Source organism: Zingiber officinale, chromosome 3A, assembly GCF_018446385.1.
Source record: "Zingiber officinale cultivar Zhangliang chromosome 3A, Zo_v1.1, whole genome shotgun sequence".
Classification (NCBI taxonomy): Eukaryota; Viridiplantae; Streptophyta; class Magnoliopsida; order Zingiberales; family Zingiberaceae; genus Zingiber; species Zingiber officinale.
Window position 1 is genome coordinate 26,662 of NC_055990.1, and position 142,606 is coordinate 169,267.

General features: G+C 38.8%; 11 protein-coding genes and 1 long non-coding RNA gene across 17 annotated transcripts; 7 read left to right on the forward strand and 5 right to left on the reverse strand.

Moving 5' to 3' along the window:
- Window positions 1–29,127: 29,127 nt before the first annotated feature.
- LOC122050910 (exonuclease 1-like) lies at window positions 29,128–34,479 on the forward strand. Of its 2 annotated transcripts, none has more exons than XM_042611781.1 (13): window positions 29,128–29,460; window positions 30,518–30,637; window positions 30,901–31,024; window positions 31,205–31,342; window positions 31,461–31,670; window positions 31,970–32,145; window positions 32,246–32,318; window positions 32,714–32,837; window positions 32,990–33,222; window positions 33,290–33,350; window positions 33,413–33,769; window positions 33,926–34,148; window positions 34,238–34,479. In XM_042611781.1, exons 1-13 carry the CDS (start codon window positions 29,300–29,302, stop codon window positions 34,290–34,292), a joined length of 2,055 nt encoding a protein of 684 aa, XP_042467715.1. In that variant the 5' UTR covers window positions 29,128–29,299; the 3' UTR covers window positions 34,293–34,479. The 2 variants fall into 2 exon arrangements, with proteins under 2 accessions (XP_042467715.1, XP_042467716.1); XM_042611782.1 differs by having other exon boundaries at window positions 33,425–33,769.
- Window positions 34,458–35,341, reverse strand: LOC122050912 (small heat shock protein, chloroplastic-like). The gene has a single exon (XM_042611783.1). The coding sequence runs from the start codon at window positions 35,261–35,263 to the stop codon at window positions 34,577–34,579; it is 687 nt and encodes a 228-aa protein (XP_042467717.1). The 5' UTR covers window positions 35,264–35,341; the 3' UTR covers window positions 34,458–34,576.
- Window positions 35,342–42,632: 7,291 nt separating this feature from the next.
- Window positions 42,633–43,857, forward strand: LOC122053488 (auxin-induced protein 22D-like). The gene is made up of 4 exons (XM_042615542.1): window positions 42,633–42,905; window positions 43,006–43,214; window positions 43,385–43,484; window positions 43,618–43,857. The coding sequence occupies exons 1-4, from the start codon at window positions 42,697–42,699 to the stop codon at window positions 43,691–43,693; spliced, it is 594 nt and encodes a 197-aa protein (XP_042471476.1). The 5' UTR covers window positions 42,633–42,696; the 3' UTR covers window positions 43,694–43,857.
- Window positions 43,858–44,053: 196 nt separating this feature from the next.
- LOC122050914 (probable ubiquitin-conjugating enzyme E2 16) lies at window positions 44,054–47,715 on the reverse strand. The gene is made up of 6 exons (XM_042611785.1): window positions 47,582–47,715; window positions 47,343–47,446; window positions 47,115–47,217; window positions 46,958–47,021; window positions 44,452–44,540; window positions 44,054–44,371 (listed from the first exon to the last, which is right to left on the reverse strand). Exons 1-6 carry the CDS (start codon window positions 47,603–47,605, stop codon window positions 44,276–44,278), a joined length of 480 nt encoding a protein of 159 aa, XP_042467719.1. The 5' UTR covers window positions 47,606–47,715; the 3' UTR covers window positions 44,054–44,275.
- A 478-nt stretch (window positions 47,716–48,193) lies between these two features.
- Window positions 48,194–48,906, forward strand: LOC122050915. Its single transcript, XR_006131272.1, has 2 exons — window positions 48,194–48,756; window positions 48,845–48,906. It is a non-coding gene; the product is annotated as an uncharacterized LOC122050915 (long non-coding RNA).
- Window positions 48,907–51,524: 2,618 nt separating this feature from the next.
- On the forward strand, window positions 51,525–57,507 carry LOC122050913 (homeobox-leucine zipper protein HOX32-like). Its single transcript, XM_042611784.1, has 18 exons — window positions 51,525–52,504; window positions 53,380–53,539; window positions 53,782–53,897; window positions 53,994–54,084; window positions 54,165–54,260; window positions 54,350–54,463; window positions 54,549–54,632; window positions 54,729–54,884; window positions 54,959–55,033; window positions 55,103–55,209; window positions 55,280–55,472; window positions 55,560–55,751; window positions 55,834–55,914; window positions 56,008–56,142; window positions 56,273–56,601; window positions 56,726–56,831; window positions 56,942–57,091; window positions 57,173–57,507. The coding sequence occupies exons 1-18, from the start codon at window positions 52,275–52,277 to the stop codon at window positions 57,317–57,319; spliced, it is 2,562 nt and encodes an 853-aa protein (XP_042467718.1). The 5' UTR covers window positions 51,525–52,274; the 3' UTR covers window positions 57,320–57,507.
- Window positions 57,508–63,190: 5,683 nt separating this feature from the next.
- On the reverse strand, window positions 63,191–71,506 carry LOC122050916 (endoplasmic reticulum-Golgi intermediate compartment protein 3-like). The gene is made up of 12 exons (XM_042611786.1): window positions 71,393–71,506; window positions 70,898–70,992; window positions 70,619–70,701; window positions 69,116–69,191; window positions 68,915–68,982; window positions 68,403–68,487; window positions 66,442–66,560; window positions 66,267–66,350; window positions 64,929–65,075; window positions 64,343–64,451; window positions 64,123–64,242; window positions 63,191–63,459 (listed from the first exon to the last, which is right to left on the reverse strand). The coding sequence occupies exons 2-12, from the start codon at window positions 70,983–70,985 to the stop codon at window positions 63,383–63,385; spliced, it is 1,056 nt and encodes a 351-aa protein (XP_042467720.1). The 5' UTR covers window positions 70,986–70,992; window positions 71,393–71,506; the 3' UTR covers window positions 63,191–63,382.
- A 19,967-nt stretch (window positions 71,507–91,473) lies between these two features.
- LOC122050917 (methyltransferase-like protein 25) lies at window positions 91,474–98,429 on the reverse strand. 3 transcript variants are annotated; one of them, XM_042611788.1, is made up of 14 exons: window positions 98,112–98,429; window positions 97,143–97,300; window positions 96,946–97,041; window positions 96,261–96,344; window positions 95,996–96,070; window positions 95,683–95,763; window positions 95,349–95,476; window positions 94,999–95,265; window positions 94,703–94,877; window positions 93,557–93,640; window positions 92,849–92,966; window positions 92,454–92,647; window positions 92,064–92,272; window positions 91,474–91,916 (listed from the first exon to the last, which is right to left on the reverse strand). In XM_042611788.1, exons 2-13 carry the CDS (start codon window positions 97,269–97,271, stop codon window positions 92,090–92,092), a joined length of 1,614 nt encoding a protein of 537 aa, XP_042467722.1. In that variant the 5' UTR covers window positions 97,272–97,300; window positions 98,112–98,429; the 3' UTR covers window positions 91,474–91,916; window positions 92,064–92,089. The 3 variants fall into 3 exon arrangements, with proteins under 3 accessions (XP_042467722.1, XP_042467721.1, XP_042467723.1); XM_042611787.1 differs by having other exon boundaries at window positions 98,090–98,429; XM_042611789.1 differs by lacking the exon at window positions 93,557–93,640 and having other exon boundaries at window positions 98,090–98,429.
- Window positions 98,430–102,114: 3,685 nt separating this feature from the next.
- Window positions 102,115–102,875, forward strand: LOC122053489. 2 transcript variants are annotated; one of them, XM_042615543.1, is made up of 2 exons: window positions 102,115–102,272; window positions 102,349–102,875. In XM_042615543.1, exons 1-2 carry the CDS (start codon window positions 102,117–102,119, stop codon window positions 102,796–102,798), a joined length of 606 nt encoding a protein of 201 aa, XP_042471477.1. In that variant the 5' UTR covers window positions 102,115–102,116; the 3' UTR covers window positions 102,799–102,875. The 2 variants fall into 2 exon arrangements, with proteins under 2 accessions (XP_042471477.1, XP_042471478.1); XM_042615544.1 differs by having other exon boundaries at window positions 102,352–102,875.
- Window positions 102,876–119,838: 16,963 nt separating this feature from the next.
- LOC122050918 (protein ESSENTIAL FOR POTEXVIRUS ACCUMULATION 1-like) lies at window positions 119,839–128,701 on the forward strand. 2 transcript variants are annotated; one of them, XM_042611790.1, is made up of 10 exons: window positions 119,839–120,047; window positions 121,541–121,611; window positions 121,797–122,678; window positions 122,753–122,873; window positions 122,980–123,153; window positions 123,336–124,088; window positions 124,213–126,844; window positions 127,717–127,880; window positions 127,967–128,026; window positions 128,109–128,701. In XM_042611790.1, exons 1-10 carry the CDS (start codon window positions 119,933–119,935, stop codon window positions 128,504–128,506), a joined length of 5,370 nt encoding a protein of 1,789 aa, XP_042467724.1. In that variant the 5' UTR covers window positions 119,839–119,932; the 3' UTR covers window positions 128,507–128,701. The 2 variants fall into 2 exon arrangements, with proteins under 2 accessions (XP_042467724.1, XP_042467725.1); XM_042611791.1 differs by having other exon boundaries at window positions 119,839–120,005.
- Window positions 128,702–129,186: 485 nt separating this feature from the next.
- On the forward strand, window positions 129,187–129,937 carry LOC122050921 (LOB domain-containing protein 4-like). The gene has a single exon (XM_042611793.1). The coding sequence runs from the start codon at window positions 129,372–129,374 to the stop codon at window positions 129,834–129,836; it is 465 nt and encodes a 154-aa protein (XP_042467727.1). The 5' UTR covers window positions 129,187–129,371; the 3' UTR covers window positions 129,837–129,937.
- An 86-nt stretch (window positions 129,938–130,023) lies between these two features.
- On the reverse strand, window positions 130,024–131,411 carry LOC122050920 (dof zinc finger protein DOF1.6-like). The gene has a single exon (XM_042611792.1). The coding sequence runs from the start codon at window positions 130,800–130,802 to the stop codon at window positions 130,152–130,154; it is 651 nt and encodes a 216-aa protein (XP_042467726.1). The 5' UTR covers window positions 130,803–131,411; the 3' UTR covers window positions 130,024–130,151.
- Between the last annotated feature and the right edge of the window lie 11,195 nt (window positions 131,412–142,606).

The following is a 142,606-nucleotide window of genomic DNA, read 5'->3' on the forward strand; positions in this document are numbered from 1 at the left end:
ACATAACTTACATCGAGTAGGCAAGATAGTTGAGGGCGCAGTTTTTGTTGGTACAGTAACCACTAATGATCGAACTTATGTTTTGATGAATGATAAATGGTTAAAGTTAGGTTCTGTGTGATCTAATATTCTTACCGAGTGTATATGACTTGATGGGTTTGGAGGACCTAACACCAGGCTAAAATACAACTAGGTCTGTTGAACCTGATAACCGGTGGGAAGTTCAGATAGGTCTGAAGGATCTGATATCTGGCAGGAAGTCTAGCTAAGCCTGCGGGACCTGACAATTAGTCGAAGTCCAATTGAATCTGTGGACCTAACAACTGGTAAGAAAATCTGGTGGGTCATAGGAGAGTCAAGAGATTCTGCATGGTAAATGACGTAAGTCACTGGAACAGAGTGATCTAGTGAAGATGAGTCCTAATTAGGGATTTTAGGTGCTGGTCTAACTCAGATCTATTTTAGAAGTTTAAGCTGAGACTATAACTAGATCATAGTTTTGGGAAGACAAAATCTAATTATTAATCTTATTAAATTGTGCTAACTGCATTTTGCAGGTTAAATATTTTTTTGTTAGACTAATGGATTTTTACAGGAGCAAAAACAAAGTGAAGCCTTGGATAAACAGTGTTCGAGGCGTCTCGGAGAGTTGAGGAGGCACCTCCTCGAAGCTGCGCGGAGGCGTCCTAGATCCAGAGGAGGCACCATCACGCAGATGAACTTTGAGGATAAAGTTCTCGCGGCGGGTGGGTACCCAAAAGTGCGTTAGAGATGCCTCGAAGCTACGCGGAGGCACTTCGGAGTTGCGCGAAGGCGCCTGGAAAGTGCCCTTGAGTGGATAGAAATCGCAATCCTCTCTACTTATCGTGACCAAAACTTAAGGGGTCATATTTGAGGTTGGAGGCGCCCTCAACGCTCCTTAAAAGCACTTTTCAGCTAGAATTCAAGAATCAACTTCCATACAAGCTATTACGATCTTTCGGTTGCTACGTCTTCGCACTGCTACTGTGCTACTTCATGCTACTACTACATCTGACCGTTGTCGGTAGACCGACACCAACACACGGTCTCTTAACTTTGATAATCACATGTTGGTAACTTTACATTATTGTTACTTACTTTATTGCTAAGGTGGTATAGTATGTTATATTGCTCTTCATTCTTGTACTCGATTTAATCTTCCAGTAGTTTCGGAAGAGGTTTTTAGTGGATTAACCATCGATATGATCTGGGGATCATGGGTCCTTGAGTAGGAGTTGACGAATGCTCCGAACCAAATAAAAAATACTTGTATTTAACTTTTCTTTTGTCTGGAACTATGAATCCTGTTGTTCCATATAACTTTCTTCTTCGAATTTTTCATGAAGAAAGGCAGTTTTTTACATCAAGTTGCTCTACTTCTAAATCTAAGCAAGAAGCAAGCCCAAGCATAACTCAGATCGAAGAAAACTTTACAACAGGACAAAACATCTCTTCAAAATTAACTCCTTTCTTCTGACCAAATCCTTTCCTAAGTTTGAGTTCTATTTTCTTTAGCTTTCAACTTATACATCCACTTGTTTTTCAAGACTTTCCTACCCTTAGGAAGTTTTATCAGCTCGTACATGTGATTATCAGTATCTCCTCCTTTACTTTGTTCGATTCTTCTTTCTGTTCATCAACTGTGGCTTCCTCATAACTTTCAGACTCTCCTTCTTCTGCCAAAATTACATATTCATTAAGGTTGTACCTTACTGAGGGTCGACTTTCCCTAGATGATCGTCGTAACTGAGACTCGACGACATCTTCTTGAGTGTTGATCGACTCTGTCGACTCATCTCCTTCACTATGTTCAATTTCCCCTTGTTGGACAATCTCTTATGTATTGTCATCTTCAACGTCTCAATTTTCTTTGTGTCTTTATTGTCTAATCTTTGAAGAACACCACATCTTGACTTCTGACAATCTTCTTACTGATAGAGTCATATAGTCTATAGCCAAACTCTTCTCTTGGAGATCAAGATAGACGATGCACTGCTTTATTATAGAATCAAGCTTGACTCTTATCTTTCGGAATGTGGGCAAATGCTCTACAACCAAATACTTTCAAATGATTGTAGGATATCTTATCGTTAGACCAAATTTTCTCTAGGATAGCTCCATTCAAAGGAACAGATGGTGACAAATTAATTATTTCGACAACTACTTCTCTCCATAATGACTTTGACAACTTTGCATGTGATCGCATACAATGAATCCTTTCATTATATCGGCTACTCCATTTGATTGGGGTGTCTTTGGTGGGGCCTTCTCATGCCTGATACCATGAGTCTTACCGCCCGAACACACTTCAGTCGATAGCCAATTTCTCTTTCTATAAAATATGACATTCAAATAATGATTAAATAATAATATTATTTGACAAATAATTTTATTAGATTTTTTCAAGAAATTTTGAAAATTTTCTGAAAATTTTTTGGAACCCGTTTAGCGAATTTTAAGGGGATCAATTATGCGAGGTAAGAAAGTCTGTTTGGAATACCTATTTTAGTTAGGAGTTGGTTGAAGAAGTAACCTAGGTTTTAATTGAAAAGACCTAAGTTTATAACTTTATTATTTGTGCCCTAGTCTTCATCCACCTGAGCCTCTCCCCTTTCCTTCTCTCTCGCTCAATCCGTCGTACACCTCCACCTGTCTCTCTCGTGCAGCCGTGTTGTCGTCAATCACTCTCCTTCCCACCTGATCATCATCGATACGGTCCTCAGCCGGTGATACCCTCGCGGCCTCAAGGTCGCAACGACATGGAGTTACCTGTTTCCCTGTCGCTCTCCTCTCGCGTCACGCTGTGATCCCGGCTAGTTGTCACTACCGCCTTGGCCTAGCCGTCGCGAGCTCATCGTCGACCACCGCCCGAAAGTCGACCACCTCTCCCTGATGCTGATTATTGAGAGCTTTTGAATGCCACACGAGTGTCGTTTCTTGGAGCAACGTCGTCATCTCCCTCTTGGGGGTGTTTTTCCTCTCCGAGCTGAGCCCTAGTTGTTGCTCGTGGAGGTCGATCGCCCCTCCTCATCACTGGATTTGGATCAAGGAGGTCCAGCGACGCCTTCTCACCGGATCTTGGACTACTCAAGATCATCCTTCGACCATCTATCTGGTTCCAGAACCAGTACTAGATCCTACTTTTGATCAAATGTGAAGTTTCCAGCAAGATTCGTCAGATTTGATGATCAAAGCAAGTGTAGCTCCGACCATCATTTTCCAACAGCGAGTTTCTTCGATTGTGAGTCTATAGCAGAGTGTTCAATTTTGGTGAGTTTTGGAAGTTGATTTCCATTTCTATGTTGGTTTGGGATTAGGAATGATGGATTGTAGAAATTGATTATATTATATAGTGGATTGGTAATTAAGAGATGAATTTATATTGGATTAAATGATGTGTTGATTTGGGGAGCTATAGAGATGATTCATGGTAAGCCTAATCTAATTAGGTTGTAGTATGGTTAAGGTTAATTGGGAATTAATCTATAACCATGTGTGATTAGAATTACTCTAATTAAGTGGGGGAGTTGTTAGTTAATTACTTTCTATGTAATTAGCTAAATATACTATGTGAACGCAGGACTTGGATTTGGAACGAGCGTCTTGATGTGGGATTGTTTGACATGATCTACATATAAAGGCAGGTGTTGGTGCGGTTAGCACTAACGGTCTAACTCAGGTTTTGATGAATGACAAATCAGGTTAAGTTAGGTTTGTTGTTGTCTGACACTTTTATCAAGTGTGCAGGAGAAGTCCAGCTAGGTCGACGGGCTGACCGGATAGCTGGCGAGAAGTCCAAGCGGGTCGACGGGCTGACCGGACGCTTGGCGAGAAGTCCAGCTAGGTCGACGGGCTGACCGGATAGCTGGCGAGAAGTCCAAGCGGGTCGACGGGCTGACCGGACGCTTGGCGAGAAGTCCAGAAGGGTCGACGGGCTGACCGGACGTCTGGCAGGTAAGTGAGGTAAGTCACTGGAAGGGAGTGACTGTGAGGACGCGTTCCCGGGAAGGGGACATTAGGCGTCGATCCGGCTTAGATCCATTTCGGATGTCTAAGTCGAGATCGTGACTAGATTCCGGTCTCGGAAAGACGGAATCTAAGTCATACTCTTTCTTATCCATCTATTGAACTTTAACTGTGCTAACAATCTATTTTACAGGATACATATTTGCCTCGGAGTAACCCTGTTTTGCAGGAAAAAGGAGTTCAAACAAGGTGGTCCGGCAAGGCAAATTTCATCCAGCCGAGTCGCCACGTGGAGCATCATGGTTCGTGCAGCTACGTCATGTTCCAGCGCCCGGAACATATAAAAGAAGCCCGGTGGAGCTTAAAATCAAAACTCAGAAATCTTAACTGCTTGCTCTGCTGCTCTACGCTCCTGCGACGCCACGAGGCTATTCCGACAAAGCGCTTTCTTAAAGTCTAACTCTTCTTCTCTTGTCGGTATTTTATTTCTGTCAATTCTTGTACTTATTTGTAATCTTCATTCGAATTGATAGTGATTGCCCAACGAAAGTACTCACGGAGTACGGGCCTTCGAGTAGGAGTCGTCACAGGCTCCGAACGAAGTAAAAAACACCTGTGTCTATTTTAGTTTTCCGCTGCGTTTATACTCATCTTTATCGAATCGATATTCACCCCCCCCTCTATCGAATCCAACGGTCTTACAAGTGGTATCAGAGCGGGTACCGCTCTGATTTGGTGCAACCACCAATCAGACAGGGGATGGAAAATTTTTTTTAATTCCAAACTAATATTATTATCTTTTTTTGGAAGATTTTTGTTGGAGGATCGGTGGCCGGCTTGAAGGGGGGTTGGATAGTTAGGCCACCCCCAAATCGATTTCTTCTCTACAATACGTTAGTTTGCGCAAGCGGAAATATAGAAACTAAAAACAAAGAAACACAAACGAGAATACAAACGCTAACACGCTCGATGTAACGTGGTTCGGAGATTGCTTGCTCCTACTCCACGACGTGTCCTTGAGGTGGACGAGCCCTTGATCCTTTGGTGGATCAGTCCCTGGCAATCTCCGGCTAAAGCTTCTCCTTCTCGGTGGAGCAAACCTCTCACAAGAGCACTCTTCCTCTTTACAAGATGGAGTTAGAATTAGGAGGAAGAGAATTGTCTTGGGAGCTTTGGGCACAGAATCAGAAGGTTTACAATGAGTATCAGTAACCCCTTCAATGCCCCAAAGCTCCCCTTAAATAAGAGGAAAGAGTTGATCATCAATCAACTCAAACCCTGACACCAGTCGACTGGTCCATGCACCAGTCGACTGGTGCTAGCCGTTAGGCAACACCAACGGCTCTCTTTAGAGCCCGTTTTCTGCCAACGGTCATGTACCAGTCAACTGGTCTTAGGACCAGTCGACTGGTCCCCTTAGTCGAAAAGCACAGAATGTTTCTGTGCATTCCGTGAAGTTGGATCGGTCGACTGATCCCAGTACATTCACTCCTCTCATCCTTTCCGGAGTCGCCTTTGAAGTCCTCTTCCTCGGCCTTCGTCCCTCAGATGCACCCGAGCCCGCGGCTCCTCTCCGTGCCATCCTTCACGCTGCCTTGAAGTCCACTTCCTTCGGCTCCACTCCATTGCTCCTCGTCCGCGCGGTCCCTCGGATTTCTTCCACACCATCCTTCACCGACTCAACGATCCGAGCCCTTGGATGAGCTTCCCACACTTGGCCGCACCAAGTTCACATGTGTTCCACAAAGTCCTGCAAGACTCAAACACATATCAAATACATATGAAAGCCTAACTTAAACTCTTTGACACACACATCAAAACCTAGGTCGATTGCACCAACAATCTCCCCATTTTTGATGTGTGGCAATATGTTTAAGTTAGGCATAAATAACAACTTTGAAAATTTTGAAGCAATATGTAAACATGAAGCATAAAACCCAAGCTCCCCCTTAACACATGCTCTCAACCTTAATTTTCAAAGATTTTTACACAAGTAGATTTCTAACTTAAACCTACCCAATTCTCCCCCTTTGACACCATCAAAAATGTTGTACCAGACACGTACACATACTATGGTATCAGTTCCAACCAAATTTGAACCAAAAATTTGATTTTAAAAACCAACAGAATGCTGAAAGGCTGGTACCAGTCGACTGGTAGCTGCACCAGTCGACTGGCACAAACTGAACATCAATTTCAGCCTACGGCAGCCAACTTCAGAAATCCATAAAAAATTCCAGAAAATTCAAAAAATCATGAAATTTTGAACACATATTTCTTATAATGTTCTTTAACAAGGAAAAATATATTTTCATGAAAATTCATCATATTTTTGAAGTTTTGATAAAAAACTCAAACACAAAAAAAAAATCAATCAAGTTTGTATCAATTTGAAACCTTGTTTTGCAATCATATGTTTCAAAATAGCTAAACCACAGTAAATAAATCATAGAATTGTTTTCAAAACATTTGAAATGTCCAACTATGATCTATGGGCAAGATGTCCATTAATTAAACATTTGCTTTCCCCATAGTTGGCCTATGATCACTAAACATTGATACACTTCATAACTCATCAAAATGCTATAAGCATAAGTGAATTACTTGTATCATCCTAATATCTCACATTCATGGTTAGAAAATAATACAAATCATTGTGAGATAAAGGTAACCTCTACTTAGCCCTCTTGATCATAAATCTCTATCAAGGCTAAGTCCTCCCCCTTAAGGTCTCAAGTCAACCATATAGGAAAAATTTGAATTATTGACTTCTATGGTTGACTTGCCATAAAATCCTCTAACCCTTGAGGATTGATTTTGGCACCCAATAGAAATTCTTTCTAATTGGGTTGACCAAGTACTCTTTGGGGATCCATTTCCTATCTATGGTCTTTGTCTTGGATTGCCCCCTAGCAAGTAGATAATGATAGGTCTTTTCATTATTTTGTTCATTGTATCCTATCCCATTTTTCTTAAAACTTGCCCTTTGGCTCCCAATGATCATATTTAGGGTTTTTGAGCCAATTTCAAATTTCCTAAGGGCGTTGGTAAGGTATTCTACCTTTTCCCTTAATTCCCTATTTTCTTCTTCTAAACATGATACATTTGAACTTGAGGAAGAAGGAACATGCTTATTGTAGTCCTTAGAGCACATGGATTCTAATTTCTCTTCAAGCATGCTAATATCATGTTTCAAAGACTTGTTTTTCCTTTTTACCTTGAACAAGTCATCATTTGTGCTTGAAATAATTTTAATTAAAATATGAGGAGGAAGATTATGTACCTCACTTACCGAGAAGTCCGAATCCGATGATTGACCTCCCCCTTCACTTGAGCTCCCCTCTTCATCTTCACTTGAGCTCCTTCCTTCTTCTTGTTCGGATGAGGTGGAGGCTACATCATCAATCCCCATGAGAGCAAAATTGACTATGTGATGCTCTTCTTCCTCCGATGATGATGAAGGATCATCCCATGTTGCTTTTAGGTTTTGAGCCTTCTTCCCCTTTTCTTTTGTCTTCTCCTTCTTCTTCTTTCCTTCCTTCTTTTTCAAGAGAGGACAATCATCTCTTATGTGTCCTTCTCCTTGGCAATTGTAACAAATTATCTTCCTTGTCCTACTTTTGCTTCTTGAGCTTTTCCTATCATGAGATTTGTTAGATGAAAATTTTCTAAAAGCTCTTCTCATTTTCCTTACCATATACACCTCTTGATCACTATCCATTGAGGCGCTTGATTCTTCGGAGTCGGAGGATGGTGGAGATAGAGCTTTCTTCTTCCCCTTTCCCTTGTTTGCCACAAGGGCTACTCCTCTTGATCTATGAGCTTCTCCATCCAATCCCTCAACTCTTGTTTCATGAAGCTCCATTGTTGAGAAGAGTTCATCTAGAGAGGATTTCTCTAGGTCCTTTGATATGTAATATGTATCTACAATGGAACTCCAAGTTGTGGATCTTGGAAAAGCATTTAGGGCTTTCGTAATCACGTCTCGATTTGAAAGTGTCTCACCTACACTTGTTAGTCCATTAATAATCTCCTTAATTCTACAATGTAAAATTGATACCTTTTCTCCTTTCTCAAGCTTGATATTGTTGAGTTGAGTTCGAAGGAGATCTCTTCTTGCCAATTTCGCTTCCGATGTCCCTTCATGAAGCTCCACTAGCTTTTCCCATAACTCCTTAGCGCTTGAGTAGGTTCCAACCCTTGTTAGTTCTTGTTGGGGAAGGACATTTTGTAGATGATGTATGGCTTTAGAATTCGCTACATGTTCTTCTCTTTGCTTCTTGGTCCATCTTGTTATGTCGATTGTCTCATTGCGTTCATCCTTTGGCTCTTCAAAACCATTTCTCATGATTAGCAATATGTCAAAATCGGTATTGAAAAATACCTCCATTCTCTTCTTCCACCAAGAGAAGTCTCCTTCGAATTTGGGTGGATGAATGTTTGAGCCGGCCATTTGATGATGTTGTTCTTCTTGGCGATTAGTCCGTTGAAGAGCTTCCTTGCTCTGATACCACTTGTTGGAGGATCGGTGGCCGGCTTGAAGGGGGGTTGGATAGTTAGGCCACCCCCAAATCGATTTCTTCTCTACAATACGTTAGTTTGCGCAAGCGGAAATATAGAAACTAAAAACAAAGAAACACAAACGAGAATACAAACGCTAACACGCTCGATGTAACGTGGTTCGGAGATTGCTTGCTCCTACTCCACGACGTGTCCTTGAGGTGGACGAGCCCTTGATCCTTTGGTGGATCAGTCCCTGGCAATCTCCGGCTAAAGCTTCTCCTTCTCGGTGGAGCAAACCTCTCACAAGAGCACTCTTCCTCTTTACAAGATGGAGTTAGAATTAGGAGGAAGAGAATTGTCTTGGGAGCTTTGGGCACAGAATCAGAAGGTTTACAATGAGTATCAGTAACCCCTTCAATGCCCCAAAGCTCCCCTTAAATAAGAGGAAAGAGTTGATCATCAATCAACTCAAACCCTGACACCAGTCGACTGGTCCATGCACCAGTCGACTGGTGCTAGCCGTTAGGCAACACCAACGGCTCTCTTTAGAGCCCGTTTTCTGCCAACGGTCATGTACCAGTCGACTGGTCTTAGGACCAGTCGACATTCTGTGAATTGGGATCAGTCGACTGATCCCAGTACATTCACTCCTCTCATCCTTTCCGGAGTCGCCTTTGAAGTCCTCTTCCTCGGCCTTCGTCCCTCAGATGCACCCGAGCCCGCGGCTCCTCTCCGTGCCATCCTTCACGCTGCCTTGAAGTCCACTTCCTTCGGCTCCACTCCATTGCTCCTCGTCCGCGCGGTCCCTCGGATTTCTTCCACACCATCCTTCACCGACTCAACGATCCGAGCCCTTGGATGAGCTTCCCACACTTGGCCGCACCAAGTTCACATGTGTTCCACAAAGTCCTGCAAGACTCAAACACATATCAAATACATATGAAAGCCTAACTTAAACTCTTTGACACACACATCAAAACCTAGGTCGATTGCACCAACAATTTTTTCCCGTTGCACTTAAAATCTAAATTGGTACAACACCAACTTAGAGTTTCTATTTTTCCCCGCACTGCTAATCCAAGACGAAGTCTTGGGATTTTCTTTTTCCAGTTAATTTAGTGTGTGCAGGATAAGATGTCTCAACAAGAAGGCTTCAGCACAGTACGTCCTCCCCTATTCAACGGGGATGATATTTCGTACTGGAAGAGGAGAATGGAGGTCTACATGAAGACAGACTACGACCAATGGATGAGCGTTACAAAGGCTTACAAAATTCCAGTAGACAACTCCGGGAAAATAGTAGACCCTGAAGAATGGACAAATGATTTAAAGAAAAAGGCATCAATTGAAAACAAAGCCATCAATACTCTACACTGCGGACTAACACGAGAAGAACTGAACCGGGTCGGACCGCATGAAAACGCTAAGGAGCTTTGGGATAAACTGATTGAGCTGCACGAAGGAACAAGCGACGCGAAGGTAACAAAAAGAGATTTGCTGTTAAACAAAATTTTTAATATAAAAATGCAGGAAGGAGAAACGGCAAGTCAGCTCCACGCGAGGATCAAAGATATCCTCAACGGTCTCCACGCGATAGGCCACCAAATGAAGAACCGAGACTTAATAAGGTACGCGTTAAATGCTTTTCCGCGAAATAATTTGTGGGCATCAATTGTAGATGCCTACAAAATTTCAAAAACTTTATCTAAATTAAAATTGGATGAACTCTTACGTGAATTAGAACTTCATGAGCAAACTAACACCGGGGTCGAGAAAGGTGTAGCTTTATTTGCAGGTTCCTCTAAAGAAAAGAAGAACAAGCCCGAATCCGAAGAAGATTCCGATCAAGACTCTGAAGACGAAGAACACCTGGTGAACCTGGTAAGGAAAATGTTCACCAGGAAAAAGAGAAGCTTCAGCAAACAGGATCTTCAGAAGATCAGTTCGCCAGCCGACTCAAGAAATGTCACATGTTTCGGATGTAACAAAAAGGGGCACTACAAGAATGAATGCCCAAGATTGAAACTTGACAAACCAAAGTCAACAAAGAAGAAAGCCCTCAAAGCAACATGGGACGATTCCTCCTCAGACGAATCGGAAGGAGAAAGGCAAAAGCACCAAAGTCACCTCGCGCTGATGGCTCGCGAAGCTGAAACGGAAGACGAATCAGAGGAATCGGAAGACAGGTCCGAACCCGAATCAAGCCACGAGTCCGCACTCGTTTCCGAAGGTTCCGAAGAGGTATACCTAAACTTAAATCGTAAATTCTTTAGAATTATCTCGTGTTTAAATAAAAAAGTAGTTAAGTTGGAAAATGAAAATAAATCGCTTCTTGAGGAAAATCAAAACCTCAAGGAACAATTAAAAAATTCGAATCCAACTCAAGATCGAACACTTGAGGAGGAGAATTTATCATTAAAAACTAAAATTAATAAGTTAAAAGAATTGTTGGAAAAATTCACAACAAGATCTAAAAATTTAGATTTAATTCTAAATAACCAAAAGGCATGCTATAATAAAACCGGACTTGGATATAAGTCAAACTCAAACAAAACCTTTAAATCATTATTAACCCATCACAAAGCAACTAAACAAGCTTGGGTCCCGAAAGCGTGCTTAACCACGCAAGTAGGACTTAATCAATTCTATATACCTAAAGATAAAATACATTATATAAACTTGAATAAATCAGATCAAAAACTAAAATATAAATTTAACTTAAAATCAAAATTCAAAACTCAACAAAATTTAGATTATCACCAAGTTGATTATAACTATAAAAAGAATCGACACAAATCCAAAATCTAAATTAAGGGCCAATAATTCAGGGGGAGGCTCCAGAATAGCTGGCACCTCCAAAACTAACATACCCGACAGGGTAACCCAAAACAAACTAACCCGACAGGGTAATTAGGATTAGTAAAAAGAGACCAAGTTTAACTTGACTCATGGTACTGGTAAAGTTTTTGGATGATAGTACGTTAGGGAAGCTTGGGCATCGCATGTCTAGAAAGATATGACTTCGATCTAGTGCATTTGGCCAAGTGGAACTGACCGAAGCTACCCTTAAACGAATCCTAACCAGTTAGACCAAGATTTAGTACTAAGTTCCGTGGATAGGACTATTCGAAAAACTTCGAAAGGTTGGTTACTTCTAATGATGTCCATGAGACTCACCAAGCTTAGAAGTTTATCCGAAGAATGCCTATTTGTGGAAACCAAAGCTAAGTCTGAATCTAACACTAGTTAAACCAAAACTCTATAATCAAACCAATTTCATCTCACAAAACCATAGGTTTCCCTGATTGATAATATAGTTCGGGTGAGATGAATAAGGCTTTAAAAATTAGTTTCAAAAATTTTAAACTTAAAAATTATTTTCAAAATTTTAAACTTAAAAATCATTTTCAAAATTTTAACTTAAAAATTTCAATTTTTAACTTAAAAATTTCAATTTTAAACTCAAAAATTAATTTCAAAACTTTAATTTTAAAACTTAAAAATTAATTTCAAAACTTTAATTTTAAACTTAAAAATTAATTTCAAAATTTCAATTTTAAACTTAAAAATTAATTTCAAAACTTTAATTTTAAAACTTAAAAATTAATTTCAAAATTTCAATTTTAAACTTAAAAATTAATTTCAAAATTTTAATTTTAAACTTAAAAATTAATTTCAAAACTTTAATTTTAAACTTAAAAATTATTTTCAAAATTTTAAACTTAAAAACTAATTTCAAAAAATTTAATTTTAAACTTTTCAAAATTTAATTTTAAACTTAAAAAATTAATTTCAAAACTTTAATTTTAAACTTAAAAATTATTTTCAAAATTTTAAACTTAAAAATTAATTTCAAAATTTTAAACTTAAAAATTAATTTCAAAATTTTAAACTTAAAAATTAATTTCAAAACTTTAATTTTAAACTTAAAAAATTAATTTCAAAACTTTAAGTTTAAACTTAAAAAATTAATTTCAAAACTTTAATTTTAAACTTAAAAATTATTTTCAAAATTTTAAACTTAAAAATTAATTTCAAAATCTTAATTTTAAACTTAAAAATTAATTTCAAAATTTTAATTTTAAAACTTAAAAAATTTTTTCAAAATTTTAATTGTAAAACTTAAAAACTATTTTCAAAACTTTAATCTCAATTAAAAAAAAAAAAAAAAGGGAGGTCAAAAACCAGGGGCGCAACCCCGGGCGCCCGGAAAGGGTCCGGGCGCCCGGAGTGCCCTATAAATAAGGGGCAGCAGGCGCCCCCAACCTCTGCCCCACTCATTCTCACTTTTGCCAAGGTTCACTTTGAACCTCAGTGCGAAAGTACTCTAAATTAAAATTTTCGTGTGGTGAAGACGCTATTGCGATCCAACCGAGGTCGTCAAATCTATATTTTTTCGATGGCTCCTCGGTAAAATATTCTTCCCCTCTCTAAAATAATTTTTTTTGTTGTTGTCTTCTAAATTTTTTTTTATTTATATACAGTAAGAAACGAACAAATACTGGTGCTGGACCCTCCAATGCTAGTACAGACCCTAGGTTTCCCACAGACGAACTTAGGATTAAATTTGAGTCCACCATCTATAAGGCCATTAGGACTACCTGCATAGACAGAGCGTTCTTCCTAAGGTCATGTCCCTCTGCCTTAGAGGTTATAGGCCACTACAATTTAAGGAACCTTGTAGAATGTACCAGTCCAATAAACATAAGTCTATGCGTCGAATTTTGCAATAACTTAGTAAAAGTAGATGACTTCACCTATACCACTAGGGCAGCAGGCACTGATATCGTATTTTCCCCTACGACTATCCGAGAGTTTTTAGAGTTGCGTCCTTCTACTTGCCCCTTTTTGTGCTATCCTCCGAGGGATCTACCATTCGACGATCCCTACTCACATATTACTCTCGATACGATGTATTCGTATTTTTTTGGGGGAGAGAGAGATCCCATTGTGACACAGTTCAGGTCAATAGAACTTAGAGTCCAGGACTACGCTCTTTATAGGGTTGTAGTTCTTTGCATTTTACCACTGACCACTCGGGACATCGCTGTGATGCGCCCATTCCATTCATTCCTACTTTATGCCCTGATTCATAGGTTGGAGATTGACATTAGCCTACATATCTTCTCCACCATCATTTACGCAGCCGGATACGTGACTGACAGTCGAGTCCATATGCCATTTGGTCACATTCTGACAGCCTATATGTCCTCACTGCACATTGATGTCACTAGAGGAGACGTTGCCCATATGACCGAGTTCGATGTTATATCCTCTCGGAACTTTTCCCTAGCCGGCATCCAGGTAGATAGAGATGACGGGACTATGACTTGGCGGAGGGGGGCACAGCACCAGCCCGATCCAGACGCACAGATGGACGAGTTCATGCTCGCACTATTTCCGGAGGAAGCCGCACCGGCTCCACCACCACCCCCAGCTCGAGCACCACGACACGCTCCCCGCACTCTAGCCGACCGTATGACCGGACTAGAGAGAGCCATGGCGAGTCTCCAGCAGGAGAACTCCGATTTTCATCGGGACATACGGCGAGAGGTTACCGAGTTACGAGCTGCCGGGGACACCCGCCACACTGAGCTGATGGCACTTCTTCGATCCTTGGGATCTGGACCACCCCCTTCATCATCTCAGTAGCTTTAGTGATGACCTACTTCTGTAGCTACACTATTTGTAAAATATTTTGGATTTATCTAGTGACATTTCAAACTTACATTGAATATGTTCTATCTCAATAGCCTAGGAAATTTCAAAAATCCTTTCAAAAATGATTTTATCAACTTATAGGCTAAACTTTTTTGTTTTCAAAATTTCCATTCTTAGACTTTCAAAAACAGTTTTTGCCTTAGACTAAGTTTACCTCCTTAGAAAGCATGTACCCATAGGACTAGTTTTTGAGCATCTCACCAACACCCTAGGGTTACCTTGCTTGTGTTTGACAAACATAGAAAGGGGTGAGATGCATAGGCCAACTGTCTAGACCTAAGATGCTTATTTCAGTGCATCAGCATAAGTCTGGACGTTAAATACAAATCAGATATTAATCAGATTAAAGTTCATCAGTCAAGTCAAACACTGACTGATTATAATTAACTTAATCTGACTAACCTAGTGAACGCTACTATCTTCTGATAGTTAGTTAGTACCTAATTGGTTAGACAGCTGGTTAGAGATAGGTATCAAATTCAGGGGGAGAAATATAACTATTTAGTTTGCCAAATTGAATTTTAAACTTAATTTTGAAAATCGAAGTTTAAAAACAACTTGTTTAAAAACTGACTTTTTCAAGTATGTTAAACCGCTTTTGAATCTAATACCTTTCTGAAAATTTGATTTTGGAGAACAAATTTTATAAACACATTCTAAAAATATGGTCTTACTTTTACCAAACTCCTTTGAAAACTAAAAGTAAAGATTTAAACTTAATTTCACTTTGAAAATTGTCCTGAGTCTAGTTCTTAAAAATTTGATTTTACTCAATTTTGACAATTTGATTTGAAAGATAAATCTTACAAAATTTAGTTTACAAACTAAGCTTCTCAAAATTATTTTTCTTGATTTTGAAAAAAAAAAAATAGATTTTTTTCAAACCTAGTTTTGGAATTTTGGTGTTGAAAACTTATGTTTATATAGCATTTCAAACTTATGTTGAAACTTGTTTTGAAATTTTTTTTTGAAATTTAATCCTTATACACTTATGTTTGAAAATTAACCTATCTACACTTAGCATTTTTTCTAAAAATTAAAAGCTAATGCTTTAAACAAGTTTTCAAACTTTAGACTCCCCCAAGTCAATTTGATCTTTTCTTGGATTTAAAAACTCAGTTATTTTTCAAAGTCTTATTGTTTTTAGTAATTCTCACTATGTTTGTTTACCCTCGTTTTTTGATGTATGCCAAAGGGGGAGGGTTAGGTTGGTTAAGTTAGAGCAACTTAATGCAAACTTGAAAAACTAACTTAAACCTTAAAAACCTCAATAATCATGCTTGATTCTTGCATATTTTTTTCACTAACTTAACCAGGTTGTCATTCCATCAAAAAGGGGGAGATTGTTGGTGCGGTTAGCACTAACGGTCTAACTCAGGTTTTGATGAATGACAAATCAGGTTAAGTTAGGTTTGTCGTGAGACAGATCGACGGGCTGACCGGATGTCTGGCGAGAAGTCCAAGCGGGTCGACGGGCTGACCGGACGCTTGGCGAGAAGTCCAGCTAGGTCGACGGGCTGACCGGATAGCTGGCGAGAAGTCCAAGCGGGTCGACGGGCTGACCGGACGCTTGGCGAGAAGTCCAGACGGGTCGACGGGCTGACCGGACGTCTGGCAGGTAAGTGAGGTAAGTCACTGGAAGGGAGTGACTGTGAGGACGCGTTCCCGGGAAGGGGACATTAGGCGTCGATCCGGCTTAGATCCATTTCGGATGTCTAAGTCGAGATCGTGACTAGATTCCGGTCTCGGAAAGACGGAATCTAAGTCATACTCTTTCTTATCCATCTATTGAACTTTAACTGTGCTAACAATCTGTTTTACAGGATACATATTTGCCTCGGACTAACCCTGTTTTGCAGGAAAAAGGAGCTTTCTGAAACAAGGTGGTCCGGGCGCCCGGAGGGGATCCGGGCGCCCGGAGGTCCGGGCGCCCGGAAGGGATCCGGGCGCCCGGAAGGCAAATTTCATCCAGCCGAGTCGTCGCCACGTGGAGCATCATGGTTCGTGCAGCTACGTCACGTTCCAGGCGCCCGGAAGGGATCCAGGCGCCCGGGACAGCATATAAAAGAAGCCCCAGGTAGGAGCTTCAAAAAAATCAAGTCTGCACTGAAAACTTACTGCTTGCTCTGCTGCTCTACGCTCCTGCGACGCCACGAGGCTATTCCGACAAAGCGCTTTCTTAAAGTCTAACTCTTCTTCTCTTGTCGGTATTTTATTTCTGTCAATTCTTGTACTTATTTGTAATCTTCATTCGAATTGATAGTGATTGCCCAACGAAAGTACTCACGGAGTACGGGCCTTCGAGTAGGAGTCGTCACAGGCTCCGAACGAAGTAAAAAACACCTGTGTCTATTTTAGTTTTCCGCTGCGTTTATACTCATCTTTATCGAATCGATATTCACCCCTCTCTCTATCGAATCCAACGGTCTTACAGCAGGTACTTTTTGCTTTATCCCTTTAGTATATATCGATCTTAGTGCATGAGCTATCTTTGGATAGAAACCGTATTTACTTTGACTCCACTCTTATTTTTCCTGCGCTTGATATTTCCACTCGATCTTTGAGATATTCGTTTCTATATCTATTCAGTCTCACGTTGCTGTCTATATGATATTTAGCAGATATCAGTTACCAGATACTAGATATTAGATATTGGATACCATGTTTACTTGTTTTGAATGTTGTATGTTTACATACCTTATTGAGCATGCTGGCTTCATGTATCAGACATGTTTTCTGTTTATATATATGATGGTTGTTGTATTTTACGCATCATGTCATTGCATGCATGCCGGCAACCATGTCTCCCTTGTGGTTGAGAGGGTCATTGGCCAGGGCCGCACACTCAGCCACTCATGGGTAATGGTAGCTAGAGCGTGCCGCTTGTCATGTTGTGCTCCCACTCGATCACTTATGGGTAGTGGCAGCTGGAGTTGTGAGTAACAGGGACCCTATTACTACGTAGCTAGATAGCTACTATGCAAACTGTCCACTCGGTCACTCGAGAGTAGTGGCGACTGGAGTGTCATACAGTTGTCATTGATCGAGCCTCTCGACCATACAGAGGTCGTGGTGCAGAGAGGTGGGCGGGGTGACCATCCGTGCATACACTATTGTTATTATACTTATGTTGTTGTTGTTAGTTTATGTTGTTATTGCTTTTGCTGTTATGCTTACATATGTTGAGATATACATCTGTTGTATGTGTTTAAATACTGGCTTACTTATTGTTAACATGTATATACCTTACGCGATACTCATGTAGTTATGAGCAGTACTGTAGCAGGTCTTTACTACTCCTGACCTTCTATTACTAGCCTAGGATATGGTTTCAGGTATGGACACTTATTATGATATCACTGTTGTATCTGTTATTTTCCCTTCGAGACTGTATACCTTTGTATCTCTAGTATTTTATTATGTTCATGCACTATCTGTCTATTACCCGCTGAGTCTTTATACTAACCACTCCGTAAATTGGTTATTTCGCCATGTAGCAGGTAAAAGATTTATGGAGACGCCTAGAGATCATGTCCGCCAGTCCCATATCACACCGAGTTTCCCGTACCGTTAGTGCTTCTATACGCTTTATTTTGATTTTGTACTTATTCGTATATTTGTATCTTTTATATAGAGTTTGGCTTTGTAGTATCTTGTATTTGATTTGATGTGGTGGTTGTCGTGTCAAGCCGAGCCGACTCACAGTTAGTTGTATTGTGATTTTGTGATCGTTATTTGTGATTTTCGCTGTGTTGGTTTTTAGTACAGCTGTGTGGGCTGATTAATATATATATAACTGCGTAGTTGTGTTTATTTCTGTTTCAACCGAGTGAGCTGATTATATAACTGCGTGGTTGTATATATATTCCAGCCATATATGGCTGATGTATTTTGTATGTATGTATGACTCAGATTGTCACTAGTACAGAGGAGATGCTGCTGAAATTTTTCGATAGGGACTCCTCTGGAGGCATGATACTGCCAACTCGAGCGTGAAATTCCTTGAAAGCCTCCAAAACCTGGTCTTTAATCTTCAACAAATACACCCAAACTTTTCTTGAATGGTCATCAATAAAATTGACAAAGTGCACCTTCAAGGGACTTCTCAATCATAGAAGGAACATTTATATACACTAGATCCAACACATGCTTCCTTCTCTGTGAATGACCCGATCTAGAGAATGCAACTTTGTGTTGCTTTCCTGTAAGACAATGAATACATGACTCAAGATTCTTACCAATGACATTTGCTTTGTTTATGCAACTCTGTTTATGCCACAACTCCAGATTTTCTTTGTCAGCAATGACATTTGCTTCTTCCTTGGTCAATTTTCCTTGCATAGTATACAAGGTCTCTTCTTTCTTTCCTCGAGCCATTATTAAGCTTCCATGGTCCAACTTCCAATTTCCACTATCAAATTGGCTTATCATTCCTACGTCGTCCAGTTTCTCGATAGTTATGAGACTCACTCAATATAATGTCTGGAACATGCCGAACATCCTTCAAGCTAAGGATGCATCCTGTTTTAGTCATCATGTCGATAGTGCCCACACCGATAATACTGCTAACTCCTTGGTTGCTCATTTGGACTTTACCGAAATCACCCCTTTGATAGAATGAGAACATTTCTTTATGTGGCATGATATGGAATGAGGCTCCAGAATCTCCAATTCATGAACGTTCATTCTGTACAATGTTCAAGTATAGTTCACCACCTATCAAGAATACTTCTTCAATCGTGGTGATCATAGCAGTAGTCTCCTTGACCTCTTCTCTCTTCAACACATTTAGGTCAGGTTTGACCTTTCCAGACTACTGGTCTCTTATGAAGCTTTTGCACTCCATTTTCTTCCTTGTCAGTAAAAATGTGAAACTGACACCACGGTGGCCTCTCAAGGGTGACTCTCCACTGTTTGAAAGGGAGGTAAATTACGGGAGACTTCGTCCATCAACAACGGGCCGTGTAAGCAGGGGTGAAGATAACCAATAGAGTATTCCACACTTGTTACAAATATTCCTAGGCCTATTACCAGCAACACCTTTGTATGAATCAACTACACTAACTCACGGGGGCAAGAATCATTTATTAAGATTACTTTATATTAATAAGTTTTGGATCATCCTCTTGATTTATCAACAAATCTATTTGTGTTTTTTTGTCGTTTTCATTTCTCCCTCGACCGTCTGCAACGTTAGCGTTGGATTTCCATTTCTTCATTTCTAACACAGCGAAAACTATTGATTTCGTTAATTCAAATATGAATGTCAGAAATAGTCTTCTAAACACTTGTTAATTGAATAGAATACAAGGAAATAGGTATCCAAATCTTTGTAATTTTGGAGAAAAAAATGAAAAAAAAATATTCATAGTGGTTAAGCAAAGAGTATATTTTATTAAAATGAAATGGATTAGTAATTCTTTAGTAAATTCATCCCTATTTATATAATTTTTAAATTTTTTTCCAAAATATTAATTAAGTATGGCTAAATTTAACTTTAATTAGTCAGTAAATCAAACTTTGACTAACAAAATGTTAAAAATTATCGATTAAATCTAACATTGGTCGGTATTATGTAGGAACAATTTGATAACTGTTTTTAGAAGTTCAAGCAATAGCAATGATTAATAGTAGTAGTAGTAGTGCTTAACACAAAACTACTGCTAAAAGTACCAAATATCAACAATTTCAAAATTGCTTTTAATAATTATCTTCTTTAGAACAGTAATGTGAACGTGAATAAGTTCCACTAATCGATTGGTAACAATAACTCGACCATCCAATCGATTCAGAATGATTCTGTGATTGTGAATAAGTTCCACCAATCGATTATTGATACACTCATGATATGTCTATGGGTAATTAGTCGGTTTCGTCGGAAGTAGCTGATGAACCTAGAAAAATCTGGATAACTCCAAATCAAGACATTTGTACACGTTTAAGTCTCCTTAATACATTTATGCCTTTAAACATTAATGTGATACACTATATTAAGAACAATTATTTTTTCAACTCATTCTCCGACATGAAAAATTATGTCAAATACTCTTTATAAGTGTTACGACAATGATACTTATTAATCGACACCACAAAGGAGTTCTTAGAACTTTCTTATATTGGACAATTTCAAAATTTTGATTTTCTGAATGGCATAGGTCCATCAATCGATTTCGTTTAAAAGTGGATGATGAACCTAGAAAATTCCAAATCACTCCAAATCAAAACATTTATACTCATCTAAGTCTCTTTAATAAATTCATGCCCTCAAACATCAATGTAATATACTATATTGATCATAGTGATTTTTTAAAACTCATTTCTTATATAAACATTATATCAAATGCTCATTACAAGTATTACGACGATCATGCTCACTAACTAACATTATGAATGAGTTTATAGGATTTCTATCCATCGGAGAATATTAATTTTTTGATTTTCTGAATGATGTAGATTCATCAGTCGGTTTCGTCCAAAAGTGACTGATAGATCTAGAGAACTCTGAATCATTCCAAATCAAGATTTTGACAGTTGTCTAAGTCTCCTTAATATATACACACTTTCAAACATCAATGCGATTCAGTATATTGAGAACAATAATTTTTTTAAACTCGTTTCTGACATAAAAAATTATGTCAAATGCTCATTACAAATAATATGATGATAATACTCACTAACCGACACCACAAAGGAACAAATTTGGCAAAAAAAAATCGTCACCTAATTCATCTCGAAATTCGTTGCTAAATTAATTTGGGGACGAAAATATTATTCGTCGCCAATTTCGCCCCCAAATTCGTTGCCAACTTTGGAACGAAAAATTTTTCGTTCCAAAAGTTGGCAACAAGATTTTTGGGACGAAAATATTTTCGTCCCAAAATATTTTGCAACGAAATTTTTTTATAAATTCGTCCCATAATGTACTATTTTTTGTAGTGCTTGGACTCCCCTTTGTCGAACAATATAAAAAATTTGATTTTCTGAATAGCGTAGGTCCATTAGTCGGTTTCATCAAAAAGTGACAGATGGAACTAGAGAACTCTGAATCACCCCAAACCAAGACCTTTTTACTCTAAGACTTCTAAATATATTCACGCCCTCAAACATCATGATCACATACTATATTTCGAGTGATGATTTTTTCAACTCATTATCAACATGAAAAATTCTATCAAATGCTTATTATACATATGCTACAACAATGATACTCCCCTCTGTTGAATAATATCAAAAATTTGATTTTAATGAAGTATGACCATCAATCGATTTCGTCCAAAAGTGATCAAATGGTTGATCGAGATTTTGTTGCCAATTGATTACTCAACAATACTAACTCGATCGGGCAATCAATTCAGAACAGTAATGCGGAAAGATAAGGGATGAAATGAGATTTGATTACGTGTTTTGATAATTTTAAAACTAACTTTATTGGTTCAGTAAATTATCGATTTATCCATGACTTCTTCGTTCGATCTTGTGAGTTATTTTATCTTCGTCGTCTTCGCTCATAGGGCTTGCAATAGCGCCCTCATTTGTCACTGAGGCAACAAGTTAGATTTTTGCATAGTAGAGATGTTGGTGCAATTAATATCAATGATCAAACTCAAATTTTAATGAATGACAAATGAATTAAATTTAGACGTTACATTTGTCTAACCTCTTTATCGAGTGTGCAGGAATTGACGAGTCTAGAAGACCAGACACTTGGTTTAAGTCTATATGTGCAATTTTGGTAAGAAGTCAAACTAAGTCAATAAGGACCAAATAGTTGGCTGATATCCAGTTGGGATGTTCGATTCTAGATGATTAGCTGAAGTCTGAATGTGCAATTTTGGCAGAAAGACCTGGTAGGTCAAGAGACAAGTCAAGTGATTGCAACTAGTAAGTGAGGTAAGTCATTGGAGGAGAGTGATCAGTGAGGACGAGTCCTAGTGGGACTGTAGGTGTTGGTCGAGCTTAAATCCATTTTGGAAGTCTAAGCTAAGAACATAACTAGATCCTAGTCTTGGGAAGACAAGATCGAATTCATAAATCTTATGTTTATTGTGCTAACTCTATTTTGTAGGACATTTTTTGTTATTTTGGACTAACATGTACTGCAATAGTTAATGAGCAAAGTTAAATCTTAGATGAACAGTATCCAATGTACCTCAGAGGTGCCTCGGAGCAGCACATTGCGACACCCCATACCTAGTGGAGGTGCCCGTGTGTAGATAAACTTTGAGGATGAAGTTTGTTGCGCGAAGGCGCCCTGGAGTACGTTGGAGGTTCCTCAAATGTGAGCTTGGAGGGGCCTCGGAGTGCTTGGAGACGCTTTCGCGCAGATAAAGACTGAGAGCTTTGGAGATGATATATAAAGGTTGGAGTTTTGAGTGAATTTTGAGGTTGGAAGCACCTCGGATGAAATTAGAAACACCCTCAACACTCAATATAAGCTCTGTTCGACCAACACTTGTACATCATACCTGACACAAGCTCCTACGACCATTTTGCTGTCATCGTACTACTACTCGATGACTTCTAAACTATTACTGGTAGACTGACACTAACACACGAGCTCAATCAAGTTCATGTCTTTTAAGTGTTGGTAATGAGTTGTGTTATTGTGCTTTTAATTATATTTACAAAAGAAAAAAAATGTAGAGTTGTTACATTTTTCTTTGTTCTTTTGTATTCGATTACTTTACCAGAAGTTTACCGATAGAGGAGTTAGTGAATTACTCATCGATAGGTCATAGGTCCTCGATCATGAAGTAGGAGTCCTTGAAGACTCCAAACCAAGTAATCGATCATGTCTTGATCTTTTTCTCGCGTTCTTTCATTATTTTTGTCGTGCACTTGCTTTATAAAATTGAATAAGATAGTTTTTTAAAATCACGTGATTCACTCCCCCCCTCCCCCCCCCACACACACACACTGGGCAAAAAGGATAAAAAAGGCGATAACGCTCGCCCCCAGCGCCCCCGTGGATCTTGCCCAAGGCTATCACGAGGGGGGTTATTCACGGTAGCCGAAGGGGTTAAGGGCATAGTGGGCTGAGGGACACGGGGATAAGGGATTTACGCCCTTGCTGCCGCCGCGATTTGAACCCACGTTCTCATTGGGCAAACTTCTACGCCCCAACCACTTCGGATAACCCCGTGGGGCAATAAGAAGAAAATAGGTTGCACCCCCCCCCCCCCCCCCCCACACACACACACACACACACACACAAACACATGAGAGAGAGAGAGAGATGGAATGGGGTGTTTCGCTTTGGCAAGCGATAACCCTAATCTCGATAATGAGTTGGGTGGCAACATCCTCTATTGGTGCAATTGACCTTCAGAATATTAATGTTTATTTGACAATATATTTAATGAATCTTGGTCAAGGTTGACCTAGTCAAGTGAGAAGTTTAGCCAGATGAAAGTTAACAAGATGACTAGCAAGTAGTGAGTAGTCTACCGAGTGACTGCAAGTGGTAAATAGTCTAGCGAGTGACTAGTAAGCCCAAGCAAGTTAAGGTGACTTGATGCTTGGCAAGAGGAAAACTCTAGGGGGAGGTAACCCTAGGTAATAAGAAATCTTGGAGGAGTGAACTCTAAGCAAAGTGAAAGTCCTAGTTAGTGAAACTATGCCCTAGTGGTGAAAGTCCTAGTGAGTGAAATTAGACAATGAAACTCTAAGGGGAGATAAATCTAGGTAGTGAGAAGTCATGTGTGATGCGGTCGACTAGACCAGCGAATTTTGGTAAACCTAAGTATAGTTTTACCAACACTATTTTCAAGTACTATTATTTGGTGTTGTGCTAATTTAGTATTGCGGGAAAATTCTTAGTGGATCAAGCAATCAAGCACGGAGCAAAAAAAGTCCAAACATGTATGGAAGACTAGATGTTTGACAGGTAAGTTGATGTAAGCTACTAGATGTAGTGCAGTGAGCTCATGTCCTATTAGGGATAAACCTTAGGTACTGATTCAACTGGAGAAATCAATGAAGGTTTCTAAGTTAAGATCAAGATAGTTCTTACTATATTCATCATACATATTATATTTATATTAATCCTATTTTGCAGGTTTATGCTCTAACTCTATTTTACAAGATAAACTTTATAATCTATTTTTGTTGGATTGTTCCGTCAATAGAAAAAGGTGTTTAGTCGATGGAATTTTGAAAAACCAGAGCAGTGAGATTCGATCTAGACCAAAAAGGAAATTTTGATTTTGTCGACAGATCAAGGTGATTAGTCAATAGAACAATATATTTCCAAAATTAATCAAGATTCGAATAAGAACACAAAAGGTAAAAAATGGTTCAGTTGACGGAAAGACTGTGTTCCATCAACAGAACAACCAGATTTTCACAATCGAACGAAACATATGACAACAAACAAGGAAGGATCAGAGGACCCGTCGACAAATAGAGTAATCAATCGACAAATCAATTTAGTTGATGGAACCTCTTATCAGTTGACGGAACGAGCCCTATAAAAGAAGCTCTCGAGCTCCGAGCCAAATACAACTCTTGCTTTTCAATTTTCTACTGCGCTCATTTTGCTTGTGCAAATTGCAACTACTACGACACCGAGAGGCTTCCAACAACCTACACTTCATCTTCTATACGTTGTTGTCGGTTGATGTGACGATAAGGAGGGGCCCACCCTGCAGGGTATAGTTGCCACGATGGAGGTTAAAATCAAGGTGATCAACGTTCGAGTGTCATATAGTCGAACGAATGATAAGTGTATCGGCTGGTCGGGTGATCAGGTCCCTGACCGGGAGGAGAAGGTGTCCGATCATACCCTACCATTGACTCTAGGAAATGCACCGAATAATCGACGCTTAAGGAGGTGTTGGACGCCAGGACAATATGGTATCCTGGCGGAGCAGCTACCCCGCTCGACTCGACAACAGGATTCAGCAGCCACAGCGGAGTTACGACCGAGCAGACGTAGTACGGACGTAGCGAAACTTTGGCCGAGCGGCTATTCCGCTCGGCCTAGCAGCAGCTCCCCTATGTTATCCATCGACATCCTTTTGGGAGTTAGTGCCGTTGACGACAGACATGGTCAACTAGAAGATCATACGACAGAAGCTTCCACTATCACATTAGAGATATGCTCGGTTTGTTAAGGTATTATGTCAGGTACATTTTACTGGTAAATCTTTTCATCGCTCGTGACTGACTTGAGCGTTGGAGGGCCAACGTCAGGGACCCCTTCCCTGGCTTGGCACTGACGTCATCTGTCTTGCAGGGCGTAGCGGAGTCCATAGGCAGTCAGCGGGAGCGCCACATCCCTAGCTTTCTAACTCATCGACTTTTGGACAGGATCATCAATATATTATTTTACTTGCATATTGTATTCATACTTATACTATTTCATTATTTAGTAGATTGTCTAACGAAAGTGATCAAAGATCACTAGCCTTGGAGTAGGAGTCGACTGGGCTCCGAACTAAATAAAAAAGAGATGTGTCATTTATTTTTCTATTTACTTCATTCCTCACTCGAGTTTTAACAAAAGAAAATAAAATTTTTTAAGGTGCCAAGATTCACCCTCCTTTCTTGCTCTCTTATGATCCAACATCCTCAAGGTAGGATCTCACTAGAAGGGTAAGAACCCTAATGTAGCCTTGGGTCACCTGCCACATGGTAGCCAAGATTTTGGCGAATGGATTAAGATCTTTGTTCCACCTTTTTTTTAAAAAAAAAAAACTTTTATTGAAAAAAAAATAAGATCTGTACTGTAATTTAGGTTTTTTTCCCTCTCTCCCAATTCCGCTGGTATATATTTTTTTTCAAGTTATTCTCTGGTAGAGTTTGTAATATTAGTTCTTGGATCATTTGTCCTGGGTGTTGTCATGTGTTGTGTCAATTCCCTTCTACACAGGGGTTCCCTAATCTTTTAGCAGAGAAACAGATAAAAAATCTTTCTTGCTTATAATTTTCAAGAGTGGGCATACAGTGGACCTTATTGTTGTCTTTCTTATGTGATTACAGTGGAAATCGCATGAAGGTATGTTGATGTTTCTCATTATGTCAAATTGTCACTCACATGGTTTAATCCTCCGTTATGAATTTTTCCTCTGAATGAAGTGCAAGATCATGGGATGCTAAGCTTCTAAGTCGTTTATCGCAAGCACTTTCCGATTCAATTGGTGAAAAATTTCTATAGAACCAGACTGGTCGCCCTAGGTTCATGCTACCTGGTTCAACCTTTTTTTTTTTCATTTTTTACTTAAGGCCTAGTTGCCTTCGGGGTTGTGGTGTAGTAGAAGGCTACCAAGTGATTAAGTAGACATCCACAGTTCAATCTTTCAATTTCTAGCTAATCTCTAGTTACTGTGCATTTGTAGAGATTTTTCCTTTGAATGGAGTGTGCAATCACGAGATGCTAAGTTCTCGACTGCACACCGCGAGTACTTCCTATGACTTGTGAAATTTTTCATAGGACTGAATGAGCATCTCACATTTAATGTTATTTGGTTTAACTTACTTGAGGCTCAGTTAAATGGCTTGTTGTTTTTTTTATGTAATGGGTATTCAAAAATTATATGTTGCGTGTGTAAATTGACATTGTCTGAGAGAAATGTCAAGTTAGGTTTGTGGTGGGGAGTGTAAAATTTGAGTTTATATATTCCCTTGAAATTGGGGGAAAATTATCTTTTTTTTTTTAAAAAAAAATATTCTCGTTTTTATATATGGAAATTAGAAGTTAAACACTTATCAGTATCTCTTAACTTATCATATATGACATTTTATCACAATTATTATGACATTTTATCATATTAATTGTGACTATTTGTTTGAATATCAAGTCGTATAATTTTGTATTTTATAAAAATAAAATGCCTATATATACACTTTTATCGGAACGACAAATATATTGTTTTAATTTTATAATGAAAATCTTCTTCTAGATTTTTATTTTAATTTTAAGGCTCAGTGTATCGTTTTGATAGATATTTCAACTTTAAAACTATATCTTGGAATATATACTCATTTACCCTAAGTCTACCAATCCTTTCCCTAAATATAAGGTCCTTGGTCTTCCTCCTTCTCGCATCTCTCACCGAGTGCATAGTCAAGGGCAAATATATTTTGGTTAGTTTCGATCTCTATGGCCATGTATAGGTAAATTCCAATTTCTTCTCGTGTCGTGTCATATCGTGTCGTGCTGTGCCGTTGGCTCAAGAGCAAAGAGATCATGTTACACACTTATTTGTTGTTTCTATTCTAATTCTACATTGTCGCTTACACATTGACTCTTTTTGTTGCCAATGGCAACGCGTGATGTTCATCCAACTATCACAGAGGTAACGGGTTGTTCACCATCAACGTACCTCAAAATTGTCGCATCCGATGGACCGATGAACTACACGACATCTTTGTACGGGCCGTTGAAGAGCTCGGTGGTGCAATCGGTTGGACCTCTTTTCATCTTCGTTTTTCTTATTTTCTTACCCTCATTCCTCGAGAAAAAACATATTTTTTAAGGGAATTTCCAATATAATCATATCTAACACATAGAAACCCTTTAAATTAATGAATCATCAATTAATGTACAGCAGCAAAGCCCACAGCGATCATGCAGGCCATGGAGAGGAGGGGAGTCACAGGCATAACTCTCCACCAAATCAAAAGTCACCTGCAGGTTTTATTATTTTATCAACAAATAAGAACTTTTTTTTAATAAATAAATAAATTATTTGCGTTAATTATTATTATTATTTTTACCTTGCAGAAGCACAGAAAAGACATAAGTAGAGAATCAAATAATGGTAATAATTAAATCCAGTTTAACTAACTTTTTATTTATTTAATTTGATTTATTTATTTTATTTTTTGGAGCAGGGAGGGAGAAAAGGGCTGGGGAAGCCCAGGGAAGGCGTTGGATCGGACAACGCTCGTGAAATTGACGGACTCGGGTTCAGGCTCGAGCTGAACTCATTGGCGAACTGTATTGTGGGTGAAAATTATCAAAGTGTGTTCTGTTTTATATAAACATTAAATGCTTCGCAAATAAAGTAGTTTTTTTTTTCCAATTTGATATATTTGTTTTTACAATACATTTTATTGGTCAGACATACATATAATTAATATATAAATATAATATTACTAAAATATTTTTAATAATAACTTATAAAATATATTCTGACGAATCAAATTTTGACCTATTACATTTATTTTTATAGGTATTCAAGAGGTCTCATGTTTTTAAAAAATATTAAAAGGATATTTTACTTTAAAAATTATTTAGAAAAAAATTAGAATGAGAATTTTTTAAATAGTTTTTTAATATAAAATCTTTCACCCTGACGTGTCCAAAAGGAGTTGAGATCCTCTATCCTATGATTGGATAAGTTAAATTATATCTCAAAAATATAATACATATCATATAAATATTATAATCGTCCGATCAACTAAGAGACATAAAGATACATTATAACATTAGTTTTGGGATAAAGTATCCCAACTACTTCCCCTGAAATAAATCAGAAAATCGAACGGTAATAATAATAATAAAAAAAAATTGGAACCGTCACATCAGCGGCCCCCCTAGAGCCGGTCCCACGGATATGGAGGGAGGTAAATACAGGTACACAGATGGAAAGTGCATAGCGGAGACGTTAACCCGAGACAGTGACACCCCAGGGATCAACCCCTGGACCTTTCAGCCACAGAACCATGTACTCCCCATCTGTGCTACGCCCTGGGACAAATCGAACGGTAATAAAGATAGCATTCATCGGGGCTTTCATTGTAAATCATATTCTATAAAATATGATAAGCATTAGTGAATTTTGAACCATTTTTTTTAAAAGAAAAATATCATAAGGCAAAATGTTTAATTTAAACCATACGCACGTGAGTGTCACGTGATATTTCGCGAAATCTTTTCGTTTCCCGCTTCGTCCTCTTCGCATTGCAGCGTCGGCCTTTTTTTTTGCCCTATTATATCTGTTTGCCGGGGGAATGAATCGGGCGGCATTTGGTTTCGCGCCGAGGAAGAGGGCAGAAGCATACGCCGAAGGACAAAGGGTAGAGGCGTGGCTGTGAGGGTGCAAGCTGAGGCGGCGAGGGACGAGGTCGAGCGGCGCCTGCGATGGGGATCCAAGGGCTACTCCCCTTGCTCAAGTCTATTATGGCGCCGATCCATGTGGAGGAGCTTCGAGGACAGGCAGTGGCGGTGGACGCTTATTCCTGGCTCCACAAAGGCGCCTTCTGCTGCGCCACGCAGCTCTGCAAAGGCCTTCCCACCTCCAAGTACCTATGCGTCTCTTTGACTTCTGCGCTTGTTGATGTTCTAGGTTTACATTGCCAGTAGATACTTATGGGAGGACAAAGTTTTGTCTCGGTCTAAAGATTGCTCTTTTCTCATTTACCGCTTCTCCTCTTTTGCTTTTCATTTTCCACGAGTTGGATTTCTTGAATTTCTTTTTCTTTACAAAGAAGGGTTATTGCGTTCCTGCCTCTCCACATTCGACAGGCCTTGTTTTATTCTTCAATAGGTTTTTATGGCTAGAAAAGATGGATAAATACATGAATTTAGTTGCTAGTTGATGATTCGTGGGGCATAGTCCATGATTCGTGGGGCATAGTCCACTTGTATCTCCCTCATACTGGATCTTTTGAGGAGAACACTTGTCCATAAAACACACTGCACCTTTAATCATTATTACAATGCAGCACTTTGTCTCCTACTTTCTTTATTTCCAAAAGAAAGAAAAAGAAAGTTTTTTTTCCTTTGATGTCTTCGCATCCTGAATGCATGATACCTTTTCTTTGATTAAGAATGTCAAAAATTCATTTGTTCACAATGGTGTAGCGATGATTTCATGTAAATTAACATGTACAAACAACCTGAACACATGGGTTTTGCTTTTTAATTGATAAGGTTGAAATGTTCTCATTGTCATCAAGTTATGGATTTTGTTTAGCTTCCCAATGCCATGCAATTAGATTCTGCTACTCATGCAATATTGTGTTCATTTTTAACGTTCTCTTCATGTTCCTTAGAGAACTAACTGTGCAGTGCAATGGTATCCAGAAAATCTAGAAAGCATTCACGTTTATGGTTTTTGTTAGGACCTCACCAAAATTGTTCGCTGTGTATATTTTTGTTATCTTCCTTTTCAAATTCCTTCCTTCTCTTCATTCAACAGCATTATTTATGTGAAGATGTCATCTCTTCATTATCAATAATGTTGCATTATGTTTCTGTAGTTAATAGTACCGCAGGAACATTTCATGAATTTGACAATGTATGCTTTTCAATTTCAATTTTTTACCTATGCAACTTACTGATATGGGCAATGTATAGGCACATTGAGTATTGCATGCATAGAGTAAATCTGTTGCGGCATCATGGAGTCAAACCTATTCTTGTATTTGATGGTGGGAATCTACCAATGAAGATTGTACAAGAAACCAAGAGGTCAAGGTATACAAAGATGATTGGTAGTTTACTAGACTCTGTAGCATGAAAACCAATATTTGAAAGTAGGATGAAATTTAGTGTGCTACTTAATTAAGGAATATAAATTGTTAAAACAGTCTTGTAAAAGATGCTGTCTGTTTCTGCATCTAATACACGTGGTTCATATGCTTTTCAATATGATCGATGCTGATCTCACTTTCTGATTATTAACTTGAGGATATATTTAAAATGTCTTTCCTCCTAGCTAACTGCAATAATTGATGTAGGGCTAGGAAAGAAAATCTTGCACGAGCAATGGAACATGAAGCAATGGGTAATTCTTCTGCTGCTTTTGACTGCTACCAAAAGGCTGTTGATATTTCACCTGCAATTGCACTTGAACTAATTCAGGTAGCTGATTATGTTATTGTCAGGTTATCCTTTACCCCATGGCTTGGTTATGCGGGAAAAAGATGATTACATTCTATTTTTGATACATAGTTTTGTTCTAGTGAATGTAGATGATTGTGACTAAAATCATTCATCAAGCCATATTTATATCTTGTTTTAATTTAGGGTGCATAAGTGCAGGTTTTGAAGCTGGAAAAGGTTGACTATATTGTAGCCCCTTATGAAGCTGATGCGCAGATGACCTTCTTGTCCATCAACAAACTTGTTGATGCTGTCATTACAGAAGACTCAGATTTAATACCTTTTGGCTGTTCTAGAGTAAGTATTTTTCAAAGATTTGTCTATTTGCCAAAATTTTAGTCATTCATTCATTTAAAATATTGTTCAAATGTATATTGTCATTTTAAGGTATTAATTACTGAAGTGTCTTACTCAGATAATCTTCAAAATGGACAAGTTTGGTCATGGAGTTGAGTTCCAGGATTCAAAGTTGAGAAAAAATAAGGATCTTGATTTAACTGGATTTACCAAACAGATGATGCTCGAGATGTGCATTTTAAGTGGTTGTGACTATTTGCCATCACTGCCAGGTATGGGTTTGAAAAGGGCCCATGCACTTGTCAAGAGGCTTAAAAGCTATGAGAATGTAAGTCGCTATTAGTAAAACTTGGACTAATGGTGCAATAATTGAAGGAGTAATATTTCTCAACCACGCCTAGATATGTTGCTTTTCCCTTGTGCTAATGTTAGTTAGATTTATGCTACTGTATGCTGCTACAATGTCAGATGTTCTATCCATTCTATCTTAGCTTATTTTTTTTTTGTTTTTATTATGATTTTTAATTTAATAAGTCTACACACACAGACAGCTGCTAGTAATATCATATGTTAGGGTAAAAACCAGAATATTGAATTAAACAAGTGAAGTTTTCTTGTTACTTTCAGGTTATTAAGCACTTGAAGTATAGTGCTGTATCCATCCCATCTTCTTTTGAGGAAATGTTTAAAAAAGCAATTTGGGCGTTCCAACATCAGAGAGTTTATGATCCTGCAAAAGAGGATCTTGTCCATTTGTTGGAGCCACCTCAATGTCCTTTTGAAGACCTTGATTTTCTAGGCCCATATCCTACATCTGTCATATATTCTCTTGCATATATCTTATCTAATATAGGTAATACTCAATTGATTCAGATGATTGTAGCTTTTCTTGACTGTTCCTACATGGCTATCCCAAGACTTAGCAAAAGGAATAGCAAAAGGCGATATTGATCCAATGACAAAGATGCCATTCCAGGTGCGTGCTTTTAAATCTTATCTGTTGATATTGGTGCAATGTTTATGTCTTTGGCATTTAAATTCTCAATTCTGCAAACTTGGATATTTATCACCACATGAACTGTGAAATATATAACAATTCCAAATAGTCGAGATAAATATGGTCACATGATGACTTCCTTAGAATATGCTCTTTTTCTTAGTTTGATGCATATTTCTTGTTTCTGGCACCTATATCGTTACAAACTGAAGCCTATTTGATTCGTGGCTCCAGGTTGTGTTTTTGTGAAAGTAAATGTCATTTATTGAGTTCCCTTTATCTATTGTTTATTATAGTGATGAATGATTTGCTTTGAGCTTTTGTGAATTTTTTTTAGCTAACATGTTTGTTAACTTTATCTACTCTGATTGTAGGTAAAAAGTGTAGAGAATACATCGATGCTTAATGGAAGTTACCCTGTACAACAATCTGTATCATCAAGCGAGAAGAGAAGGCTTGAGTTGCCCGTCCAAAAGAATTTGCTAACCAACTACTTTTGTATCCAATGTTTTCCATCAGCTTTAACTTTTTCATCACAAAATCTAGAATGCCGACTCCAATTCATTAGCGAGTTGAGTTCAGTTTATGATTAATTGTCATAATTGATTTCTTTCTTCATTACACATCTGAGTTCTTTAACAGTGAGAAAGGTCTAGCATCAGTTGAAGCAAGACGGAAATTTAGGGCCCCGAAAGTCATGCAGAAAGATCTGGTAACACCAGATTCATCTTCTCCAAGCTCTGGAACCTGTAGCTCTGGACCACTTGCTTCAGCAAAAGATGCTACTTGTTATACGAGCAGTACTCAAAGCACTCCAGTTGATCAAGATGACAAGGATGGCTCTGGTCCTGAAGGTCATGTTACAGATACAGCAATGGAAACGGTATAATTTTTGAGCTCCTTTAGTACTCTCTCAACAAAAAAACAGGTATAACTTTGTTTTTTACCAGATGGAAGATAAGTTCCTCAATCCAATCCAGAAACAGGACGTAAATAGGCTAACTGTACATGGTAAGTTAGTTTTGATTTCAGCTGTAAGTATAATTAAACTTGCCTGAGATCATGGCTTTCAGGTGGCTTTACAGGTCCGCAAATTTCCTCCTCCAGATGTAAACCATTTTTAACATCACACAAGGAAAAGACGTCCCACCAGGCAACGTCTGTGGTCGACGAGACAAGAGTGTCTACAAACAGAAAAGTCATTGTGAGAAGCTCATACTTCAAGCATAAGCCATCAGATGTCAATAGTCTCCATCGACCCAATGATGGTGCCACAGATGGTAATGAAAATAACGATTGTATTCCTGGTGGCTACCCTGTCAAGAAAAGAAAACTATCCGAGGACAACGAAAATCAGCCACCCATCTTAGTAATGAATCAGGAAAATCTGCCATCAAAGAATGCAAGGACTTCAGTTCATCATGGAGAAGGTTCGAGCTACTTCTTTCATAACCAAGTTTATGTTCTTCACATTAGTTGATGATAAAGTTGTTATGCTTGCAAATACTCTATAACTAGCGAAGGAGACAGTAATCACAGTCAAAAGGTTTATGCTAAGTAAAACTAATGATACCGGTACCCTGCAGATAATCAAGTGTCTCGTTTGAACAACAATGGCGCCATGGTAAGGGAAGGAGGAAAATTCGGTTGTGACATTTCACATGTGAACAACTACACAACTGTAGCGGAGAGATCAATGGACAGGTTTGCAGCGCTCATGTCATCTTTCAGATACACTCGATCGAGTGCCCGTGCAAGCGGCCTCCGTGCACCTCTAAAAGACGTTCATAATTCTTCTTCCTCTGCAAGGTATTTTTATCATCTCAGTCTTTACTCGACCAATGATCTATAGTGTTTCTCGATACTATCCAAGTTTCTGTTTTATCATTTCCGAACAGGAGGAAAGCCGTGCCCATTGCCATCGAAGAATTCACATATACATCCCAAAAATAAGGTTGACTTGGGGAGTTTCTACTTTCTAGTCAGCCAAATTTCCACAATTTTGTAATGTATGCTCAGTGGCCTTTGCCATTTATACATTTTGGTAGGCCTCTAATGTTACAATTGTTTAACTGTAGCTTTAAGCAAGAAGTTTAAGTGGAAATATAGAAGCATGGATTTATGCACACATTTTTATTCACATGGTAATATCAGTAAACCACACTGATTTCCCCTGTTTCGAGAACAGAGACTTCATTTATGACTTACATACACACTCCTACTTCATATCACCATCTTTATTGGATTTCGACGTCTATCACCTTGCGATCCGTCGCCGTCTTCGGGATCGCCACCAGCAGCACGCCGTTCTTGAGCTCCGCCCTCACCTTCTCCTTGTCGCAGTTATCCGGCAGCACGAATCTGGAATCATACGAGCTCGCGCTCCAACCCTTCCACTTGGACTCTTCCCCTTCTTCCTCCTTGCGCTCGCCCCTGATCACCAGCACGTCGTTCTCCACGGCCACCTTCACGTCCTCCTTCGACAGCCCCGGGACGTCGAACCGCATCCGGATCTCCTTCTCGTCCTCCATGACCTCCCACGGCGGCCGCATCTCCCCCGTGCTGCTCCCCGGGAACGACACGGCGTCCTCGAACAGCCGGTCCATCGTGTCCAGCATCATCTTCATCGTCCTCATAGGCGACATCGCGTCGACGAGCCCGAACGGCGCCGCGTCGAACGCCGACCGGCGAGGACGCTGCCTCACCATCGCGGCGCCGTTCTTGTCGACGCGGACGTCGATGGACGAGGTAGCACCGGCATCGTTTTTCTCCTTGCTCTGCGGCACCGCCGCAGTGGCAGACACGTGGAGTCTCCGGAGTCGCGCGGGCGGTGGAAGCGACACCGCCGTCAGAGGCCGGCGCTGCGGTTGGCCGGAGAAGAAGACGGAAGGACGTAGAGCGGATGCTGCTACAACGGTCGCCATCGGTGTAATGGTAGAACTCGATCACGAGCGCTGATCGGTGGCGATGATCGAGAGCGGTGGGAGATTTATACGGACGACAGGATGGATCGGGAAGGGTCTCGTTGGATTGCGAGGAGAACGATCGAGAAACGAGCAGAACTGTCATGAAACAACTCGTTACGTGTACACGTGGACAGGATTACGTGTACTCAGGTGGATCGGCCCAATAGATCATGGGCCGGGCAAATTCATGGCGTAAGGCCTTCAGATAGGTTAATTAGTTTCTGTTTTAAAAATTGCATTTCGATTTTGAAGGGAACTTTAAAATAAATAAAAAAAATTAATCTACGGAAAATTAATTTATACCAGGGATGTAACGCAAGCTGGCGACAACCAAATACAGGGTGTGACATTCGATATGAAATGGGCTTTATTATAGATTAATATAATCTACTCTATTATATACTTCCAGCTGCATGGTCAGTATATATGTATATTATATGTGTATAATACATTGTTACGTTGAATCTGCATGTATCTGTATGCATGGAAGTGATAAAAAGGCACAGGACCACAAGGAATATATATATGTTTTAATCAGGATTAATCACTTCTAGGCTTTAATTTATCAGGATCGAGCTTGAAACACAAATGTATCTCTAATTCCACAAGTAATATAATCCCGAACAAAATTATGCTGCTCAGGGTATATCTATATGTGAGTTAGTTATCATATGATAGATTGATTTTAGACGCCTTCCATGTGATGACTTACTTTTATTTTTTAATTTACTCGTTTAATAGTATCAGACAATTATGGAGAATTTCTAACTTTCTTGCATAACGGTCAAAACTATGCCATGTGACAATTATTAATGTATTTAATTAGCACCCCATCCTTTAATTTTGCATAGCATTGCTCTACTAATAACAATGCATGTAACCAAGGGCGGACTAGGATACTAGTTCAGTGCAGTAAGGGCTGATTAGGATATTAGTTTAGTGTAGTGTAGGCGCAATGGCTCACGCTACCTGGTGAGGTAACGACATGGCAATTTCACAATCGATTGTTGCCCCGCCAAGCAATTACAACATGGTTGTGCAAGACAATGACCACTCGCGAGGCAGCCACACCGCTTCCTTGCGGGCAATGGCTGCTTCGCAAGTGACCACGTCGGTGCCTAGTAAGGCAACATTCGGCTTTGTTGTCATTTGGTGAGGTAACATTCGCTCAAGAGGCTACCATGTCGTTGCCTCGTCAGGCAGTGCAAGTGATTGCGGCGTCGTTGCCTTGCATCTTTTTTGCTGAATAGTTAAAAAAATTAGGGTTACCTTTCAGCAAAATTCCTTGCTTGCTATGCGAAGGGCGTTGCTTGCTTTATATAAGGAAGGAGACGGAGGACGTTGTTTGGTGGCTTGCTATGGAGAGGGAAAGAGACGGAGGATTGCTGCGGAGAGGGAAGGAGACGGTCTAGACTGTGGGCATTGAGCCATTGCTTGCTGCAGAGAGGGAAGGAGACAGTCTAGACTGAGGGCGTTGAGCCATTGCTCGCTGCAGAGAGGGAAGGAGATGATCTAGACGGAGAGCATTGCTTACTGCTTGCTACGGAGAGGAAAGGTTGGAATGAGACGAAGCCAAGTTGTTTGCTGCAGAGAGAGAAAGGAGACGAACAGTTTATGCATTACAGTAAAAATATGGGTAATAATTTTTTTATTCCCTGTTGGCTTCGTCCCTGTTAGGGACAAAGCCAAAAAATTCATAGGGGGTGATCCTGTCTAAAAGGTACGGAGATGGCGCGTTGGGCAGGTGATAATGTTGTTAACCTGGAGAAGACTTTATACAGGAGAAGAAGATGATAAGCTAGATCTGGAAAGGGTTTAGAATGCCTTCCTCCTTTCTACGCACACTCAAAAGAGCCAACAGAATGTTAGGACAAAAATTAAGGAAGGGATCCTTGTCGTAGGTCCTCCGACGCTTAAGTCAATAAGTAACCGAGCGAGAAGTGAAGAGGAACTACGGTAAATTAGAGTGAGCGTAATAGAGAGAAATCTTGTGCTCTTGTAAGTAAAGCGTGTCAAAACATACCTCTAGCGAAGAGAAACCCTCCACTTTTATATCACTTCTGATAACCTCGTAATGATAAGGCAACAAAGAATATTTGGTATTAGAAGATGTCGGATAATGGAAGGTATAAATCTTCTATTATATATATATTAACAATCTCGTATAATCTTCGTAATAATAATAGAAATTGTATAGTCACTTTCATAAGAAAGTTCTATTGAATGCATATGTTGTAATCGAAAAATATTTTCTGATGGATAGTTGTTATTCTAACAATCTGTTGGGATTTCCTGACTGTGTTGTCTCTTGAAATATAACCCGGACAGATACTTAGACGAATGAGGTATCCCGACTGTTTCTATGTTTGACCGATTTTGTAATAAGAATAACCTTATGTAATTAGCCCTTTAAAGAGAGAGTTGAATCCTATAAGTACGATCGGTCATAAGTTCGGTCGGCAATATGTTCGTAGGCTCATGTTGAAGATCTGCTAAGGAATGAGGAGCCAAATCTCGCAAGTCTGGTCAACTCTAGGGCTAGTCGGCCGCATGATGAGAGACTGACTGTTGGATAATAAGACGTCTAAACTCGTAGGTATGGCCGATCTTATAACAGTCTAATTTATACTAGAAGTTGTACTACACTAGGACGACATTTGTAAATTGAAAGTAATATTGTAGAAGTGGAGAATTGAACCTCATATGTTCAACCAACCTCAAGGTCGTTCATGTTTACTCTGTGTGTCTTGGCGCTAAATAGAGAGATAGGTCTATTGAGTCCGTCCGGATATAGGAATGTTCGACCATATATTGAGAGCGAATACTAAATTTAAATACGCACGACCGACCTTTGGGTCGACCGATTATAAAACAGAGTTATGTGGTGTGGGTCATGATTTTGATCGACCTTTACGCTGGCCAGTTATTCACAAGTGGGGCACTAATCCTTCAAGCACGACTGGCCTTTAGGCCGACCGCCCTTATACCGAAGGTCTTCACATCGAGTGAGGAACTGAGCCCTAATGAGGGTGACGCCCTGGCTGCCATCTCACATTGACTTTGACTTCCACGACATTTTTAGTCCACTCGTAACATCCCATATAAGGGGGGAGGCTGTGTTCACCCTCCCCCTAATTTTTATACCCGTACACCTCTTGCACTAAAAAATCTACACCTCTTGTACTTAAAAATTGAAGGGGACTACCGCCCCCACCTTATCTCTGTCTCGACTAGTTGTTCCCATCGTCATTTATGTTTCTATTACTTAGTCTATATGTCAAAGGAGAGCATTGTTGGGTTGCAAGGTTGCAAACATAGTCCCATATTGAAAACATATAAGAAAGATCATAGGTTTATAAGAGATATCTCCATTGGTATGAGACATTTTAGGTAGAGCTCAAGAGTAAAACCATGAGAGTTTAGGCCTAAAGTGGACAATATCACATTGTTGTGGAGATATCTAAATTCCTTTTGGTCTTGACAATTTGTATCAGAGCGAGGTCGCTTTTCACTAGACTAACCCTTAGAAGAAGCACAGGCGGTGTCATGATCCAAGATCGAACCATGTGGGTGAAACCTTGAACGAAGTAAAGAAGACCCTGAGCAGGTCAGTGGCCCAATACTCGAGGGGAGGCCCTGAGCAGGTCAAAAGCGATTCGATGCTTGAGGGGATTCTGTGGTCCTTTGTTTGAGGGGGGATTGTTGGGTTGTAATGTTGTAAATATAGTCACACACTGAAAACATATGGGAAAGATCATGAGTTTATAAGAGAAAGATATTTCTATTGGTATGAAATCTTTTGGGTAGAGCCCAAGAGAAAAATCATAAGGGCTTAAACCCAAAGTAGACAATATATCATACCATTATAAAGATATTTAAATTCTTTTTGTCCTAACAAGTATCCACTCGCGTACCATTTGAGTATGCGATAATACCTAATAGGTTTTAAATTATTCCAATATTAATTAAGAAATGCTTTAACATTTAAGATCTACTCTAATAATCATAATCATGAATCTGACCCAAGGTTTTAAATTCATTTAGTTTATATTTAGAAAGTAGGAATATGTTTCGCACAGATTAACTAAAATTTTATTGAGAAGATGGAAAAAAAAGGAGAGTAAACTTCACTTTAAGATCATAACAATATGACAATAATTAATGCCACATAGCATATTCTTAAAGCCTTACTTCACAGAAATTATGAAAGAAATTGAATAAGAAAATTACATTTAAATATATATTTGTGTACAAATATATTCCCCCTCTCAAACACTTATATACAAACAAGAAGATGGACAGAGTTCACATGTATGCAAATTGAATTGTTGATATGCTCACCTCATCCCCAACCTTGTGATGTGTGAAAATTGTGAATCTTGTCATCACATATAACAGATTGTAATTAATTACAATATATTGGTCCCCTCATAATTTCACCAAATCATATATTTTTTGGAAAATAATAAGATGATTTTTTTTAGTTTAATTATATGCCAAAACTCATAAATAAGTTATTGATGCTACTCCAATGAATAAGACTGTAGTTGGCAAGTGGATACACAAAAGGAAGGAGTTAAATTAATGTAGGCATGCATGCATGTATGACAACACTATTGATTAATGTTGTCTTATGTTCTTGGACCACACCTCTTGGATTAATCTTATTCCTAATTAATGCTAATTAAATTTAAACCTCAAAATCAACAATTAATGACTAAGATCATGAGTCCCCACCTTTCCTCTCTTCTATATAACAATTGCCTCTACTTCTTCTTCTTCACAACCAATAGCCCTAATTTTAGGGTGCACCATCAGTAGGTGAAGCTGCCAGCATGATCTTATAACACTCGTCCCTGGCCTCAATCCACCACAGTGATCCATCTTAAGTAACTCAATGATTGAGGCCATGCGATTCGTAGATCATGTTGCATCTTCATCTTCTTGTGGGAGCACCAACAAGCTAGTTTGAGAGAGTAGAATTAGGGTTTCATGCATGAGATCGAATGATCATCATATATTAATCAAGGTTAGTTGTCGGTTTAATTTTTTTTTCCTTATTTTGAATCTTTATCAAGATAATAAAGGTCGGGAATTCGCGGTAGTAGAAGTTCGTTCTCGATGATATATACTCGTTTTTTCTTTTTGTTTGTGACAAAATTAGATAGTATGTTGAAATCTAAGGCTTGTCATAAATTCCATCTATCACTAATTAAAGAAGATCAACGAATCTCTCGGCTTGAATGTTTTTTTTTTTTTTTTTTTTAATTTTGATGACAATATCACACAAATCATTAAGAACAATGGCAAGAATACACATCTATTCAGTATTTCAAAACTTTTTTTTTTCATCTATAATAAACCATAGTTTTTATTTAATTTATATTATCAGTACTTGACCATGTTCACTACTACTTCATGGCATCATGCATTCATGTAGATAATAAAGACATATGATTCATTAAACCTATAACACAATCTTCTTATCTGAAAATTCTTACAAAATATATATATATATAGAAACGTGAATTATGATCAGCAAATCCTGTTTATGACTCTTCAGAGATGCTCACTGATGTTAAGTCAGTTTGCTGCTGCTTTAGCTCTCACTTCAGGTCATATTTTGTGAGCTCAGAAGGTAGCTAGCTGAAGCTAGAAGCAGATAGTGTAGGACACATGTTACATATTAGAGCTGCGATATCATGAAGCAGCAGCCCTAAAGTGGCATGCCTTTCATTCATACGACTTCAAAAGTTTCTTTCATGGCCTCTTGTTTTATGTGTCTGTGTGTGTGTTTGCTCGGTTCAGCTCATTGTCCAAAATGACTGAGAGTGGGACATGTGACTGCAAAGGTTGGAAGGTGTTAGTGCGATTGAGGAAAGTGAATCTCTGAAAAATAAATTCTGTTGAAAGATGAAAGGGACGACTCTCCTCTTTAATTAATTAATTAATTACCTATTTATATCCGTATTTGAATCATGATGTTTGTACTGGAAACTCCATTGTTTTTATGATGAAACATAAAGATGCAGTATTTACTGTTCTGTGTCCAAGTACGAGATATTAAGAGTTGGAGCAGTGTGTTTTGTCTCATGTGTCTTGATTAAATATAACTCATCATGATCTTTAATTTGTCAAACACCTTGAAAGCAGTGATTTAAAGTCAAACAAATGAATTTGAAGCTTGACATTCAGATCAATCTATCCATCAATATAACAGTGTTAGAAGAATCGCTTAGGCCCCCAAAGATGTCACTCATCGCGCATTATCTCAATGAAAGTTAATGATTGTATGTTCTTGGTTTCTTGAATTAGTTCAAGTTAATAATGAATAGTGATTCAGCTAAATGAGAGAACCAAAATACTCAAGTTCAAGTTAAAAATATTTCATTCAGCTAAATGTAACAGAGTTAGTACTGCAAGCTAAGTTATGATTTGGGAAATTCAATAGAAGATGAATTAAAGGGAGAAAAAAGTACCAAAGAAGAACAAAGTAAGATGATGTATTGGTGAGCACTGTGAATTAAACAAGGAAACAGGGTTGTTCTTGGTTCATCTGACAAGTATTCTACAACTGAATCGATTGCACAAGCTTCTAGATTTGAAGAAAATATAATTGGAGCAATACGAAGTCTATAACTAGCAACTCGAAGGGCTCTTACTTTCCCTTGATAAAACAATTGCATGTATTTGATGAACAAACCATTGTAATCAATCACTATTGCATATCTAACAACTTCATAGATTCTTCTGGTCACCAAAAAAGAATCATCTTACTTGATCAGCCATCTTAGTGATGAGAATCTAGCTAGCATATGGGGCCTCATTTCTACTACCTACACTTCAAATATAGACACTTTGATAATTTAAAGCCATCAAGATTCTCCAAAACGTGTCCAAAGAATAAGTTCTTGAGAAAAAAACACTTGATTTGAAGCATCTTACTTGATTCTATGTGTTAATTGGTCATGATACCAAACATGATCTTCATCAATTTGTTAGGCCTGCCGACCAAACCCTAACATCTCATGTGATGCCTTCATATAAATTAAGAAGCCAACCAGTCACATTTGTTGGCTTTCTCAATCACATGCTCTTGTCTTGGGCCCACACACATGGGGTGTCATTGCTCAATTTGACGGTCGGGATCTCCCCGCATCGACATGGATGGAATCCTCACCGTTTATCACGATCAGACGACATCAGTGGATCAGCTATGGTGCTCATGGATGTCTTCTATCCACCATGCAAGCTTAATTGTCATTGAATCATTGAATAGTAAGTGCTATATATATATATGTGTGTGTTTGTGTGTAGATGTATAGCTAGCTAATGCCAACCTTGTGATCTTCTGTGTTGAACAGAGATCAAGCAAATTGCTATCGATCGCCATGGAGACTGCCTTGAGTATTGACAACCTTAGGGATACCGAACTAAGGTTGGGTCTACCAGGCATCGATGTGGTTGGGTCAGAGAAGTCGAGGGTCACGAAAGGTGGTAAACGAGCACTTTCGGAGGATGAAACTCAGAGTTGTGCTAAAAGCAAGTCCTTCGAAGAGGTCTATGACGATCTAAGTGGCCTCGAAACTCCAATGACAAAGTAAGTCCTTTGAAGTTAACTTGAGTCCTCAAGTGATATCTCAAAAGCATGAATTGTTAGTAAATGACTTAACATATATATGTTCCTGATCATGTCATAGGGCACAAGTAATCGGGTGGCCACCGATCCGATCCTACCGGAAGAACTTACTATTAGTTCAGGCTCAAGCCGCGGCGAATGCAACTGGATTGTATGTGAAAGTAAGCATGGATGGAGCTCCTTACTTGAGAAAGATCGATCTCAAGGTGTACAAAGGTTATAAGGAGCTTAGAGAAGCATTGGACAAAATGTTCAAATGCTTTTCTTTTGGTGAGTATATATGGCTATGAAAAATTGATAGCTTGTTTAAAATTCTCTTTGAAACTTTATAATCATTAAAAATGTTTGATCACTTTAAGATTGTCTTACCTAATTGTATGGTAATTAAGAAGGAAATATATTTATTCACTAACAATAATTAAAATGTTCATTTCTTGCAGGAGAGTTGCCAGGGAAGGAAGGAGGCAGTGGATGTGAGTATTCCATCACTTATGAGGATAAAGATGGAGATTTGATGTTGGTTGGAGATGTTCCATGGGAGTAAGTATTTCTTTTTTGCTCTATTTTTCTAAGATATATATATATATATATATATATATATATATATATATATATATATATATATATATATATATATTTAATTTTAGATGTGTTCTTTTTAAAATGATTGTAGGATGTTCGTCTCTTCTTGCAAAAGACTGAGGATCATGAAAGGGTCTGAAGCAAAAGGATTGCAGTCTAACCATTGAAGAAAAAAGATGAAAGTGATTTCAAAAAAGAAAATTAAAATCAATTCAAAGAGCTTACTGCCTTTTTTTTTGCTTGGAATTAATTTCCAAGTTCATCCGTCTGATAAATTATGTTTGTTGGGATTGTACATCTTATTGTTTAACGGATAAAGAAGATTCGGGTACGGATTATGTTGTAAAAGTTATAATTAATGAAATAAAAATGAACCACCTAAAAGATTTAGAGTATCTAACAAATAACTCAAGTTTCTCAAGCACACACTGTATTATCATAGATCGAGCTAAAATATGCACCTTTGATTTTTGAAAAGGGCATGGCATGATTTCTTCCGATCTGTATTTGAGAAAAAGAAGGGTAAATAACACAAAAATATAAGTATTGCACAAGTTTGATTTAGCCGCATGCCATCATGTTATTGTATTGTTCGATAACTAAGATCCTCTTTACAATTACCAAATAAAGCAAAAAAAAAAAGGATAAATATAATCACTGGTTGAAATGATCTGGTAAGCCTGCTCAACAAAGAAGAAGATGGATCTTCTGTGCGTTAAGGACTGAAACAAGGCCAGTGTCCTTCAGTTTTAGACTTTGTCATCATGGAACCACCACCTAGTCTCTTTTGGAGATCTTCCATTCCTACAATTCTTCACATACCGATCATTGTCGGGTGGACGTTCCTGACGAGAATGAGAAAGATGTCAGTTTCAATATTAAAATTGACACGATTGCTAATGTAGGTTTGCAGATAGATGGTCACCTTCGCTGTGGAGCTTGATAACATGGATAAAATGCTGATGCAGACAGAGCTTACGGTCATTGCCGGTGACCAGGAATCATACAAGATATCTGCTAGACACCGATAGGTTGAATGTTCGAAACACTTGTTCTCAGAACAAACAAAATCAACATAATCTAGCAAATGCTTTTAAATGTCAAATCCAAATGGAGGTCTTATGTTCAAGCTTAAGAAGAAAAGAAGTATGCATAAGATGTAGAAGGAACAACATGACCACATATTCTAATTGCTAGATTGGGGAGTGAAGATGAAATCAAAACTTAACAGACAATAACCAAAACAGCTTGGAATAAATACAACAATTGACATGGAGGACAATATGATTACATCTTCAAGCAATCAGCAGCCTGCAGGCAAGTGCATACATTCACACAACAAGAATATGATAAAATTGAAAGACCACCTACGACAACTTATCCATGCTTAAAGCAGGACTCTCTACTAGTCGAATTCAATGGATGATGGTAACCACAACGATTATGGAGGAAGCCCACACTTCGTGTGATATTATCCCCATATGAAAGAAAATTACTAGTTATCATAGTCATCATCCACTGTTATGGAAGTTATGTCAAGTCATTAGGCCTTTCATTTGAGACCTAAATTAACATTCTGAGCAAGTAAGAAAATAATAATAGCTAACTTCATCTTCTATCTCTTAACCTTACAAAGAGATAAAATTGAACAATTCAGTATAGTGTTTCTTTTTAACATTTCTTGATTAATTATATGAATGTCAGAATATTTTCTTACTTATAGTGCTGCCTACCCATCCATTTGTTACCGAGAAGGCAAAAGCATATCAAGAAAACAAAGATTAATCTGTAGAAAATCAAAATTTTGAACAATGATAGGTAGTTAAACAGTCATATTCCCATTATCAATTGTGTTTGTATATAAGAATATTATAATCACAACAAGTTATCAATTTATCCACTTTTTTTTTTTTTTTTTGGGTGTTTGACTACAAATAGTGATACAAACATTTTATTCACTAATGTAATGGAAATCAAAGCTTAAAAATTATAAAATTTCAGATTCCTAGAACTGTCACAATACCCTGTCAAACAAATCCATTATATACCAAGGTGATGATGAATACTATAGGTACCAATGTTACCTAAGACTCCAAATCAACTATGAAATGAAGAAGCATACAAAGATAAATGTTACCACAAACTTAGCTGTGCTGGAAAACATCATGAAATATTTTTGAACAAATGATGAAGGCTGTGTTCTTGTACTAGCAAATTACAGTCCAAATAAATCCAACACTTCCCAACAGATAAATGCTATATTGTGATTTGGACAATTAATAAATGATTCCCTATGGGCGATAATGGTTTTAATACGAAATAATTAGAAGCTAAATCATAAGAAATTGAGAAGCAAATTTTGGAAAGAACTGCAGTATAAGTAGTGTAATGTGTATATTGGTAATACTTGACATCAACTGATCATGCATGCAACAAAATAAAATAGCAGAAATAATTATATCTTCTTGCAGAAATTATAGAATGGGTGTCCCCTACACCAACATACCCAAGTGCTAAAAAAACAAGATCATGGAAGTAGATCTTGTTAATAGATTTGGAAGTTTGAACAACAAATCTAAGAAAAATATGTTCCAGATACTTCAGTATAAACCCATCGCTAACAAAAATGAAAAGAAAATAAACCCAACAAACAGAATTCCCTCTAACCATATCCATTCCAAGGGTGCATTAATTCCGTACTTCAGTATAAATTCCAGTAAAATCCTCATTCTTGAATTTTCATAGATCCTAGATTGGATATAATTCTCAGACCTTGCAGTACCCTCACAGCATAAGGTATTTGATGAAACTTTGTGCCAAATGTTAAGGAGCCAAGACATTAGATGGGCAGGAATAAAAAAGTAAGTATAAATGAGTAACAAAGAACTTATCACACTGTAGAAAATTAGCATTTTCTGAGTAAATCTACGATTCATGAAAATGGGGTGAAATTTTTTTGTATCACCATAATAAATTATGAACTGTTCCAAATATTAGAGTGCATGATGGATCTCACAATCCAATGTTATGAATAAATATATTAGTTGATATCATGTCAGAAGTATCCTTCAAGTGAATCTTCTCAGTTCAAATGGAAGATCAAAAAAAGTTTTTTTTCCTAGCAATAATAGATCCGTCAAAAGACATTGCAATGTTTTGCATTTTCCAATACGTGATGCATCAAGCCGATGCCCACATGGCTATGCAACAACTAGGCAACAAATAGTTAATAAGACAATAATTTCGACTTTTAGTTTTTGTAACTTCATAAATCAGTACATCATGAGTACAGAAAATGGATAGAAACAAAATTGGACTTTCACATAGAAAATACGGACATTTATCAACACTTGAAGGAAACAACTACAAACTGATACCTTACAAAAGATACTGAAACAAGTTCCAACGTACAACGAAATCAGGAGGATTACCTAGACATATATGTCCATTGCTATAGATGTGAGGATGAAGAGGCGCAGGATGCAGAAATATAACCTGATCAAACCCATCGATTAATATTTCATCTTTTCTTACATTTTTTTAGGGGAAAAAATTAATCATGGCAGACAATTTGAAAGTTTTCCTTACTTGCGGAGCTTCCATGGGATAATGTTCCGGAAAATCAACTTGCAGCTGGTATTTCTCGTTGGCATATAGCGTCCCGGGTGCTCCAATCACTTCAATAATCCACCTTATTAGAACACACAAACAAACTATAGTTGGGCACAAAAAGCAAACCAAAAAGGAAATCGACCTAAAAATTAAAAACATGTTGAAAGTAGGGTAGGAAGAGCGACATGACGATCAAGAGTCAACCTTTGAAGGTTATCGGTGACCTTGTGTTTGAAACCGGCCGGGGGGTTGACTTGCCATTCAGACAGCTCTTTCTGAAGCCTATTGTTGGCGATCTTGCTCAACATCTGCAATCGAGGGCATCAGAAGTCGCCATACGAGTGAAGTAGAAAGAGGAACACGCGGAATCGAGAGACGACACATGAAAGAGGGCCGATCGATTAAAAAAAAAAACAAGAAACCGAAAAAGGGAGGAAGTCGACCTTGCGAGACGAGGTGCTGGTCATGCTTCCACGGCGACGGCGACGGCGACGGAGGCTGAGATCGTCGGCAGAAGTGCGAAGGCGGTGAGGGAAAAGGTCTTCTTTTACTTCTCGACGCTACTTATTATATATAATTCATTAACATCTTTGCCCTGGTATAATTAATTACGTTTTGCCCCTTGTAGATATCTTATATTCATATAGTCCTTTGCAGCTTATACATTGAATTTCAAAGTAGGGGCTCGTATTTTTAGCCTAAAATGGTTTCCAATTTTCATGAATGGTACTTTTGATAATTTCCAAACTTCCATTTCCTATTTTAACAATTTTTAATCTACAAAAAGTATTTCGCAAAAAAAGGTAACTTTTTTAAATAGTAAAATTAAAAAAAATATTCTTTTCCTTATCATTGTCTGATCATGATACGGCTCCCAAATAAGATTTACAAAAAAAAAAGAAAGTAAAATAAAATTTGCATATTTCAATTCCAGCAGAATTTCAAAATTCTTTGCCTTGTGAAAAGAGAGATAAATAAGGAAATTAAACAGACCACCATATGCAAAGATATTTCTCCCAATTTGGTTAGGTATCAATTCTTATTTGATTTGACAATTCTACAGTCCTGGGGCGATAAATCCTCTGTTGTGAAACGCACAAAGAGGACACATGTGATGCTCAATCTTCTACGATTTTGAGGCTCTGAAAAGAAGTTTGTAAGGAAATGAAGTAGCTGCATCTCCCAGTGAATGGACGAGAGAGCTCCAAATGCACAAGCCTCACATTCACACTAACACTTGGAGGAGGATGCTACAAAGCTGTGCACGGCTTCTGATGCCCAACAAAAGTTCGATGAAATGATCGAAAGTCAATGAGGGGAGTGGAGTACTTGAGCAGGATGGAGAGGCAGTTAGGTTGTGTGCCACATGAAGCTGAGTTGACAGCCATGGTGAGAAATCTGGACCTCACTCGCTTCTCAAGTTTGTTCTGTCGATGACACAGTGGAAACTTCGACCTTGCATGGCCATAAGTGACCTCTGCACTGATCTGAAGAAGAAAAGCATGGTTGAATGCCGATATTGTTGATCGGCCATGGGCCAACATCACTGAGGTGGATATAGGGTTTTAGAGACCTTGCAACTCGACCAGAGTTATCCACTTCCTCAAATGTTTAAATTGTCAGTCATGTTCCTTTGTTTTATGTCTGTTTATCTATTTTTGAAGACCAAAAGTGATCTTTGCGTTGCTCTGATCTGTTTTTTGTAGAAAGCTATGAAGTATAATGGTGTTGCGAGATACTTAATGGATGAATGGATCATGTTGGCCCAGTGTGTGATGTCTGCTTGTTATACTGCAAGTTCTTGAACAGTTGCTTGGTTTTTTTGCATCAGATTCATCTTTAAAATTGAATAATCCTTCATTGTAATATGAGGGGACATGAATGATCCTTGACAATCTCTATAGAAGATCACACATGGCTAATTGAAAATGCATCAATCCTCGTGAGTGATTATTGCTTAAAATGCCTATAAATGATGGTTTGCATGCAAATGACTATACTGAAACAGAATTCTCAAGTCATTCATTATCAGAGGCACTCCTGCTAGGGTTCTTAATCATGAACCCATGCACGCATTGCATGAAGCCCTTCCACTCATGGTTCCATGCATGCAAACTCAATCAATTCGAGCTAATTAATTAGTTTCTTTGATGAATCACAGCTTAAATATTTTGTTTACATACACATATTACCAAATGTTATGACTGATGAGATTTTTTAAAATAAAAAAGCAAAAAAAAAAAAAAACAGAGTACAGTGAGAAAAACAAAAACAAAAACAAAGTGTGTGAGATGTGGGAAACACGCAAAGGCAAGGCCAGAGCACGCGGCCGCCATAAGGCCACTTACTGGGCCCATAAAGTTTATTTATTCTGTGATCAGTTTCATTTATATTTTGGTTTGATTTTTGAAAAAGGAAGAAGAAGAAGAAAGGAACGAGAAGAAGATGGAATTGATAAAAAGGAAGATAGACAAGGAAAAGGAAGCATGAGAAAAGTGAGAAGAGTCATGATACTGAATAGGAGACAGGAAGACACCTTATGCACATTGACTGACTCCTACACTCTTCATCATCACACATTAATTGTTTCTTCTTATTCCTTCTCCCTGAATTTATCAGTGACAAAAAATATTTGCATATGAAATAAAATTAGGTAGTTAAGACAATTAATCAAAGTGTGTGGATGTCAACCTTTGGAAAACAGAAAGCTGATGCCTTTTTTTTCCCTCTCCATAACCAGCCTTTTCTCCTTCTCTTCTTTCTCTTTTCTTTTGTGGAGTGAAAGAGAGAGAGAGAGAGAGAGAGAAAAGTTGAAGGCAAGCTTGGGAGTGAAGGGAGGGGCTTTGTTTTGTGTTTGTGGTGTGGCCAACATTCTCTCCTTTTTCCACTGCCAAAATCTTCCTTTTTTTTTCTTTTATGAAAACAAAAAAATGAAACAATTTCATAACTTGACTTCCTCAATATTAGGTTATATTTTCTCTCTACTAAATTAGTCATTGAATTTCTTGGTTGTTTTTTCATACTAGTAGTTAATTATGGTTATCGAACCATATAATTACCAATCGAGAAAAAGAAAAGAACCAAAAAGATATGAAATTTTAAAATGTACTAAGAATAAGAAGGTGGAGAAGAGTAACAAAGTGAAGGTTGGTGTTGGGGTGTCCCTCCTCACTCCACTGCATCAAAAGTAGCTTTAGGTTTTCTGTTAGGGTTTAATATGTTTGGACACTACTTTGCTAGTTCAAACTAAATACATTCATGCTTGGTCCTTGCATTGTATGGGGTCCCTTGGCATTCTTCTCTTGGATTGCAAGGCATGCAAAATTACTTCTATTTCTTTCACTTTCATTGTTAGGGATAGTCAAGCATGTTTTAAGGTAACTAATTATATCGATATATGAAACTAAGAATTCATACCTCATTATCAACACCATTACAAGAAGTATGAAGAACTTGTTCAAACAATATGATTGATGCATCCACTAACATTTAATAATTGTGGCACATGTAATTGGTGGTTTATTATTTGAGCATGACATATATGGTGTAGTAAGCTATATTTCTTCAGTATAAAAATAGTAAAAAAAAATCCACTATAATTTATTAAATTCAATGAAGAATTTAATTTGAGTTCCATCATGCTTTGTTCCCTAATTTTGGGCCCTAGTATTCAACTAGTTCATTATGCTCCTTATAATTAACATATCTGAGAATCCCCCACTAATCTTCTTATTCCTAATCTTTTCATCTAATTCTTAAATAATCTGTATCTCTAACTTATCAAAAAAAATTTATTGAACTAAACACACTTCATCTCTTTCTCTCTATATAGAAGAACATTAATGCAACAATACCACAGAATAAATTTTGTCTGTTTTTTTATAAAAAAATATTGTTGAACATTAAATCTCCCATCTTTGACTCCAGATTCGGCGCCGACGCATTGACTAATGCCCATTAACAGCAAGAATACAGTAAAACCTCCAACTTCCTGTTCCAATCACACATCACTGCCTAAAGAAGACAAATAAACAGCAAGTAAATTATCAACTGTTAATCTTCTCTGAAGAAAACAAATAAATACGCATAAAAGTTTACTTGAATCAGGCTTCGTTTTGGGGGACAGTGTGTGCGTGAGAGAAAGAGAGAGAGCAGGAGAGTCGAAGGGTAGAGTAGAGAGACAAATCTAATCAGGGCGGCAAAAGATCCTGCTGCATTGCTGCAGAGATTCTGGTAAATTTTGGTAATTATGGTGCCAACACAAATTTAATTACTGTAATTATACATATTTTTTTTATGCTTGTCGTTTCCAATAATGGCGCCATCACATATATGAGAATTGTATACGGGCATTTGTTTGTTACTCGTCATCAAATTTCGATAGTTGTAATTCTTTAGATAAACTCTGTAGAAAAGGAAAGGAAAGAAGGAAAGGGAGAGGCTGACGTATGCTGCATCCATGGCGAGATGGAGCATGCTGTGATGGTCCATGGAGGTGGAGTCTCCTCGGCAACATGGGCATCGCTCCATTGCTTTGATTTGATAGGTGAAGCATTGAAGGCAGCGAAAGCACTTTTTATGTGTTCGCTCAGAGCCCCTCTCTGTCTCTTTTCGCTGAGACACCTGCAGTGGCAACAGCAGCAACATCAGCAGCAGCGCAGGCCGAGCCAAGCGCAGTAACAGCACAAAGGAGCAGCCACAGATCTGCCCATAAACAATTCCTCCAAAGAATAGAAAACCTCCAACTTTGTTAAATTAATGAGGGGGCGTGAGAGAGAAGAGGACATCAAAAGACCACATCGCCGCTCGCTCCTCACTTTAGCTACCGCACCGCACACAGCACCGAAACCGAAGCCACCACCCAGTTCATTGTGAATAAAAGGCCCCAGCCCAGCATATTCTCGTAGCAAGACGCCTCCTTTTTGCCTCCTTGGTCTTGCTTTTCCAGGGCAATGGTTGCTTCCGAGGAGCAGAGGATGATGGGGCTCGCCTCGGCCTGAGAGGCGGTGATGCTCCTGCTGCTGCTGCTGCCTAGGAGCCGGAGGAAGGGGGCGGCGGGGGGTTTCTGAAGTTGGCGAGTGTGGTGGACGGGGGAAGGTTGGATTTTTAGGGGTTTTTCTTTCTTGAGGCGGAGTGATGGAGATGGTAGCGAGCGGAAAGGAGGCGGGGAAAGCACAGCAGCATGCGGCGGCGTTGGAGGCGGGGAAGTACGTGAGGTACACGCCGGAGCAGGTGGATGCGCTCGAGAGAGTCTACAGCGAATGCCCGAAGCCGAGCTCGCTGAGGAGGCAACAACTCATACGGGAGTGCCCCATCCTCTCCAACATCGAGCCCAAGCAGATCAAAGTCTGGTTCCAGAATCGGAGGTAATGGATTCACGGAACCCGGAGTCCTGGTCTTTTTAATCTGTTCGATGGAAGAAAAAACAAACATCTTGATTGATTTTCCCGTGGCTGCACAAAGGCGGCCTTCTTTGTTCGTTCATAAATTCTCATTCATCTAATCGAGCTGATCTTATCGTGAAAACGCCAGGATAGCTGAAGAAGTATTCAGTTGGAGACTTGAAAACTATAATTCATATAATCTGCAGTCTAAATTTAACAAGTAATTTTTTTTTAACCTTTTTTAGTGTTTGAATCGATTAACACGAGAGTCTCCATATTTAAACTGTTGCATTTATTATTCCCTGCAATATTCACTGAATCTCTTCTTTTCCGGAAAGATTTTGTTGATCATTTGATTTTGGGTCGTTGCAGCAGAGAAGTTTACTTATTTTGCATGATTTCATTGTTGTCTGCTGATTATTGCTTGTTTCGATTTGGCTTTCTGTTTCTGAAATCCTAGATTTTTTCTCCCTCCTCCACTTTCTTTTGTTAACTCTTCTCACTCTCAGTAAATTTTGGGGATGCGTTAGTCGACTTGATGACTAGTGTTGCTATCATTAAATTTTTGCTTAATCTTTTTGTGCAAGGCAGCTATACTGATGTGCATTAATTAAAGCCTGCAATGTTAATGCCTACTTAACTATGCAGTAAATGAGGTTGCTTTTTGTAAGAAAGTGGAATTCCATCAATGAACAAAGTTTCCAAGCCTCAAAAATGCCCTGTACTCTTAAAATGCAACACTGTTACTTTTAGCTGGATTTCTATCCGTTTATGCATTAATCAGATACTGTTTTGATTGAATGTGATGATCCATAAACTTCTGAGTAGTGCGTGAAAATTGTTCCTTCATTTTGCAGATGTCGGGAGAAGCAACGAAAGGAAGCTTCTCGTCTCCAAACAGTGAACCGCAAGCTGAATGCTATGAACAAACTGTTGATGGAGGAAAATGACCGTCTGCAGAAGCAGGTTTCGCAACTTGTCTATGAGAATGGCTACATGCGCCAGCAAATTCATAGTGTAAGTTTGCATTTGGTCACGATCAATATATTTTGCTACTTCGATCAAGCAGTACCATGTTTCTTCAAGGCTAAAATCTAACAGTAATGTTGTTTCCAAGGTTTGTTCTACATGAACTGGTCTCTGAATATATGCTTGTGTTTTTTGGGGGAATTCATTCAATCAATTTTCTATTTTAGTATTTGTTTCTGAGATCATATCGTTCTGCTTCTGATCTTTGTACTTGTTAATTGAAAATTCAGACATCTGTAGCAACCACCGATAACAGTTGCGAATCTGTAGTTGCAAGTGGTCAGCACCACCATCAACAAAACCCAACACCTCAGCATCCGCCTAGAGATGCAAACAACCCAGCTGGGTAATTGGACTTTCTTGTTCATCTATGGCTTCTAACATAACTTTGTGATTGCTTTCGTCGTCGCTAACTGGCTCGTTCTTTTCTGAACATTTTTAGTCTCCTTGCTATTGCCGAGGAGACATTGACACAGTTCCTTTCAAAGGCTACTGGAACTGCTGTCGATTGGGTTCAAATGGTTGGGATGAAGGTGAAGTGAAATCTGACATCTTTCTCAATTCATCGATTGAATTTTGTGTTCTAAGTTGATTTTCATTTTATCCTCCATAGCCTGGTCCGGATTCCATTGGAATCATCGCTGTTTCTCACAATTGCAGTGGAGTAGCAGCTAGAGCCTGTGGCCTTGTGGGTTTAGAGCCCACAAAGGTGAGAGATTGCCCATGGGATTCATATCGCTTTATGTCAATGCAATTTCTCTTCCCACACATATCATATTTGCTGGTTGGTGTTCTTAGGTTGCGGAGATTCTCAAAGATCGTCAGTCATGGTATCGTGATTGTCGTTGCCTTGATGTGCTTACGGTAATTCCTACAGCCAATGGTGGGAATATCGAACTTGTCTACATGCAGGTTTGATCATGTGCTTACAGTAATACTGATTGATTCAGAATTGTTCTTCTGTTGAATTGTCTTCACTCTATTCTCATATGAACAGACATACGCACCGACTACACTGGCAGTAGCACGAGATTTCTGGACACTGAGGTACACAACAGCTCTGGAAGACGGCAGCCTTGTGGTATCGGCTCCTCATCATTTTATTGTTTGGCAATTTTCTACAATTTCTATTCTCTGTCACCAAGTAATCATCGACCTAATACTTAATTTTGCCTAGGTCTGTGAACGGTCTTTGACACCTACAACTGGTGGTCCTCCCGGCCCATCAGTTCCCAATTTCGTTAAAGCTGAAATGCTTCCCAGTGGTTCTCTAATTCGGCCGTGTGACGGTGGTGGATCAATGATTCACATAGTGGATCATGTTGATTTAGATGTGAGTTTAAGTTCATTCTAAGTCTTAAATGAGTTCTCGTTTCCATAATATTCTCACAACATCTCTGATATTAGGCATGGAGTGTACCTGAGGTTCTCAGACCCTTGTATGAATCGCCGAAAATTTTAGCACAGAAAACAACCATTGCAGTAAGCAGTATTCTTTTTCCCGATTGATTTCAATTATGCTCAATTTATCACCCACTGATGATTTTACAGGCACTTCGGCACCTCAGGCAAATTGCCCATGAGAGTAATGGTGAAGTTCCATTCAGTATGGGGCGACAACCTGCTATCTTGAGGACTTTCAGTCAGCGATTGAGCAGGTATTTGAGCCATCATGATTATGTGCTAGCCGTTTGTATTGACACTTACGAACTTGTGGTCATATGACAGAGGTTTTAATGATGCTGTGAATGGATTTGTCGATGATGGTTGGTCGTTACTGGGTAGCGATGGAATTGAGGATGTCACAATTGCAATAAATTCTTCTCCAAATAAACTACTCGGTACTCATGCTAATTCCTCGACTATGTTTTCAGCTCTCGGTAGTGGAATTCTTTGTGCAAAAGCATCCATGCTGCTGCAGGTGAAGCGATCAACATTATTCGTGTTCTTTTATGAGCTTTCGTGCGTGTTAGTGATTCTAAATGAACATGACTAATTGCACATGTAGAATGTTCCTCCGGCTATGTTGGTTCGTTTCTTGAGGGAGCATCGCTCTGAATGGGCGGATTGTGGCATCGATGCATATTCTGCTGCCTCTTTGAGAGCTTGCCCTTTTGCAGTCCCTGGCGTTCGGCCTAGTGGTGGATTTTTGGGTAGTCAAGTGATACTTCCTCTTGCACACACTGCTGAACATGAAGAGGTAATTAACTATAAAAGTTAAGATCCTTATCTAGTGTTTTTTTTTTCTTGAGATGGTTTAGCATCTTAATTTTTTATTGCAGTTCTTGGAGGTGGTCAGGCTCGAAGGACATGGTTTTAATCAGGATGATATAATTTTACCGAGGGATTTATACTTGCTCCAGGTTTGTGGTTTACAAGTTTTCAAAAAGAACATTTCATCATCAAGATCGGTATCTTATCCGACTATAATTTTCTCCATTGATCTACCATGGCAGCTTTGCAGTGGAATTGATGAAAATGCTGCTGGTGCTTGTGCTCAGCTTGTTTTTGCACCTATCGATGAATCTTTCGATGATGATCTTCCATTACTACCATCAGGTTTTCGTGTCATACCACTGGATCTTAAATCAGTTGGGTATTTTTTAACTCGTATTCTGCATGAAATTTAAGATTATAGTTCCTCGATATCTCGATTATGCACATCTGTTTTCCCTATGAAATTTAAAGGCAAATGGTGGTTTACCTAATGCAACATTGTAGGATTCTCCTTCGGCTACACGAACACTTGATTTGGCATCCACACTCGAGACTGGCTCTGGGGGGACTGCTCGCTCTGTTACTGATTCTAGCTCCGGCGCTTACAATCTGCGGTCTGTCCTTACAATTGCCTTCCAGTTCACTTACGATAATCACCTGCGAGATAGTGTGGCAACAATGGCCCGACAGTATGTTAGAAGTGTGGTCACCTCGGTGCAGAGAGTTGCTATGGCAATTTCACCTTCTCGTCCTGGTAATCAGCTTGGAGTCAAGAATCCACCTGGTTCCCCTGAAGCTCACACGCTCGCGCAATGGATTTCTACAAGCTATAGGTACTTTTAACCTAGCAACGGTCGGTCGGCCAGTGATCCTGCTTTCTATTTATCGTCCGGCATTCCTTAATGAAGAATTTGTTCTCGCATCTGTTCAAATATCTGACCGTTTTAACTCCTCCAGGGCTCATTCTGGGGTCGAACTTTTCCGAGCAGAACCACAAGCTAGTGATGCTTTGCTCAAACTGCTGTGGCACCACACTGATGCAATCATGTGTTGCTCTTTGAAGGCAAGTGCTAGCGCAAATTCAATCTTTTTGTTCCTTCGAGAGATAGATAGCGCGGATCCTTTTCGAATTGTAGTTCTTCGTTCGATGCAGAGATTGATTGCCATTTGCAGGCTTCACCGGTGTTCACATTCTCGAACCAAGCCGGGCTGGATATGCTTGAGACCACCTTGATTGCTCTGCAGGACATCACACTCGAAAGGATTCTCGATGACAACGGTCGGAAAGCACTTTGCTCAGAGTTCCCCAAGATCATGCAGCAGGTATGCACAACCAGCTCAAAACAGTGATACTTTGTTCACTTAGTGCCCTTGAAACCAAATCCATGTTCCCTCAAATTGTAGGGGTTTGCTTGCCTTCCTCCCGGCATCTGCTTGTCAAGCATGGGGAGGCCGGCATCGTACGAGCAAGCTGTGGCATGGAAAGTCCTGAATGACGATGACTCGCCGCATTGTCTTGCCTTCATGTTCCTCAACTGGACCTTTGTTTGATCAAACTACATCATCCAAGTTATATCTATCTGGTGCTAGTAATGGATGAAACTTTAAAATGTCATCCCTTTTGTCTAAGTTATTGCTGTTGAACTTCTAGATTGTTTCTGAAGACAAGTAATATCTGTAAATTTAGTGCAACCTGAAGAACTATTCTATGCAACTATGAATGCTTTCTCTTTCCTTAACTCTCAATTCCTCAATGTTGTCGATTTAAATTACTGGTTTCTTTATTATCATCTGAAAACAATTTCAGTGTTCTCTGCCGAATTGTTTGATGTGGCAGCACTGTTTTCTCTTATTCACATGCATCAGAAGAAAGTATTAAAATATAAGAAGAAAAAAATAAGTAAAAAGATTTCACGTAGGGTTTAAAAGTATTTGGTTATTAAGATTCATAAATTCTAGTACTTAAATTTGGAGATTTAGAGTTTGAATTTTGGAGGAGATAAAATTTTACTGTCAGGGGTGGAAAGATCTAGTGAGTAACAGCACGGCCAAGGGTTGTCGGTCGACGACATTAGAGGTCGTCAAATGGACTGACATAAGGGCCAACGGTCGACGACATGAGAGGTCGTCAAATGGGTCGCCAAATGGGCCAAGAGGGTCGGGTCGTTACAGGGTGTTGCCACAGGCACAGGGCAACGCTGTCGGCTTCTTTGTTGCCACGAGCAATCGTTCGTCGGCTCTCCAGCTTGACGACGCCATAACCTCAGTGGTCTTCATCTGTGCAGAGGCCAACTTCTCGACACCCGATAGTATGGTCGTCGGCCGACCGCTTACAGCCTCCAAGGGGTCTTTGGCAGTCTGTCCCGACCCAAACTACAATCTAGATGAGAATGTGAACCTAGAGAGGGATCATAAATATAGGTAGCAAATAATCTAACCACAATTGCAGAGCATTTTTATAGGCGTGGACCGTGTGGCAAATTCAATATAAGATTGTCGAGTGGCGAGAAGTTACAATTATTAAATTTGATATAGGTAACAAATAATTCAATGTTATAGGAAATATTATACCAAATGTTACAGGCCCTAGAGAACTCGACAGGGAAGTTTAGAATGACACCAATGTAGATCTTGACGTAGTCATTCCAATGCTCAACTTAGTCCAATGATCAGAAAGTTTGATGGAGTCTCTTTGTGCATACTTACATTCATGGAAGTGGACTCCTTTTTATACCAACCACCAATAGGGAGGCATGAATTCTACGTTTGGGTCATGGGATTGTCACGTATATCTATGTGGTTTATCCCTATTTCATAGTCCTCCCATGTTCTCCGCTTATCATAGTACTCACGTTCCTCATAATTGGTGGCCGCTTTTGGAGAGATCTCAAATAGGTCACACTAAAGAAGTTGGACATAGTCGAGATGGGGAGGTTTGACATGGTCGAGTTGAAGATGTCAGACGTGGCCGAGTTAGAGAGATCGGATGTGGTTGAGTTTAGGAGGTCGGATGTGTCCAAGCTAAGGAGGTCAGATGTGGTCGAGCTGAAGTGGTTGGATGCATTCGAGTTGAGAAGCATTGTGGCTGAGTTGAGGAGGTCGGACATGACCAAGCTACACGCCGGGGCTTAATTTAGCGTCTCATCGGATCCACTTTAGGTTCATCTTGACCCAGATCGATCTTCTTGACTTACAACTTAATTTGACTTTTGATGTTCGAAAACGGAAGGGTACGGGTGGAAAGCTAGGGATGTGGCTGTTACGTTGACTAGATGTAGACCGCGTCCCGCTCTACAAAACAAATAACGTTAGTGCCAAGTTAGAGGAAGGGGTCCCTTACGTTAACCCTCCGACGCTCAAGTCAATCACCGGAATTGTAAAGGAAAGCGGAGCAATAGTAATGCAATGGCAAACAGTAATAACGCATACCTCCACCAGTATTTGGACCCCCTTTATATAGAATCCTGGTGGGCGATGTGCATACTCCTTGAGACATGGACACGTTCTCCAATGTGTCTTATGAAAGGTCTTATCAAAAAAATACCTCTAACATCATATTTTAACAGGATATGTATATCCTTGACAAGACAGTAGAAGCTTCCGTCGTACGATTCGCCTGTTAACCATGCCTCGTGTCAGCATCACTATCTCCTAAAATGATATCGAGAGATACAACAATAGTATCGTTGCTTGACCGAACGGGATAGCCGTTCAGCCGCAACTCCTTCGCTCTGTTGGTCTCAGAGAGATAACAATATTCCCGCTGCTTAGCCGAGCGGCTACCTCGCTCGGCCGAGACTCCTCCACTCTGTCGGCCTTAGCTGCTCTTCTTTGTGGTGACTGGGCATAGTAGCTTGTCCTTCCCGCTCAGACAAGCTCTTCGGTCTCCTCAGCGTCCTGTCGCTCAACACTGAACGTCTGACTGTCTTACCGTATTATCCCGAGCTGGAGGGATGGTCAATTTAGACAAGTCTCTTGCCGATTGAACACTGATTATCCCGACCGACCGTTATAATCGACCTCCGTTCAATCACCATAGATGAGCCTTTTCACATCCTGATATTATTCATTTTAATTTTGATCTCCACCTCATCATTTGACCCGTGCCGAATGAAGTCCCTTTTTATCACCACATTATCTGTCTTGGTCTAAGCCTGATCAACCTTGCTTCCTTTAATTTGACCGATAGCTCAGTCCAACTATAGACTCCCTAGGCCTACGTACGTGGATGCGACTGATATCCTCGATATAAGTATTCTTAAATTAACTGTTAAATTTCGTGTTTTAATCCGTCCAGGATGGAAGAAAAAAGAAACTGTTTAGAAATGCATAAAAGTAACAAGATTGGTAGGGTCTCTTGATTCTAAAATGAAGAAATGTATTGATTACTTGATATTCTTCGAAAGATCTCTCGGTGCTACTCATTGCTTATAGTTAGTTTATATTTGTTGATGAACAGGGCTCTGCACCATGCAATGACTATGACTGTTCGCTTGATCCGCTTACATATTCTTGACGTGACTGAAGATGATCCACATGCAGAGCCTACTGTGCACGTACGTCGTAGCGTATGCATTATCGATCTTGTTGCAGTGTTCGAACAGTTTGCTTTTATAATTTTGTCTCCTGAAATGTATTCAATCGAGCAGTCAGGAAAAGAATTAAACCATCTGTTTTGTCGATCGACGTATGCACATATTCTTTCATTTTTAAAAGGCTTCGTCTCAACTTGACTTGCACCTGAAACACAACAGCTGTCGTGTATATAGTAGAGACAAACCAGACGGTTATGGGACGTCCCATCGTACGATGCTAAAAGAGGCTACGGTACGGTGAATCCTGCGATTGGACGGCCAGATGGTACGGCGTTTCCGTCTACGTCGTCGTAATGTCTGAGAGAGACAGAGACGAGACGAGGATCTCGCTGCAGGTTGTGCTTGGCCGGGAATCCCGCAGCGGATCGCGGCCTGTCGCGTCGCTGTCCGCCGGCGGGACCAGCACCTGGCCACTGTCCCTCCTCCAGAGTCCACGGCCCTCACCCGCCGCCTACCTCCGGGGTGGAGCTCCAACTACTACTCCTCGCGCTCCCGCTCCCACTCCCGCTCTGCGGCCGCCCTCAAAAGCCACGCCGCTGCCGTGTCAGCGAGCTGCGCAGGCGCGCGCGTGACGCCCTCTTGATTAACTTTTTGCTCGTGGAAATGCCTGCCGTGACTAGAACTACTCAACTTACCATTTTGATTTATTTTACTATTTTATGAACCATTTAAACTTTTAATAATTAATTTTAATAAAGTCTAAACTAAAATTATATTAATATATATTTTTTTTATTTTTATATAAAAGTAATTTTGACACGATTAGTAATTTTTCTAAGTAGTTTATATAAAAATAGGAACGGTTCTCTTTAATCTCGTATAGTAGAATTAACAACATCACGAGTCGAAAATTTTCAATAAATTAAAATATATATATATATATATATATTTACTTTTAGATAAGATCAAGTATAATTAAGAATTTATATTATTGGCTAAAATAAATTTTCGCCAGTATATAATTATAATTACTAATTATAATTACCAACCAAAGTTAGGTTTGACCAACCATGTTTAATTTTTTACTTACTAAAATTAGATTTAGCTTGTAATTTTAATTTTTTAATGACCAAGGTCACATTTGGCCAGTAATTTTAGTTGTTTACCGGTTAAAATTATTTTGACCGAAAATTTTAAAATTTTATTTACTAAAGTTAAATTTTATCGATAAATTTAAATTTCTTATTGTTCAAAGTTAGGTTTGGTCGATAATTTTAAATTATTATCGAGCGCCGTCCTTGCGTTGTATTATTGTATGAGCCTAGCGGATTTTTACCAAATCTAATTTATAGACTTGGGGTACTAATTTATGTATATTCATGCATTATATTACACATATAATATGTATGAGTGGTGACTAGTATATATAAAAAATTATTATACTTTGAACATGCCATAGTCCACGACACAACCACAAGTTTTTTAATTTATTATTTTATTTTACTTATGGTTAAGTCAGATTTAGATATTAAGTAAAAAAAATTGATAGTTTACACAACCGTTCAATAAGTGATGTTGGACGACTCTATGTGAATCTGAGTGTTCGAACCAATCTTAGATACCTCAAGTGGCTGAAATCTACTTGGGGCACCTGAGAATGGTTGGATTCACAGAAAATTGCCGCTCATCAAATACGTGTGCAAGCTATATATATATATATATATATATATATATATATATATATATATATATATATATATATAGTCAATTAGATTTTAATTTTAGGATATATGGATTAGGTTACATTATTCAATTTTTTTTTAAAAAAAAAAAATAGATGCTTACAAGATGTAATATATGCATTTAGAATGTTTAGAGTTTAAGATTTTTTTAAAAATTGATCTTTAAAATATTTAAAAAATAATTAAATAGATGCTTACAAGATGTAATATATGCATTTAGAATGTTTAGAGTTTAAGATTTTTTTAAAAATTGATCTTTAAAATATTTAAAAAATAATTGAGGAACCTAGATCAATTCTAAACACCTCAACCAAGCAGAAGTCACAGACCATTCCGCAACGTACCACAATATAAATATATATATAGTATGATAATTTTTTCCACAAATTTGAGATCTCATTAGGAAAATCAGAAACAGAGGTGAATTCAGGAAATTTTTTCAGATTCAGAATTTTTCAAATCCCCACAAGTTGAATAAGGATGAGTATGAAAATCCTATCCTCATCTTGAGCCCGAGATCTATGATGACGATGATAATAATAATATAAGTTCATATAATATAATATAATATAATATAATATAATATTTTATAATCAATTTCTTATTTCAATACTTTTGTGAAACCTTTTTGACCAACTCAATAGACATTTGAAATAGGATAGAGACGAATAAAAATTCCCCATAGGGATGGGAATTAATTCCCACGAGATCGAGGATTAGGATTCCTCAATTAAACAAAACCGGGATGAGAATTAATTCCCACGAGATCGAGGATTAGGATTCCTCGATTAAACAAAACCACGGGATAGATGTACAACCGGGATCCTATGGATCGCAACCTTGATCCACCCCTGGACCAAGAATTGCTAATAGGTGGGATCCTTTGAACCCCACCTGTACCCACTTATGAATGAAATTGTCCATCCTCTGGACTACACTTTACGATCCAGAGGATCCGACCTCCGATCCGACATCATAAATATTTGAACATCACGTAAGTAAGAAATATCCTGTGTGAATTTTAAACACTAATTGTCTGAGAACTCATTATACCTTTTATCATCGCACCGTGACCAGAGAGAACTTAAATAGTATACTTGAACCGAGTAGTTGTTTGGGATTTTTAGTGAAATCATGATCTTTTCTTTTACCAAGGCACAAAAAGACTGATATATTAGTACAAAATCAAGTGAATGTTAAGATTCTATGATCACAAAAACTCCCTAAACTTTGTCGATCGAGATCAACCGACAACCCTTTTTAAGACTCGAAGCAAAAGGTTTTAGAAGATGATAGTTCCTCGGATTTCCATAATTACTACAAAGTGCAGTTTGCGATCACCTCGATATGCTCTGCTGTCTCTTTGACTTCGTCATGGCTTCGATAATTCGGTACATCCATCGATCCAGCATTCCTTGTGACAAAACATACAATAATTAATGCATTTCAACAATATCAGACTTCCCCAAATGAAAGGGCTAAAAGATTTAACTTCTTGTGCATGACCAACGAGTAGAATTCAAGATGAACATACAGTTGATTTCTTAAATCACCAAAAAATTTCTTTTTTATAATTTTATTAGATATCCTTGAATGAAAAAGATACATAAATGATTTATCTAGCAAAGATGATCTTGAAGCAAATTTTGATGGTGGCAGAAATGAAATAACATGTCATAATTCATTTGGGAGGAACTATTTGGGTAGATATTGTAAAATGTTTTAGTACAAAGCTTGAGTAAAGTCTACAAAAAGTTCATGATTCAGATGATCTTCTTAAGAAAAAAAATAGCATGGAAATATAATTTCAAGAAGAGATTCGAAAGGGGAAAGGATAACCTAAGTACTTCTCGCCCAAAATTGACTGCAAAGTATCAGTCCATGGATAGAACAATGTCATAACCATTCCAAGGAAGCCCACATATTACTATAATGGCCTCAAGTAACTAACATGAATGACTGACGATATACCGGCATCAATTAAACAGAAGATACGGCAAAAAATATCTGGACGTGTACAAGAATAATCTTGCAAATTTTAAAAAAATTGAAAAGTGTCAGAAAGATCAGCATGTACCTGTTAAAGCAAATGTGCCACCAAGCACAGCACATAGCCGAGTTAGGAAATGAAGAAAACTACGTCGTTCTTCTCTTATTGTCACCGTAATAGGTGACAGATCATACAAGAAGAAAACAGCTGTTCAAAGGAAAAGGGAAAAATGAGGTTAAAATTCTACCCCCAAAAAAAAAAAAAATCATTTTGTATGTTAAATCAGTATGACGCTTGAGACATTGACCTGGCCATGACCTATCAAAGTCACGCATTTGCACAAAGTATTCTGTGACAGAAAACTGGTTTGTAGGCAACACTTCTTTAGAGAGGTATCTGTATTCCGTTGGAACAATCTGCATTGAATTACCAATTAACCCCTTTCTTGTCTTTTAGAAGGAAAAAGTAGTACTACAAGATTGAATCTAAAGACAATCGAAAACTAGTGTTCCGCAGATTATATTAATTAAAAGAGCAAAATCAAAAAGGTTATAGATCACTACACAAACTGTGTAGAAAATAAGATGTGGCTAGAGTTTGACAAAACCATAACAGACTAAGTAGTAATGTAAACGCCACGACGTGAGGTTTAACAGTAGATATTTATCTCACTACATGGAGAGTAAATTTCTCAGTTGAAATCACAGAAAAATACAAGTAAATGAGTGCTACTTTTGCTAATGCAGGTTAATCCAATAAATGAAACCAAAAACAGTAGGTTGAAAAACCAAAAGATAAAATTTTTGTCTAATGAGATATAAGAAAAGCCTCAGATGTCAAGAAAAAAAACATCCTAGTACAATCCTGCAATTAGATGAAAGGGCAGAAACAACCTTTATATAATACTTGAACGTTCCACTTGTATCATCTAGTATCCTTGCAGTTCCATCAAGAGGATTATGGATCCCTGGATACTTTGGTCCAAAAGACAAATCGTGAATCACATGACTTACATTCACTTTTTTTGCTCCTCCAAAAATCTGTGCAGGAAGAATATAAAATGATGAGGTAATTGTACAAACCAGCATACTATTGTAACTTCAGACAAGTAATAAATTTAGCCACATAAGTTGCCATATTCATTAAGTGCTTTGGGATACCAGAGAAACAAAATTTACGTTAAGAACATGTAGGAAAGAAAATAAAGAATTAAGTTTCATGTAGAATTACATTTCTTTCATAGTTATATGGTTTCAATTTGAAAAGTCCAGATTGATGAGTTTTGAAGTATAAGCATTCAGAAGAACTGTTTTGTTACAAGATCTTCTAAAGAGTGACAATCTAATTCTTGACAGCAATAAAAGCAATGAAATTAAAAGGAAATATGGGTATAAATAGGGTGGTAACTTTAGCCTCATCTCTCAATAAAAATTACTTATGCATGTTTGGTTCATCGAATGGAATTGATGTGAATAGAATAATTATTCCTAAGGAATGAAATTGATAAGGAGTGGAATGAGTTTTGTATTTACTCAGTTCATGGAATCAAATAGATGATTCATTTTCGCTGCAACATTTGGTTTATAGTAATGTAATTAGTAAAATCAAAAAATAAGTTTATAAAACGATAAGATATCCCTCTGAGTAATAGACTAAAGTTTGCTCGGCTCCTCTAGCCTATCTAGTTTTGTCTGACCCTCCTAATTTGGATACTCTAACGGGCTAGTTTATCCATCTGGCTCAGTTTGTCTGTCTTGCTTATTCAAAATATGTTTTTTTTTGGAAAATTAAATTAGGCATAGTTATATGTTGAAGAATGAAAGGAGTAGGAATTGGCAGTCATTGGCATGGAGTACAAATTGGCTGAGAAAGATACTTAGGGGATAGCAAATCCATGAGAACCGTATTCCGTGTTCACTTTTGTAAGTAAACATAGAAATAACAATTCCACGGGAATTTAATAGGGAATAGAATATCCCTTCATATCAACCAAACTCCGCAATTACTGAAATTGATAAAAATAAATATAAAAGCAGAAATTTTACAAAGCAAGTGATAGGAAATAGTAGGGACCAAACAGAATGTGAATGCGATGAGTGGAAAGATGAAAAAGAATACAGCGTGTAATGATATAACATACTCATACAGAACATAAAGTGCAAAAAATAAAATTACCAGGCATCATTCAGTAAAGTATTAATAAGTTAGTTATTCATTGTTATCTAACTAACCTGCTGTGCAACAAAAATATTTAAACCATGGACCGATATATGGAAGTTACCAGCAACCCTCTGCACATCCAAAACTCCATATACCTGCAGAAATTGATATAGCATAATATTGATGATGGAAGAATTTCAAACTGAAAAAAAAGGAGATAAAAGCAACATATTGAATATGTCATACTCTACATCCTTCACCATTTGAAATAGCCTGCTTGACATTCTCAATCATTTTTTCTGCATCAGAGCCCAATGTATGTTCGTGCTTGTGCTGAGAGGATTCATCATGATGATCGCTTTCATCTGTTGACAGTTTCCTGACAAATTAATTTTCTTCAACTATTTTCTTAAATGCAAGAACCAATTAAAATGTCAGTTCTAATCTGAAATGATAGATTACTTCAGGAACACTATAAAATGCCCCTAAAGATTAAGACATGTACTGATGCTAGAAAGGGAAAAGGAAGGAGAGGGATGGAAATGATGAGGGAGGTGAGAATAAGGGAAAAGGAAGGAAACCACGAGGGAGGGGAGAGCAAGGGAAAGGAAGAAAGCATATGCCCTTAATATTAAGGAAAATGAAAGGAGTAGGAGAAAGGAGAAGAAGCAACTTTCCTCTGCATACTAAGGAAAATGAAGCGAAGCAAATTAATTCTTTCCTTCTTATATTTTTAATATTTGAAAATGTTGACACTTAAGTATACTGAGGGAAAAAGGAGAATAATCCATTGCTTCCATCTTACTTCACCTCATCCAAATATTTTTTCCCACTAAACAGAGGACTAATCTCTCCCTCCCATTTGCCTCCTCTCCCTTTCATTCCCTTCAATCCAATACAGACTGTAAGGTCAATCTCTGAAGATTATAATATTTGATAGAAAGTATGAACACAAACAGAAAGAACGAACAATATGTTCCAACTAATTAGGATCGACAACATAGATGTCATATGATCATTGAGCTTATGACATACAACAACAACCAAGCCTTATCCCCTAGGTGAGTCGGCTAATTGAGCTTATGACATGTATAGTAATAATCCATAGGACATTACAATCTTATCCAATTTTGTGAAATTAATCGTTAGTCTGCATCTTCCAGCCACCACACCCACTTAACTAATCTAATTAGTCTAACTATAAATCTATTGCCTATGAATATATTGTCACCTTCTTGACATATTTTTCTAGGATACAACTAATTGACTGCAAACAATAACATTTTCATGATTATTTTTAGTAAGACTACAGATTCATGTCATCATTCCTATCTCATCTATATTATGGCTAATTGTAATACTACCTTAATGAAATTTCCTCTTTAACCTAGGCACCAGTAGTGATCATACATAAAATCCATAAATTTTCTCCAGCTTAGCCACATAATTTTTACCCTAAGAACAATTTCTCCAACAATCTCACTCTAATTGTATAATATAGACCAAGATACACTAATACATATCCATCCAACTTAAGCACGTGAGTGTCCCTCTATGTGCCCATGCCTTCTAAGAGTGTATAATCAGGGGCTCAGGATGGTTTTTCCAAAATCCTCAAGAAACCTGAATCAAAACCTTGAGAAGAAATGAACTCTACCAACCCATCAATGTAAATAAGAATAGCTAAATAAATTCAACCTGCTCCATTTATGATAATCTCAACATGCCACAAAAATGCGTTCACTGAGACTGTTTGTACCTATAGACAAGGTGCTCATGAAGGTAGGGATCTCTAAGAATTCTGAAAATATTCAGTTTGGCAACTGATTCATACAATTTAAAAGGCAGTCACCGATATGGCAAGGAAAACAAAACATTCACATACAAAAGTACTAAAAAACATAACTTTTATTGTTTCTTTTCCTGTCTATTTCCATTTTTTGGACAATAACTACTGAATCTGCCCACGTCCCATAGTTGCACAGACAGAACTTCCAAACTACAACATATGAAGCAACAAAAAAAAAAGAAAAAAGAAAACTCTGCCCCCTTTCCTGGTTAATTTGTTGATCAGAGAGAATCAATATGGATGAAATTGTCTAATGATGAAACCAACTTTAACCATGAAGATAATAATAACATTCATATATCAACACTTTCATCAAACCAGTTCAAATAACAAAGATAGTAAGGACTACAAATTTTACCATGTTTGTGACCTGAGTGTTCTTTTTCAACAAGATCTGATAAATATTCTGCACCCATAATTTTTCCATCGCTAGTCAAACGAAGCTATAGTATTCAAAAAAGAAAGAAGTCAGGTAACAAATTAATAACTGTACTAACTTTAAGTATAAATGGTACACTCTAATTTGTATTTTTCTGATTTCATGTTTTAAGAATGGGAAATTATTTAGACCAAAGGAAGGTGAAACCACTTTCATTAATTTTCAGTTACATGAAGGCTTCCTGGACAGAACTTCATAGCAAGTTTAAATTGAATGTCTTACTTTGAAGGAGAAATCTCATGAAATATGAAGAAATACATTATTCTTAACTTTTAGTCTTATTTCAAAGAACAAAACAAAATTATGTATTCTGATTTATGCAAGAATAAGACTGCATACATGTATCCTCTATAAGAATAATCATAGTTGTTGATAACAAGATTAATTTTTTGAACAAATAGATCGCAAGGCCAAAAGGTTATGGTCATTACTTTCCAAATATTTGTGTCCAGATCCACCTCATGTTTTCCAGACATGTCAATGGCGTCCACACTTAGAACTGGAAACAGAAGAAAGTTTAATCTTAGTGATCTTGTAGAAAGCTCGGGCGCAGAATCCAAACAACAAAAATCTTTTGAACCATAGAAACCTCAGGAAAAAAAATACAAATGAAGCAAAGGCATAAAACTAACCTTCACAAGGTAACGATGGGAATGTAATATTTATATGAATAGGAAGATTTTCTCCTCGCTTTACATCCACAGACATCTACAGAAAGAGTAACTCTAAGTTTATAAGATTCAATAGCTGAGAGCTAACAATAAACTTAGATTCAGCAGAAACAAACCCATCCCACAAACATCATTCAGCATTTATATAATAGGACACACAAACTAGTTCAGCTAATAGCTTAGAAAACCAAAGATTTGCAAATTACTAGTGCTCGCAAGATTTTGAGAACAATCAGTTCAGTATATGCTCAATATTCTAACCCATTTGACATGTGATGGTCTGTCATATGAGGGGTGGTTTGATTAATCATTCTATTAATTTGATAATCTGCACACCTTGCTACAAAAGTAGCCAATAAGAATAATGTCTGACAGTGTTTCCACTTTAAAAAAAAAAAGTCAAGTTTTTAGAGAAGTAAATTTCATCCAGATCAACTAAATTATGAAAGAAATAATATCACAGATTATGAGAATTGAGTGCAGTTAGACTTTAGCAGACGTTTCATCAAAAGCCTTTCAACTGAATATTAGTAGTGATATAGCCTTTCATAGTTTAGAGCAGCAATTAGATCCAAATGACCAACTACAAAATGAAGGTGTCATCACATCCATGACTCTTTGCCAGTGGATTCCAACACTGGATAAAACATAGTCCAGTAATCCAAATGTTCTATTTTCATTGAGTAAAAAAATGGAAGAGAAAAGATTACTACAAGTATACAAGATAGCTAAAACAAACATCTCAATTGCAACCAACATGTGAACTTGAAAGAAAATAAGCAACCATGAAATGCAAATCCAAGCAATGATCATGTACATGCTAACTATTTCAGAGCAATCAAATGGAAATTAATACTTGACCTGGCTAATTCTAGATAACATATCTCACATTCAGATATGCTTGTTTTTGTAGTGCAGCCACAAGGCTGCAAGGAGATAAAGCACCTGGCTTTCATGATGAATTTCACCAAAACAGAGAATTTTATTGACTAAAAAAGATCAAATACAAAAGGGTAAGTTGGGGTCTGTAAAAGGTTCCAACCCAATTAAATTTGGAAGATAAAATAAAGCAAATGGGATAACAAATATCCACTTGTCTAATGTGATTTGACAACTTAGAAATTTTGTCCACAAATTGGACAAATATAATGCTTCCAAAAAAACTGAACACCAAAATTCCATCCTAAATTGAAGGACTAGCAAATAAGAAATTATAAACCAATAAATTCCAAATTTTTGCATGTCTGGTTATACATGCTTTTTAATATTCGAACAATATATTGCCAAGTAGAATGAAAATGCTTATCATATAGAAGCATAACTAGTATTTGTTTGCTGAAGCAATGGAAAATGGAAGGAATGTTATTATTAATGAAACAAACATGTATAGAAAAGAATACCAGATAAAACTACCAGATGATTCTTACTCAAACTATTCAGAAAAGTAAAGAATCGTCAACAAACCTGATGAACGGTATAGGTAGTGAGGTAATACTGCAGCTCGTGTACAAACAAAGTGACCATTACAGCAATACCAATGATGGAAACTGCAAAGAAAACAAATCAAGGATTGCAATTTGAAACACAAGACAGAATGTTTACACAAATGGAGAAGCAGGTAATTAACACAACATAAGAGCACATCAATAAGGACGACTTAAGAGTTAAGTTAGCCTGATGCTATCTTCTGGCATATATGTTAAAGACACAGGAAACAAAAAACGAGGTTTGGTATCTACATACCAATAGCCCCTGAATGAGTCTTCTGCAATAGGTGCTCCTCTGCGCGAGGAAATGCATCAAAATTCCTCAAACTTTGGAATCGCCCCATCTTTGATCTTCGAGCAAAAAAATAACACTTTAAACCACTAAACCTTTGTTTACAATTAGAAAAAGAAATAGTACACTATGAAATATATTTATCCTACATTTCTCGCAAAGTAAAGATATGCAAAAGTAGTTACATTTACTCCCTCAAGTTCCATTTTTTCCCCTTTGGCCAAAGGCAAAAGAAAATCAGTATATAAGACGAGAAAATCCAGAAAATAAACAAACTAAAAAGGAGGGAGTAAGAAAATTTAGGTTAGAGACGAGGGAAAACAAAACCCTCGTCCAGGCATCGAAACATCGGATCAAACAGAATTCGGTTCAGTGACGGAACCAAATCGAGCAACAAATAAACTGCAGGTAAAATATAAGGAGAGAAATGGATTGGGAGAGCCGATTTCATCGACGCACCAGGGAGAGCTGCCGATCGGAACGATCAACCAGTCACCTTCGCCGTGCCGTCGTCTCGTCGATGGTCCTGGATTTTGACTCGAGGAGAGAACCCATGGCATTTGTGTAATAATGAAAGGGTACTATTGCTGATGCTGCATCACCGTTGATCACAAAATCGCTAGATGGACGACGGAGATTGCAAGCAGATGGTCGCTAATTAGATTTCACTCGTATTTAGATCCTAATAACCTAAAATTTTCACTAACCTTCCTAAAGTTCATCAAAATGTTTACTTCACCTTCCAGATTAAGATAAAAATCATGTATTATATTCCAAAACAATCTTTTGACAATTTTTTTTTAATATTTTAATAAAAAACTTAGCTCAGACGCGCTGGAGTCATCTGATAAGAATCGGATGGTCGTGATGGACCCTGAATTCGATAACTGTAGCTCATTCGCAAAGTAGTAAAAATAGGGGTAGAGCGGATTATTCCTAGTTAAAAAGTTGGGGTGAGAGAGGCTCGAACTCTCGACCTCAGGATAACTCAACGAAAGCTATGAAACCTACGCGCTAGCCAACTGCGCCACCAGCCCGTTGCTAAATTTTCCACCTAAATAATTTTATGTCAATAATATCAATAACTTCCATTATCATAAATTCTTTACAAAATGAGTTAATTATCAATTTTTTTAAGGAAGTGTGTTCATATCGTTAAAACTAACGGATGAAAAAGAGAAAATTAACTAAAATTAATTCATCAAAAATTTTTAAAATATTTAATATTGATGTATCCATAATAAATAAAAATTACTTTAAAATATTTAAAATTGAATAATAAATTAAAAATAATCTAATAGCAAACTATTTCTTTTTTTTGGTGAAGATAAATATATTATACTCCCAAAAAGAACAAAATATAATTATATAATGTCTACAAAGTGCATAACAGTTTTATGACTTTGTAAGACACCATTAAGCAAACTTCATACATAACGTCACACATCAAGGTCTCACTAATGTCTACAAAATATCAAACATGACTTGGATTTTGTATGACATCCAAGCATATCACAAAATATTACCACACATTACAAAAGAATTATTTGATATCCACAAAGCGCTAAACATGAATTTGGACTTTGTGAAATATCTTCTCAAAGCAAAGTACAACATTCTCAAATCGGCTCATGTTACGTGAATTCCATATGAGATAAATCTAGGAAGATAGAGCAAAATGTCTTGCTTTCATTTGTTGTCCTTTACCCTTGTAATGTTGTCGAAATGTATCAAGAAAGGAGGTCATATCGGTAATGTCAAAAGTGATACCCATCCATGTCTTGACTTTATCAGGTAGGGCCTTGACATTATCACAATCAAAGAAAATATGATTATTGGATTCATCTTGTTAGTGACACAATGCACAGAATTTGTTGGACTCATATGAGATAGTGTCCGCCGTTCTTAGTCTTCCATGAGCAAGTAACCAAGAGATAAATCTATGCTTGGGCAAAATATATGACTTCTATATCACCGAAAACCAATCCACTTTAGCCGCTCTTGGACGGAAAAACTCATATGTCAAAGTCGACCCACTATTTTCCTCCGCAAACCACTCTATCATCTTCATGTTTGCGGCGCCAATAGAGGTAGTTCGCTGTACAAGCTCAACACAAATATAAAGTAAGCGTTTAATAAGGGGGAGTCCGAAGGCTTACTCCTTCATTGTCAAAAGTCCATATTTCAAAGATAGTGATGATGAAACCATCAGATCCAATGGGACTCCCTTCAATTTTGAATATTCCATAGAATCCGGCATAAGAGAGCAATATTCCATATTTGCAAATCACGTAAACCATATCCTCATTTTTTGGGTAGACATATAGTACCCATGAGATTCGTGGATGTTTTGTTGACCATACAAAGGAACGAGAGATGTCATAAATCTTGTCAATAACACCACTTGATATTGGAAGGATAGACAACCAAAAACATTCCATTCCTTGAAGTACCGATCTTACAAGTTTCAACCTTTTAACATGGGAAAGTGTGTGCTTCGACCAAGATACAACCTTCTTCCTTATGGAGTCAAGTAGTGCCCCATAATTTGCAATCATTTATTTCTCCATTGCCAATGAGATACCAAGATATCAGAAGGGAAATGTGCCTTGTTGAAACTCGGTTATGTGTAATAGCTCCTCCCGTAGTTGGTCACTAACCCCGACCATATATAAGTTGGATTTCATCAGATTTGCTCGAAGGCTCGTTTTATCACCAAAAACCAATAGGCAATCCATAATGAGGCTAAGAGTAGAAACATCGGCCTTTCAAATAACAAGAGGTCATCGACATATGCTATATGTGTGAGTTCTACTTCTTGACATTTTGGATGATAATAAAAAGCACTTAGCCTTGATATATCTTTCATAGAACGTGAGAAAACTACTTAACATAGGCTAAATAACAAAGGAGAGAGAGAATCACCTTGCCCCAAGCCTCTTCTTCCACTAAAGAAACCATGCAATCCAACATTTTTGACTAACGGAGTAAGAGACCGTGATTATGCATTCCCTTATCCATCCACAAAATTGTTGAGGAAACCCAAAACCAACAACTGTGGACATAAGGAAACTCCAATCAACCGTGTTAAAAGCCTTGCGCAAATCAACTTTGATCATACACCTTGGAGAAATCCGCTTACGAGCATACTTTCTCAATAATTCTTGGGTTAAAAGAATGTTATCACCTATGGACCGACCTTTAATGAAAGTCACTTGAGCCGGATCCAACAGTATATCTATAACTTTTGCCAATCTTGCCGCCAATACTTTGGAGATGACCTTGTAGAAAATCGTACAACATGAGATAGGCCTAAAATTCGAAACTCTTGGAGCATGATCAGATTTAGGGATGAGAGCTATCAAGGTGTGATTTCATTACTTGAGGAGCCGACCATTAATGAAGAATTCGTTTATCGTCTTAATGAAATCAACCCCTATATTGTCCCAAGCCGTCATGAAGAATTTTGCATTGTAACCATCCGAACCCATCAGCCTCTATATCAAATATAGCATTCTTGATTTTTTCGTTCGTAATTGTGGCTTCTAGCGATGATGCTTGGGCTTGAGATAATCTAGTCTCATGCAAGGAACAAACATCAAATGAAGAGCTTTGACCGGCCTTACCCAAGAGGCCTTGAAAATATTCCACATTCTTTGGCAACTTCATTCAAACTAGTTGTTTGTTCTCTAGATTGTTTAATGAGTGTAATAATAGTATTTCTTTTGTTGTTTCTCTTCACCAAGTTATGAAAAAATTTGGTGCATCTATCACTATTCTTGAGGTAAATACTCTTGACACATTGTTGGTAGAAAAGTCTTTCCGCCTCCGCTAGCATTATTACCTTCTTTCTTATTGTGTCATAGTCACTTAGGAGCTCTTCTCTATTAAGAAGGGTTCTTTGAACATCTTCTAACTCCGATTTTACTCTTGATGCTTGCTCCTTGATATGTTGAAAATGAAGCTTATCAAGTTCCCTTAGTTTACCTTTCAACCGTGTAAGTTTTGTCTTGAGAGTAAATTGTGCATTGCCATAGACGGGTGCCTCCCATGTGTTTGTCGCCAAGTCTTTGAAACCATCATGTAATGCCCACATATTATAAAATTTGAATGACCTATTGGATCCGCTCTCCCTCAAAAGTTGAAACTATGCAACAAGAGTTGTCTGATAGACAACTGAGAGCGTAAATTCTACATAACTTTCATAGTCCGTAATAAGCCATTGTGAATTCACCATAGCACGATCTAGCATGCAAGAAACCCTTCCATTTGTCTATGTCAAATGGCACCCAATAGAGTGAAGATCAACCAAATCATAATTGTCAACAAAGCACTCCAAATCATGTATCTCATAATTAGAAATCGGTTCCCTACCTTCTTTATCTTGGATTGCCAATGGTGAGTTATAATCACCCATAATAAGCCAAGGTTCCACAATCGTTTCTCCAAGGAGGGTAAGAGAAGTCCATAAGGGTCTCCTTGTCATGATAGAATGAAGGTCATATAGCCATAATTAAGCAACGAACACGACAATATATATATTGATTTGATGCATTGAGAACATCTAAAGTAACCCTGTCCATATCCTATAGAAGCAAAATACAACCTCTATTAGAAAAAATGAAATTATTTGTCATCCCCATACTTGAGAATTTCCTTCGCATGATAAAATCTAAAGAGTCTTCATTAAGCTTGGTTTCAATAAGTGCTATAAATTGAATTGTCTTTTGCTTGAGGAGGTGAACGCCCCCCCCCCCCCCCCCCCCCCCCTCCATGTTTTAAGGGTTTATGGAAGCCCTAATGTTCCAAGATGCAATCTTCATTGTCCACAAGATGAGCGGGTTGCTCTAACCCGTAAATGCCTCCCATTTTGCCGAGTCTCCACATGTGCTGAAGTTAAAGTTAGTGAAGGTGGCAGTTCCGCTTCATATTCTTTCACAACAGGTCTCGGAATCAAATGAGGGATGAAGGTACTGTCCGAAATAATGGTGTTCGTGTCCTCCATTCCTAAAGTGACAGAAGTAGCCTCACTTGAATCAATTTTCTCTTGATGTGCAGCAACCTTCCTAACATCGACTTGAGTATCGGATGAATTTGATAATGAGACCACACTATTCTCGGATAAAAGGGGTGATACCATAACCGATTGTGAAAGATGATCGGGTACATTTGGAAGGGGTGATGATTCCATCTCCTTTGGAACCAATTCTTCAACAACTGTTGTAGCCAATACAAGGTCTTGTTCCGGAACACAATCCATTTGTGGTTGATTGTCATCAACGGCTTGTGGAGGCCATTGAGAAGGAATTGATTGCCTTTGTCAATAATAGAATTGTTACCTTCCTCTCGTAGATTATGAGCGAATGGGACGGCGGTCATTTTGTGTCGATTTCTGGCCAGAATTCTTGCAATCCATTTTACAATGTCCAAGTCGTCGATAATCATCACAAAAGTCGGGCATGACTTCATAAATGATTCTTAGGTCAAGTTGAGCACCGGTAGATAGTGTAATTGGAACCTCTTTTATTTTTTCATCATGAATCGAGACCTCAACCAAAAGCCTAGCATATGTCAATCTATCCCTTGAACGGGTTAATTTGTTGGTATACGTCGGTCTTCCTATCTCTGAGTCAATGAGTCCGAGAACTTTGGGGGACCAACAATCCGGTGGCAATCCATGAATTTGTACCCAAGCGAGAATATACCTTCCATCTTCATCAAACAAAAAATCATGCGGCATAATCTTTATAAACAAAGGAATCCCATATGCAAAATACGGTCCCCCAAGTAGAACTTTGTTACGATCTTGCAATGTATCAAAACGATCTACAACCCAATCGCTTTTGTGCATGTAAAATTTACATGATACTCCCCATCTAGATGCAATGAACGAGACGTCATTCCTTCCTGGATGCCTCCCCATGAAACAACCAACAAGACAGAATCCAATCGAATCTTCCAGTCTCAATGTCACCATACTCAAAACTTAAACGCTGCCCGGTTCCTTGAGATTGTTGTAATTGGATCGCCATCTTAGTCCTTCAATTATCCTTGAAGAGGTTGACCCATGAACCAGACTTCTTTTGTCCCTGAAGAATTGTTGCTTGAGTAACCCTCTCATTAGTAGGTGGAACTTGATCAGCTTCATATCCGACAACAACTTCATCACCTCCAACAGTGATGGAGTGAGCTTCTCCGGCGAGGTTAGGTAAGGGGGTCGGTTGAGGAAGAAACACTCCATCTTTTGGGAGAGGAGGAAGGTGACTTGGAGGGTCACTTGCCACCTCATTTACCTCCTCAACATCTTGGACCGCCACCTCAACATGATCTGCCACTTGTGATGCACCCTCCATAGTAGCAACTCTATCCTCTTCAAAAGGTATAGGATGTGGACCCTTGGATATACTCAAAGGTGAATATTTGAGACATTTCTTCTTCTTTCCCATTTTAATGCATCCACTTGGAATTACCAAATGGGAATAAACAAAGCCAAAGTCAAATACAATTCAAATGGAAAAGATGCAGCCACCAAAATTGAATCACCATCTAAGCCATCAAGTTGTCCACGCCAAGAACAAGAGGAAAATCACAATGCCAACCAAGACTTCCAATTCAAAAGAAGCTCCAATTAATCCACACCAAATGCCAATCAAGACTTCCAAATCAAGAGGAACACCAAATAATCCACATCAAAATAAAATCTGATGCCACAAAAAATTTCTAAATAAGGAGAACCCCAATTATTGGCCATTAATATTGAATAATTCTCCCAATATATTCCTTATATGGAACGTGCCGGTCGGAATTTGCACAGTGTTTGGAAACTCCGACGAACCTCCGGCGAAGTGTAAAGCAATATGAATTTGGCCTGTCATAACCTTCCTCCAGACACCAGGACAGAGGAGGGGAAAAGGGGAGAGGAAGAAAACCAAAGAAAACTGAAGTAGAGAAGGAGGGGAGTGGAGCAAGTTTACAGAAAAGAGGTATGATAACACTAATGAGAAGATAACCTATATACCAGAGAAGAAACTCCGATATAGCCAGTAGGATATCTTTTCTGTACCCTCCGACTCCACCCGAGAACCTCAAGAGAGATGGCTTCAACCACAAGGGGATGACCACCACCAAGGGGGGAGAGTAGAACCCGAGGAGAGTTCTCCTAAAGTCACGGGAGAAAAGAGCCCAAAAATCACTCACCTCACCATGTGGAAGATGATCGGAAATCCTAGAGAAAAGTTGGAGTTTCTCTCTCTAAGAAGCGGACACCCATGACGACTAACTGAGAGCTCTTTCACGACTGAGAGCCCTTTCATGGTGGCAAAAGACGAATACACTCGCCCTCAACGCCCCTGCCAATCTATCCCAGGGCCAACATGAAGGAGATAAATCACGGACGGCTACTAGCCTTTGGAATAATCACTAGTACATAAGGGAGGTACTTACCTCGACTTTATTGAGATTCAAACCTCAAACCTCAAGGTGGCAACACCTCATGCGCTAGCCACTAGACTGTCCCAAGGGGATAAAATGATAATCTCAGTTAGTCTCATTGACTATCTCTGGGGTGACTGGCCCGGCCCCACGGAAGTTTCCCACCAATCACCAGGGTAAATCAAGAAGCACACGCGGCGCCAGCCCAAAAACTCAGCATCCTTTAGTTACGCCCCCTATTTGAAGGAAAAATTCCTACAAATACGCCGTAGTTGGAGTTCGAACCGCGGGTGTCTGGGTGACAACCTGGATGTCCTACCGTGACACCATGGCCCCGGAGGGCAAGTGGTGGTGGTGGGGTGAGTTGCACGAGGGAGATAAATCATGACAGTCGAGAGGGCAAGTGGTGGTGGGGTGAGTTGCACAGGGTCCGGGGATTTACGCCCCGACAGTCCTGCGTTTTAACCTCGCGATTGAGAGCCCTTTCACTTTTTTTTTATGAAAGATAAATTATATATCATCAAGGAAAGGTGTACAATCTACATGGTCCTAGGATATCCAGTTGGCTCTGACGAAGTATCAGATCCAAGTGGTTGTCTGAGGTATGGCCTCTAAGAAGCCTATGTACATGCAATATATTCTCACTGTACCATCCTCTCAAAATACATCCAGTCTCAGTCTCAGTCTCACATGCTCTCACTATACCATCCTCCCAAATACAATCAACGTCCTGCGCTCCACTGCACTAGTCGCTGAAGATACTAAGAAGGCGCCAATATCATAGTGCTCAACCTCCCTGTACCTGGTCTCATCAGTCCCAATACTATACAATGTGTATCCCAGTGTTGTCCGCATCTTGTATCTCAATCGTACAAGGCCCACTAGTATCTGCACCAGGAGTGTATCCGGCCTTGGCCGTAGCTCATCCGCAACCGCATCCATTGGCATCTCCTCGTCCACAGCAACCGTCTATAAGTGCATCCGTCTACTATAGTGCACAGTCCATCTCCCGTATGATGATGCCACTAATCCACATGAGGTCACAAGGTCACCTATACCAAGGATATCATCCCGCAAAGTGTTGTCGCCCCACTTTTAGCAGTGGTCAGCTATCAACGGATTTGTCATGTCTTTACCGTGAGCCGTTTACTGTGGACTAGATAAATTTTCTGGTCGATCTATGAACCCTCTTGGGCATTTTGGCAAAGCCCCACCCATCAACGGATTTGATGTTATTCTTACCGCGAGTCGTTTGCTGTGGACTAGATAGATTATTATGATGGATCTATTCACCATCCTCACTCATGTCTCACCCCAATGGCCCACTCAATGACCAGAATACAAGATACACCGTCCTCACTCTCAATTTGTCCCCTCTCTATATAAGCTCCCTATATGGCCATATGGTATCTCTCACACTCATACATGATTGGTCTCACCTCACTTTCTCAATTTGTGAGGCCCGCACCATCTCACACTTGCTCTGCCGCCCACTAAGCTGGTCGCATGCGTCTCCTCCGTAGCTCGCCACCTCCAGCAACCTCTATTGCAAGCTTGGAGAGCATATGTGTAACCTCTGGTGAAGTCTCCAACTGCACATGGCCAAGAACAATCTCAAGTGGAGCTCCATGTGGTGGCAAGGAGGAAGCTTCAAAATCTGCACGTGGCCAAGAACAATTTCAAGTGGAGCTCCATGTGGTGGCAAGGAGGAAGCTTCAAAACCTGCAGGTTCACGTTTTTTTTCCTCTTTTTCTTTTTTTTCTCTTTTTTTTTTTCCTTTTTTTCCCTTTTTTTTTTTACATCTCTCACACTCATCCACACCACTCCTCACAAATAGAGCATCAAAGCATCTGGTGTAATACATGGTCCAGGTAGGTGCCTAAGGTACAGTAGACATGAGTCTGGATCCTCTTGAAGACCTGGTACGTGTCAAACGGCTCACTCTCGAATCTCAACCGGCTGCGGGGTTGCCAGACATGATGTATCAGCGCAGCCATGACAACATGACGTGTGTGTTGGTGTATCCCTGTCCCTCGGTAACGGCGCCCATAGATCCACAGCATCTTCCTGTAGGTCCTCATCTCATGAATCATGTACAACCAATCTCTGATGCGGTCCCAAAGTAGAGGGTGTGTGGGCATCCAAAGAAGAGGTGCTCCTGTGTCTTCTCCATGGTGCCGGTGGGTAACTTATGGTGCGCGAGTAACCATAGAGTGAATCTGTGGCTGGGCTGGATATGCTTCTGTAACGACCACCCTTCTTACTACTACTACTCTCTAAAGATGACTGTTACTTAACTACTAACTCTACTTAACCGGTATGATTAAAAATCACATGGAAACCCTACCGAAAAATTTCGACAGAATCTCGCCTGTACCGGTGACCATATTCAACAATACATGCAATATATACTCAGCCACAAGCGGCTGGAACACATATCAATCAACCACGCAGTTAAATAAGTATCAAATACACAAATATCTACTTACTAAACTGAACTCATCATACATGCAATCTAAACAGAATAATCTCAAATGACATGAACTTAAAATACAACTCAAATGTTTACAATAACTAAAATGCGGAAACTAAAATTAAAACTTCTTTCCTAGTCCCAAGGCTTCCATAGTCCTGGCATCACACATCCTTCGAACACCTCCTTGTCGCCTTCCTTTTTATATCTTTTCCTTTCCTGTATCTACAGTAAGAGGAAGTGCAATCTATAAGCAAAATTTGCTTAGTAAGCGCTATTTAACTCACAAAATCACGAATGTGCATGTATACGAAAAGAACTAGAAACTATATGCTCTAAAAAGAAATAAAGCATAAACATAACTGCTCATGTCAAACTAATAGCAAAGAAAAGCTAAGGAATCTACTCATGTAATTCTAATAGCTAATCATGCTACTCATCTAATAGGTAAATATGAAAACTACTCATCCACTAGATAAACATGGTAGAATAAAGAACTAAACTTACTGATTTTTAGAACTATATGAAACTTATTTCATTTGTTCTAAACTTAATTTTTAATACTTTATGTTTATGTAAAACTCGTTTTACTTGTTCAAAAACTTATACTTATAATACTTCAAAATAGTAATCAACTTCTCTTGGGCTCGGCAACTGTACTTGCTTTTACTTTTGTAACGACCCGACCCATTTGGCGGCCCATTTGGCGACCCATTTGGCGACCCACGGGTCGTCGACCGTCGACCGTCGGCCGTGCCGTTACTACTAGGTTATCTAAACCTAGGGACGACTATGGGAGCCCAACCCAAGGACAACTGAGAATCCAGCACAGTGTCACTGATAAAAGTAAAATACTTGTTATCTTTTAATACTTCTATCTAATGCCTCGGCATTTTCTTTAGCACCTTGTGTGCCAAAATCCCTAAAGTCTTGACTTTGGGATCTACTTAAGGCCTTGGCCTTTTTCTTTCTTTTGTTTATCTTTCTTATACTTGTTAATACTTCTCATAAAAGAATGCTTCTTAAAAAGACATTGAAATGTTTAAACAATTTCTAACATTGAAGTACTGAACTGCACAACCAAGAGATCTAAACTGCACTAAAGTTCTGCATATTTCGCTACAAAATTCTGCATAATATAAGCTTTAACAAAACCTGCCTTGAAGTTTAAATAGAAATCTGCATATATAACTCACGAAAATCTGCATACTACTTAATAAATTTCTGCACTTAAACTCAATAAAATGCTTAATAAAATTCTGTATTATAACTTAATAAAATCTGCATGTCATACTAAACTGAAGTGCCTAAAAATAACATGGTACAACACTTAAAACCTCATACCAAAACCGAAAACACATATAACAGAACTTAACTAAATGCTAAAAGAAAATCTGAAACTGTACAGCAAGCTCTAACTCAAACTAAAATCTGCTGGGATCTTCTCTTCAAACCTATGTAATACTTGTTTTGTTTCATGGTATACTAGAACAAGAACTTAATGGATCTACTCATGTTGGTTTGTTTCTAACCGAGCATAACCTATGGGAAAACTAGCATATGAGCTGTTCATATGGGGTTGTGCTGCAATTCAAAGGAAACTAGATATTTGATGCAAAAATCTGAAATGCTAGGGAAAGGAAACCATGCTTGCTGAAATTTTAAACCAAAACCCACTGCATGCTTACAAATTGGGCAGTAATATATGCACAATTTAGCAAGTAAAGAGTTGCTACTGAAAACCCAGAAAAAACATATTCCTTCTTCATGCACAGTACCACGGCAAGGAAACCAAAGGGACCAGAATGCTACTCCTAGCCATTCATTGCAGTGACCTCTAAAACTGAAATTATATGCTCAAACAAACTAAACCCCTTTCATGTTCATCACCTAATAGCAACAAAATTCGAATCCTGTAAAACTCCCATGAACCGAACAAGTTCATCAAGGTAACAAGGGGTTTAAGTTTAAAATACTAACTTTATAGGGTTGTTCTTTTTCATTGCAGCATGGAGAAAATAGCAAGAGTAATATAGAATGAAGATTCATGGCAGAAAACTTCAAAAACATCATTCTTTCAAGCATACTTCGAAAAACAAGAAGCACAAGACTCCGAGAACCACCCCTACTGCAGGCGAGAAGCAACCTACCTAGTTTCTTGGTCTCACAACCGGAGGGAGGCTTCTAGGGCTTTCGGCGAACTAGATATTCCGGTAATTCCTCTGTCCACGCACTCTCCTCGTCGAGGGGAGCTCGGATCTGTGAAGAACCCACGGAGCCTTGCCTTGGCCGACCGCCGGAGTCGAGCCCTAGCTCCGTCGGCTTCGTCTTCGCTCGAGCCGAAACGCCGTCGCGCGCAAAAGGGAGGAGGAGAGGGAAAATGTTAGGTCACAGGAGAGGAAAATAATCCCTTCTTATAACTTAGGTATTTTCTAATTCAGTTATGGCTTAAGATCAATTCATTGTAAATTTGTTTACGAAACATCCACAGCACACTTGGTTAGCCACGGCTTGGCTCGTGATTGGAGTCACGGGTTTGAATCCTGCCGAACACCCTTTTTTTTCCTCTTCTAATTATTTTCTGTTACCAACTATTTTTTAAATACTATTTGTTCCATATATGATTAACAAAACGTTTCCAGACTAGTTGGTTGGCTAAGTCCGAATTCGGGTCCGGGGTCTTGGGTTCAAAACCCGTCTTCAACAAATTTTTTTTTTTTTTAAACTTCTTCCTCTTGATAAAAATATCAAATGAACTCCAAAAATTACATAAAAATACTCTATAAATTCCTGAAAATCTCTAGAATTTTTCTAAAGTATTTCTAAATATTTTAAAGCACTTTTAGGACTCTTAAAGAGGAAAATTGGGTCGTTACAGCTTTCTCATACTGTCCCTGCCCACGGTACACGGGCTCCAGTATCTCAGAAGAAATCATATGTCTGACTGGTGCCGCATCGACTCGAACTATGTTGGCTAAACCAGACTACCAAGGTATGCTGTGCCATCGCTATGGAACCAACGGAACTAATCATCTGATCTCGTATCTAGGCTATCCGCTTGAGAAGCGGAGAGTGAGTGTACTTAGCCCTCCAGCGCCATATATCCGTGTCCTGTAAGTTTGTGTGGTGAACCCATCGAATCCAGAGACATCCTACATATCATGTATGCGCCATAGCACCTTTGATAACAAAGTAGTGTTCCATGCCTTTAACTCTCTAAACTCGAGCCCCCCCTTCTTCTTTGGGTTTGCACATGTCAAGCCAAGTTATTGGGGGGGGGGGGGGGGGGGGGGGTGGAGTTGCTTGGATGTCCAAAAAAATCTCCGACATAAGCTATATATGTGCTCCACAACTCCAATCGGCAAAGGCAATATTGATATCCAATAGCACTCCATCCCTTGCAAGACAAATTGGATCAACGACGCTCGCCTCGCATAGGAAAGTGTGAGCTTTGGCCATGCTGTGAGCCTCCTCCGCAAAGCATTAATCAAGGGGTCGTAGTCTGCTATCTTCAACTTCTCTGAGGCCAAGGGAATTCCTAGGTATCTGTACGACATGTGCCCCTCCTTCAATCCCATGGTAGCAAGTAGATCCTATCTCACATCCTCCTCTAGGCCAGCCATGTAGATACAGGATTTGCTGAGGTTTGGCCCCAAGCCTGCCATTATCCTAAAATTTTCCAAGCAGTCCATGAGAATGCTGGTGGAGGATCGGTCACCCCTAGAAAATAATAGGAGGTCATCAGCATATGCAAGGTGGACTATGCGGAGTCCGTGGCACTTAGGGTGAAAATGAAAGTCTGCACGCCGAGTCTGCTGACTGAGCATTCGGGCCAAATATTCCATGCATATCCCGAAAAGGTATGGGGAGAGAGGATCTCCTTATCGTAGCCCTCTAGCGCCTCGAAAGTGGCTATATATGCCACCATTGACGGACAAGGAGAAACTGGTAGTAGTGATGCACTCCCGTATCTAATCAACACAAGTGGGTGGGAACTGTAGTCCTGCGAGTGCCTCTAATAAGAAATCCCAATGTACTGTGTTGTGTCGAAAGCCTTTTGGAGGTCTACTTTCATGATAGTTCTAGGTGAAATCCGCTTCCTCATGTAGTTTCGCATAAGTTCCTGTGCCAAATGGATATTATCTGTGATGGTTCTCCCTTTGACAAATGCAGCCTGTGCCAGATGAAGAATGTGGCCCACAACTTCAACAAGTCGGGAGGCTAATAGCTTCGAAATGATTTTGTAGAAGACCGTGCAGCATGATATGGGTCGGAAATCTGCAAGTCTACTAGTTGGGGATACCTTTGGCACCAAAGATATGAGTGTGTGATTCCATTGCTTGAGAAGTTTCCCATGTCTAAAGAACTCCTGTACAACAATCATCAAGTCTCATTTGATAGTGTCCCATGAGTGCTTGAAGAATTTGGATCTATACCCATCCGGCCCCGGGGCTTTTTGGTCTCCAATGCTAAATAAGGCTCTCTTGATGTCCTCTTTCGTAGGCATGAATATCAAGGCTGCTTGATGTTTGGGATTCAAAGTTTTCTCAAATGTAAGGCATTCGGTTTGGAGAGGTGTCCTTCGGATGCTAGTGCCAAGTAGCCCCTTGTATGTTTCCAAGAATTCAGTTTCAATCTCATCTAAGTTAGTAGTGGTACCCCCATCTCTTTTCTCTAGCACCACTATTTCTCTCTGCCTATTTGTTCTTTTGACTAAGGCATGGAAGTAAGCTGTGTTTCTGTCCACTTCACGGAAATATCGACACTTAGCTTTTTGGGCACAGAATAGAAACTCAGCACGACTTAGTTGGTCGGCATGCTTGCGTGTTGCTTGGTAATTCTCTTCAAAAGCACCAGTAGTATAGCCCAATTGTTGCATTTGTTGAAGCTCCTCTTGTACCCGCTGTGATCTTTCTTTGATGTGTTGGAAGTGGAGCTTGTTGAATTGTTTAAATGTGGCTTTTAACCTTTGCAACTTTTGCTTGAGACGAAATTGTGTTGTACCTTCCCTTGGGCCCGAGCCTAAGCTGGACCATTGCTCCTCTACCACACTATTATAAGTGTCAGGATGGTCCACATGTTGAATTATTTGAAAGGTTTGTTGATGTGTTCCATGGTGCCATAAAGGTGACCAAGCAAGGGGTATGATCAGAGATATGACCGAGTGGCAAAAATTCAGCTATCCCTCTTGTGTCCTGCTCTAACCACCTCTTGTTGACCAAACATCGGTCCAACTTACAAAAGACCTCATTATTAGACCAAGTGTATGTACAACCCGCATGATGAAGATCATCTAATCCATTTTGCATGATACAATCTTGGAAGTCTGTGACTTGATAAGAGGTGATTGACATTCCACCTTTTTTGTCCTCAACTGCTAATGGCGAGTTAAAGTCCCCAAGCAATATCTAAGGTGCATCCATATCACTACCAAGAATATTGAGTCCCTCCTATAGCCTCCTTTTCCTGATGTTGAGTTGTCCATATACAAAGATAAGTATAAAAGATCTCTACGTAACTGTACAGGTGAGTTTCCCATGTAAGTATTATTCATGTCATTCCAATATGTCTAAAGCAATCTTGCCCGGGTCCCAAAGTACCATTATCCTGCTTCTTTCGGAGCCCTCCTCAATGTGGTGTGCCAATTCAAGATTCCGAAACCGTCTTAATTTCATTCCTTGGAACGCTGCTTCTGTCAGTTTGGTCTCTAAGATGTCCATCACTGCTAATCTGTGTTTCAGAAAGAAGTTCTGCACTTCCCTCTGTTTGGGGGCTTGGTGGAAGCCCCTCACATTCCATAATGCGATCTTCATGTGGAGGTAGACGGTCGTAGATGCCTTGCCATTTGGTTTCTAGTTTGTACTCTGTCATCTATACCATTCTCAGTACTGCACAACAAAAGGCCAAACTTGCTGGTTGCTGTAGTGTCCGACTGTTTGTTGGCCTGAATTCTATTTTTCCTCTGCTCAGCATGTCCCTTTGCCCTCTGCTGCTCAGTTGAGTGTTGTTTGGTACTGCGCTGTTGCTTGCTATACTTTTCCGTGGCTGAACCAGGCTACTGTAAGTCTGCAGTTTGCAGCAGATCTATGTTGGTTTTCTGTGTGTGTAGAATTTGATGATAACCGACTGCTGGTAATGCTGAGACCAATTATATTTCCTGCCCAGACATAACACTAACATGCTTTTGGTTTGCATACATCTGCCTCTTTGCTAATCTGGCCCTAGTCTGCACTGTCCATTGAGGCTGAGAGAGTGTATCCATTTCCGTGCCAGTTTCAGTGCCATTGGTGTTACTGCTGCCATAACTAGTATCAGAGGATTCCTGTCTTGGTGATGAATAGTTACTGTCTACAACTGGGTCTGATTGCTGCTAGCTATCAGAAATTGGTCATGCTTTTGTGCTGTCACTGGCTGCAAGCTGATTCTTGGCATGCTCATGGTAAGTGTCATTTGGTGCAAAGGCAATCTGATCATCTGGCCTACAACCATCTGTCCTACACTGCAATTCCCTGCTAACTTGTTGTCTAGGTGTGAGTTTGGCTCCTTCAGTTCCATTTGGCACAACATTTTGTACACTGCTATGGTTTTGGTGCGTGCCAGATGAAGTATGATAATCAAGTTGGGGGACAATGGATTGTTGGAGGTAATCTTGTAACATATGTTGATGCAGCTCAAGGGACTTATTCAGGTTCTGCTTTTTCTTGAGGCTGAGCTTATGCTTTACTGGTTTTAGTCCTTTGTTGTTCACTTTGAAACCCACACTCTGCTATTTCCTTTTGAGTGCTGATTGGAAGGCTTGGCTGTGAGGTGAGTAGACCACTTCTCTTAATGCATTTGATTGTTGTAGTTCTTTCAGCTCATTGCCTGATATAATCTGTTTTGCCTTGCGTCGTCTGAATTTGGAACCTGCTAACCTCTTAGTGGCTAACTTTACTGTCTGATACTCCTTGGCACACTACAACCCTCCCAGGCTCCCCTGGTCCCAGTTAAATCAGTTTGTGGTACATTGCAACCTTCCTGTGGCACAACACTGCTTGCCTCTGCACATTACCTGTCAGGTATATACTCAGATTGACCTTTGTTGCATCCCAGTGAAGTTACAACTATCTGGTTATGTAGCTGATACAAAGGTGAGGCTCTCGGTGCATTGGTTACAGTGTCATCAAGTTGGGTAGCCAGTTGAGTCCGGTTCCCAAGTGAGGCCTCGGTTCCCATCTGAGCAAGCACTGTGCTTCCCTCTTGCTGTAGTTGTTTCTGCATGGCTGACAGTTTGCTTGTGATTCTAGCCTCTGAATTGTTCCTACAAGACTGTGCTTCCATTGTGTTCAGTGATGCTACTCCCATTGTGCTCAATGATGCCTTGCCTAATACTATATTGCGTGCCATTAGCTTCTTGAGTTTCTGTTGTGCTGGGAGACCCCTTGAGATAGCATTTCCAACAGTTGCCTTATCGACAACCCTGTCTGTCTAAGGATCCTGATAATCAAGTTTTGGGTGTCGATTGTGTTTATCATGGTTATCAGTCTGTGTTGAACCTTTCTTGCATTGTATCTACATCTTCTTTAACTGCACCTTTTTCTTTAATGGTAGTTGGTAAGGAATTAATTTTCGATACTGTAACGTGCCAGGATGAGTTGCAGATTTTGGATGCGTGCCAGTTAATGCTTGTTGCTGTGTGTCTAGCACATCTAGTGCAGGGATTTCCCCTTCCTTAAGACTGTCAGTAGCTTGTGTTGTCGGTTCATGCAAATTTGAGGGGTTCGCAACTGAATTCTGCTTATCCTGGGCTTTCCTCACATTGTGTACCACCCTGGTTGCCATTTCTGATCGATGCTTTTGCTGTATGGGGCAGTCTTGTTGGTAGTGCCCGAGTTCATTGCATGTTAGACACAATTCAAAGCTGATTTGCAAGTCTAATTCTCGGTTGTCTGGTAAAGTTATCGAGATACTCCTTGGTAATGGCTTCGTGATGTCCACCTCTATCAATACTCTGGCAAAGCTGATCCTGTCCTTATCTTTAGTAACACGATCAGTGTAGAGCGGGTTACCTACCATTGACACAACCTTGCTGAGGCTCGAGGGAGTCCAGCAGCCAAGAGGTAGCCCAAAGATATGCATCCAGAGCTGTATCTGAGTTTGTGGCTCAATCTGGAAGCTGAAGCATGGTGGCATAAGTTTCATATATAGTGGGCATCCGTGTATAACGTAAGGCTTGCCCTGCATCACTCATTATTCACTCTATCAGTGTCCTCCTTCGATTCAAACTTGAAAACTAACCAGAGAGTGTGATGGTGAAACAGTTTGTGTGGTGCCCTCCAGCGTCGCGTAAGCTCCATCAGTGCCTGCTATCTTGGGAATCTTCCGACAAACCGGCCAATGAGGCAATGCCCCAATGCACCTTCAATTGGTTCCATGTCGTCCGCTGATAGTACTGCCCATTTTCCTTGACCCGACATCTTGCTAAGCGCCATGTCGCCGCTACAGTGGTGATTGTCTTTGAATAGGTCAGTCCATCGTTTTCTAGGTCTAGTATGGTTCTGTGTCCCTGTGGTGCCCTTGGCCCTCACTGGCCGCCAGGCGTGTGCACATGCACCGGCGACTGTCAAGCCTATGGCCGGCATCGGCCCGACCATACTCCCCATCAGGATCAAGTAGAGAAGAAGAATAGTGCGCAGGTGCACTGCGGCCGTTGGATTCAGGGTTTTATCTTGTGTCCTAGGAAGACTCTAGCCAACTGTCCAGATTTGGTCAACCGTCTGCTGACTCACGTGTGTTGACCAGGATATGTAGTTTGTGTCACAGTGCCAGTTAAGTTAAACAGGTTGCGGATCTCGCATTATGTCCACGTATCAGGTCCGAAATATGTTTGAAATTCAAAACTTCACCCACCTACCACCTTTGGAATCTGTGCATCTCGGTCATCAACTTGCCAGTCTCTGATTGGCTGATCCCTGTGCTTGAAGCAGTGAACTGTTGGCATGATGGTCAGTGGTTAACTCCGTCATCCTCGCTTCCTCCGTCAACAACTCCAGCTCCGGTGCCGGATGGGTCGTCAGTTGCAGCAGGTGACGATCCCGGTCGTGCTATCAAAGAGGACCCGTCAGTCCAGTGGTGTCAATCTCGCTTCCTGCGGCACGCCAGTCGTAGTCCCTTAACCCCTGTTCCAGACCATCCTTTCCAATAACGGGTATCGTCGTTCACCACGACACACTCGTTCCACCAGTCCGCAACCTTCCAATCCCTCACTCCGTTCACCTATGTCATCGTCCAAATTGTGACGGGAGAGCAGCGCTCTCTAAACAAAGGTCAACGGGTAAGTCCGGGAGCTACAACTGGCAGCTTGTTAGGGCTACGGAAGCTTCCAGATGCAACTCAACGGCGACACCGTAGTCAATGCAACCGGCAGCTGGTCAGGGCTACGGATCATTGTCAGTGACACTATGTGCTTCCCTCAACAGTGCTCCGACTATCCATTCCGTTTCCAGCCATGCTTCTTCACTACCACTCCTCACCGATGGGGGGATGATCGGAGTTCTAGAGAGATGCCAGAGCTTTTATCTCTAACCTAACTGACTGACTGAAAGCAAGACTGAGAGATTTTTCACGGAAATAGGTACATGTATATAAAATCTAATTTGAGAGGTAAAGATTCTCAAATCGAATGTCAAAACATACAATCACCACGAGTTTAATCCTCAACGGTTGAGGTAAACTCTCCAAATAGCCCACTCTCATGCCTCAAGATCTACACCACATGAGCACATAACACTCAATGTGATGCAACCATATACAACCCACACATGACATCAAAAAAAGCTAATCAAAAACGTGTAGTTACCAAGCTTACCAACCCTTGCACGGATGTGAGCTAAAGTCACAAGCAACACGGACAGTGAGCCAAACTCATCAAACAGCAAGCCAATTCCAAATGTAATGTGAGCTAAAGTCACAAGCAACACGGACAGTGAGCCAAACTCATCGGACAGCTCCAAAAGTCGGACAGCAAGCCTCGGACAGCTCCAAAAGTCGGACAGCAGCATCAGCTTATAGATTCTGTTTCCTTCAAGTGTAGCCGACATTATACCATCAAACACCCTTCAACAATAGCCTATAACCTGCAAATGAAGAGTTCTAAGGGAGTTTCAAGTCCACAAACTGATAAATATATATTTGGACCTTCCGAAATAGTCAATCCACATCCGGTACAATGCCTTGATACTGACATCTATTTCTAGCTTCACCGAGAGCTCTTTCACGTGGCAAAAGATAATTCGCTCGCTCCCAGCGCCCCCGCCAACCCGTCCCTAGGCCAACACGAAAGAGATAAATCAAGGATGACTATTAGTCATTAGTACAAATGACCAAGACATGAGGAAAGTTATGTTCGGTCACGCCGAATTTCAACCCTAAAACCTCATGTGGCAATACTCCATGTCTTAACTATCACACCGTCCCGAGAGGACCACTGAGAACTCTTTCACAATTCTATGGATGATGATGTATGACCATTCTTAATTGATAGAACGATTTATCTGATTAATTTTGTTAACGAACGAGATCTCATCATGCTAACTAGCTACATTTTTCCCTTTGATTTCAAATTGCTCAGTCTTAAATACGAGAATATTTTCGCTGATTGAAAGCAAATAAACAATTTGAAAAATATGTTGGAAAACAGAAATAATTGCTAGGCTAACAGTTTGTCTACCTAATTACAAACCAATATACCACAAAGTCTCAAATATTCATTAAACAAAAATGCAAAATTAATGTGTAAAAATTACGTTAAATCTCAGGAAATAATGATCTCACTGAGAATTAAAACTCCTGAATCTGTGATGAATTATCTTCCAAAACTCGCTTCAAAAGATCACTCACTGTTAGCCTCTCCTCGACGTAGATGGCAAAGAACATTACTCGCGACTTTGGCATAACAAGTCAGCATCTGGTTTCAGCAACCCAGCACCCAACTGTCAACTAGTTTGTCATGAGAAGTCGAACACTCGCCGCGACTTTTCAATTGTCGTAAGAAGTTAACATCTAGTTTCAGCACCCAAGCAGACAACTGACAAGCTTAACCTATCGATAGCGATCAAACTATCAGAGAAATTAGTTGTATTGTATGATATGAATCTTAGATCCTACAATTCCGCAACTATGATTTTGAGTAGTCTTTGAGGAAGTGTCATCTTGGAATGCAAATCTACTAATTGAGAAGAGTAGTACCTTTGTAGGGAGGAAAAAAAACTGCTTCATTTCCTTCTAGCAATAATTGCCATATTTCTCGGTGATAATGTAGGATTGAATATAGGAAACAGAGACGCTTCTATAGAATTTCCTTGTTCTTGCAGGAACAACAATCTATCGAGCAAAATGTAAGTCTCCACCAATGGCCCTAAAGCAGCGCGAAGAGACCAAAAAGGACCAATAAGTTCCTGAAAACAGGCAAAACACTAGCTCAGTTGACACACAGATGGTATTGATATACAATAAGTGGTATAAATAAAAAGGCAAAAAAAGTACACCATTTCATCCAAACATAGAAAAAAATTTAAAGAAACACTACGACTGTGCAATTAAATGAAGACAATTACTAAACATTGCAAAATAACGTACAGAATAGCTTTGTGCATGGTTCCATATTCCCAGAAGATCCATATCTTCAGAAAAAACACAACCAAGGCGACTAAGACCTGACTTGCAGAATTCTTCAAAGAGGAAATATTTATTGGAATTCTGGCCATCTTGGCATCCACTGGCAAGATTATGACTGGATTTTCCAAGTTCTGATGAGAAGCCACGTATGTCGTCTGCAAAATTAGAAGAAAACAACTTCAAAAACTTCCTGAAACTTATAGATTATTTATGCAACGAAATAATTCACAAGTGAATGGCATTTCCAGGAGGTATCACAACATCCATAAATTTTGTCAACATTATCAAATAAGGTGGCCACTGAATGATCATGAAAAGAAAAATGCTCTAAGAAGGTAATGAAATTATGTTTCTACCTTCTCTACTAGTCTGGGATTCTCGAAGCCTCCTGCATTGTTGGCGTCGTATAGTTTTCCCTTGTCTACCAATTGATGGACTTGACACTAAGATTGTTGGATGGTATTTGTCCAAAACCTACAAGTTGAAAAAGGTGCGTTTACCGTATGTGCTTATGTAGTAACAGTTATCCAGTACACAACAACATTTATAGCATGATAATCCATAATTTTTACATAATAATAACAAGCCACAGTATCCTGACTATTTGGTGTCTAGTATGCTCAACTTTGTCCAGGCCATATTGTACACTAACTCCAGAATTGTACTGCATAGTGGAGAGAAACTATTGAGTGCTATTTAAATTTAGTCCTGGTTAATATGGTTAAGATACGCTATTATGGTAAAATGATGGGAAAGAACAATGGGAACTGGTACAATGACCAGCTGCAACAATTCTATGCAGACAGGCGAATTATAACCATGCTCAAAAATTAATATTCTGGCATCTAACAATAATAATCAGTGATCCATAATTATTATCATCTTCGGCACAGCTGCTACAAAAAAAGTTGAAACAATTTAGTCTACACATTGACAAAGTTTGAACAGCTGCTATTATGCAGGTTACCAATAGCAAAATTACTGAAAACTACATAAGAAAAGCAAAGGAATAAAACATTACTGGAGACTACTAAACCAAAATTCTTAACATAAAGAAACACGACCAGTTGAAAAGCAGCACGAAAGGCATGGACATCAAAATTTTGAAGTGCAGCATCTTCAGTAAGAGTTCGCCATCTTTCAGCACTCTAGCCAAAAAAAAAATTATGAGGTAATTTGGTCATTTCTGGTTAAGATATTTTCCAGGAGAAAAATTAAGAAAGGCACTGATTAGAAACTTTACATTTCTCCAGATGGAAAAATTCATGCAAAACCAGTATCCAGTACCTACTCCAAAGAGAGTATGATATGGGGAAAAATATTGAATGTGACTGAAGTGAATCAAAAAATAGTAGAAGGGAAAATCTTAACATTACAAGCAGTGAATATGTAGCCAGCGCAAAAAAGAATCAAGTGAAGTTATTGGAACAGTTTCAATTGTTCTCCATAACTAATAGTCATTGATTGGCATTATGCGTTAAGACTATAAGTGTCAACTGACATGGAGGCCTGTCCCGGTATGACTTTGCCTTAAGAATGATTTGTGGATTGACAAAATAGTAAGATAAGCTCTGAATAGATATTGTTGAACTAGGGTTCTTGCAAACTGAAGTTTCCAGATAGAATGATATTGTCAATTGGGTTAAACATAGTTAGGAATGAGAGTTCTGTGAACATTGTTGTCATTAGGATGTGCGGAAAGAATATCTTGATTTTCAGAATTAGTCTCCCATAAAGGCATGATCTTTAATTTTGCATATCTGGATGATTACCTGTTTTTCTTCTATTAGTTGTATACCTGTAATCCCAAAATTCTCTCTCGCTCATCTCATAGCAGAAAATATATGTAAAGACATGCATATTAATATAATTACTAATTATTTCATACTGTTCTCCTTTTCTTGTGTTTGTGAGTCCTCTTCAAAGTTTTAATCACTTATAACATGTAACAGAATGAAATCCACAGAACACACTAGAGAGTACAGACCCAAATCCTGCATGTACTAAAGAAAACAAACTTACGCATACAAATGTAAGTACTCATTGCATCAAAGTCTGTATTATTCTACACCCTTTAGCACTTGGGTTGTAGGTGATTAGCCAGGATTAATTTCTTCAGAGTTTTAAATCATCTATACATGTACTACAATGCAGGGCACTATGAACCAAAATCCTGAGTGCACTGAAGATAAATGTTATCAATTACAAACCTGGCATGCAAGATCACGAGCATTTTTTCCAAGGATTAGGCTGGACAGCTTAGCAGCATTGCTGATTGGAAAGCCACATGAACCACCAGCCCTCTCTAAGCAGTCTTCAGAAAGCAAGTTGTAGCAACATCCAACGCCAACTATAGCTCTGACTTGTTTGCAGTCCACAAAGGTCCTGGCTTGCCCATTAGGAAAGGAAAATAGAAATAATGGGTACCGCAAATACATGCTTCAAAGTAATTCTTAAGTGAGCAAAGTGTACTACAGCTGAAAGAGGTTTTAGATATAATATTTACCTAAGCATGTTAACTGAGAGATCTCCACATGCATGAAGTCCAGCGAGAACCAAAAAGGAATTACCATACAGGTTAGACAAACTTTTTCCTTCTGCAATATCTATTTCCGGAATTCCACAATCACCACGATCTGATGTGGATGACCGCTCTGCTGATTCTTTGGTATTATTCTCACGTAAAGAAGCAGAACTTAAAGCTGTCAAAGCTTCACTTGAAAGGATATGGCAAGTAACTGTCTGTGGAATTTTGAAATGTGGGCTTCCTGCACTAGAAAAAAAAATGAAGTATTGCATATTGGATACAACTAAAAAAAATTACAAAACAGATTTGATATTGGGAAGATATTACACAATTTAGCTGAATAATGCTTTTTAATCCTCTCTGCACGGGCATTTGTAACATTGGCATGGTGCAAAGAAGCATCAATTGCTATGACAGGAAGTTGGTAGTGGAATGATAATGCTTGTGCAAGATAACCCTAACAAAGCCAAGTAAAGCATATTCAACCAGCAAAATAATAAAAGCAAAGAGAGCAAAGAAAACATGAAGAAAATAAAAACCAAGCTTTTTTAAAATGATATTATTCCATGAGAAAAGAAACATATGTTCAAACAAATGCGTGTTCAAAATTGTTGTTAGCATGCCAAGAGATTGGTTGAGATAAAAGAGAAATTAATTGCATACCTGACCAGAGCCAACATCTATAATTTTTCCTGCTCCAGACTCATGGACAATTGAACTAACAACTGCAGATAGTATCTCCACCTGATCACAAGCAATTATCACACACACACACACACACCAAAGAAAAGCAAGAACATGGTTGATTCTAGAAATATTGTGATCACATAAAATATCCTAGCTTGTTGATATAATCCTCATGTCAAGGGATCAATTCCCTGTATAGACCTAAAAAGGATATCCTAATACTGGAATAAGAAGGAATAGGAGATCTAATGCACCTAGAACATTTAGGAAAGGTACATATGTTACCTACTTCATGCTTTTTCTTCAAATTCATGCCTTGAGAAAGGACAGTACTTAGGGAAGACACATGTAAATTAGGTGAAATCTGCAAGGTAATAAGGAGGTGTGATAAGTCCAATATTACAAATATTTCAAAATATAACAATAAGTAGAATGATGTTGAACCATAACAGAAGCAGAACAAGAATAATCATAGCATGACTAGTGCAACTACTTGTATAAAAGCAAAGAAGTCTTGAAGTAGTAAGACAGTTCAAGTATTGTTAAGAACATACCTTGTCCAACAATTCTTGCTCCCTTGGAAGGACAAGAGACCTCAAATCATACAAAAACAGTTTAAGAGAAGCAGGCCAGTAATCCTGGACAAAAATGAAAACAACTTGGTGAAATAATTCCAAATATAAGAGCATACTTAGATTTTCCATAAGGAATCTGACACTTTTGATTTTTCTTTTCTCCTTATATGCTATACATCAATGATTAGTTTTCTAGCAAAAGACCTATTATTGTGTATGTCGAGACAAATGTAATAAGAGAATCAGATAGTGTCATGATAGTGTAACCTTTTAATTTCATAACCAATAATGAAAGTGGAAATGTGTTGATAAGAAATGCTCTAACAAATAGCCTCTTTCTGGAAATATTTCTTTTTTCATTATTCAGCAAGTACCAAAGTTGCGACAATCTCAATGAAGACCACATAATACAAATCCACTGAATTTACTAATGTATAACCCAATTGCTGTAGTTGAAACAAAATACAGGTTTGATAACCTTAATATACAGAAAATCTACCCAAAAAATTCAAAAATCATAACAGCAATACAAAAAAAATAATGGAAAGTAACTTAAATGGTCAATAATAATTAAACATCATTAAGCTCAAGAAACCATGAAAATTTCATGCAAAGATACTTTATCCTAGATCTGATATGAACAGGAAGGAATTGAAAGGAGTACCTGAGTACAACTAGATGGCAACTTCAAAAGATTTGCCACAGATTCTTTACGGAGACAGTCCATCCACTGCTCATCAACTAATTCCCACAACCTTTCCTGCAAAAGGTCCAAATAAGGAGCATTTAAGAAAGTGCCCAATGAAGACCCAACTTTGCTTGAAATGAATAAAACAGAAACTAGAGCATCCAGAAATGAACCTTGAAGAAATTGACAACATGAGCATCCAGAATGGCCCTATAGGGCCGTATGAATTCAGCGATGGCATTCATCCATTCCAGAGTTTGGGCCATGGTCTCACAGGAGTAGGTACAACGCCGAGAAGCCATTCCCTACCAGCTAAAAAATTCCCTGTTTTCTGTACCAGGGGAAAGCAGGTTAAAATGAATAGGTGATGCAAGATTACAAGTTTTATAAATCTCATTCCAACTTGGGATTTGGTGTCTGTTAAATTATAGTTTATCTTAGCAGTCATTATGACTAATGCACCAAAAATAAAATACATTTTTTAATTTCCCATAAAACATTTGTAATATGAGTTTAAATTATCTAATATTTTACTTGATTCCAAATCCATTTATTCATGTGAAGAATGTCATAATAGCTCGGATGATGGTATCATTATTTTTTTACCTATGTGACTGCTAATATCACTAATCTTAAATTAATTCAAGATAAGAAATGAGTAAAAATTCATCGAACAGAGACAAATGATTATAATAAGGTGATCCGTGAGTGAACTATGATTGATATGTAATGACACTGGCACTAAGTCCACTTGGCTAGAGTATGTTTGATCCCAAATGATCGATTAGGTGCCCAATCGACGACATATCCACTCTTGTACAAGCTGAAATGGAGATAGCTTCCTATGATGCCAGTTATTGAGAATAGAATGAGATTTAGAAGTGAATAAACAGCCCGATCTCCAGCTTATGGATTTTAAGCTGGGAATTTAGTGTTCAAAACAAGGCCATTGAATCTATGGTGTGCCGCACTGTCGAATCACCCATATCCGACCCGGAAGCCAAGGAAAAAAGAGAAGAACTAAATCCGATAAAAAATATTTATCAGTCGAACAAAAGAATCGCCTTGGTCATTCTCTCCTGAGAAAAGTTAAATGAGATAAAATTCAAGTTAACAGTACGTGATATGAAAGGCGACCGAACTCCACTACACGGGCGTCGAGGAATGCTTCGAGCTCGACATGGTGGGAGAACCGCGAAGAGGATCCGGCGAAGACCGACGAGCGAGAGCGGCCGCTGGCTATGGTGCGACGGCGCGAAGTGTCGCGGGAGGGACGAGAAGACAGACGAGAGCGGGGGTTTAGGGCTTCTTTGTTTTCTGGGCCCAACTCTCCGAAGAAATTTAATACCGACTATTTATGTCTTAATTACTTATTTAGCATAACTAATTATGTCTTTACCGATTTAAACTTGTGTCGAAAGGCTATTTAAAGACACTCTAAAACATATATAAACCAAGTTTATGTCCACTAATACGATCATCGGTCCTTAATTTCTCCCCTCCGCGGAATCTAAATCATTACTCCGCCGGAGCACAATGATTCCCTGGACGGGCCTCCTCCTCTCGGCCTTCCTTTTGCTATCCACCACCACTTCCCACGCCGCACGCCGCCTGACGGAGCCGTCGCTCCCTGCCGATGCTGACCTGGCGGCGACAGCCGGTTCCCTCGGCACCGTCAACTCCCCGATCCCGCCGGACTTGTTGGCCGCCGCAGGATCCATCCCGAATCTGCCCCCAGGAACCAACCTCACGGCCCTGGCGGAGTCGGTGCCGGACGAGACCAAAGCGGAGTACTTGTCGTCGATGGGGAACGGGACCGCGCCGGCGGACTTACTGGACCAGGCGGACCTGCTGGCGCTGGCGGCCGGAGCGACGTCGCTGAAGCCGATGAACATCGACATCCCCGACATGCCGAACGTGGAGATACCGGATTTCTCTCTGCCGCCGATTCCGCAACCGACCGTCTCTATTTTCGGGCACGAGTTCCGAGTGCCGCTGGCCGACATGCTCGGCAGCGGGGGCCACTAGCGCGTTAGGAGCCGATGGGTTTTGGTAATTTCATTCGACTGTAATCGCTGCGATGTAGACGGTTGACATGTGGGCTCGTGGTGGATTTTTTCAAATTATGAGGATATTTTTGAAAAGAAAAACCTATAAAAGTTTTTACAAAATTTTTATTTATTGCCGATCAAAATTTTACAAAATAGATTGCAATAAGTGTCATCTTAAATTATAATTAATTATAAATATAGAGAGATAATTTTACTGGGACACCCTTAATAATAATATGAGAGATGATTTTATTAGGACATCCTTAATAATAATATTAAAAGTGTAAAATATTTGGTGTAATGATTACAAATCGATTCTCATGAACTGATAATCTTGAGTTTATCTCATCATGCGATTGACTGTGTACCTACATCTCCCTTCATATATGTGGGATCAGCACCAGAAGAGTTATTAATGTAGTAGATCTATATATTTTTTAAAAGTATATTTTAGCCCCCAGGGCATAGCGCAGATGGTGGACGCATGACTTCTCTGACATAATGGTTAAGGGTCGATTCTTAGGAACTGATGATCTAAGATTTATCCCACCATGCGTCTATGACCTATGTACCTACATACATTTCTCTCCATACCCATAGAGCCAATACTAACATAACCACTAAAATAACGGATCCACTTCTATAAAATTAATAGATGAAGCTATATAGACAATCAGATCTAAGAAGGTCCAATTTATAAACAGTTCATTACAAGTACTTTATGTGGTCAGCGAAAAAAACTTTATAGGATTGGACTAATTATCTTAAGATTAGTCTATGTAAATTGAATACCTAATGTCAATTAAAAAAAGAGACATATGACAGATACTCCCAAGGTAATGGTACAACAGCAATGTGCCTTCTCGATTTTTCAAACATTTAAACTAAGGATCGTGTCAAAATTTTAATAAATTAATAGATGAATTTTTCTTACACTATATTTGGATGGAATAAGAGAGGTTCATTAATGAAAAGGCAAGGGAAGGAATGAAAACTTTCTTATTTAGGATATAAGGAAATAACTCATTTAAGGGATAAAAAATGATAAAAATTTCCCTTCTCTCCCCCTCACTCTTATCCGGTGTCTCTTCCCAAATAGGGTTAAAAGTTACCTTCTCAAATTAATGGGTAATGCTAAATGGTTAGAATCTGACCATCAGAATACATGTATGTATATACATAGCATTTTAGTAATATCATATGTATATATATATATGCATCTATTATAATAGAAAAATAAAGATTTGTAGCTGACAAGATTCTACCAACAAAATTTATTGAAATTGTTAATGGGCGATTAACTTAAATGCTGAGCTAATGGAACATGCTTTCTTATTCTATTAATAGAAGAAATTTTTTTATGGAATTAAATCGGGTAATTCTTAGAATTAATCGGTTTAAATTGAATACAGGAGCAAACACTTTTAAAAAAAAACATGCGAGACGTCACCTAAACAATATGCATTAATATCACGCGCCTCCCTTAAAATATTTTCTACTGAATTAATTGACTGAGGAGCCATTATTTTTAGAAAATTTATTGCCTACTAAATCAAATGTGGTTAGATATTTTGTAATTGCCTTTAATCTTAATGGACTAATAAATAGGAGTGGTTGAGTCTTTATTACACATGCAATTAAGAAAATTAATTAGAATGATCCCTTCACCATATAAAACACATATGAGCAAAGCAAATGTGTTTGATTCCTCAAAGAGAAAAAACACACACGCAAACATCACAATCAACACTTAAATTTTGAAAAATACCTTCTCTCTGCAATTGAATTTCAACATTAATCGCAAGTTAGGTTTGATGATTAATACACATACATGTTTCCCCAACATCAATTTTCTCTCTTATACAAAGTTGAAAATTTTATATAATTTTATGGATAGTGCTAAATGATTAGAATCTGACCAACCAGAATATATAATGCATACATATACATGAGCATTTTAGTAATATCATATGTATATATTAATCACATGTATATATATACATGCATTATAATTGAAAGATAGAGATTTATAGCTGATCAAATTCTGACCAATAAGATTTACTATAATTTTATCGCGTAATCGGCTCAATCACATGCCGACAAACTCAACCGATAGGAACTTTAAATTAAGTTCCTCATCAAAACTTTAAATTTTATGTTACATCTACTTCAATACATATATGGGGACAATTTCCACAATAAACCAGATCCAATCTCCTTAGCTCGTGTGGACCCTTACTCACCGACCGACCGATCTAGGCTAGGACACATCTAATTAACATACGAGTAAGACATACATTTAAGTTACAATGACAAATATATAATCAAAATATTTCTCCTTCTTGAGAGCATTAATTGATGGGGCCATTGGATTATGCAAACCCTAGCATTTATGGCTTCACATCCAAATGCCAAAGTCCATGCATTAGCGTCTACTAAAAGCCATTGGAATACCCCAAATCTTTAATTTCTACCTTAATTACATGCAATTTATGCACCCGAGACATTATTTATTTATTTATTTATTTATTTATTTATTTATATACAAATCTTAATGGTTTACTTCACTAAATTAAGAATAATTAATGAGCTAAATTTAATTAATAGATCAACAAGTAGCCAATCGATAAGTCTCGGGGAGATACACTTGATTTCTCCATCGTCCCTCTTCCTACGTTACCTCGACTCAATTAATATTGTTGAATTCGAAGAGATTTTATTTATTATTGACAATGCTATTTTAATATTTATTTATCACTTTGAATTTGAAGAATAGAGTTATTAATATCGAGATTAGTAAGATAATCGAGTAAGTTGAATTAAGCTTGAGATATTTTATTTTTAAAAATAAAATAAAATGGCAGAGTTGGGTCAAAATTCTAATTGTTAATCCACTAAATTATGATTCCCATGCAGAGCAGAGGAGCATTCAATTCACTTGTTTCCTTCCAATTTTCTTCCACCCTTTTAAATATCTAATTAAATCCCCTAATTATTCATTATCTCACTTAATCCGCTGCTTAATCATTAATTAACAGTCCTTCCTCTGTTTCGGTCTATATATGCTGCTCTTCGTGGCTCTGTGCCTGTGAATTAATGGAGATGAGCTCGATTAAGGAAGCGAAGAGGGATTTGATAACGCTTGACCTCCTCGGAGGAGTCTCTCCGGCTGCCGGAGCTCAGGATGTCGCCGATGTGAGCCTAAAGGCGCCTTCTTTCGGCTGCCATCACCACCCCCTTCTCCGGCCTCTGGTATATATCGATTTTGTCGGAGCGTTTGGTTGTTTGATTAGTAAAAGAGTGTTTTTGATGGATGGTTGATCGGTAGCAGGACCTTAACCAGATGCCGGAGGACGTGGTTCGGCGGAAGCAGGCGGCGGGGCTTTTCGCCGGCGGGGGCGGCCAAAGCGTGTGCACGATCGAGAGGGTGAGGATGGCGCTGGAGCGGGCGGGGCGCGAATCGCAAGGCGAGCGGCGACTCAGCGCGGCTGCTGAGGCGGAGAGCTCCGTGGTTTCTCCATCGGGGGGGTCGGCTTCGTCGACGTCGTCGTCGTCTATAACGACGGCGTCGGCGAAGCGCCGGACGGCCGGGGTGGAGGACGCAGGCGGCCCTTTCCTGGTGGTGGCCGGGTGCTCAGGCTGCCTCTCCTACGTGCTCATCGAGAAGGACAGCCTCCGGTGCCCGCGCTGCGAGTCGCAGACGGTGGCGGCGACGACGGTAATGACGCCGCCGGCGAAGAGGCCTCGGGTTGATCTAGAATTTAAGATGGGCCTGTAATTTAAGTTTTTTTTTGTGGGGTGATTTATGTAAAAAACAATTATTGAGGAGGATTAGGAATTTAACAGTTGAATTAATCCTAATTACTTTTTTTTAGCTTTCCTTAGACTAAAAAATGTTAAAAAAAAAAAAATTACAAAACACATTATCATCGTCATCATCTTCTTTGACAAAAGAAATTTATCATTCATGAAGTTTTCCGTCAAAGTGTTTCTCGCATATAAACATCAGTCATTTAATACGATAGGAATGCATTTATATGTAAAGAGAAGCTCACGAGTTGTTTATTTGCACATCGTAGTCATCATCGTCATCGAAGTGTTTCTCGCCTATAAACATCGTCGTCTAATATGATCGGAATGCATTTAAAATAGTAAGACCAATAAGTGGCCACATAAAAGCCAAATGTCAGTAATGTTCATATCATTTATTGTCATGACTATGAAGTTTATCTACTCGCACGTGATCTGTTCTTTTTAATAATAAATTATACGGCAATTTATCAAAAACTGCACGTCGAATTCGGCATTTACCAAAAGATACATTATAATTTAGTATTTCTCTAAGGACACAGTTAAATGTGCATTATTTTCATTTTATCTTTCCCACCAACCTCCTATTTCCATATTTTTTTTTTTAAAGGCATCGAACAGCTATGGTACAGTGATAAAACATCTAAGTTATCATTTAAATATCCATAATTCAAATCTCAGGCATGATGAATTTGTAAAAAATTATCTCCAAATGAGATACGTAATTAAAGAATATTGGGTTCTTGGGCTGTTCACTACGAGCACTTCCTGATTTATCCTTGTGACCGATGGAAAACTTCCATGAAACCGAACCGATAATCCAAATTCAATATTATCCAACCTTATTAATTTTTTTTTTTTAAGGCATTGCAACCATATGCTAAGAAATTCTCCATACCACTTCTTGCTCTTGAAAACACGACCCCATTGTGAACCATTTCTTGATTATCATATCTCTTTATGTAGTTTGGCAGAATTGTAAAGAGTAAGCATAAAATGTGAATATTGTCTTAAGGTGTTTAAGAGGGCAACTTGAAGAGGCATTGAAGAATATTGAAGGATAAATTTCAAGTACGATTGAATTTGGTAGAAGAAGATAGATAAAGAATTAGTGAAGTACGTATCAATTTATTATTGTAAAATTGGTTTGTATTGTAAAAATATAGTGTACACTTTTGTAACAAAAGGTGATTACAAAAATCATGTTTATGTTATCCATTGATATGTGGGGAAGATTTATGGAACAACACTAGTAATATAATGTTCTTCATTATTTATTCAGTTTGCGATGTGATCTACTGTAATGCTAAATTTTAGCTAGACCTTAGTCATGATATACAGGATACTAGACCCATGTTCAGCTGATATGGTATGTATCAGTGTCACGTTGGACCTGATATAGAATCATATTAGATCCACTTTGTTACTTAATCAAAACTATAGTTTGACACTATATCTACCTTCTTCTCGCTCAACCCTTCCTAGTGATTGTGAGTTTGTAGAAATTCAAATACCTTAGGTCTATCAGTAGGTTTTGACCTGAACATATTTGATTACACCCATTTTAAGTCTTGTGAGTTTATGATGTTACAAAGACTCCAATGGTATCATCCATTGCTTATTTAGGATTCTCTAGAGATGATCTAACATTACGATAGGTTTCAGCTTTAATGTGAGTCTGATATAGGATCATATCAGACACTCTTCGATCCTTGATCACAACTTTTATTTAACATCATATCTATTTTCTCCTCGCTCAATGCTTCCTAGAGGTTACGAGTCTGATCTAGTATGCATACCATATCTATTGTTGCTTGCTCTTTGAATTACAACACCACTTGATTATGAAGTTATAAATTTGCAACTTAATTTTTAATTTATTTTTCAAGGATGATCATATTATTGAAGAAATTCTCTCTAAGATATAGAATACTCTTAATACAAATTCTGACATGGGATAGTGAGTTAATGTAGTAGAATTATCTAAAACTAATATTCCATCATCTTTTGAGTATAGTGATGTGGGGAACACAAATAGAAATACAAGTAATTTAACATTTGATTTAAATGAAAAAACAAGTAACTAGAAAATGAAGTTATGAATCCTTGTACGATACTTTTTAAATACTTTAAACCTACTTGGAGTGAGGAGAAAGAGCATTATATCTGGATTGCAGTGGAATTACAATGCAATACAGATATACAAAAATTCTTAGTTAATGATATGCAAATTGAATAATATAAATTTCCACCAGAGTAGTATAATGACTTAGAGGAGGAGTTTCCAATAGATGATAATCTATATATTCTGAATTCTTGATTGCTACGAAGGCCAATTGGATAGACAACATATAAGCATGATTTTTTTTTTGACAGATTTTTCCGTCTCGACAAGAGTTCAAGAATGCACTTGTAAAACATGTCATGATTAAACATATGAGATATTATTGGTGCAGTTAGCAACAATGATCAAACTTGAGTTTTGATGAATGACAAATAGATTAAAGTTAGGTGTGGTGTGATCTAACCTTTCTACCAAATGTGCACGATTTGACGGGTCTGACACCAAGCTGAAATCCAGTTAGGTCTGAAGGACCTAATAGCTGGTGTAAAAATTTAGATAGGTTGAGGAGTGACCCGATATCTAGCGGGAGGTCTGGCTGGGTCTGCGAGACTTGACAGTTGGTCAAAGTCCAGTTAGGGTTGCGAATCTGACAACCGACACGAAGACTTGGTGGACCGAAAATGAGTCAAGCGATTCTGCATGGTAAGTAAGGTAAGTCACTAGAGGAGAGTGTTCCAGTGAGGACGAGTCTCAATTAGGGACTTTAGACACAGGTCTAGTTGAAGTTTATTTTGGAAACTTAGACTGAGACTTTTGACTAAATCTTGATGTTCCAGTGAGGGATTTTATTAGTATGTCATCGACATAGACCTCCATATTTCGGCTAATCTGCCTTCGGAACACTTTATTCATCAGTCTTTTGTAGGTGGCTCCAACATTCTTCAGTCCGAACGGTATGACGTTGTAACAATAGGTTCCGTCGGTCGTGATGAAACTGACATTTTCTTGATCTTCTCTGTCGAGCAGTACTTGGTGGTAGCCCTGGTATGATCGAGCATGCATATTAATTCACAGCCTACTGTGGAGTCCACCATTTGGTCTATCCGAGGCAACAGATAGAAGTCCTTCGGATATGCCTTATTTAAGTCACGAAAGTCGATGCAGACCCGCCATTTATTACCTGGCTTAGATACTAGTACCACGTTAGCGAACCAACTCGGAAATTGGACTTCCCTTTATATGGCCAGCCTCTAGTAATTTTTGTATCTCCACCTAGATGATCAAATTCTGCTCCGGGCTGAAGTCTCTCTTCTTCTGTTTAATCGGCCGGGAGTCTGGTCGGACATGTAGCTCGTGCTGAGCCACGCTCGGAGAAATGCGAGATAATTCGTGCGTCGACCAGGCGAACACGTCATGATTGCGTCTGAGGCAAGCGACCAACTCTGCTTTTTTTCTCACTCTCTAGATTGGCAGCGATAAAGGTTGTCACCTCTGATCAATTTGGATGGATCTAGACCTCCTCCTTCTCATTGTAAACCAGAGCAGGAGGGTTCTCCATGATAACACTCACTTCCAAGCGTGATGTCTTCCGGGCGGCTCGTGCTTCCATTCTGAGCATCTTGACGTAGCAACGTTGAGTGGCCAATCGATCGCCTCTGACCTCGCCCACTTAGTCCCCTACTGGGAACTCGATCTTCTGGCAGAAAGTGTTGGATCGATGAGTTTCGCTAGAGGGGGGTAAATAACAATTAATAAAAATATCGTAGAGTAAGCACGTAGCGGAAAAAGGAAAACCAAAAGAGAGCAACGCTAACACAAGTAATCTTTTACCTGGTTCGGAGCTTATGTTAACTCCTACTCCAAGGCCCGCACTCGTTGAGTGCTTTAGTTGGGCAATCACTAATAATTCGAAGAAATATTACAAATGCAGTATAGGAATTATTTAGTAAAAGAAAGTTGACAATAAAAAACAGAAAAAGAATAGCACTTGTCGGAGAGCTTTCGCAGCGTCGCAGGAGCACAGAAGAGCAGATCGTCAGTTGTTGAGGTATTCCTTTGCTTCAGCCTTCACCCTCCTTATATAGGGTGTTCGGGGCGCCCGGGTCCCTTCAGGGCCCCCTGAATATGACGTAGCCGAGCCAACTAAGGTGTTCCACGTGGCGAAGCGACGTTATGGATAAAACTTACCTCCGGGCGCCCGGACTTGTTCCGGGCGCCCAGACCTACCAGCGCTCGGATCCCTTCCGGGGGCCCGGACCCTTATTTTTCAGCAATCTTCTTCCTGCAAGAAAACGTTAGTATGAGGCAATGTAAATTATATATCCTGCAAAACAGAGTGTTAGCATAATTTATAATAAAAACAGAATAGTAATTAGATTCTGTCTCGTCGAGACTAGAATCTATTCACAATCTCGACTTAGATATCCGAAATAGATCTAAATCGAATCGATACCTAATGTTTCTTTCCTGGGAACGCGCCCTCACAGTCACTCCCCTCCAGTGACTTACCTTCACTTACTTGTCAGACGTCCAGTCAGCCCTTCAACCCGTTTGGACTTCATGACAGCTATCCGGTCAGCCCATCGACCTAGATGGACTTCGTGTCAAACGTCCGGTCAGCCCATCGACCCATTTGGACTTCGTGCCAACTATCCGGTCGGCCCGTTGACCTAGCTGGGCTTCGTGCCAGATATCAAGTCAGCCCGTCGACCTGTCTGGGCTTCTCCTGCACACTCGATCAGAGTGTTAAATAATAACGAAATTAACTTAACCTATTTTATCATTCATCAAAACTTGAGTTAGACCGTTAGTGCTAATCGCACCAACAATCTCCCCCTTTTTGATGCAATGACAACCTGATTAAGTTAGTGAAAAAAATATGCAAGTAAAAATAAGCATTTATAAGGTTGTTAAGTTAGCTTTTAAATTTTATTGTTTGTTTAACTAACTTAAACCACCTAACTCTCCCCCTTTGACATTCATCAAAAATCAACATAGAACAAAAAATGCAAGGAAGTCTTAGAAATGTAAGTTAGATTAATTTGGGGGAGTTTAAGCTAGAAACACAGAAGGATAACTTTTATGACTTAAAGAAAAAGATAGTTATCTTTGGAAGGATGACTTAAAGATAATTATCTTTAAAATTTATAATTTTAACTTAATTTTTTGAAATAAATTTTTTAAATTGAAAATATAATTTTTAAATATAGCATTTGAAAAAACTTATTAGAGGCAAGTCCAATTTTCAAATCAAGTTTTGAAAACTAAATAAGATTTTATTTCTTAATACTTAGTTTGTAAAACCCAACGAAGAGAAGTCTATTTTCAAACCTAAGTTTGTTTTAAATAAATTTCTAAAAATATGTTTTTAAAACTTAAGTAGAATATAATTTTCAAAATGAAAAATCTAAATTATAAGCTCGAATAAAGTTTATTTTTTAAAATTAAGTTAAAAAAAAATGAATTTCAAAATTAAGTTTGAAAAGTTTAGAGTTTGAAAATAAAACCAGTTTTCAAACCTAAGTTTAAACAATCCAATTAAGTAAGTCTAACTTTCAAAACTAAGTTTGAAAAATAAAAAATTTAAAAAAATTAAAACACTTAGTTAGTGTTAAACTGATTTAAAAAGGAGATATTTTTCAACAATTAATTTCAAAGTAGGTATAAAAATAATTAATCCTCCCCCTGAACATGATATTACAAAAACTGTCTAAACAATTAACTACTTACTAACTATTAGAGGATAGCAGTTTTCACTTTGTTAGTCAGGTTAAGTCTAATCATCATCAGTTAGTGTTTGACTAAACTGAATGAATTAATGTGATTAATGTGTGTTTTGTATTTAACGCTCAGAGTTATGTCGATGCACTGAAATAAGCATCTTTAAGTCCAGATAATTTGCCTATGCATCTCACCCCTTTCTATGTTCGGCAATCACAAGCAAAGGAATCCTAGGGTGTTGGTGAGATGCTCAAGTACTAGCCCTAAGGGAACATACTTTCTAAGGAATTGTTCTAGTCTAAGGCTAAAACTGATTTTAAATTCTAGAAATGGAAGATTTTTTTTTAAAAAAAATTATCCTAGAATTTGAAAGCACTATTTTTGAAAATAGGTTTTGCAATCCTAGTCTATTAAACACATCAGAATAAATCATTATCAGAGTCGAGATATACCTAAGTCGGAGTAAATCAGAATAGCATAAGTCAATGTCGAGGTCAAAACACAACGATCATAATAAAATATACATAGTGATGATCAAGTCTATCGAGATGAGGAGGAGGATGGTCCAAATCCCAAGGAACATAACATCTCGATTAGCTCAGTATGATGGGTCCGGTCATCCTCTCGGGAGCTGGATATATCACGTCGAAGGTCGGAGATCTCCTGTCTCACGTCTCGTCGCAAGTCGGAGTCCTCCTACCGCACCTCTCGTCGTAAGTCGGTGACCTCTTGCTGTATGTCTCGATGAAAATCGGAGAGCTCCTGATCGCCTAGACTGCGAGGAACGGGATGAGGTGCTTGGCCTAGAGGTGGAGGTGGTATAGTCGGAGTGTCCTCGCCGAAGAGTGCGACCATAAACTCATCCTACTCTGCCTCCTCCTGGGCATCTGAGTCTGGTTGGTGTTGTGCCCCCTCCACCAAGATAGGATACCCTCATCATCTATATGGACACCTCCTAGAGAGAAGTTCCTAGATCCTAAGATGTCGAACTCAGTCATGACTCGGATATCGCCTCGGGTGATGTCAATACATAGGGAGGCGAAATATGCCGTCAAAATATGACAATATGGCATATGAACTCGAGCGTTGGTGGTAACTCCAGCTGAGTGGATAATGGTTTGAAAGATATGTAAACTAATATCTATGTCTAATCTATGGCAAAGGGCATACAAGAGAAAGGAATGAACACTAGCAGTAGAGGGCCCAACATGCACCAGATCTAGAACGTTTCCTAAATTAAAAACAAATTATACTAAGCATAAAAATAAGTGAAATATTTTAAAAAAAACTTAGGGGGAAAAGAAATTTACCGATGCATCGCGAATAAGATTTTTAGAAATGACGATCTCGGTTGATTCGCAGCTACGTAGTAACCGAAGAAACAAGGAAAAAATTTTAATCAGCACTTCCTCTCTCTTGAGGCTCGAAGAAAGCATTTGCAAGAGATGAATAAGTGAGGTGTAAAAGGAGGGGGGCACCATGCTCCCCCTTTTATAGAGGAGTCCAGGCGCCCGGAATCACTCCGGGCGCCCTGGTTTTAGTTGAGCGAGGCGCCCGGAGTACCTTCCGGGCGCCCTCGGTCACTATACCAAGGGCGCCCACCCCTGGTTTTTGACTCGGTATTTTTTTTTTAAAAAAAAAAAAGTTTATAAAGTTTTTATAAATTTTTTAAAAAGTTTTTAATAGAAATTTTAAAATAATTTTTACAGTTTTTAAAAGATTTTTCAAAATAATTTTAAAAAGAATTTTTAAATAATTTCTAAAGGTTTTTAAAAGAGTTTTCAAAATAAATTTTAAAGTTTTAAAAAGAATTTTTAAAATAATTGTTAAAAGTTTTTTAAAAGAATTTTTAACATAATTTTTAAAAGTTTTTAAAAGAAATTTTCAAAATAGTTTTTAAAGCTTTTTTGAAAGAGTTTTCAAAATAATTTTTTAAAGTTTTTAAAAGAATTTTTCAAAAAAAAATTTAAAGTTTTTTTTTTGAAAGAGTTTTTAAAATAATTTTTTAAGTTTTTAAAAGAATTTTTCAAAATAATTTTTAAAGTCTTTTAAAAAAAAATTCAAACTAATTTTTAAAGTTTTTATAAGAATTTTTAAAATAATTTTTAAAGATTTTAAAAGAATTTTTCAAAATAATTTTTAAAGTTTTTTTTTTAAAGAATTTTTCAAATAATTTTTAAAAGTTTTTGAAAGAGTTTATAAAATATTTTTTAAAGGGTTTTAAAAGAATTTTAAATAATTTTTAAAAGGTTTTAAAATGATTTTTAAAAGTTTTTAAAATAATTTTTACAAGTTTTTAAAAGAATTTTTAACATAATTTTTAAAGGTTTTTAAAAATAAATTTAATATAAAATTTTTAAAGTTTTTAAAAGAATTTTTAAAAGTTTTTAAAAGAATTTTTCAAAATAATTTTTAAAGTTTTTTTTGAAAGATTTTTTAAAATAATTTTAAAAGTTTTTAAAAGAATTTTTCAAAATAATTTTTAAAAGAATTTTTAAAAGAATTTTTAAAGTTTTTTTAAAAGAATTTTCCAAATAATTTTTAAAAGTTTTTAAAATAAATTTTTAAGGTTTTTATAAGTTTTTAAAGAATTTTTAACATATTTTTTAAAAGATTTTAAAAGAATTTTTAAAATGAAATTTTAAAAGTTTTTAAAAGAATTTTTCAAAATAATTTTTAAAGTTTTTTTTGAAAGAGTTTTTAAAATAATTTTTGAAGTTTTTAAAAGATTTTTTAAAAATATTTTTTAAAAGTTTTTAAAATAATTTTTAAAGTTTTTTAAAAAATGATTTTCTTTAATTTTAATTTAATTTCATTTAATTTAATTATTGGGTTCGATTCGAATCGATTTGGTTCGATTCGATTTGAAGTCTTAAGTCATCTCACCCGATCTATGTTTTCAATCAGGGAAATCTATAATTTTTGTGAGATGAATTAAGTTTAAATTTTAGGGTTAGGTTTAATTTTGTGTTAGATTCAGGTTTAGTTTTAAACTCAACAAATAGACATTCTTTAGATAAACTTCTGGCTATGGTGAGTCACTTAGACATCATTAGAGTAATCATGCCTTTGAGGTTTTCCAAATAGTCCTATCTACTAAACTTAATACAAAACCTTGGTCTAACTGGTTAGGATCCATAAAGGATAGCTTCGGTTAGTTCCACTTAGCCAAATGCACCAGGTCGAAGGCATATCTTCCTAGACATGCATAGACTAATTTTCCCTAACGTCTATCATCCAAAACTTCACCAGTACCATAGGTTAAGTTAAACTTGGTCCCTTTCCTGACTAGTTCTAATTACCTTGCCGGGTAGATTAGTTTGGGTTACCCTGTTGGGTAGGTTAGTTTCGGAGGTGTCAGCTATTCTGAAACCTCCCCTTGAATTATTGGTCTTTATTTTTGAATTTTAGTTTTTGGTTTATGTCTATTACTTTCATAATTATAATTAACTTGATGATATTCTAAGTTTTGAGGGCTTTTAACATATTTAGATTTTGAATTTGTTAGTTTAGGTTTGTATTTTGGTTTTTGATTTGATTTATTTGATTTTACATAATATATTTTTGTCTTTGGGTATGTAGTATTGGTTAGGTCCTACTTGCATGGTTAATCACGCTTTCGGAACCCAAGCTTTATTTAATTGTTTGTGTTGGGTTATTAATGATTTAAATATTTTATTTGAACTTGACTTGTAGCTAAGTCCGGTTTTGTTGTAAATTGCTTTTTGATTATTTAAAATTAGATCTAAATTCTTAGATCTTGTTGTGAATTTTTCTAAGAGATATTTTAATTTATTAATTTATATTTGTAGTGATAAATTTTCCTCCTCAAGTGTTAGGTTTTGAGTTGGATTTGAATTTGTGATTTGTTCCTTGAGATTTTGATTTTTCTCAAAAAGTAATTTGTTTTCATTTTCTATTGTAATTAATTTCCTATCTGAACATGCAATAATTTTAAAGAATTTTCTATTCAAATTAAAGTGTACCTCTTCGGGACGTTCGAGAAACGAGTACGAACTCGTGGCTCGATTCAGGTTCGGACCCATCTTTCGATTCGTCCTCCGACTCTGCTTCGAGGGCCATCAATGCGAGGTGACTCTGGTGCCTCTGGTCTTCGGGCTCTGATTCTTCTGATGAAGAGTCGTCCCAAGTTGCTTTAAAAGCTTTCTTCTTGGATGTCTTCGTCTTATTGCTCTTCAATCTCAGGCTTTCGTTTTTGTAGTGGCCCTTCTTGTTACACCCGAAGCAGGTCACGTTCCTTGGTTCGGTTGGGGAGTTGATCTTCTACAGGTCCTTTTTGCCGAAGGTCTTTTTCTCCTAGTGAACATTTTCCTTACCAGGTTCACCAGATACTCTTCGTATTCAGAATCTTGGTCAAACTCATCTCATGCTCAGACTTGATCTTCATTCTTTCCTTGGAGGAACCTACAAATAAGGCAATACCTTTCTCGGTTCCAGCATTAGTTTGCTTGTGTAATTCTAATTCATAAAATAATTCATCTAATTTTAACTTAGATAAATTTTTTGAAATTTTGTAGGCATCCACGATAGATGGCCACAAAGTATTATGCGGAAAAGCATTTAACACATACTGATTAGATCGCGATTCTCCATTTGATGGCCTATCACATGGAGTTTGTTGAGGATGTCTTTGATCCTCGCGTGAAGCTGATTCGCCGTTTCTCCTTCCTGTATTTTAATATTAAATAATCTATTTAAAAGAAGGTCGCGTTTCGTTACCTTGACGTCGCTTGTTCCTTCGTGCAGTTCGATCAACTTGTCCCATAACTCTTTAGTGTTTTGATGCGGTCCTACCCGGTTCAGCTCTTCCTTCGTCAGTCTGCATTATAGCGTGTTGAGTGCTTTGAAGTTTGTTGACATTTTTTTCTTTATGTCTGGAGTCCACTGTTATGGGTCCAGTGGAATTCCGGAGTTGTCGACCGGCACCTTGTAACCTCTAGTGACGCTAAACCATTGGTCGAAATCAGGTAAACCTTCATCCGTTTTTTCCAGTATGGGAAATTGTCTCCGTTGAATAGGGAGGACGTAATGTGTTGAATCCTTCAACTTGAGTCATTTTTAAACTGCACACAATTAAACAAATAGACAAGGGATCCCAATACTTGATCTTGGATTAACAGTGCGGAATAAAATAAAAGGAAACTAAAACTGAATTGGTGTTGCACCAATTCAGATTAATTGCAAAAAAAGGATTCAAAAAAGGTAACACTACCAGTTTGGAATACGACGAAAAACTAAAATTCGAAAAAAAATTAACCAAAAAATAGGAAAAAAATTTCACCCTTGTCTGATTGGTGGTTGCACCAACTCAGAGCGGTACATGCTCTGATACCACTTGTTGGATCAATGAGTTTCGATAGAGGGGGGTGAATAGCGATTTAAAAATATCGTAGAGTAAGCACGCAGCAGAAAAAGGAAAACCAAAAGAGTGCAACGCTAACACAAGTAATCTTTTACTTGGTTCGGAGCCTATGTCAACTCCTACTCCAAGGTCAGTACTCGTTGAGTACTTTCGTTGGGCAATCACTAATAATTCGAAGAAATATTACAAATGCAGTATATGAATTATTTAGTAAAAGAAAGCTGACAATAAAAAATAGAAAAAGAATAGCACTTGCCGGAGAGCATTCGCAGCGTCGCAAGAGCACAGAATAGTAGATCGTCAGTTGTTGAGTTGTCCCTTTGTTTCAGCTTTCACCCTCCTTATATAGGAGGTTCGGGGCGCCCAGATCCCTTCAGGGTGCCCTGAATATGACTTAGCCGAGGCAACTAGCGTGCTCCACGTGGCGAAGCGACGTTGTGGATAAAACTTAACTCCAGACGCTCGGACCCTTGTTTTCCAGCAATCTTCTTCCTGCAAGAAAACGTTAGTCCGAGACAATATAAATTATATATCCTGCAAAACAGAGTGTTAGCATAATTTATAATAAAAACGGAATAGTAATTAGATTCTGTCTCCTAGAGACCGGAATCTAGTCACGATCTCGACTTAGATATCCGAAATGGATCTAAATCAGATCGACGTCTAATGTTCCCTTCCCGGGAACGTGTCATCACAGTCACTCCCCTCCAGTGACTTACCTGCCAGACGTCCGGTCAGCCCTTCGATTCGTCTGGACTTCGTGTCAGCTATCCGATCAGCCCGTCGACCTAGCTGGACTTCGTACCAAACGTCCGGTCAGCCCATCGACCCGTTTAGACTTCGTGTCAGCTATCCGGTCAACCCGTTGACTTAGCTGGGCTTCATGCCAAATATCATGTCAGCCCGTCGACCTGCCTGGGTTTCTCCTGCACACTCGATCTGAATGTTAAATAACAACGAAACTAACTTAACCTATTTTGTCATTCATCAAAACTTGAGTTAGACAGTTAGTGCTAACCGCACCAACAGAAAGTGGATACCACCGCTCGGAACTCATTCAGCGCCGGGCGCCACAGAATGACGTTGTAGGCTGACAACGCATCCGCCATGATGAAATTGGTCGTCCGTGTCCTCTTCAGTGGCTCGTCCTCGAGCGAGACGGCCAAACACAGTTGGCCAATCGACAACACTTCGTTGCCAGTGAACCCATAAAGTGGAGTCGTCATGGGCAGTAAATCACCTCGGTCGATTTGCAGCTGATCGAACGCCTTGTTGAATATAATGTTCACCGAGCTTCCTGTGTCAACAAAGGTACCATAAATAACATAATTAGCTATTACCGCTTGAATAATCAAGGCATCGTCATGGGGGATCTCTACCCCCTCCAAATCCTTCGCCCTGAAGCTGATCTTAGGTCCTTCGACCTTCTCCTTGCTGCAGCCGACCGTGTGAATTTCAAGCCGCCGAGCGTGCAGTGTTCTTGCTCGATTGGAATCACCACCAGTCGGACCTCCGGCGATCATTCCTATCTCCCCCCGATCGGCGTTGCTCCTATTTTTCTTCCTCTCGAGCTGAGGGTCGTCTCCGTTCGGCTTGCCCCCGAATAGGACTTGGATTGTTCTGTTGTTGAGATTGATTGCGGCGTGGTTTAACCTCTATCCTTTCACCTTCCCTTTGCCTAACTGATTGGTGCCTATATCTCCGATCGAGCGATGGTGATTGACGATACTGCCTTCTTGGCATCGGTCTGTTAGTCAGGTAGCAGTCTCAGGTATTATGAGTTGTCGACTGATGGAAAGAGCAAAACATCGACATCCATAGTTTGCCCTTGGAGGCTTTTGGGCGTCCGACACCAACGTGCTATATGGCATGCATCCTAGGCTCATGTTGTGATTGAGTTCCTCCCAATCGGGGTCCTTTAGGAGGCTGATGGCTGCTTAGTTGACGCCGCTCGGACGCCCCCACTGGTTCGGCAGGTGCCTCTTTTTTCCTGGCTGCTCTTCTTCTACATTGATGTATTTATTGGCTCTTTTTTGTAGATGGCCAAAGTCCTTTGGCAGCTTTCGAATGAGTGATCGAAAAAATTCTCCTTCAGTGAGCCCCTAAGTGAAAGCGTTTACCAATACATCCGAGGAGACCGCTGGGATATCTATCGCCACCTGATTAAAGCGTTGGATGTATGCCCTTAAGGCCTCTATGGACCTTTGCTTAAGTGAGAATAGATTTACGCTCATCTTTTGGTGGTGGCGACTGCTAGTAAAGTGATGCAGGAAGGTCGTTCGAAAGTTTTTGAAGTTGTGGATCGAGCCGCTTGGCAAACGTTTAAACCAACGTTGTGGCGATCCAGATAAAGTGGTGAGGAAGACTCGACATTTTACTACGTCCGTGTATTGGTGCAGCGTGGCCGTGTTTGTCAAACTTGGCCAGGTGGTCGTCGGGGACGGTCGTCTCGTTATATTCCCCAATCGTCAATGGGGTGTAGTGCTTCGGCAGAGGGTCATTTAGAATCCCCTTTGAAAATTGTTGATTGACCTGTTCGGGCAAGTCGTCCTCCCCGTGTTTTCTTTTTCTTGTGTTTCGAATGAGTGCCTCATTAGAGGATGATCCCCGATTTTTATCCGCGCGATCCCTCTCTGCTGGAGCCCATAACAGGGCTTGCGCATTAGGGGCTTCCCTATAGGTGTCGATCGACATCTTGTTCAATTCCCGAGTGAAGTGTTGTTCAGTATGCCGCCCCACTATTGAGGCTATAGGTTCTTGCACTTGACGATCAGCTAGCTCTTGTTGTTGTTGCTCCACTATCTTTGCCGCTCGAGCTTGTATCAATGCGTCGAGCTCCTCTTGCGTTAGCGTTACCGTCGTGAATCATCCAGCGTCTTCCCATCTTCTCGTTCGGATGCAGGCTATATTCCCACAAACAACGCCAAAATGATCCTGTCTGAAGACGCAAAGCTGGAAAGCCGGGGAGGTGACAGTTCCGCTGACGGGATGAAGAGCTCATTCCTTTTCGCAAAACAAAAACCAAAACCAGGGAAGGGGTCCCTGGTGTTGGCCCTCCGACGCTCAAGTTAGAAGTAGGAGAGGAAAAAAAGTAAGTATTAAGGATAAAGATTTTTCTTATCTTTTTTCATATCTAGCATCCCCTTTTATACCATTTTTAGTGATCCTCCATCTTCCCTTATGTAATGATATTGATTATTCACAGAGGTTATCTTTGTTTTGTCTTATTCTCATTTAATGATAGATTGAGTGTTCTATTTGGTTTTCTTTTTTCTTTTATTAATTATCTGTTTTTTTCTCTTTTATTATTTTATTGATTCATTATGTGTATAATACCAATGTCATTCTCCGAGTTAGACGGATGGCCCGCTCGGTTCGGGATCCCGGTCCGCTTAGTTTGTTCTTCTATCGACCGAGTTAACTATACTTATGTACTCAGATGGCCGATCAGATAAGAATCCTTCCGATCGGTCGATAAACCACTTCTCGTTCGAGTGTAATCGAGCCTTGCTTAAGTCCTGATGTTAATTGTCTTAACTTTAACTTACACCGTATATAGTAATTGACTTATACGAAATAAACTTGTCCTTATCGCCACATCAACACATAAATAGATTCTCCTCTCCTTGAAGTTCACAAAATGAATAATCATTCCGTTTATCACTCTACCTATTTATATGTTTGATTTTGTTCATGGTAGCTTTTACTGATACTGTGTTAGTCTTAATCCATGACTGCAGATTTAACTTCACACTATAACAACTACTATAATCCATAACTGCTATATAGTCGTACTAACTATAAAATTATAATTACTGTATATCATTTACAGATTTATTATGATAAAAAGATGTATACATTCGTTTCTAATGTCTTCATCAATCCGTCATTTACATATTTGTTGCTGCTATAATACATCACCAATTACCTTTGATTTAAGATTTATAATATATGTCAAAGATAATAATAAGAATAGTGTATTAATATAAACCTAAATAATAATTATGTCATTTTATAAGACGAGCTATTGGATCCCAATAAGACTTTTTTTGATAAAAAAAAAAAACATGGGTGTCTTTTGGCAATTTAGAAAAGAATAGCGTTCTTTTAAATTTTTGCCCAATTATGTTTTGGTCATTGGGATTTTTATGTGCAAATACTTATTATTTCCTTGTATTAATTTTTACAATGAAACTAATCTAAATTTACTTAGCCGATATATTCTTAAATTGAATCGGTTGAATTTTTTAATTATATTAGGTTCGAAATGTATTATTATTATTATTATTATTATTATTATATTTTAGTTGATATCATGTATAAATTTATATCGATTAATTCTAAGATGATTAATCCGATCATACGAAAGTTTTCTATCGACTATCAAGATAAATTAAAAAAATACCGATTAATTTTAAGATAACTAATATGGTTGCACGGAAGTTTTGATATCAGGTATTAAACTTACACCGATTAATTCTAAAATGATCAGTCCAGTTATACGAAAGTTTTCCATCGGTGATCAAGATAAATCATAAAGACACCGATTAATTCTAAAATGACCAGTCTGATCATACGGAAGTTTTCTACCGGTCACCAGGATAAAAAAAAGGACTCACAGGTAACGGGCGAGATCAACCGTCCATTAAAAAATTTATCCATTAATTTGTCAAAGATAAAACTCAATCTTTAGATATATGAAAGACTGAGAAGATGTTCTGCCACTGCATTATTGCCCCGTAGCACATTGATTTTATATGATCCAAGGTTTACACGTCTGTTAATAAAGGGAGAATGAAAACCGAGATATTATAAGACTATGCTATCATGTTACTAGTCCCCTAAGCTTGGTATGTGGTAAGATGCATAGTGCATTTACCGAGCAACCAGCATTTAATTTTTATGCATGACGTATTTATGATAATTGAACTATCAGTGAAACTGAGACACCATGTCAAAAGTAATCATGCTTCTTGAATTTACCTGATGGTTGGAATGTAAAGTCAGACCCATGCTACGTCAAAAGTCATCGTGTTTTCTGAATTTATTTGGTCGACAAAATATGGGTCAGACTGATTACTCTAAATATTTGATATATATAAAAATTATATTATTAACAAAGTGGCAGATATAAATGGGCTCGGCCTAATTCCCTATTTAGCCATTACAATTCAATGAGGCCTCAGTGAGCCCCAAAAAGTGGGTCGGAATCCAACCCAACTCGTTTAGCTTCTAAATCATTGAAATATTTGGATTTTGAGTTTGCTCACTAATATCTAATCCCAAACTCCGATTGCATATACAAATTTTTTTTGAGTACATTTTATTTTTTTGAAAAATTTAGATCGTGTCAAATAACTGTCCCAAACTGACCACAACTATTGTGCCGCGTGGCACTACGGTACAGTTCTTCGGACTCCAGTCCTTACCGACTCCACTGCTGTAACTTGTTCCGCGATCGAATCTTAAAGCCACACCTTGTTACGAGACAACGAATCGGCGACGTTCATTGACTCGTGCTGACCGTTGGATTCTCTGGGCGGGGCACTGGATCACGATTGTAAATAGGGCCGCCGGTGATCACACCGAAAGACGGGAACATCGCAAGAAAAGAATGTACGCAATTTGTACCCGGTGGGCCTCTGACAAAATTTAACATGAGAGTTGTTTGGATTGGCTGACTGATCTTTGGGTAGGATTTACAGGGTAACGACAATGGCAGTGAAGCGTGGGATCAGAGTGATCGACGGCTGGAATGACAAGGTGATCTCACCGCAGGGTCACGAATTAGTCCGCGACGATGCCCAGTGCTTCTCCCGCACGGACCACCCTTTTTAATCCTCCCATTTCCGTTGCCCTAATTCTTCTACGCTTCACCCTAGCGAGCAGCCACCACAGCACGAGTGAACCTTGCCGCCTCCCCTGCCTCCGACGATGGCCGACTTCAGGAATGCCGACGACAGCCGCGGCCTCACCGTGGATCCGCCGCCGCCCCCGAGTCACAGAGGTCGTCCCGTCTTTCCTTCCGGATTGGGCGTTGAAGCCACGGGTTCCGTGACTCATCTTTATCCTTTGATTCCTGTGCTATGCCTTTCGTGTATCTGGTTACGCCTCTGGATCGCTGTTTCCTTTTCCTCGCACCAAGACGATGCGGTTCTAGTATAGGGTTTTCAGTTTGCTTCCCTCAGTCTTTTCCTGTGTTCGATTCACATGATCTCGTTACCGTGTTCTTTGTTCTTTGTGTGATAGTGTAGGTGATGTTGTTAATTTTGATCGTAGATATTTTGATCTCGTACCCTAGACGTCGATCTTTCTACTGTAGGAAAAGAGAGAAGTTTGAAAATGTTGATCTTTTGCTCGTAGTTCCTATTCTTCCTCGCTTTAGTCGTTCACTGTACATTGTCGTGCTCGATTTGCCTCTCGGAGTAGAAAATGAGTGAGACAAAGGGATGACCTGGTACGACTACACCTGGCTAACTAATAAAGAAGGGAGTTCTTTTGCGTAGTTTTTTTTTTTTTGTTTTTGTGAATTTCGGGTGTAATCTCAAAATGAGTGTGATAAGAGGGGAGTTTGGTAATTTCCCCCATGCATTCACTCAATGCAATTTAGACAGCTGAATTCCCCACTAACGCTTTTCACAACATAGTCATTGTTACATTTTCTAGATCTTAGCACGTTCTTGAACTTCTCAAGAGTAAAGGTATACGCAATGACATTTTTTCTTGGCATGAGTCGTGATCAAAGTGGAGAAATTGAGGTGTTATTGTAACTTTGACATTTGAAATGTTATTTATAATTTTTTTTTTTGCCAACCCCACCTAGTGGGATAAGGGTTGAAGTGCCCATAGTGCTTTCAAGTAGCTGATTTAGTAATCTCTTCAATTTTTTAATAACTAGACATCAAATCAATCGCCTATTGAGATAGGTGTGCTTGTTTTTAACCATCACCCGATTAAGTTGCTGCTGGTCAATTTGCACAACCCAGAGGGCTACGGTCCACCCTTGTCAATTGGAATCAGAACACCCCAAGGCTTTGATAATATACATTTGGACAATGACACGCCATTGGGCGATTGATATCTAGATCACATGTTTTTAAAAGTGACATGTGGAAACATTTGCAATCTCACCCATGTTGGATGCTGTATCAAAGGCTGATCAATGAAGATCCATTGTTCCTTCTTATTGTCATCAATTCATTTCGTCTTTAAGTTAAATAACTTTGACATATTTTATTCTTGTATAATAACCTAAACAGTCAGTTGAAAGATGAAAACCATACCGTTATAAGCATCCCGAGTCATTGGCCATTAAAAAGATAAGGATCAGTCTTTGAGTTAGTAAATTGATCTTGCTGAATTTGCAGTGTGCTTATTTTAGGTTTGTTTTTCTGTAACTGGAGTACATTTAGCAAGTGAAATGTTTCATTTATGAACCAAAAGACTTATGAGTCTTGACACTATCCTTCCTGTAATTGGATTATTTTTCTGTGCAATCATTTTTTACTAACTTTTTTGTAAATGCAAATCTGATTTTTGCAGACAATCAAGGGTCTGAGAATTCTATACCTCTTTCTCCTCAATGGCTGTTTTCAAAGTCAGTTGATAACAAGGTTAGGTTTATGGATCTGTGAACAACATGATTTTCCTCTCTGTAGTGTAGATTCACCCATATGTTCTGCAAAGAGAGCTTCTGCTACGAATTATTATTCTTACTGCATTTGCTGTTCATATGGCATGATCTGTCTATATCTTTGGTACATGTTCAATATGTAATGTTGTGTCTACATATCTGCAGGAATTGGGCTCCATTCATGATAACAAGACAGATGATGTGAAGGCATCAGTGACTGTTGATGGTTATGTTAGTACTGGAAAGAAAAAGGAGGCCTTTAGGCCAATCTTGCATGATCCAGAAGGTGGTCGCCGAGACCGGTGGCATGATGAAGAGAGAGAAACAAATTCTTCCATTCGCCGAGACCATTGGAGGGAGGGAGACAAAGAGCTTGGTGATACACACCGAACAGAACGCTGGCCTGAAAATAACTCCAAGCATTCTGGGGAACCACGCACTGACCTGCGACGGGAGAGCAAATGGAGCACGCGTTGGGGACCAAGTGATAAGGAATCTGATAACTGGCGTGGGAAGTGGTTGGAGTCTAGCAAAGGCAGTAACCCGGTCCCTGACAAGACTTCATCATATTTCACTAGTCATGGAAAGGACATGAATAATCATGGAAAGGACACTGAAGGAGATGATCATTATTCTCGGTCATGGAGATCTAACTATGGTTTAGGCCGTGGGAGGGGAGACTCTAATTACAACCAATCTCAAACTCCTCTCAAACAGCCTAATATGCATGGTTATAGTAGAGGAAGAGTAGAAAATGGGATATCATCTATGTTTGTTGGTCGTGGAAAATCTAACTTTGGCACGAACAACAAGAACAGTGATACTTCTCGTGTTCATATAGTGGGTTCTTTTCATGAGAAGTTTGATGATACCTCTGGAGATCTTTCCAGCAAAAGATATACTAGGATAAAAATGCTTGATATATATAGGAAAACTGATATAAAGAGTATTAGATCATCATTTGATGAATTTGTTGAAGTTCCTTCCCTAACTCAAGTGGAAACATTGGAGCCCTTAGCATTTTCTGCTCCTACAGCTGATGAATCAGTAAGCAATTAGATGATCTCTTTGGTCAGAGTTTTTTTTCCCCCTTGCATCCCTTATGCTATTGATAATTGTAGGTCATCATCAAGGGAATTGACAAAGGAGATATTGTGAGTAGTGGCGCTCCTCAACTGTCAAAGGAATCTTCCATTGGGAGGTCTACTCCAGAAGCTGTCCCAGCTAGGCAGAGTAAATTAGGTGCCAATCTTTTGTTGTTTAGCTTTGTATAACTCTTTCACGTTGGATATTTTATGTTTATCATGCTCGCTCAGTTTCCTGTTTCTTTTATATTTATTGCATGCAGATAGTAAATATGACCTGCCAAATGCTGTGGATATTTATAGAGCTCAAATTGACAATTCCATGATGGAGAATTGCATTCCTTCTGAGAGCCCACCATACGATAAACAGCCATATCAACTCAGAAATTACACAATGCTAGATGCTACTCTCAGTAGATCTCGATCAAATTCAAAAGGTATAATAGATTTTTCATATATCCTTGTAAATTTCATTTTGTGTAGCCCTGTAAATTTCTTATTAAATCTGTTCTATTGGCAAAAATTATCTTTTTATTTATTTATTCTTTTTTGTTTCTTTCTATTGGATGGATATGTATTTTATTGGTTAAATCATTGATATTTGCTACTGTCTTTGTAGACCTAGATATTGTTTCAACAAATGCAGACGAGATGATTTCTAAAGATAGTACTCGGTTTGTGGCAGCATCATCTTTTGTTCCACAAAGATCTCAGTCAAGTGGGGACTATAAATCTGGTCCAGTATATGGTAGCAATGCTTTTTCCTCGGAGGTTTCTCTAGAGCATATGCGCCCCTCTCATCTACAGAAAGATATAGAGTCTAACACTGACGGAGTTGGTGTACATTCAGATGCTAAAAGCCATTCCTATATGAATAGGCAACCATCTGAATTAACAAAGGAAGCTTATTCTTTTATGCCCAAGGATGTATTGGTTGGCAGGAAGTTGCATCCCCCTTCTCCAGAAGATCTTTTACTATACTACAAGGACCCTCAAGGTCAAATTCAAGGTCCTTTTTCTGGAAGCGATGTTATTAGTTGGTTTGAAGCAGGATATTTTGGTATTGATCTGCAAGTCTGCCTTGCAAATTCTCCTGCTGACGCACCTTTTTCTTCACTTGGAGATGTTATGCCGCACTTGAGAGCAAAGGCTGGACCACCACCTGGATTTGGCATGGCCAAGCATGTTTCCACAGTGGATAGCACTCCTAAGGGTAAATTTCCAGGTCCTAGTAGCATTCTCACTGGGCTCAGTGAATATGAACAACGAGACCTAAGTATTGCTGCAGCTGAAACACAAAATCGGTTCTTGGAGTCTTTGATGTCTGACAATAATAGCAGTTCTGCTTCGGAAACCTTCTCTTTCAATAGAGGTTAGTTTTTGTCTGAATACATGTTCATATAACTGTCGGCAAGATCCTTGTGTGTTTTTTATAAGCACTGGCTTCCTCTTGTTCTAGCATTTCTTTGTGATACTTATATTTGTTTTAAGTTCAGGTTTGCCTGGTGTAGTAGGAGAAAGTGGGAGTGAGACAAATTACCTCTTGACACAAACCAGGTTGTTGGAAAGGCAAAGGTCTTTAATGAATCCTGTTTCATACTGGTCAGGTGGTGATTCATCATCAGCGCCCGGACCCAAAACAGATTTGGTTTCAGACTCTTCACCATATTCTAAACTATTTCCGTCAACTGTGGACTCTCCGGTCCAAACTCTTAAATCTCAGCAAGTTGACTTGCTGTCCCTTTTGCAAGCTGGTGCTGATAAGGCAGTTTCACGAACTGGTGGATATGGTGCATCTTTTCTTTCGAATTTTTCAGATGCTGCAACAGGAAATAATCCCCTTCATGCTGGCACTGAACATCAAGCTGAGGTATTGAGTATGCATTATAATCAACATTTGCCATCTCAGATACGATTTGGAGGTCATCAGCACAGTTTGCTGCCAGTAAACCAATCCTCATTACCTAATTTAATCTCTCAACATAGTGATCCTTCATTTATTCCACCAGATAAATTTCTTCCATCTGAGATGCACCAGGATCCGCGATTGCTAAGCTTGTCGCAACAACAGTATCTGCTGTCTCAACTTCATTTGCAGTCTCAGATTCCTGCTGCTCAATTACCTGTGTTGGAAAAGTTATTATTGCTCCAGCAGCAGCAAAAGCAAGAGCAGCAGCAATTTATGATACAGCAACAGCAGCAACAACAGCAACAATATCAGCAAATGCTTTCCAATGTGTTTTCCAGTCATCTGTCTCAGCAACAGTTCGGTGGTCCTTATGTTCAAACATCTGTTGCCATGCCAACAGGCAAGATAGCTACAGATCATGTTGTGCTTCAGAGAGGAAATGAACAATTACAGATTGGTCAGCAGATGCCAGTTGCATATGAAGGTAGTCGAGCATCGTATCATCCCAATACTAACCTACAAAGTTCCCTGAATGTTAGTTCACCGACTTCTGTACCTCTGTCTATCCCCTTTCCACATCATATCCTTGACCAAGGAATTACTTCAAACGAATCAGATACTCAATTTGTGATGGATAATGTTGCTACTCTTCCTGATACCAAAACAAAACAAGAGATGGCGGATGATTTGAATTTCTCTGAGACTCGAGGGGAGTCAGAGAAATCGGGTCTTGAATCCCAAAATATGACTCAGAGTTTGTGTGGTACAGAGAAAGAACAAGAGGTACCACAAGTGTCTCAGGCTCAAGATATTGCTCCCCTTGGTTTAGAGGACAGTCAATTATCTACTGATTTTGCACCTCCTATGACTGATCCAGTACATGATATCAATATTTCTTCATTAGATCTCAGTGACCAAAATGATCAAGCTGTCCCTAACAAAGTTGTTGAAACACAAGAAGTGAAGAAAAATTCTGAAAAGAAATCTAAGAAGCAAAAGAAATCTAAGGCAAAAATTGTTGTAGATGCAGGGAAAGGATTACCTATTTTTATTTCTAGCAAGGCATCAAACGTGGATACTGAAGTTGGTGTAAATGCCAATGAAGCTAAATCTGAAGTGCTGACTGATGTTTCTCTAGCATGCACTAATGAAATGTCTGAACCTCAAAGTCCCTCACTGGCATTCAATGTGAATCCTTTACCCAGTGGAACAAAAGATGAGGAAGCCAATGCGAATGTAGTTGCTACACCGGGTTCCAATCTGAAGGTATCATCAACTCAGTGGGCATGGAAATCTGCTCCAGGATTCAAACCTAAATCTCTTCTGGAGATACAACAGGAAGAACAGCTGAAGGCACAAAGAGGGATCAGTTCTGAAACTGTTGCAGTGACACCTGCCAAAGTTGTTCCATCTCCAGCCCCTTGGTCATCAATAACTAATTTCGAAAATAAGCCATCCAGTGATACTGTTCTAGAATCAAATACGCTCCTTGTGAACTCTGAAGATCCTCTTAAATCAAAGAGCAGGAAAAGCAATTTGCATGATTTATTGGCTGAAGAAGTTTTGGCCAAGTCAAATAAAGATATTAGGGCTTCTGCTGGCAATGCTCAGAGCTCACTTCTACCACTGCTATCACCAGGTCAGGCACATCTTGAAGCTTCTGCTGTTGATGACAATGATTTTGTTGAGGCTAAGGATACTAGAAAAGCTCGCAAAAAGGTATCAAAGTCGAAAGCTGCTGGAGCCAAGATACAACAACCAGTTGGTTCCGCTGAATTGTCTGCATCCCCATCAACTGTTGAAAAGGATAAAATTGCACGCCAAGTACAAGGAAAAGAATCTTTACCGGCTCCTCCTGCTGCTCCATCATTGGGGGATTTTGTTCTTTGGAAGGAGGATCAATCAAGCTCTGTTCCTCCACCAGCATGGTCATTCGACTCTAAGAAACAGCAGAGACCGGTATCATTAAGAGACATTCAGATGGAACAACAGAAGAGGTCTGGAACTATGCAGCAACAGCAGGCTCCAATACCAACAGCTAAAGTCCAGCCAAACCAGGCAAGTCGTGGAAGCGGGACTTGGCAGAATAGTGGAACATCACCATCTAACATTGCATCATCCCATCAGTTTGTTCCACAAGTTTCAAATCTGATAAAACCTAGAACTGAAGATGATCTGTTTTGGGGGTTGCCTGAGCAATCAAAACCAGAACTCAAAAGGTATATTTTTTCTTATCACAGTTCATATATTAGCATCAGAAGTGTATTCCAATTTAATTGCTATCATTGAACAATTTATTGTGTGATCTGTGAAGGCAAAATTACTTCTACTCTTCTGTTTTCTTCTCTTATATTTATCTGGTTTCATTTATTTAATCACTTCATCTATCTTATGATCTGTTCTTATTGCTATAATTATTTTTAGATTCTCCTATCAGTTTTCAGTTGATTTGATTAAAGATAGAGCATTCAATACTGTAGTTTAACCAATCAAATTGAATAGAGGTTGACATAGACCGAAAGTTGATGAATAAACATTGCGTTTTCATTAGTTGAATCGATTAGAGTTTAAAATGCATGAAACATTAATACAATTGAGAGCTTCGGACTTGGCTATGTAGATTTCCATGGAGGGATATATTGATTTATGCAGTTGAAACTCAAATAGCAAGACTAGCTCAGCTTCTGGTTGATGTTATGTCATAACAATTTGCTGTAGTTACACCTTGAATCCTGATACTTCTGTTTGTCCCTTCCGTCCACGAATACCAGCATTTATTTTGATCATTGCTAGGTATGGTAATGTGGTTGATATGATTGTTAAAAGTTTGTTAATCCATTTTGGTGAGTGTTATAGATATGGTTTAGGCAATAGTTAGTGAATAATAAAGTTAGCATGCCTAGTTGTTACTACTAGTTGGTTCCTCGCAATTCTTAATTTCAAATTTTTGGTGATTACATCCTGCTAGAATTTTTTTCCCTTCCTGTTTATGCTGGTCATATTTTCGTTTTTGATGCATGCATTTGTACTATTGCAATTTTTGATGTCCTTAAAATTTCAAAGATAATATTGATGAATTTATATCTAACAGGCCTGACTTCCCTCCAACCGAGAGCTCTGTCAGCAGGGCAGCTAAAGGCAAAGGAGTTTCTGGAGCAGGAACAGGGCAGAAGGTTGGAAGCAGAGGTTTGGATTATACTCTTTCCTCACCTTTGCCCATTTTGAAGGGTAGGGGCGTTTCTTCAAAGAACTCAGGTAAAGAAACTATCCATCAATTCCACCAGGGACTTGCTTGTAAGAGTTTATGTTTCTCACCCCCTCTTTGTTTTTCTCATATGCAGAGGCGATGGAATTCCAAGATTGGTGTGTTAATGAGTGGATCCGGCTCACAGGGACGAATGGTACTTATTAGAACTTCCAAAGATTTGTTTGTTTTTCTGTGCCCCGAAGTAATCGTTACATGAGTTTTCATTCGTGCATCAGATACCAGTTTTCTGGAATTTTGCATAAAGCAGACAACGTCTGAGGCTGAGATGCTATTGCGAGAAAACATCGGTTCTCTGGATCACAATCATGATTTCATCGACAAGTTCCTCAACTACAAAGAGTTCTTGCCATCAGATGTCCTCGACACTGCTTTTGAGTTGCAGAAGACCCACCCTATTTCTGTGGAGGACTACAGTCACCGGAATTCCAATGCCGTAGCTGCAGCAGCTGTTCCTGATCCTGATGAAGGCACAGATGATGCCTTCGATGGGCAACCCAAAGGACGGGGGAAGAAAAAGGGGAAGAAGGCGCACAAGGTGAGTTCGACGCTCTTGGGGTTTAACGTTGTCAGCAACCGCATAATGATGGGCGAGATCCAGACCCTAGAAGATTAGGATAAGCACTTGAGGATTAGGGCAGACAGGACCTAGGGTTCTGAGTGTACATACCTATTTATCTAAACTAACTCTTTTTTTTTTGTAAATTTCTTCCCATCTTTTTTACTGCTCTTGACTTGAAATGTGTCATGTATTTCAGAAATACTTGAAACTTCCAAGAATTTTTTTGCAAGGAAGCATCTAAAGACTAAAGCAAACCATGGCTCTTCTTCAAAGCTTTCTTCTTTGCTCTCTCCATGCAAAGTAGCTTGTTCCTTTGCAGGCCTTCACCGGAGTCAAGAGCAAGCAGCCATCGAATGGCGAAGATTAAATCACGATCGGATCCTAGGGCTGCTAAAGGTTCCTTACTGAGCACGAAAGCTTCTCTCCCGTGAGTTCCTCTCGGGATTCTCCTACCAACCCTTTCTTCTTGGCGACTCTAGCAGTTTCTGTGTTCCGATCCCATTGAATTCGCGTCAAAGGAAGACTAATTAATGAGCACGATTTTAGTGCAGACTGAAGAGAGGTGATGGTAAATTGGTAATTGAGTACAGTTGAGCAGTAGAAATATCTGCTATATGATATAAAAAAACATATCTTGTCAATCTAAATCATGATCTGTGGTGCCAAATTTGTCCCTCATCATCATGGAGCTTCGCATTTCCACTTCCTCTTTATTGTCTCCTCACTGGCCAGCGATGTGATGACTACTGTTCTTTTGTCTTTTCCTTTTTCGTTCCCTTCTCTATCGCTGGTTCTTATGCTGAGTCCGTATAAATTTAACAAGTGCAAATTAAAGGCATCGGCGCTGGAGAAGTAGAGAGGAAGCGGCTAGAGTAACGCAGGTGCAGATTCAATTGTACTGAGTCAGTGTAAGTTTTTGATGAAGGAAGCAGCAGGGAGGAGGCGGCAGAGCGCGGCAGCGTCGCCGTGCGCGGCGTGCAAGCTCCTCCGGCGGCGGTGCGTGCAGGGCTGCGTGTTCGCGCCCCACTTCCCGGCGGAGGAGCCGCGCAAATTCGCCTGCGTGCACAAGGTGTTCGGCGCCAGCAACGTCAGCAAGCTCTTGCAGGAGATGGCGGAGCAGCACCGAGGAGACGCCGTGAGGAGCTTGGTGTTCGAGGCGGACGCCCGGGTGCGCGACCCCGTCTACGGCTGCGTCGCACTCATCTCCTCCCTCCACCGCCAAATCCAATCCCTCCAGGCTCAGCTCGCCCTCTCCCAAGCCCACATCCTACACCTACGCATGCGTCGCACCGCCGCCGCTCACCTCGCCTCAGGCGACCACATCACTTCCGCCTCCGCCTCCTCTCTGTCATTGGAAGTCGATCAGACGGCTAGATTTTACTAGCTTCGCTTCTATATCAATTAACATCTAGCTACTGAACTTCATGATGATCTATGTAGATATGCTTGAACTGGAATGTAACGCAGAGCATCAAAATTTATGTATTCTCTCGTCAATTCAAGTAAGATTTAGTGATTGATCGGTGAGAAAATGCATAAAGTTTGAAGGTCACTAGCTAATCGATTAAGCAGGAGAGAAATTAGCAAGTGTTTTCCAAAGCAACAGAGTACATAATTATAGGAGACGTCTGATACGCAAGCAAAGTCAAAACTAGCTAGGAAGCCCCCTCAAACTAATGCCATTGCCATTGTCGAGCAATTAGTGGAAGTCCCTCGCCGGAGCGCCGCCTCCGTCGGATGGAGCGGATATGGCGAGGTCCGGCCACGCCAAGTTCCCGCCGGCTCCGCTGCTTCCTACCCGCCACGCGTCTCCCGGCTCGTCGAGCAGCGAGTGGGACCAAAGCAAGGCGTGGTGGCCCAGGCCACCGAACCCCATCTCCTCCGCAGCTGCCCTGGCGGCGCCGCAACCGAGCCCCAGCCCGAGCCCCAGCCCGAACCCTGCGCGGCTGGGGACGAAAGCCTCCTCCATACCGAGCAGCCCGGCGCCGCCGCCGGGGAATAGAGGGCCACCGCGGCCGGCTGGCGAGTCGGAGGCTGCCACCGCATCAGTCGATGCAAGCGGAGGCAGGGCTCGGAACTCGGGGGCGCCGGCGGGAGCCGGCGAAGGGCGGAGGCGCTTGCGGGAGGCGCCGCCGATGGGAACATTGCGGAGCGTGCCGCCGAGCGTCCAGTAGCGTCGGCAGGACTTGCAGAAGTGCCGGGGCTGCGACATGTTGTAGTTGTTGTAGTAACAAAACTTGGTGTCCCGCGATTCACACCGCGGGCACCGCTCCCTTCCAGCTCCCGCAGCCAGCGCCGGCTCCCCCTCCGCCGCCCGCCGCCGCCGCGACTCCCCTGTCTCCACCCCCATCCCGCTCCCCTTACAACTCACAACGAAAGCTTGATCTTTCACTCCCCAAGTAGCTAAATCAACCACACATCAAGGACGATCGAATTGAACAAAGCCGCAAGAAGGTCGGAGGAGGATTTATAGAAGGCAGAACAAGAAGAGGGGGAAGTGGTCTCGGGATGCGCGGTAGAAAAAAAAAAATAGCCGAACATATTCGACGTCGTTGTCTCGGTCTGTACGGATTGAATTCAAAAGCTGAGCCATGGAAGTGGAAGGCGGAGGAGGGAGGAGGGAGGAGGGCGTTGGGAGGAGGGAGGGAGTGGTCCGTACGCTGCTAGCTACACGGCTTAACTTAATTTCAGAGGACCGCGATTAGGCGATGAGAAGCCGCTGTCTTCGCCTCCAATCCCTTGGCTCCTTCCGCCCACTCCACCGCATCGATCCTTTCGATTACATGCTCTCTCTTCCCCCACCATCACCACCCCCAGCAGCAGCTCTGATCAGTTCGATCCACGGCATGCATGCACGAAACCAGAGCAGAGTCGCGCAGAGGACGACAGTGAATATCTGCTGAAACTGCTGCCGAAGCCCTGGCAAGTATGCATTGCATGACTCTCGAAGAGGTTTGAGAACGCGCCACCATTGTCGGTCGATAGCTAGCACCAGCTGCTGCAATTTGGCCGCTAGCATTTTGGAATTTGCTGACTTGCTGCCCACCGCAGCTGCTGAACCAACATCTGTCACTGTTCGACATGCAGCAGCAACAGTGCATGGCGATTCGACACTATGCCACTCCAAAATTTTTGTCTCTGTGCGGGTCCCAAGGAGGAGACGAGTCAAGGAAGTGGATGGAATTGGGAGAAGCAGCGGGACGTGCTCGCGAGGGATGGAAAAAACTGATGGTTCAGGGAAAGGAGTAGAGACGCTGAGTACGATATAGAGTCGGGTGTGTTTTCAGTTAGGGAGGGATGGCCATGGAAGGAGGAGACGAAGATGGCGGTGCGAGCATGAGCCATGGTGGCGCTTCAACAGTAGATGGTGCCATGGTGGGGGTGTGTCGCAGTCTATGAGGTAGGACAACAAGTAGGTGCTGTTAGGTCTCTGTCACTGGAATAGCTTGGTGCAGGAGACATATATATGGATGGCTGCCTTTTTCCTTTGTAAACATATAGCTAGCCTACCAAAATTCAAACATAACACTGATTGATTTTGTGTTTATTATCATTGATGTGTCGGATAGAGCGATCTGCATGTGGCAGAGCCAAGTTAAAATTCAAACCGTCTGATTAAATTGACCCAGACAACCGACTCAATCTTATTCTTAGGGGATCAGCTCAGTAGACTCCACTTACACGTACCATCAGACTCCTCCCACTCGTAACATCCGACTTCTTCAGTTAAGTCACCCCGGACTAATCTCCTTCGGTGTGAAGGGAGAATATGGGAGCTTGATATACGGAGCTCGACTTCATCTTCCACTCGACCTCACCTTCTCATCCGTCCCCACCTCAAGCTCATATCCTACATGGCTTGTCGGTAGATAATAAAATGACATAACTACTTCATTCATGAACCGTTTCTCTTGGAAGACATGGAGAACGGGAGCACACGCTTTGAAGCATGTAGGTAATGAATGTGCACATCCACGATGAGCGTATACATTCATCTCTTTAAACGGTCGTCTACTACCGTAAGAGCATGTATGTGTAGACATACACATTTTAACTCTTCTCCTCTACAATTTTTCTCATTCTCCAACCCTAGTGCTATCTTGAACAAACCAGAGCCAAAATCTGGTTTAATTCAATATTTTTCTCTTTCTCCTCTACAATATTTTGTGAACTTAAACTCTATGAACAGATTAACTCAAAACAAGTCGAGAAAGATATTACTCTTTTTGTAGGTTCTCCAAAAGAAGATAAATAGAAGAACAAACCATAGCCAAGATTTGAATCTGACTCATAAGACAAAGAAGAACAACTCATGAACATGGTCAAAAAATATTCATAAGAAGAAAGAACAACTTCTTGAAGAAGGACCTACAAAAGGTAATCAAGTTAAATGACACAAAGGCGAAGATCACATCCTATGGGTGTAACAAGAAAGGACATTACAAGCACGAGTGTCCAAAGGTGAAAGACGATAAATCCAAAACAACCAGAAAAAAAGGCACTCAAGGCGACGTGAGACGAATCATCTTCAGAAGAATCCGATGTCGAATATCTGAATTACCGCGCACTGATCACAACAGGATCGGAATCAGAAAGCGAGTTGGAACAAGACGATGAGTCCGAGGATGAATCAAGCATGAGTCCGTACTCGTTTATGAAGGTTCGAACAATGTATCTTCTATCATAACCTCAAAATTCTTTAGAATTATCGCATATTTAAATAAAAAATTAATTAAATATAAAAAACAAAATGAAACGCTCCTTGAGGAAAATCAACACCTCAAGGAACAGATTGAAAATACAAATCTAAATCAAGTTGTAAAACTTGAGGAGAAAAACATAATATTAAAGAATGAAATTAACAAACTTAAAGGATTGTTAGAAACTTTTACCACTAGATATAAAAGCTTTGATTTAATTCTTAAAATCCAAAAAGCTGTATACAATAAATCTAGGCTTGGATACAAATCCAGCTCAACAAATAAAATATTTATATCACTTATAAGCAAAAATAAGAAACAAACTAAAGCTTGGGTTCCGAAAGCGTACCTTACCACGCAAGTAGGACTCAATAAATTTTATATACCCAAAACTGAAATTCATTATCTAAAATCAAATTCAACTAAACCCATTAATTCAAAACTAAAGAATCAAATAATAAAATAAAGTCAAACAAGTTAAACTCAAATAAATCAAATAATTACTATCAAGTTTATTATAACTATAAAAATAAACGACATAAATCTAAAATATAAAAACTCAATAATTCAGGGGAGACTCCAAATTAGTTGACACCTCCAAAATATTAGTGTACCTGGTTGTGTAAGTAAAATTAGATCAAATAAGGACAAAAGTTTAACTTGAAAAATAGCACTAGAGAAGTTTTGGATGATAGTAAATTAGAGAAGCTCTGTCTATGTATGTCTAAGAAGATATGACTTCGACATGTTATATTTGGCTTAGTAGAACTAATTGAAGCTACCCTCTACCAATCCTAGCTAGTTAGACCAAAGTTTTGTTAGTAAGTTTAGTGGATAGGACTATTTGGAAAACCTCGAAGGTATAATTACTCTAATGATGTCCAGGTGACTCACCATAGCCAAGAAGTTTATCTGAAGAATGCCTATTTATTGAACCTAAAGCTAAACTTGAATCTAACACAAAATTAAACCAAACTATGAAATTCAATTGAACTCATCTCACAAAATCATAGGATCCCTTTTTTCTGAAAATTTAGACTAGTGAGATGAATAAGGATAATTTAAAAGTAAATTAAATCTAAATAATTAAACTAAAATCAAATAATTAATTCATTAAAATTTTGTGCAAATAATTTTAAAGATATTGCTTGTGTCTGAAAAATCTTAGATTAAGGGGGAGGATATTTATTCGAATAATTTTAAAAATTCAAGGAAAATTTATTTACTTATATTTTCTAAAAATGTCCTATTTGGTTAGTTTTCCAAAATTTATTTTGGCCTTAGCTTAGATCAAACCCCTAGAAAATATGATCACATATAATCATGTCCGAAAGTCGATGAGATGGAAAGCTGGGGATGTGGACGCTCCACTGATCGCTTGTAGACTCCACTCCGCCCTACAAAACAGATGACGTTAGTGCCGAGGCAGGGAAGGGGTCTCCGACGTTGGTCCTCCTGTTGGAGTGTATACTGAAAGCCTAAACTTTTGTAAACATTTATTTTGAATAAAGAATCACATTTGATCAAATTATCTACTTTTGTTTGTAGTTGTTCAATTAATTTATATTCTAGATAACATAGTATGTGGTGTCACATGCAGAAGATGATGTTATCAGTACCTTATAAATTATAAACAGTAGCTCACGACCAAAATGGAAAAGAACAAACCATTGGAAGGTCGTAGTGTAATTAGGAATTAGTTTATCTTAACTATATAATTACACTAGTACACTTAGAGTGTATTGAGTAGGACCATTAGAGGTAGTTTCTTTTATACTGACTTTATAAAGAAATAAAGACCTCAGTTATTATGGAAGTGTGTGCTCTTAATCCTAATATAATAACAAGCACATGTATTTGATATTTATTTCTTTAATTTATCAAAGGGTGAGATTTAGTTCGATGAATCAATAAACCCGATAAGTTGGGAAATGATATCACTTATAGTGTGTGTTGTTGATTATAGAAGGAAGCTGTGTCCTAGAGATACTAGGTTGATAATGTCCCCAAGAGGAGCTCATAAGGATTGTCATGTTAAACCCTGCAGGTGGACTTAGTCCGACATGATGATAAAGTTGAGTGGTACTACTCTTGGACTAAGACATTAATTAAATGAGTTGTCAGTAACTCACTTAATCAGTGGACATTCGATATCTTAAACACAGGGGGACTAACACACTCATAATAAGAAGGAGCCCAAAAATGTAATTTGGGATTGGTGCGGTAGTTCAATAATAGTTCTATAGTGGAATGAATTATTATTGATAAAATTAAGTTGTGTGTTCGGGGCGAACACGGGATGCTTAATTTTATTGGGAGACCAAAACCAATTCCTCCTCTCGGTCCCTATCGTAGCGTCTTATTTATAGAATACTATACCCACCTATACCCACCTTCATACCCATGATAAGGGGGCCGGCCAAGCTAGCTTGTGGTTCAAGCTAGGGCCGGCCAAGCCTTGGTTTAGCTTGAACCCAAGCTTAGGTGGCCAGCCCCCATTAAATTAAAAGAATTTTAATTTTTAATTTTTATTATGTGGAAGATATAATTTATTAAAGAGAATTAAAATTAAAATATCTCTCTTAAAAATGATCTACAAAAGATTAAAGAAAGAGATTAGATCTCTTTCCTTATTTGTAGATTGAAAAGATATTTTATTTTTTCTCTCTGAAAATTATTCACATGTTGAAAAATTAAAATTATAGAAATATCTTTTTATCAACCATGAAGGGATTTTAAAGGGAAATTTTATTTTTTTAAATTTCCAAAGACAAATAAGGAAGTTTTAATTGTTGATTGAAACTCTCCTAATTTATCTATTTGAGGTGGCCGACCATGATTAATTGATTAAGAAATTTTATTTAATTTTTCTTAATTAATTGTTGTCAAGTAAAGTTAAGAAAATTTTATTATAAATAAATTTCCTTATTTGCCAAAGCCAAGGAATATAAAAGAAGGGGTTGGGGTGCCTTCATGGGTTACAACTTCTATTGTTTTCTCCCTCTTTTCCTTGGTGTTGTGGTCGGCCATCTCTTCTCCCTCTCTTCCTCTTTATGGTGGCCGAAACTCTTCTATAGCTTGGAGCTCTTGTGGTAGCCGGATACTACTTGGAGAAGAAGAAGAAGAAGGAGAGAAAGCTTGCATCTCTTAGAGCTTGGTTGGTGGTTTTTCTTCATCCTTGGCGAAGCTTTTGTTTTGGTCGAACCTTGCAAGGAGGAGAAGAAGGTGCTTTGGTGGTTTCTCATCTTGGAAGATCATTGCCCACACAACGCCCGAGGTTAGAAGAGCAATACGGTAGAAGATCAAGAGGTTTTTCTAAAAGGTATAACTAGTATTTTTTCTTTCCGCATCATACTAGTTATTTTTGGAAATAATACAAAATACAAGAGGCTTACGATTCTAGTATTTCGAATTTATTTTCGATGTAGTGTTCTTATGTTTTCTTCTTTTCCTTGTGATTTGATTGTTCCTTTCGGTTAACCTAAAGCTATTTTAGGAAATTAAATATTAGCCTTCCTTAAAAGGTTTTGTCTAGTCGGTGGTGGTTGCTCCCATATCCAAGAAGGTCATGTGCCTCGCCACGTCAGTACTGGGAACAAATTATGGAAATTAATATTTAATGGAATTAATAACTTAGGTGATTTGGATCGAACGTGTTAAATTCCGCAGGAGATCCAAGTCTAAACCTAAAAGAACAAATAGATTAAGTTTTGGATCAAACGTGTTAAGTTCCGCAGGCGATCCAAAATTTAATTTAAAAGAACACATGGTAGCTAGGAAAAAGGTTCAGACCTTTGTACAAAATTTTTGTACAGTGGAACCTCTAGGTTTTCCGAGTAGCAACCAACACCTCTGACGCTCAAGTCAGTCACCGGCGATGAAGCAAAAGGCGGAGCAACAAGAACGAACACTGTAGCGCATATAAAGTTCCTGTAGCGCGTGTGCACGCTTCCCCAAGCGGGCGAGCGTCTCAAAGTTTCTCCTGACAAGACTTGTCAGCAGTGGCGTAGTCAGGATTTTCAATTAGAGGGGGCGAATTCAACAAATTTTAAAAAATAATATAACACAGAAAATGTATAATAAAAGTTATATATAAACTTCATATGTTTTTTACAATATCACTCTTCGAGATTTCATATTTTGAAAATCTTGAATAATAGCTTCATTATCAATGGTATCAAACACATCTCGCTCAATATATGATATCAAACAATCATTTACCATATCATCTCCCAACCGATTTCGAAGTGAGGTTTTGATTATTTTCATTGCTGAAAACACTCTCTCTACAATTGCAGTTGCAACAGGTAATAGCAATGCTAACTTCAAAAGTAAATATACCAAAGGATACAAACGATGTTTTTTCAATTGAACCATCCTTTTAGCAAGCTGACTAATCCCCACAACCTCAGAGAATTGATTGCTACTCCGCATATCAAAAATAAAGTTATCAAGTTGGGGCTCAAGATGCATTTACTCCATTGGGGAAAAATCAGATGGATAAAACTGAGCAAACTGAAGTAATTTTCTCTTATCATAAGTAGAGAATAAATTTGATGGATCAAAACAACTCATACACAACAACAACTCCGTGTTCACCTCGTTAAAGCGACTGTTCAACTCCTGAAGTTGCAAATCTATCACTTCATAAAACGTTTCAACACGATAATAGTGAAGATTTGTCTTCCTTCAATATTTCATCGTGATCTCCCATGAAAGACGAACAAGTCTTCCATGTGCGGGGTGACTACCTCATACTTAACACAAAATAAAGAAACTTCATTCAGTAACAAATCCCAACCATCATCTCTCATAGTTTGCAGTTGATGTTTGCTTGATCTTACAAGAATCATGGCATTTACAATGTCTTGATCTTTTCTTTATAAAGCTTGCGACAAATCATTCGTGACTCCCAAGATATTCTTCATTAAGTGCATCTGAAATATAAATTCATATTTTCCAATCAATTCCAACAGATTATTTGCTTGTGCCCTTTGCTTGTGATCTTTTCCCTCCTCTTCAACAAATAAAAGGACATCAATAATTGAAGGATACAAATGTATCAAACTTAACAATGTATTATAATGTGAACCCCAACGTGTGCTCCCAGCTCTTTTTAATGTCATCTCTTGATTCATACCTTGTCCAGTGAAGATATCACCATTGCAAATTCCTTTAATAACTTTTTCAAATTGTTTCTCACGAAGTATATCTCTTTGCTTGCATGAGGCTCCAACAATATTGTTCAATTGTGCAACCACATCAAAAAAAGTAGAAATTCTTATATGATTTTCAGCAACAGCTACAAGTGTAAGTTGCAGTTGATGAGCAAAACAATGAACATAATAAGCAGAAGGGTTCTCCATCATAATTAAGCTTTTTAAACCATTGAATTCTCCTCTCATATTGCTAGCTCCATCGTATCCTTGCCCCCGCAAATTAGATATAGATAATCCATGTTGGCACAACAAAGAATCAATAGCAGTTTTAAGTGATAAGGCATTAGTGTCGCTTACATGTACAATGCCTAGAAAACGCTCAACAATATTTCCCCTTTCATCTACAAACCGTAAAGCAACTGCCATTTGTTCTTTAACAGATATATCACGAGCCTCATCAACTAATATAGTAAATAATTCATCACCGAGATCTCCAAGAATAGAATTAGTGGTTAAATAAGCAATGGATCTGATAATATCTTTCTGAATATCAGGCGATGTTAATTTGAGATTTGAGGGAGCATTGTCTAGTGCAACTCTATTGATATCCTCATTATGGTCAGCAAGAAATCTTAACAATTCAAGAAAATTACCATGATTGAGTGAGTTTGTTGATTCATCATGACCACGAAATGCTAATCCTTGACGTACAAGAAATCTTATACAATCAATTGATGCTGTCAAACGAACACGATAATCGATAACTACTTGACTAGACTGATTGACCAAACAAGTTTCAATATGTTGTTTTTGATTCATTAAATCATAAGCCGCCATCATGCACCTGTTGTGAATGCTGCTCTGATTTCCAACATGTTCATTAAATTTTTCTTTCTTTCTCCAATTTTTAAATCCCTCAGTAACAAAAGAATCACCACCACTTTGACCACCATGATCCGCTTTGAATAAATAGCAATAAAGACAAAAAGCCACATCTTTTGCAATGCTGTATTCTAGCCAATTAGGATGAAGACTAAACCATATAGCTTGAAATCTTCGTTTCTCTTTGGGACAAGAACGCCAAGGAAATTCATGATTTTTAGGCTGAAAAGGACCTTTTTGCAAATAGTAACGTCGAACAATCTCCCTTTCATTAACATTATACTCAAGAATGTGCTTTCTTAGCCCAGGATCACTAGGATACTCATTTGAGTTAGCATCAAGAGGAGCTGGTGGAGGAGGCGGAGGAGGAGGAGGTGGTGGAGGGGGAGATGACTTGTTTGAAGTAGGTTCATCTCGTATTTTCTTAAAATACCTCAACATTGTTATTTCACCTAATTTATCATCAACATAATATTTTAGAAACATAATCATCTAATTAATGACTTTGTTTTCAACAATTTATATTCAAAAACAAATAATAAACGAAATTGATAGAGAGTTAATGATCCCTTATTTTTCACACATATTGGTAGAGATATAAAGTCAAATGTTTACATTATAAAAACATATTTTTCTAGTTATATGACTATCTAATTTTAATTCTTATCATAAAGATGATTCATTTTATATGCATGTTGTTATTATAAAATATTGGTGTAAATTATATGGTAAGTCTATTCATGGAATAAATGATATGATTCAATTGATCAAATTTTTGAATGATCATTAATGACATTCCTCACATTCATATAACAAATCAAACATCAAATGTACTTATTACCTCAATATATGCAAACATTTAACATACTTGAATAACAAACAAAAATATGAAAATATGCAAAATTAACACTACATATTTTTTTCAATACATAAATTCGTAATCGAAAGAAATCAAGTAAGAAAATTTTACCTCAATCAAAAGACATTTATTGTGGAGCGTCGGTAGTGTTGTCAGCAAACGATAGCAGCGATAGCGGCGAAGCAATGATGGCAGTGTTAGTAGCAAACGATAACGACGTTGGTAGCGGCGTGCGATGACAGGCCGAGAATGACGTAGATGGCAATGGCAATGTGTGACGAAGGATTTTGAGGGCAAAATTAAAATTAGGGAAAAATAAGATGAGAATTAGGGGAGGAAGAAGAACATGGGATAGAGGAAAAAGGAAAGGGTAATAGTGGAGGAAGAAGAAAATGGAAGAGGAAAAAAAATAAGATTATGTGGGAAGAGGCTTCGCCGATAGAGAAAAAACAATGAAAAGGGAAAAATAAAAAGCTTTGGCGGCGGAGAGAAAAAACAAGAGAAATAGAGAAACAACTTTTTTGGACAAACGAGAGAGAGATTAAAACACGATGCAAGGTTTTGACTTTTGATTGGAATTTTCCATAAAAGTCCAGATACTTTTAGATTTATAAAAAAAATGTTTTTTATTTTATTTTTAATCATATTAATTTTTTTTCTTCAAATCTGAGAGGGGCGCCCCCCCCCCCCCCCCCCCCGCCCCACAGTAGCTACGCCCCTGCTTGTCAGTAAAGTGTCCCTGATACAATACCTTAATGAGCTGAGCATATATCTGATGTGATAGTGAAAATTTTCATCGTACGATCTTCTTGTCAACCATGCCCGGTGTCAACGACACTAACTCCCAAAAGGATATCAAGAGATAATCACAGTGGGTCTTCAATGGTTGTCTGGCCGACCGGTTAGGTCGCTCGGCCAAATCTCCTTCGACCGATCGTCCTTAGATGACCCTCCCTGTGCCAGGCCGGGTTTGGTAGGCGGCGATCTCCGTCCGAACGAGTTCTTGGCATGCGACCATCGTCAAGTCCGGAATCCAGGCCGAGCGAGGTAGCTGCTCGGCCAAGATTCTACCTATAGTCTTCTCTTCCGTTTGGCGTCCAACAATAGACTCCAGCCTTTACCCTCCTTATATAGGAGGTTCGGGGTGCCTGGAGCCTCCAGGGCACCCTGAATATGACGTAGCCGAGCCAACCAGGGCGCTCCACATGGCGAAATGACGTTGTCGATAAAATTTCACCTCCGAGCGCCCGGATCCCTCCCAGGCTCCCAGACCACTCTTCTCCAGAAAATCGTTCTCCTGCAAGAAAGTGTTAGTCCGATGTAAAATACAAATAATATTATCATGCAAAACAAAATATTAGCACAGTTTAATGTTAATAAGTAGAGTATTAGCTAGATTCCGTCTCTTCGAGATCGGAATCTAGTCATGATCTCGACTTAGCTATCCGAAATGGTTCTAAATCGGATCGATGCTTAATGTTCCCTTCCCGAGAACGCGTCTTCACAGTCACTCCCCTCCTGTGACTTACCTTCTCTTACCTGCCAGACGTCCGATCAGCCCTCCGACCCGTCTAGGCTTCGTGCCAGTTCTCTGGTCAGTCTGTCGACCTAGCTGGACTTCGTGCCAAACGTCTAGTCAGCCCGTTGACTCGTTTGGACTTCGTTCCAGACATCAGGTCAGCCCGTCGACCTGTCTGAGCTTCTCCTGCACACTCGGTCAGAGTGCTAGATCACCACAAAACTAACTTAACTTATTTTGTCATTCATCAAAACTTGAGTTAGACCGTTAGTGTTAACCGCACCAACAATCTCCTCCTTTTTTATCAATGACAACCTGGTTAAGTTAGTGAAAAAATATATAAGTAAAAATAAGCATAAGGTTGTTAAGTTAGTGTTTTAAATTTTTTGTTGTTCTTGTTGTTTGTTTTAACTAACTTAAACACCTAACCCTCCCCCTTTGACATTCATCAAAAAATAAACATAGAACAACTTGTAATTAAAAATGCAAGGTAGAAAAAAATCCAGAAATGCAAGTCAGATTACCTTGGGGGAGTTGAAAACATAGAATATTTTATTTAAAATATTAGTTAAAAAAAACTGAGTTTTAAGGCTTTAGAAAAATAACTTTTAAACTTGTCAAAGTTTGCAAATGTAGCCTACTTTTTAAAAATAGGCTTTGCAAACGTAATATAATATTTTTTTTTTTAAAAAATGATTGTTAGGGCTAAGTCCAATTTTCAGGTTTTCAAAATTAACTGAGATTTTATTTTTCAAGACTCAGTTTGTAAAATCCAATTTTCAGAACTAAGTAAAATCACTTTTTAAACCAAAGTTTGTAACCTCTAATTTTCGAAATATGTTTCTAAAACCAAGTAGCCTATAATTTGCAAAATGAAGTATGAAGAAGCTAAGTTGCAAAACAGAGTAAAGTTTAAGCTCGTAAAATTAAATTTTCAAATATAAGTTTGTAAGTTCCAAATTTTAAAAGTGATTAATTGAAAATAACATTAATTTTCAAATCTAAGTTTAAACAATTTTAACTTTCAAGATTAAT

What these genes read in the sequence shown, in the direction of transcription:
- LOC122050921 (XM_042611793.1), top strand. Translation starts at nt 129,372, where the DNA reads ATGAAGGAAGCAGCAGGGAGGAGGCGGCAGAGCGCGGCAGCGTCGCCG.
- LOC122050913 (XM_042611784.1), top strand. Translation starts at nt 52,275, where the DNA reads ATGGAGATGGTAGCGAGCGGAAAGGAGGCGGGGAAAGCACAGCAGCAT. An exon ending in TGGAAGACGGCAGCCTTGTG is followed by an intron (nt 54,633 to 54,728) that starts GTATCGGCTCCT and finishes AATTTTGCCTAG; the next exon opens with GTCTGTGAACGGTCTTTGAC. An exon ending in GGGATTTATACTTGCTCCAG is followed by an intron (nt 55,915 to 56,007) that starts GTTTGTGGTTTA and finishes CTACCATGGCAG; the next exon opens with CTTTGCAGTGGAATTGATGA.
- LOC122050920 (XM_042611792.1), bottom strand. Translation starts at nt 130,802, where the DNA reads ATGGGGGTGGAGACAGGGGAGTCGCGGCGGCGGCGGGCGGCGGAGGGG.
- LOC122050910 (XM_042611781.1), top strand. Translation starts at nt 29,300, where the DNA reads ATGGGGATCCAAGGGCTACTCCCCTTGCTCAAGTCTATTATGGCGCCG. An exon ending in GACCTTGATTTTCTAGGCCC is followed by an intron (nt 32,146 to 32,245) that starts ATATCCTACATC and finishes GACTGTTCCTAC; the next exon opens with ATGGCTATCCCAAGACTTAG. An exon ending in AATTCTTCTTCCTCTGCAAG is followed by an intron (nt 34,149 to 34,237) that starts GTATTTTTATCA and finishes ATTTCCGAACAG; the next exon opens with GAGGAAAGCCGTGCCCATTG.
- LOC122050914 (XM_042611785.1), bottom strand. Translation starts at nt 47,605, where the DNA reads ATGACCAGCACCTCGTCTCGCAAG. An exon ending in ATCCCATGGAAGCTCCGCAA is followed by an intron (nt 47,022 to 47,114) that starts GTAAGGAAAACT and finishes GGGTTTGATCAG; the next exon opens with GTTATATTTCTGCATCCTGC. An exon ending in TATCAAGCTCCACAGCGAAG is followed by an intron (nt 44,372 to 44,451) that starts GTGACCATCTAT and finishes CATTCTCGTCAG; the next exon opens with GAACGTCCACCCGACAATGA.
- LOC122053489 (XM_042615543.1), top strand. Translation starts at nt 102,117, where the DNA reads ATGGAGATGAGCTCGATTAAGGAAGCGAAGAGGGATTTGATAACGCTT. An exon ending in ACCCCCTTCTCCGGCCTCTG is followed by an intron (nt 102,273 to 102,348) that starts GTATATATCGAT and finishes GTTGATCGGTAG; the next exon opens with CAGGACCTTAACCAGATGCC.
- LOC122053488 (XM_042615542.1), top strand. Translation starts at nt 42,697, where the DNA reads ATGGAGACTGCCTTGAGTATTGACAACCTTAGGGATACCGAACTAAGG. An exon ending in CTCGAAACTCCAATGACAAA is followed by an intron (nt 42,906 to 43,005) that starts GTAAGTCCTTTG and finishes ATCATGTCATAG; the next exon opens with GGCACAAGTAATCGGGTGGC. An exon ending in GTTCAAATGCTTTTCTTTTG is followed by an intron (nt 43,215 to 43,384) that starts GTGAGTATATAT and finishes CATTTCTTGCAG; the next exon opens with GAGAGTTGCCAGGGAAGGAA.
- LOC122050917 (XM_042611788.1), bottom strand. Translation starts at nt 97,271, where the DNA reads ATGGCTTCTCGGCGTTGTACCTACTCCTGTGAGACCATGGCCCAAACT. An exon ending in ATGTTGTCAATTTCTTCAAG is followed by an intron (nt 97,042 to 97,142) that starts GTTCATTTCTGG and finishes GACCTTTTGCAG; the next exon opens with GAAAGGTTGTGGGAATTAGT. An exon ending in CTCTCAGTTAACATGCTTAG is followed by an intron (nt 94,878 to 94,998) that starts GTAAATATTATA and finishes TGGGCAAGCCAG; the next exon opens with GACCTTTGTGGACTGCAAAC.
- LOC122050916 (XM_042611786.1), bottom strand. Translation starts at nt 70,985, where the DNA reads ATGGGGCGATTCCAAAGTTTGAGGAATTTTGATGCATTTCCTCGCGCA. An exon ending in CCCATCGTTACCTTGTGAAG is followed by an intron (nt 68,983 to 69,115) that starts GTTAGTTTTATG and finishes TTCTGTTTCCAG; the next exon opens with TTCTAAGTGTGGACGCCATT. An exon ending in CGTTCAAGTATTATATAAAG is followed by an intron (nt 64,452 to 64,928) that starts GTTGTTTCTGCC and finishes AATTCAATGCAG; the next exon opens with ATTGTTCCAACGGAATACAG.
- LOC122050912 (XM_042611783.1), bottom strand. Translation starts at nt 35,263, where the DNA reads ATGGCGACCGTTGTAGCAGCATCCGCTCTACGTCCTTCCGTCTTCTTC.
- LOC122050918 (XM_042611790.1), top strand. Translation starts at nt 119,933, where the DNA reads ATGGCCGACTTCAGGAATGCCGACGACAGCCGCGGCCTCACCGTGGAT. An exon ending in AGCTAGGCAGAGTAAATTAG is followed by an intron (nt 122,874 to 122,979) that starts GTGCCAATCTTT and finishes TATTGCATGCAG; the next exon opens with ATAGTAAATATGACCTGCCA. An exon ending in TCAAAACCAGAACTCAAAAG is followed by an intron (nt 126,845 to 127,716) that starts GTATATTTTTTC and finishes TATATCTAACAG; the next exon opens with GCCTGACTTCCCTCCAACCG.